The sequence below is a fragment of the Phalacrocorax aristotelis genome, chromosome 2, assembly GCF_949628215.1.
Source record: "Phalacrocorax aristotelis chromosome 2, bGulAri2.1, whole genome shotgun sequence".
In the NCBI taxonomy this organism is placed as follows: domain Eukaryota; kingdom Metazoa; phylum Chordata; class Aves; order Suliformes; family Phalacrocoracidae; genus Phalacrocorax; species Phalacrocorax aristotelis.
In genome coordinates, this window is record NC_134277.1 from 140089153 (window position 1) to 140233331 (window position 144179).

Here is a 144179-nt window from a genome sequence, read left to right on the forward strand (position 1 = left end):
CAGCACACTACAATACCATTATTAAAATCCTCAGGCTTTTCCATGTTTCTCATGTTGTTGTAGGATTGGGAAAAAAAAAATAAAAAAGACATTTGGAGGAACACGTTGTCCCAGATGAGGATAAGAAAGCCCCACAGCATGAATTGATTTGGATGTCCCTGAACTCTGGTGAGAAGCAGTGACACAACTTCAAGGTCAGGAAGCACTAGAGATTAAGAACTGCTCCAGCTCTCCATACTACATTTTTAATATTATTATATTTTCCTGTGAAGAATTTATTTCTTCATCTTCCCAAAATCCATGGTCTGCCCTGATTTCATCCCTCCTTACCACTGTAAGTTCTTAACCAACCAACCATCAGGAAAAGTGCTGCCTGAACTTAGCCCCAAACTGGAAGTTCCTGGGGTCAGTAACCAGAGGCTGCTGAGATCCTTCTCTCAGATGTCATATAGCAAGGTCAGTTTCACTGCCATTTGTAAAATAACTAGTAGCTTTTTTCTCCTGTGTTCCACTAAGGACTACAACAGCTTTGTGGAAGTTCCCCTGCTGCAAAGCGGTGTCATACCCAAACACTGAAGAATTAAAAGGGCTTATAGCACCACTTCAATAAATCTTCCAACATTTAAAACTAAATAATATTGTTAATGTTATGCAATTTAACGCTGATGCTACAAGCATCACAAAGGCAAACTATGCACCTGTACTATGTACTCGATGAAACTCTAAAGACTTCCCTCTTGTGGAGAACTTGGTCATGCAAGGGCAGAATATACATCTGGATATTCAAGAAACAAGGATTTGAGGAAAACTTTTGGCAGAAAGAGAAGACAACGTCATGGGACAGCTTTATGACAAACCAAAGAGAACTGGACTATACATCATTACCCAAATAGAGAAGGCATTTCTTGGAAAAGGCAAAAGTACTGTCTGTATCTAGTTGTCTGTTTATTTAGACACAGATTGGATTCCCTACAGTGAACAGGACAGTGAGGGCTGTTAACTTAAACAGTATAGACACTGTATTTCAGCGTTGTCTGTAGTCACCAAGAATGACCATAAGTAACACCAGTGAAAAAGGTCAAGATGTAGATGAGGTTAACGAACGTTAATGATGATCATACACTGATCATCACATGGGGCTCCTAACTAAACAAAAAGATTTAGGGAGGAGGTTAAATGCAACACTATTAGCAAATCCTCCCCCACAGAGTGAGTCAATCAGTTGCTATAAATGTTGTTTTAACTATAGTGCAATCAACATACTCGACACATGGTGACAGAGACTGTACAAAAGCTAATGTTACATCATTTATCCTATTTTCTTGCTCTTAGGACCTGTTTTTTAAATGGCAAGGAATATTCTTTTTGTTTGTATGTATTAATAATATATTTTATCAGACTGCCACAAGTAGAAGAGCAAGACAAACTGTCGGGTATGCCCAGTGTTGAAATAGTGTAGTGGTAGCAGAATATCATGAAGCTTTTACACATCCTTCCCACTTGTAGTTTCATGTACTGGAACCTACACACATACAGTCATTGAAAGATTTGTTAGAAGACAATCCTGTTTTGAAATAGTGCTCTGCAGATCCACCCTAATTACACAGGCCCCAATGTCACTAAACCCATTATGAGAAGCAAGCTGCCTGTGGCCAAAACAAACTAAATAGATTTAGGCCCTTCTCAAGTACAAAATGTAACCAACATCTTTCCACTACCTGCACAATAAATACCCCTTAACACAGAACAATCAGCTCCTATGCCTGTACTTCTGGGGACATAACACATCTCATCAAGAGGATCAAGTGCTCTCAGGGTAACTACGCAGGTGAAACTAAGCAACTACAGTGCATCAGGAAGAAAGAGCATGTACAAGCTGTAAAGGACAGAAGCGTCCAGTTGTCAGGGAGGGAATATTTCTTAGAAAATAATCACTGCATTTTGAATGCCTGAGGCCTGAGCCTCAAGGAATCCTACAACGTTTTCCAGGTAAAAACTTGGGTGCTTTCACAAATCTGCTAGGTAGCAGAAACTATGAACACAGAGACAGTGCTTTTGTGAGATTAAAATCTCCCACCACCACCCTGGTGTCTCTCTTCCTCAGACTCCTCTTCCTCCCTCTGTTCCTTCCCCCAACATCCTCTTTCATTCAAAAACATCAGCTATTTTCTCTTTGAAATGGTCTGAGACACGACTAATGCAATAGCTATAAGACAATGCTCTCAACTTGTACTTAGCTTCGGAGTCTGCTGCTTCTATTTCAGAGCTGAAGGACTCACATGCCCAAAAACTTGTCTAATTTTGCCAGTGACACAAGCTGGTCTAATAAAAGATATTGCTTCCACCAACAAAATCTGTCTTGATTATGTCTTTAGGCTGCCATAAGAACAGCACCACCACCATTGTTCTTCATGTGACACAGTCAATCAGTAGATATTTTATTTTTGTGTTTCTGTAAGTGATATATAAAGCTAAAATAAACCAGGCACTGTTTTTATTTTAGACTGATGGCTCAGAGAGAGGAGAGAGCACTCCAAATAGTACTCCAACCAGGAGAGCCACAATTCAGACAGAAAGTGTGTGTGGGCAGTGAAGGGGCAGGGGTGGGGGAAGTTGTAACCAAGACTTATACAAACACCTGAATTAAAAAATTAAATTAAGAACCAGAGTAAGGTGAGAACAGAGAGACGTGTTCAACCAATGACACTGAATGTCAAATAAACTCATTAATTGAATTGAATTTGTGGAAAACTCAATACAATGTTGAATTAAACTGAATACTGTGCTTAACCAAATGTAGAGGATATAAGGTTGAATACTTTTGCTTACAGGTTTCTTTTTACTTCTTTTGAAGGCTGACATCTGTCAGGAGTGTCATTTTGAGGAGAAACAGAAGAGAAAATTCAGCTGTAACAAAAGGGGGAGATAATTTGCCAAATAAACACAGGGAAGAATACAAGCATAGAGTGAAAAAGGACAAAAGCAAAATAAGGCTACCAAGAGAGGCAGCCGGTCAGGAGTGTTTGAATAAGTACACACTGGGGAAAAGGAAAAGGGAGGAAATAAAAGACATGCAAATGTTTTGACTACATGTCCATAAAGACGAAAAACTTGTGAATCTTAGAAACATGATATATAAGAAGGACCTGGTGAAGGAGGTGGAGGGGAATGACACATGGCTTGATCAGCAATAGAGGAAGATGATTTCTGTGGCAGCATTGTAACCTCCATCCAAGACCATATGACAAAAAGAAATAGAAATAAGCTGTCCTAATTATGCATCAGAAACAGAAATTTAAGAAAGCTGATTTGTAACCACTATTTTCACATAATTTCTGCCATAAGATGTTAAAATTTAATCTCAAGCTTCAGCAGATATTATAAACCTCAGTTGCTTCCGGACCTGATAAGTTTCACATATCCAGACTAGTTTACTGTATTAAATGCCTGATCTGCTAAAGGCAAAGCAAACACTACCTCAACAAACTTCTTTCATTGACTACTGTATTGCTTTTAAGGAGTAACAGAGACCTGTTCCCCAAGTATCTACTTTCTTGAATAAGATGTCTATTTAAAGAGACGCGTGGGGTGATCTTCGCACATATTTTCAAACATCCAGCTTGGATCCATCAGAGTTTTATTCACACATTCATTCTTCAGCATTCTTTAAAGGACAGTCATAACAACCAGACATCCAAATTCCAACATATGCATGTATCTGTACCAAGCATCATCTTCTACCCAGGTGCAGCTGTACTCGATAGGGAAGAGAGAAGCGATTTTACAGCGTTGTCAGTGTTATAAAAAGAGGATTAGTCAAAAGGATCAAGAATGCCTGTTTCAGTGCTCCATGCTGTAAAGGCATAGAGCTCAAAACAAAAGCTTTGAGATGTGCATTATCTATTGTATTTGAAAGAGCATTTTGTGCTCTTCCTCAGGCTATTTGAGACATCAGTCCTGAGCTCCCTGACACTGTCTGAGCAGCAGGGAGGGAGCATGTCCTGAAAAAGACACTGAACTGATCAGTGAGACCACGGCATGATCACAACATTTTCTGCATTAGTTTTCCTCCACAAAAGAATTCCCCTCAACTGCCCTGTAGGCAGTTTCTTTTCTCTGTTTCAGGTACAATAACCCCTGTCTTTGATGTTGTTCCTCCTCAAGTATTGCTTTGAACTGCCAGCTCATTTTCATTTCTCATTTATATTTAAAGTTTTTATACACTCTGTCACACCCATAACTGCTCACTCTCTAGCATCCCAATTACTTTTTTAATGTTTACAGTTCTCACGTAAAAAAAAGAAAAACACATTAGAAACATACAGAATACCTCAGCCTCGATGTCACAAATCTAATTCATTTTCTTTCACCTCTCCAATTTTCACACCACCTACATGCAACTGCAATGTCTACCTCACTCTAAAAGCATATACTGAGAGTCCCCCAAAACCTAAACTTTGTGGATTTGAGATTTTTAAAGTATTGTTGTTAATACAATACAGTGAACTTTAATCACAGTCTAGCCTTATGAAGCCTCAGCAGCATCTATGACTACTGAGCCTGAGTTTTATTCCCTCAGGGCATGGATAATCATCAAGAGAGAGCCTGCTGAAACCCTACTGTGTGTACAGTCACTCTTCTGTGCTTATTAGTAAGCCTCACACATCCCCACAGAGTACTGAGCTAACTACACCAGTGGGTTAATATAAGCCACTCAGCTTTTTCTCAAGAGGCTCAACAATTGCTAAAGATACTAGCACATTACAGAGAAACATCTAATTTCCTAAAATAATGCTGCTATTTCTTACATTGTATACTGTTTCTCTACTGATACATCTTATATGAATTTCAGATTTTACTAGTTTTTATGTTGCTTCAATAAGACTGTTTTGGAATGGTGTACCATGTGAATATACATATCCTTAGGTTATTTACACACCAGTCTCAAAATCAGATGATGCCACAACAAAGCACATACAAAATCATCATTTACATGTAGTGTTCTCAGACATGTCCATGCAAATAACAGGCCCAGTGCAAAAGAAGTGTCCTTCGAGTGCCTCTGAAAACTCCATCCTAAATCTCTTCCCTTTTTAAAATTGAACAACCTTTGTGCTGTACATTTCTGAAATCTCCAAACAAACTCAAGAAATCTCATCTCTCAAAACATCTCATGCTTTCCCAAAGTCTAGAAAGTTAAAGAATGAAGAAAATCTACATTGCCATGGAAATGCATCCAAAAAAAAAAAAAAAAAAAAAAAGCTTTGCTAAAGGCAAACTCCTACTTTAAACCTCTGTGGACTTGGTTTCAATTTAGACAGTGTCCCTAGGTAGCCCTTACTGGTGTCCCCAGGTAATCTGTGCTGGACAAGACTACCACAGGCTTCAGAAGGACCTCTGCTGGCCTAAGGAATCCAGCATCAAATCAGACACATAGAAGTCATTATTTTATTTTACCATCTTTAAAAATGAAGAAGGGCCAGAGCCATTTTCTGGAGGTTTAAAAAAATAATTATATTTAACCAATTCATCAGCCAGTCTGTGGGGAGCAGATATGACCTCTGGAAAACTCAGAAGATTCTTTTTCATAAGAATTCCTGTTGGATTTTCTGGTCATGCTTTTCATTTTCTGTTCATGTAATCATATTAATGAATTACTTGGGTAGCAGATTTCGTTCTCAAGAATCAAGTGTCAACTGAGTTCATTTCTAATCTGAAATATGTCCATTTAGCAACCAATTAAAACCAATTAAAAAATGCTGTATTAAGATTCCAAAATCTTGTATTCAAAATGAATTCTGGCATTCAGGAATGATATCAGCTTATTAGAGTAATGGAAAGTCTGATTGCAAATGTATGCCAATTTAAAACAAAACTATTTTGGTAAATTTTGTATTCAAATTCAGACTTTTTTTTAACACAGATTTCACTACAAATGCTCTCAAAAAAAAAAGAAAAAGAAGCTACAAAATGTCAATATTTTTGCTTTTTAGTATTTCAAAGTTATGTTCTTAGTGCTGAACATCCACTAGTTGAACAGTCTTGTAATTTAATATTTATAGAAATAAAATTAAAATCTTCAGAGTTCTGTCAATATAATTAACTTTTTACTGTGTAACATTTATTTCTATGATCATTTATATCTTTAAACTGTGACATACAATCTAATTGGTCCAGGTGAAACAACATGACAAAATTTAGCTCTCCTTTATTAGCTAAAATTTGTTTATATACAAGCTCTTTCTTGATTGACAAGCATTAAAGCAATTAACGTACAAGATAATTTCTCCTTGCTCATTGAAATGCACGTCTGTAATAAGATGACTGTGCTGCTCTCTCTTAGGTAACCAAGCCACAATAATGAATTCCCTCTGGGTTTTACCAAAAAACAGATGAAGGTGTTTGCTTTTTTGCAAGTAGTGTCTTTTCAAACAGTCATGTCATAATGTGGCACCTGGTGAAAAGAACATTAAACAAATTCTGAGATTCGCAGTGGAAACTCTTGCAAATACAGCAAAAAAGTGGCCTGCAGTACAATATGGCCCCAACCTCAAAATTAATAATTTTCGGTTCTAAAATTAATTATTAGTAACACTTGCAGAACAGGCTTCTATGTTACACCTTTTCCTACCTTCATTTGGATGAATCTGTTGGAATGAACAGGAGCCTTACTTAAATAAGACTTATGGATTAAAATCTGAAAATACTTGTACCAACAGCAGATTTAGGTATTGACAATTGCACAGCTGCCATCTCATTCCTGCTTCTGACCATTGTGCAACAATGCATCCACCAATTAGATTATATTTCTTATTTAAAATATAAGTTATTATTAGGCTCTGTTGATAGGTACAGACAGTTCATCGTTAACTTCTTCCTACCTGGCTGTGTGTAATTTTTTCATTAAAGGAATATTGTGCTTCTGCTAAAAATGCCTTCTGGAGAGCTGTGCTTAAACACAGCATTTCACTTGTACCGCTGTCCTGCTTTCAGACCAGAGCAGAATTAAAATCTGGCCACCATGGACTATCTGGATATATCATTTTATTTTTCTACAGTGACAGAAGATGTCTTATATTGCATGCTTGTTTTTTTTTCCCCCCCTCGGTTATTTGGCAAAGCATTAAAACCGAGAACCAGTAAAGTAATATTGTAGTAACTTCAATAAGGACATCTTTTGCAAGCATAATAAAGAGTAAGACTCAGAGGCCAATAAGGCTAAGAATCCTTACAAGATTTGCTTAGACCAGCAAATCTGACACAGACACAGTTTTTATAACATCCCTCAGTTTTACCCAAATAAATTAAGCTTTGGCAATATTGTTCACTTGATCTGTCTAGCCACAGTGACTTTTATCACCTTAGGCACATGCTTTGTATCACGTACACTTGTCATCTGTCTGAATTAAACAGAATAAGTTATATCCTAGTGGTAGTTAGTTTTGTTATGAAGCTATAATTCAACACTAGGCTGCACTTGCATGTCATATTTTTCCCATTGCCCTCTGCTCCAATGTGATAGCTCTTCTCAGCAGATGGTGTTTCCAGAAAACAACCAGATTCCAACTGTTACTTCCAAAAGAAGGTCTGGATCCAAGGAAAATAAGGTGTTTGATAAAGAGCAGTTACTACCAACTGCAGATTTGGTAATTTAAACTGAGCTCAGCTGACTCGTACGAAACAAACTGATTTCTGGGCAAGAAAGACTTCTCACAACTCCCTGCTCCCCAGCTGCCTGGTTACCAGCCACTACCAAAGTGGGGTCAGTGGCTTCGTTTGTTTCTTCTGAGGGAAAGGGAAGGAAAAGGAGAAGGAATGTTAGTAGGCTTTTAGCATAAGCCTCCAAAAAGAAAACAGAGGTTTAACATACAGAGGAGTAGTAGTTGGAGTAAAGTATGCTACTATTTATTTGTAAATTATTACAGACAATACCTAATGTGAACCTAGGTTTAGTAACAATGACTACACACTGAAAACATAGGTATGCTGACCTTACCATCAGCATCGGGGAAATGAAGGACTTTTTCGGGTAAAATAAAGACTACACAAAGCATGGACTTGCATGGTTGTAAGTAAGATGCTTCAGAATGTTCTGAGAAACTTGGAAATGAAAGAAGACTCCTCTGCTTAAAAAAAAAAAATATTAATTTTGCAATAAGTGTAACTTTTTTTTTTTTGCTACACTAACTAATTGAGCATTTAACCAAGTGTGGAAGTGTTAAAATGCTATATTGAGAACACTCCTTTTATTGTCAATTTGAACAGTATGTTTTACTTTACTTTTTTATTTCTGGGTTAAAAACCACATTACTTACGAGGCGAATGAGTGGTACTTGTGGACCAGTCAGTTGAAAAGCCCTGTGATCATAAGACTATGAGATTTTCCAGCTATTTGAGTCACATAAATAACAACTCAGCTAATTAGCTATTTTAAAAGGATCAACCCAGTAACAAATTAAAAGAAGTATCTGTGTACAAAGAGAGATTGTTCATTTTGGCTCCAGTCTTGATAGTAATAAATAAAAGCATCTATTGTGTGAAAGTGGGGAAATGTCTCCTCTCTAGTGATAGGGATTCATTTTGGAATGACACAGTCGCAGTTTCTATTTTCATAGTGTTTTGTGGGTATGTTTTGGTTTCTGCTTATTGAGAGTGAAATTTAAGGTCAGAGGCTAAATGATGTCAAAACGCCTTCCAATCATTTGATGTGACAAGGCAGCTGAGCTGTTCAGGATGTGTCCCAAACACTGCAAATAGGGGGCATTTACGGGAATACTGTTGGTGGACTTACTTTTTGTCTGCAGCTCATTTTTCAAAAATAAAGTGACCAACAAGGACATCCTTGAAAATATTTCCATATCCTTCTAAAAGTAGAAATGCTGTTACTCTAACAGAAAGAGATTGCCATAGAAAAACTGATTCTAGAGGTATTGGCTGGATGCCCCATCGTCCCAAGCACTGTGATGTCTTTCATGGATGCTATGAAACATTTCAGTTTGCCTTGGATTAGGATGCTGGCAGTACAGAGCATGTGATCCCAGCCTCAGAAAGGCATTCTTTCTCTTTGGGATACAGCTACAGAGTGATTTTTCCTAGGAGATTAGATGAATCTAGCCTGGGCATCTGCAATACTTTTTTTCTCTCACATAATGGAAAGCTTTTAATCAGAAATGCAACACAAGCCAGTAACAGGAGCCCTCTTGGCTTTCCCAAAGCACAGATAAAGAAATCAAACCAACTAAAAAACTCCAAAGACCCTAAGCTTTTTCCCTAAATATGCAGTGGAGAATTCATGTAACTCAGAGAAAAAAGAGCCACATGTTCTAAAGAAAGATTGTTACTGCACGTCCAAAAATTATTCTAAAGGCAATCATGCAAACTACTTGCTGGCATAACATTACCCCAGCATCGTAACTGAAAGCTTGTTAAAATAACTTCAGAATCGCTAGTCTGAAAATATCAGTACTATGAGCACAGCTCTCTGATTTACAGGGGGCTGGTATGAGGCACTGTGGAAATAATAGATGGCCTGCCTCACAGGGCCTTAGTCTGTAAGCGATGCCAAGAAATTACGAAGTCAGTAGATTTTGTAAGTGAGTGCCAGAACAAGATATATAGACTATAGCTCAGCAATTTCCAAGGGGAAAATTACGGAAATACATTGCTTTTCCTGTATTAAAAGCTACGGTGATCTTTCATTCAAAAAGCTCAGTGATTATCTGCCAATGCCTGTGATGAGAACCTTCTATTGTTTCATACTGAGCATGATAACCCATTGCTGCTGTTGGTAATGGCACAGTAGAGGAGGCAAACTTTTGGCTGGTGGATCTCCAAGGCTTTATTTTAAATTTCCCAGGAAGAGTCCAAGCATAAATTAAGGCGGTCCAGTGGATTTTGATTGTAGTTGAAATGATACGCACAGTTATATTCTGCTAATATAAAGAGAGAATTTCTTAACATAAAGAAGTTTTGTTGTTCTCAGTTGAAGTATTTCTAAACTGTATGTTAGACACATCACGATGAATAAAAGCAAATAAAGGAATGGTAGTAGCATGAACAAGAAGGAAAAAGAAGTCCTGTAGGAAAAGTAAGAGTTTGATAGGAGTGACCTGAACACAGATGTTCATATGCTTGTGGTCTGAGGGAAGAAGAGTCAGAGAAAGGGATTGGAGAGAGAAGAAAAGTTTTAAAGCAGAGAGGAGGAAGGGAAGAGGTTATATCTAACATCTAAAATTAAAAGTGTCATAAGTATCTTCAAGTATTTAAACCAAAGTCATGAACAGCTGAGGCTGAGTGGAAACTATTTTTTTATAAAGAACACAGCTTAAGATGAAAACAATTTAGCCCATATCAGATAAAGCAACTTTTGGAAAATAAAATTACAAGTACCATGTAATCATTTAATAACCATACAATCAAGCAACTAAATACAACAAAAAAAAAAATCTGCTTTTCATACTCTGAATTATCAAGATGAATAAGTTTAATTGTAACTAGTGATTCAAACTCAGAAAAAAATCACAAAGATTAAATTCAAAACACATAAAGCATTGACTCTTCTTCTCCTGTCTCCAATTTATTTTCCACTAGCTTTTAAATGTAGAATTTACAAGCATGATCAGCTCAGGGACCCAAAATGCCTACAAGTGCAAATAAACAGTTTCTACACTATTTACATCACAACTTGCTAAAAATCCTTAGCTTATTTACCAGTGTCTTTACTCCACAGAACTGCATAAGGCACCACTCAATAGGAAAGATGATGCTTTTCGTTAAACCAGCTGATACAGCTGTGGTAAGCAAACCCGGCTGGCTCCAGCTCCATTGATGCAGGCTGTACCTAACTGGGCTCTGCAGGAAGCAGCTGGAAATCCTTCCTGATTCCAGTCCCAGGTGGGATATATGAGCTGCAGAGAGAGTCATACCTTCCTTGCTCTGCTAGATCTGTGCAAAATGAGCAAGCCTCATTTCTGTGTAGGAAACCCTGGAGTTTCAGAAAATTTGAAACAATCACTTCAGTTTTGTCTGAATGTGTGAAAGCAAAATTGAAATGTATATAACATGTAATTTCCCAAAGGTGAGGTTACCAATGTTGATTACAATGTGTATTTCTGCCATTGCACAGTGTGGATGCATCAGGGGTATCTATTCAGATCCCGCGTTCCCGAGGAGTTCTGTTTTATACGTACCAAAATGCTAAATGCTTGCAATTGTCTGCTGTAATATGCAAAGGCCAGTTGGCCAGCATGTAGAACAGTTAAGCCTTTATTGTTGCTAGCCTTAACATTTTCAGCAAGGTTGAATAAAGCCATTATCACTGAGTCTTTAATCTGCTCTTTTGGTAATGTAACATGGGGCTTTTTAAGCAAATGTAGAGACCTACGCGTATTACTGAGGCTGAGCCCAAAACAAAGTTGTACCAGAAACACTAAGCCCCTTAAGAACATGCAAAATTAAGAGCCTTGCCTGCTCCTGTGCCAACTGTGCTCATTAACTTGTCCCAATAGATTTTCATGCAATCCCACTGAGGAGCTAGATGACTTTATTTCCAGCATACATTCATCCAAAAATATTCTCTGAAGATGCAAATCAGTACATCTGGTCACCGGCAAACTATATTTGACTACTGAGATAAATACAGTACGGGGGATATAACAGCATCTGCTTTTACCTGGTACTGAGTTCTGCTTATTCATTTAAAATAGAATTACAAATATGTCCCAGTATTCCCCAGCACTACAATGCCAATGAACACTAATGGTACTAGATGCTGTAGAAAGAAAGAACAAAACACGACCACTCCCTCAGTCTGTAGAATTCAGCATGTGAGTGACAAAATCAGGAAGGACAGATTGATGAAGATCGTCCTGTAAGCACTAGAAAAACACATAACATTTGTCCTAAGCATTTTTAAAGCATTATTATTAAATATCCATTAGATTTGAATTCCCTACTTTTTCCATCAAACTGTTATTGTTTGCCTTCAGACATAGCTGCTAAGGTGAAGTAAGTCTTACTGTTGGGTGCAGGTAATGCTTCATGGTTCATTTTGCCCATTTTGATTTTCTTATCTAATCTCACCATCACTGTGTTACTCATGCAGATTTAATGCAAAAAATCAGATAGTCGATTCGCAGCAGGGTTTCTTATCTCTCTTCTGCTTCTTCCAAAGTTGTTTGCACTTCCACAGTTGAAGCCATAAAAACTACACCATTGAAATCACAGGTTTCAGTCCCAAAACACGAGTAAGAGATGGTCAAATGTTTAACTTTGCTCTACAGCCTGCTGAAAAAAATATTTTCAGTGGTGAAACTGCTAATTTTGGCAGACTGGAATGCTCTTCAAGGAATGAATGTTCTTATATAGTACTGACCTTAAAGCTTCTAATGAGCAGCTTTTTCCAGGCTTCCTTTTTGGAATTTATCACAGCTACTGCAGGTGGTGTGTGTCGTGGTCAGTATTCTGTTTCAAAAATATCTGAGCTTAGCAAATATTTCCTACTATTCTATTTTTCCTTTGTGTTATGGATTCTCTAGTTTAGCTGCATTTGCCACACTCCTCACCTTTGATATCAAATGCCTTTTGGTAAAAGGGCATATGACAACAACATTGGGTCAGGTAATTTGCTTGGTTTTAACAGGCTCTGCTTTGAATTGTGAAGGTTTTAATGCAAATTAAGAAAATAAATCAAAAACATATCTATTCCAAAACACATCAGATATACTCATAACTTAAAAAAATCTGTAGAACACCTCTTTCAGAAATTGTGATTGAAAATCTTACTATATAAATCTAAGGAGGGAACCTGACAATATTTGGACTCAATTTTTGCTTTAAATTATAGCTCCTAAGGAGCAAGACTGCATGAAAGAAATTGTGACCATTAGCATTTCATACTGAGAGGTCTGCATTTACTCTCAAAATGTGTCTTTGAAGTTGTGATACATTCTGCATTTCCTCTAACTTAAGGTAAAGAGGAGCAACTATATTGGAATCCACTAAATACAGCACATCTTACGCAAACTGCCATTGTATTTACAGCAATGAGAGAGGAATAATCATGCATTCAGACAAATAATCCTTTATCCCCTGTACAAGGAAATCAAACAGAGAGAGAGAGACTTTAAAAAAAGAAAAAAAAAAAAGATAAACTGTACCTCAGTGGATTGTGGAATAATCCATTTATTCTCAGACAGGAAAACATATAGTCAGTACTTATCTATTTATGTGCCTTTAGCTACATGTTTTCTCAAATTGGTCCTTAAAAATGCCCATCTAGCACACTACATACTTTCTTTAGAAAAACAAGCTATCAGTACAGTTATTACTGGCAAATGCTGCCAAAAATTTTGCCAAGTCACCGCCCAAGTCAAGTCCCATTCTATCTTCAAACACATGCAAAACGAAGTGCAAGCTGCAGACCATTCCTGTGGTCTGAAAAACAAGACAGAACACAAAACAAAAGATGGAGTTACAAAAGAGCGAGGAAAGTTATGACTGGGCAGGCTTATGAGATGCTTGATAATGTAGTTGGTACATAACAGAAGGTCCTGTTCTTGTTTCTAAAGCTTTCTGCAATACTTCTTAATTGAACGGTTTGCTTTTGGACTGCATTTTGTCATTTTTTTAGGACATCTATGTGTAGTTAAAGCACACGCACATGCACATAGATGAAGTGAACTCCCTTTTGGTTCCCCCTCCTGTAACATGTAGCCTCTGCTTCCCTCCCACTCATCCCATTACAGACTGGTCATACCTCTTATTTCACTATTTAAATTCCAAGATCCTTGCAGTCTTATGCCTTTTACAGACTTGAAGCAGTTAACAGACGTGACAATTAAAATAGCGTGACTTAAAATAATAAGGCACATGCATATACAACTGCAAAGTGTGGTTGAAGTGTTGTTGCTACGGAGGTGCAGCTATAACCAAACTGTCAGTGGGTACTGTGCTCTTAAAACTTAGAAATCTAGCATTTAAAGGGGTAAAATCCTTTGTATGGCTCTTCTTTTGGTTTGAAATAAGAATATGGTGAGTGTTGGGTACTGTGAAAAGTGACTTCCGTTAATTTTCAGCAATTGTGTCTTCCATTCTGGGAGAAAGCTGCAAGTCACTGGCAATAGAGAAAAAAAACCCTTACATGTGTCACTTTTAATTGTTGTCGGTCAGCTTTAGGAGATCAGAGTGTCAGAATAAAAAGAGACTAACGTTTTAATCACCTTGCAGCAGAATCAAAAAAGCACTGACAGTCTCAGCTATGCTAAAAGTAAGATTGACTGCTACGTAAGTGGCTACAAGGATGAATGAAATGAAAAATCGGCAGTAACTGTACTTTTCTCCAGAATGTTTTTATCATCTAGTGTTTTCTTTTTCATTCTCACTTACTGAATTTGGTTTACAGCACAAGTTGAAAGGCCTAATCAGAAGCAAGGCTCCAGGGTGTCAGAGCCCACCCAAACACACAAGCATGCATCGCTTTCCTAAGAATGTAATTAGAAATAAAATGCAACAAATACCTGTGGCAGATAATAGGAAAAACAGGAAAGAAAAAACCACTGTGATTCTAAGACCCTACAAGTAATTACATTTCCTAGTTAAATGACTGAAAGCTTTTGTTTTACTTTTTAAATAAATACCTTTCAGAGCTATTCCTGAATGCTCCATCTTTCACAACTTGACACTCCTGTTTTGATGTTTCTATCCCACTATCTCCTTCACCTCCCACTTGGGCAACACAACAAAAGTGTGATTTAAAGAAATGTATGAAGCAGCAAATGCAATAGGATGCTTATGACAGCTGGATTTTGAATAGATATAAGGAGGGAGGAAGGCAGAAACCACAGCAAATAAAGTAGGGTGGCATGCGATATGCTGCAACCTATTGTAACTGAAGAATTTCAGCTGTTTCAACTCCTGGGGGTTTGCTTTTGTTTTGTCCTCGTTCTTTATATTATTTGTCAAATCCCTGGTGCCTTCACATATGTCAGCCTTGACCGGTTTGCTTTGCACACAATCCTCTCCTCGCCCTTTCAAACATTGGTGCGAGTACACAAAGCTTCCCCATGGATTTGTCACTGTCTCTAAGAGACGCAACCTGACTTCCATAGAAGGCAGGTTCGGGATTCACAGAATCACAGAATCACAGAATGGTAGGGGTTGGAAAGGACCTCTGGAGATCATCTCGTCCAAACGCCTTGCTTGAGCAGGCACACCCAGAGCAGGGGGCACAGGAATGCATCCAGGCGGGTTTTGAATGTCTCCAGGGGAGGAGACTCCGCAGCCTCCCTGGGCAGCCTGTGCCACTGCTCTGGCACCCGCACAGGAAAGAAGTTTTTTCTCATACTGAGGTGGAACTTCCTGTGTTCCAACTTGTGCCCATTGACCCTTGTCCTGTCATTGGGCACTACTGAAAAGAGCCTAGTCCCATCATGCTGACACCCACCCTTTAGATATTTATAGGTATTGATGAAATCCCCCCTCAGTCTTTTCTCCCTCAGGCTAAACAAACCCAAATCTCTCACCCTTTCCTCATAAGGGAGATGCTCCAGTCCCCTGATCATCTTGGTAGCTCTCTGCTGGACTTGCTCAAGCAGTTCCACATCCTTCTTAAACTGGGACGGCCCAAAACTGGACACAGTACTCCAAATGTGGTCTCACTAGGGCAGAGCTGAGGGGGAGGATAACCTCTCTCGACCTGCTGGCCACACTCCTTTTAATGCATCCCAGGATACTGTTGGCCTTCTTGGCCACAAGGGCACATTGTTGCCTCATGGTCAGCTTGTTGCCCACCAGCACTCCCAGGTCCTTCTCAACAGAGCCACTTTTCAGTAGTTCAGCCTGAGCCTGGACTGGTGCATGGGGTTGTTCCTCCCCAGGTGCAGGACCTAGCACTTGCTCTTGTTGAATTTCATCAGGTTCCCCCTGGCCCAGCTCTCCCGCCTGTCCAGGTCTCGTTGGATGGCAGCACAGCCTTCTGGTGTATCAGCCACTCCTCCCAGCTTGGTGTCATCATCAAACTTGCTGAGGTTGCACTCTATCCCATCCAGGTCATTGATGATTATGTTGAACAGGACTGGACCCAGCACAGACCCCTGGGGAACACCACTAGTGACAGGCCTCCATCCAGACTCTGCTCCATTGATCGTGACCCTCTGAGTTCTGTTGCTGAGCCAGTTCTCTGTCCACCTCACTGTCCATTCATCCTTAGCTTGCCTATGAGGATGCTCTGGGAGACAGTTGACTGGGAATAATCTCTGTTTCATAAGAGAATAATTGAGAAATATGAAGTTCATGATGAATTGACATTGCAATTTTGACATCTTTAGAATTACATTGTTCAAGCCTCAGTCCCCTACACAGTGTGCGCTGCTGAATCTGAGAAGGCAGCATGAAGCATGCACTGGATATTGTCAGGAAGAAGCAGGATGTTCTTATATAAAAATGCTGTTTGCATCATGGCGTTATATCTAAAAGAAATTAAAGCAACACAGTAGAGCTAGCCCCAAGTACTTAAGAAATTATGAATCAGATCTACAAAATATACGGAGTTGAAATTCATTTATATTTAAGGAGTTACTTTTGACAACGTTTCTGTGCAGTCAGAAGTATGACTGAGTCACATCTTCCAGGTTTTGAAAGATAGAGGAATAGATGCAGCCTATATAATAATTTGCCGCCAGGAGCTGGACTTTAGTAGAATAACGAGCACAGACCTGGCAGTATGGAGGCAGGGTGGGGCAGGTTCTACTCTTTTAAAAAGTCCGTTTTTATAAATAAAAAATCACATCTTAACAACTTTATATAGGAAAACCTCTGAGGTGATAGGAAGCCATTCCTACTTACAAATTGCAGAATCGTTTCTCCAAAAATGAGTGTACATCTGGATAGTTATGTATGATATACAGTAGCATTGTTAGTTGTTAACACGAATATTATCGTTATCATTAAGCTTAGATGGGATTATTGACAGACTAAGACTTCCTAGATAAGCTAGATAAGAACTGTTAGTTGTATGTGGAGGATATCTTGATGGGAATGTTGCCCCAGACTGGAAGTATGCTTTCATTTTGCTCAGGTCAGGTACTGAGCTCCATCCATCCCAGCGCCTCCACAGGCTGGCATAAAGTCATTACCCCAGCATGGTGCTTCTCTTGGTTCACTGAGGGCAGTTTACAATACTGAGAGTCAGGTCTAGTAAATATTTATCTAGTTTTAACAGAAAAGCCATTCCTAAGTAAAACATACTGTGCAAAAACACAGAGATGAAGAGTAACTACCAAATGAGGTGTAAGTATATATTCTCTATAATGGCTATTTGAAGAACACTATTGCAAATTTATCAGTGGGATGATGCCATAAGAGCCCTGCTTCACCACGCTTCGGTGGCCTAGAAGCACAGTGGCACGGTTTGCAATTTTTGCAATGCTATAAACATGTTTAAAAGATTGTTGGATAGCAAATTGAATAAAAGCAAATCACCGGCTCAAGTTTCAAATAACAGGAATCCACAACCACTTTCACTCTGCTCTGTTGTTTTTGAATCTGCTCCTGCATTACAGCATTTTGTGTTTCAGATCAGATACAGAATGTTTTTGAATAATTCATGTTCCTGTGCAGAATGTTTTGTCATTGTTATTTTTCCTTAACATAGTATGAAAATAACCTAGAATTGGAAGGGCAGATGTTCATCTGTGTATGTAAGCACTAGCATGGCTCTAATATTTTTCTTGGAAACAGTGAAGTATCTCGTGCGTATTACCAAAGGCAATTAAAGTTACAGCTACATGCAAGAAAGATTCAGAGCTGCCTGACTGCCTACCAGAAATAGTGTGCCTGTATTAGTGGAATAATCCATATATTAAATATTTTCTAGAAATTCTTTTCAGACAACTAGGCCTAGTTTTATGTTAGAAGTATTAAAAACACAAAGTATATCTATGCACAACAACTCACACTAAAAATACAGATAACAAACAAATACAGGATACTTATAAAAACAAATGTAGATTTGCTGGAACTGACAATTTATTACATTTTAAGCTTAGAACATACAGTCAGTCCTGGTCAAATAAATGAGAGATGCAACATTATGCAAAAAACAGACAATGCCTTTTGATAGAACAACTTAAAATAATTTTCACACATTTTCCAAGTATTTTTCATAAATGCTTGTTATTTTTATAGAGGCAGAGAGAGCAAATGGCTCCTTCAAAGGTCACGCTAGAGAACTGTAGAACTGCAAAAGGAAACAGAACTTCCAGACTAATTATATTTTAAATTACCGTTTGCATATTTTAGCTACAGTCTATTTATTATTATAATTAGAGAGCAGTTAACAATTTTTCTTAGAAAAAATTACACTAAATAAACCCTCATATTGATTAAAGGTTGTAGCTTGTTAAATGTATGCATCCATTAAAGACAGAGCAGAGCACAATCTTTACTTCCCTGGACACTTTCTCTTACTCATATTACTTTACTGAGGATATTTTGTACATTAACATCAGGGCAGTTCAGAAATCCAAAGTTAAATACAAACTGTCCAAAATATTCACTAGTTCCATTGCTGAAACAGTTGCCTCAGATTAAATTAATCAAGTTTACAGAACAGGTCTAATATATGCCACAGGATACACCCTCACCCAGATCTTCCTACACACACATACTCATTCTTGCAAACAAATTACAGCAATTTTCAATATATGCCTTTCGCCTTACTCAGGGATATGTCATAAAGGTTGTTTCATGCCTTGCAACATGCTTATTTCCATGCATTTGTTGGAGCCACCAAATTCTCCAGTTCCCAGAGTCTGTAACTTCTGGCCCTATCACTTCTCACAAGTCTTTTAAGCACTGGAAGCTGCTTGCTCCTTTACATCTTCTTTTCTGGCACCTAGCCCCTTCCCAGTCTCACTTAATGGTAACTAGACCCCAGCTAGCTATTTTGTCTCCCAGCAATATCATCTTTCAAACATACCAGGGGTGTACTTCACATTGTGGCAAAACAATTAACAAAAACCTTTGAATGCTCAAAGAGGATAAAGAATATCCATCTTTTCGTGACTAGCGCAGAGTCTGATTGTGGGTGATTTGACAGGCTGGAATGGTCCCACTCCTCCCCACCCCACTGAGTACAACTGCAGCCAGCTCCCCCTGTGCGTTTCAGCAGTGGCCATGAGGAGAAAGCAGTAGCTGCCATTCAGTTAAGCACAAAAGGAGAATGACAAAGTTGTACTGCCTGTCATTGGAAAAACTGGAGTTATTTTCACAATTAAGTGCTCTCTCTGCATTTTTGTTCATCCTTCTCTCCAGGTGTTTGTAATCTTAATGCGTTTTATAATTTAACAGATTTTTACAAGTGCCTATAGTGGCAGGTTTTCATGTCAGCATTCATACCTTTAAATGCCTCAGGAAACTGCTGTCCTGACTGTCCCTGACAGTCAAGCAACTCAGAGAAGGTTCTGCATCACTTCTTATGTTTCTTCTGGAGTCAAGCAGCACAAACCCCCAATTACCTTGCCACCATCTAATGTCTATTTAGAATTCTCTTCTACCTTGCAAAAGACAATCATGATTGAGTTGTTTCCACTAATACACAGAACACGTTAACTGCTCCCATGGAGGGTTGGATCTACAAGCTCTTAACCTAAATGTCTAGAAGACGGACACTATCTGCAGACTCCAGGTGGTTAATCCCTTCCCTGTGCACTGTTTTCCAGAGATCATTTATGCCTCTAACCCATCTGTCACATCACGATCATTCAGGCTTTCTCCAATCTGATTTTATCCATCCGTTGAAGCAGTCCAGCATGGTGCTAAGAAACACCGGTTCCCTCCATGTGCTAATGATATTATCACAGCTATGCAGTTTACCCGCTGGCTGGGAGTTTTGACCTTGCATCAGCAGAATTCTTCTCATATCCTGTCATGACAGAATACTACATGGACCCTATGTGAGATAGTCAAGCAAGCCTCTCTCTGAAGTGCAGAAAGCCACTAAAGGTCCTCCTGTCAGTCCTTTCATTCTATTAAGGTAATTCTTTACACAGAAATTGCTCCACCTTTATCCTCCAAGCAAGTATTATTTCATAAGCCCTTTGAAACGTCTGAAGAGAACCATTTAAAAGACTTTTATTCAACAGGCAATGAAAAGATCCAAGGAACCTGACAGACCTGCTCCTTTAAGCTTGTTCCATAAGCATCTTTCTGTCCCGCTTGGCGAGTATCTCAAGAGACCTGTTATATCTGCAACAAAACTTCTCGACTAAGATTCCCCCACCTTTACCATTCTTTTTCCTTGGCCAGGCAGAATGCTGTCTTACAGCTAGATTTCCTAGTTGTCATCTTCTTAGGAATATTGAGAGTAAATAACCTTAAGTCTTCCTAATCTCTCCTGGCCTTTCTTCAGCACCTCGTACTCCAGGCTGAGTGCCACGGGCTTGTGGCAAACTTTCTGTTTGCTCATCTCAGAAAAACTACGCTGTCACTCACTGGGCCTTGCAGTTCATACATCTTTCAGAGTCGTTTAATGTTACAGCTTAGTGTTATTGATGAGACATCTGTCCCGGGTAAGCTCCAGTACTGAGATACTGCATTATTTATCCAGACAGAGTTGATCATAGTCCTGTAGTGACATTTGAAGCCTTGCAGGTCTGTTTTCTACTTATTTTGTACTTTAATCTCCTATTGCAGTGGGTGGAGGCACAGGAATCTTACCAAAATATTGCAGTCATTTGCCTTGTTTCCCATGCTGTATTACAACGTGCAGGTTGTATTCAGCACACGGTTGTTGTCATTCTCTGGTTACTCAGTGGCCACGCTGCTTCTAGAGGATGAAGCCCTTTTTTTCCATGCTGTGTATCATGGCTTGAGACAACAATCCCCTGCTCTGATGTTCCCACCTTACGTGTCCACAGGATCTTTAGGAATTCTGCAGTGTCAAGCTGGTGCTAAACATATTATCAGTCAGTTGATCAGGAGAAAGATGATGCTACAAAACTTCTTCAAAAGACCTTCGTGATTGACAAAAACTATGTTTCACCTATTTTCCAACATCTTTGGCTGAGATAATGATTTACTGAATATTTGGGGAACACAAATTTTTAAAATTCAATCGAGTTTAAAAAAATATTTCTTGAACAAATGCAGAGTTTTATTCCCTAAAATGGTACAATAAGCGTTAGTGAAATAGAGGAAATTTAAATTGGCTGATTGGTTAGCACAATTTAAAATGTAAAGATCTGGAATATACCTAGCAGCCCATAACTGCCTGAATCTGTTAACAGAAATGAACAGAACAGGAAATATAAATACCTTTAAAATGTGATTAGCGTTTGCACATGGGAGGAAATGTTAGCTATGGCTTGGTGTGTTATATTCCTCTCTCACTGTCGCTTCCTTAGTGCTAAATGCCTTCTCAATATGACAAAGGTACATCTGAAGACAGTATATTTTATCCTGACACGTGGATTTGAAATAAATCCCTGACAAAAAACTAAGACATTTGAAAAACTCAGGCTAACATGTAGAATTTCAAGGGAACATATGATTTTATTTTGGGAGAGGCATATAATTAATTATAACTAAGGACATCTACGCAGAATACTATTTTCAGAGAAGCCTCAGGTGTATTTGTTAGGTTTATAAAATATCATTTTTCAAACTACCTCCTTTGTATCACAAACTCAAGGTCCAGTATAGCTTTTTCAATTTTAAATGTAAAAGTGTGCTTTTACATTTAAGACATGTCCTGATCATAGGTATGGAGACATGTGTGGTTGTTTTTTTCTCTTCTGCTGAAGGTTATGTCCACAAAGACAAGGGCATAAACTAATAATAGTACCAGTATACCTGAAGTCCTGTGTTATATTCTAGGCAATCAGATTTGCTGATGGGGGAAATAAAGAGGAGGCTGTGACCAAAGGGTGTGTGGTGCTTAAAGCTGAATGTCCTTAATGTGTTGCAGTCATCATTACCTGACTCTGCCATCAAATAGCTAGTGAAACCTAGAAAAATTTTGCTTGGCCATAGCTAGTTTCCTTGAAGCACAAGGACCCACAGACCTGGAGTTTTGTATCTGGGAAGAGGCTGAGCCCCGACTAGGAGCAAAATAATCTGTGAAAAAACTTAACATTGCCTTCCAGTTTCTGTTGCTTTTTTACTGTAACTCATTTTGAGGAGAACACAATTCTAATAAAAGGTATGAATATGCAAGTAGGACAGTCAACATATCTGGTCAACATATATGTACTTTCCTGAACTGAAGGCAATAGTTTTGGGGATAGTCCCCATTTAAAATCTTTTGAGGCAATAAAAGAGCAAACTAAAAGCAGTTTCAGGTTGGTGATTCTGGTCTAGAGACACATTACATCTATTGTTGGGTATACTTGAGGAACCATGTATTTAACTTGTGTTTCATTCTATGTAAATAGAGATGTTATATCAATATACTGTATTTCCTCAGCGGTACAACTCAGCACCTGTGTTCTTTTGCCTTAGGTTTTTACAGTGCGCAAATCTAACAAATATAAAGCCATCCTTTCTAGCGGGAACCAGACGGATGCTATTAAACAGTAATTATTTGCTGATTACAGTCATGGCAGTCTGTTGAAAGAACAAACTAGAGGTAAACTGGACTGTTGGCTACCACCAGACACTTCAGACACAGTAACTCTGCAGCCTTGTAGTGGTGGATTTATGGAACAGCTTCACAGAGAAGACGTTTCAAATTGTCAGGTTTAACTCAGTATGAAGGGCTATAATTGTTTAATAAATAGTCATATTCTATTGGCATTCTCCCTTATTGCTTCTTCATAGACTTAGAGACAACCAGCTTAAGACATGGGCATCTCAGCAGACTGACTGCTATGAGCAAAGGCTGAGAAAGCTGGGACTGTTCAGCCTGTGGAAGGGTCGGGGGGGGGATCTTATCTCTGTGTGTACACAGCTGATGGGAGGGAATGAAGAAGACAGAGCCAGGCTCTTCTTGGTGGTGCCCTGGGACAGGACAAGAGGCCATGGGCACAAACTGAAACGCAGAAAGTTCCACCTGAACATAAGGAAACATGTTTTCATTGCGGGGGTGGTCATACGCCTGAGCGAGCAGGCTGCCAGGGAGGCTGTGGAATCTCGCTCCTTGGAGACATTCAAAAGCTCTCTGGATGCGTTCCTGGGCAGCCGGCTCGAGGTGGCCCTGCTTGAGCCAGGGCTGCAGCAGATGACCTCCAGCGGTCCTGCCAACCTCAACCACTCTGTGACTAGGGAAAGACTAGGTGAGAAGTGATTCCTCCCATATAAGCACACCTGCAAAATATTTACAATGAACACAATTTGAACTGCTCAACTTAACATATAGGAACTATTGTTTCCAAATAGGTGGGTATTAGTCAAACAGCGCCTTGAAACTTGTTAATCTGGGCAGATTTCAGTTAATTTCCTCACGTGCATTTCACCCGTGAAACCTGGCAGGGCACAGCAGGAAGCTCGATGGGGGCGGAAGGCCGGGTGGTTACAGCCACCGCCGTGGGCGCCGCAGCCTGGGGCATCCGCCTCCCTCAAGACCCGGCGCCCCCCGCGCCGGGCCGCCGGCCGAGGCGAGGCGAGGCGAGGCCGCAGGTGTGCCTCTGCCGGCGGCGGGAGGGCGGCGTGGCCTGTGCGGGCAAGCGGCGGGAGCGGCGGCGGGCAGCCCTCGCCTTTCTCTGGGGAGCTGAGGACTACGGGCGGGGGGCCGCGGCGGGCTCGGGCGGCCCCTCCTGCTGGCGCCCCCTCGCCCCCGGGCCGAGGGGGTGTCTCCCGCCGCTGCTCCGCCTTCCCCGCTCATCCTTCCCCCGCGCTGGTGGCAGGCCAGGGCTCCTCTCCCTTCCCCTCCCCGCATTCCTCAGGGGGGAGGCGGCGAATCCCGCATCCTTCTGAGGGGAGCGGGAGCGGGCGCGGCGCTGCCTCCCACCTCGGCGTACGGAGGAGGAGGAGAAAGCGGCGCCCTCCCCACCCCTCCTTACCCCGCCCGTCCCTCCCTCCCTCACCGTGCTGGCGGCGGCTCCTCCTCCCGCGTGTGACCCGCTGCCGCATGTGAGCGGGGAGGAGGGACGGCGCTGCGCGGGCCCCACTGTGGCGGCGGCGACAGGAGGAGGAGCGGGAACGGCGGCGCGGCGTCTCCCCGCAGCCTCACCGCTGGGCCCCGCCGGCGCCCCGAGCCCGCCGGCGCCCCCCATGCCCGTGTGGTGCTGCCGATGCTCCTTGGCCGATCACTTCAGGTGAGGCGGCGCCCGGTGCGGGCGGCTGCCCGCCGCCCCCTGCCCGCCGCGGGAGCCGGGCCGCCGCGGGAGCGGGGCGAGGGGGGTCCTGGCCGCCGGGGGAGACGGGGACACCGGCGGGCGGGGAGCGCGGCGGCCGCCCTGGTGCTGCGGCCTCCGCGGGGCTGCTGCGTGGCGGCGGGCGGCCGCGGGGTCTCTCCCGGCCCCGCACGCCCCCCTCCGCCGCCCCGCTGCCGGGGTGGGGGCGGCGGCGGACGGGGGACGCGGCGGGGGCGACCCGGGCGGGCGCGCTGCGACCTTGGGCGACGCCGAAACGCAGCCCGGGCTGGGGGAGGAAAGCGGCGCCTGCCGATGCTCGGTTTCGCTTCAGGGCTCGCAGCGCCGCGCCCTCGGGGATCCCGGCCCCGGTGGGCATCGCTCCTCTCGCTGGCTTGAAGCAAACCCGGCGATCTGACGGTGTTAAATTTGCTCCCCAAAGTGTCAACGTGAGACCAAATTTAAATTCCTTTTATATAACGAGTTTCTGTTAACCGCCCACAGCTCACTTAATTTTTTTGCCAAAAGTATGCAGGGAATTCTAGGATCTTGCAAAACTGCCACCTGAAAAAGGCATCTCTTATTTTAATAACTTGCAGTAAATTAAGACAGTTATTATGAAAGATTTTCTTTTTAAAGGGAGAAAAGCCTTTATGTATATGCTGTGGTTTTTTCTCTTAATGGGTTTTTCACATCAAATAAAAATAAAAAGCACTAAAAAGCAAAAAAAAAATTATGAACAGTTGTAGAACCTGCGTGTTTGACAGAATGTAATTGTCGGGGTGATATGGTTATGACTAGCATAAGGTAAACTAAGCGCCAGCTTTGGAACTGGCTCATCTTTTTGCCTACTTGCATCTCTGCAGGACTAGAACCGTAGATATTTTTACCAAATCCCCACCACTGGAAAGCTCTCTGCCATGAGTTTTTATCAATATAAAAACTTACGGTACTTGATGACTTCCAGTGTTGTTCAAAAGTTAGGAAGGTGGTTTTGGTAGCAGCCCCTAACTTAAGATCTTACTGGGTCCTGGTACGATGGTCTTGCAAATGAAGTGTGTGCTCCTGTCAGCAGTCCTTCGTCTGCTTCACGTGCACAACAGCAGAGAAACTGTGCGTTGTACGCGGGCATTTCTGCACAAAATTAGATTCTGCACTGTACCAGTTGAGTAGTTTGTGATACGCTATCTAAGCTGCACAGAAACAACGTTTTTATTAGAGATTCTTTTGTAGCCTACAGCACTGTGCATATATCCCATAAAAGAGGTTTTGAAATGTTTCTTTTGGTTTTTATCTTCCATCTAGCACAGCAAGTATATTAAAGCCACAGTAGAACACGCGTGCTCTCTTTAAGCCAGTTTTTTGCAAAGCATAGTGTAGTATTCCCTTAGTTAACTTTGACCAAAGGCTGGAAAATAATATAGTCTACCTGGGCCTATCTAAAAGTGGAGGTGAAAAAAGCAGTACGATAATTAGATATCCTCTCTCTGCCTTCTACTCGTCTTCATCTCACTCACGCTGCTTGTATGTTATGCATCTCCAAGATCAGGAAGAGCTAATGTGCAGCTGTAATCAGACAGTGAGCATGTAATTTGCAAGCTTTTTTTTGTTTTAGTGTGGGAAATACAGATCTAAAGTACTTGCTTTCTGAAATAAATACAACATTCAAATAGTTCCCTACCCCTTTTAACAAGGAAATAACCGTCAGACAGCTATATTACACTGTGTGCCAGAGTACCTCAAACTTCCCCATTGAGGAAAGGCTTTTGAAATACGTAGCAGAACCTTCAGTGTTGTGGGAGGCGAGGCGGCACGCAATGTACGTCGCTTCTTGAAGGCCATGGAAATGGGATCAGTGTCGTACGCTTTTGGTCCCTTGTAGAAAAGAATTCCTGAAATACTAGGATAGCTTTAAGATACGCAGATCCTTAGGAAATAAATAAGAGTACTTTAAGTTAATTATTAAAACTGATTGTAAAGAGAAGAATATTTATTTTTAATTTTAAAAAGTTGTTAAGCTTTATTTTGAAGACTTGATAAAATAACTGCCAATAACAAGCTCTTTTTAATTTGCCCCTGCCTTCCTAACTTCACAGCGCGTGCTTCTTCAATGACCTGGAAAGGCTTCAGAAAGGGCTCCTAAGTAATTAAGCAGCAAACAGTATAAAATAAATATTCATAGTCTAGAAGCACATTTAGATGGTGAAGAGTTGCGAGAGGAACCTAAGTGGATGTTGCAGAGAGAAAATTGAGAAATCTAGGAAAACGAGTAGGGGCGAAAGCAGTCCGCTGTGCAGGAGCTGACGTGGCTGTGTGGCAGTTCCTTTTATAAAGTTTTTTTTTAACAGTGGCAAAATGGGCTGTGTCTAGGGCTTACAGGGATCACACTTTTCTCCATCCTCGCGCCACTGCCAGCTTTAGCCAGCCTTGCTTCCACCCAACCAGAATTTGTTGGGCAAAGCCCTCTGCGCTGCTCAGTAGGTAGGAAGGGATGTGAACGGCTGCGGTCGTACCTTAGCTGCTCCTTCAGCCTTTGGCTGGCCTTACTGTTAATTGGCTAGGCAGTGTGTGTCTCTTCCTCTTTTGATAAGGACAATGAGGAATGAGATCTGCTGGGGAGGGGGAATCAAAATAATGCTTGTTGGTTATACCCTGGCTTTGTGTAAACTGGAGTTAGAAATCTGCATCTCTGCAGAGCCATCTGTGCCTTTTTGTTACCCTTCTGTAGACTTTCTAGGAGAAAGTGGACTCTTTAAAAATCATCTGTTAGAAAAGCTGTGCTTAAGAGTAGAATTTTGTGATTGGATGGAGTGTATCTGTTTTGGTCTTGGTTTCACCAATTCCATAGCTCTTAAAACATCAAAAGCAACTTTATTTTTGAAGGGGTTGTTCTGACAACAGTTCAACTGTTTCATTTTAGTTTTCTCCAATCTGTCCTTCTAAATTAGAAGCTACAGCAGCCCTGAAACTGAAGGACAGCTTTTGAATTCCTTCGTCCAGTATTTTGGTGACAGTCTTGGGAGGAAGGTTAAAAGAATGCCTTTAATTGAAGAAACTGTTCTGCCTGGGGACTCCCTCCTTACTCTGCCTGTAGTAATAATAGGTGAGTTTTTTTCATTTTTTTAAGATTCTCTGTCACTGCCATTGCCTTTATAGACCTGCTGCATGAAGTGATTAATCATTAACTAACTAATGCTTAGCATCCTTACAGTGAAGATGTTTGTTTAGAGTAATACAGTTGTTACGATTAATAACAGTACCATAAAATTATGTTAAGGGGCTTGCTATTGGAGTATATTTGAATTCAAATTGTGCTTCAAAAAAATGAGACTCATTAGTTTGGTAGCAGATACATGAGTCTTAACAGAAGAATTGTTTTGATTATAGTGTTGATCACATTGGGTTTGATTAATGTGGTATGTCTACTTCAGGTTGCATGGAGGTTGAGGGTGCACCAGTAGAAATTCATGAGGTCAGACGGGACAGTGAAAAGCATAATGTAAAATGTGTGCCTTATGTTGGTTAGATGCTGACGTCTCTCGTTAATTGCCTTTTTCTTTGTTGCATCCATCACTAATGTCTGAATGTTGTCCCATCTTTCCAAAAACTAATCCAAGTCAATTCAACCAGCTTAAAACAACAAAGTGTAGGTCTGATTAAATAGTTAAAGGCTTGTGTTTGTAAAATCTTGTTGAATGACAGGAGAGCAGAGGGAGCAGCCTCCTTAGGTACACAGCTTAACTGAGGGTGCCAAGATGATTTGTACTGGGCCAGGGTTCATCAGTAACAGCTGGTCACCAGCTCCTTATTGCCATGACTTGATGAGGGGATAAAGAAAAGATCTGAAGTAAAGGAGGTTTTCAATAATCTAGTCCAAAGCTGTCGGAACCACAGCAAACCAACAGCTTTAAGTGTACCTACAAACAAGCAGAGGTTCCAGAGGATGGTGTTTCAATGTAATGTGCTCACTGTAAATCTCCACAACTTTGAAAGATGGGTGTTTGTGCAGTGCCTGTTCTCAAAGCTCTCTTTGTGATAGCTTAAAATAATGTTCATGTAATACACTTACGTGGATGTGGCAGACGTGAATCACTTGCTGAGTTCTGCATCATAGCTGAAGAGCAACAGTTTCCTGGCATTTTGTCAACCTTAGTATAGGTTTGCCATATGGTTAATGACTCAGTTTTCACTGCTTGGTTTTGCAAATACACATTATGCAAATACCTGTACTCAATACTTATTTCGTCTAGAATGCCTTTCTATGTGCTGACAACAAACACAGCTGCTTTGACTATTTCTCCTTGAAAATCAAATGCGTTGCCCAAATGCTTTTTCACAGATACATTTGAGACACTTCACAGACTGATCTTCTCCATTGGCAGCCTGTTATCACTAATTCATTGGGTGTCTGAAGAGCCTTAGAAGGGATCTAAAATGATTTCACAATATAGTAGAAGAATACAAAAATAGTAGTTGTCCCCTCCCATACATGTACGCACACACACTGTCTCCTGGCTTAATCTTCTCTGTGTGATTCCTGTATAGCTGGGGTTAAATATTGTTTTAGCTTCCTAGTGCCATCTTCTTCTCGTTGCACTATTTTATTAATCAGAAGGAAAAAGATGACATATGTGTAAGCAGTTAACTTAATGATGAAACAATAACCTATATAGCCCTTTCTTTAACTTCACCATCCCCTTTTTCCCCTCTATGATGCCCAGTTTAAGATTTGATTCTAAGCTCATGCTGCATATTGTACTGCAGTTCTTCATAGAGTACTAAGCTACTGTGGTATTATTAAGTAACTTCTGTGCTGTACCTGTCGTCTTCAAGAAATTGGGAGGAAACAAGATACATTCCATTTGAGTGAGTTGGGATTGAAGCGTTTCATGCTGGAGCTGTAAGTCTAGAGGATGTTCTGTGCTAAACACTTTCATCTTCTGCACTAGTTTTCATCATTACTGTATAAACACTACGTTTTAAATTTTCATCCAAATAACAAGGCTATTACAATGTCTGAAGTTGATTATTTGCTTTAAGTTTAGACACATAATGTAAAGGTGATTTTACTGTTGCTCTGCTGCTATTCAATCAAAATATTAACTGCTGCTTAAATGATCAGGGCCATGGGGGTTTGGGATCTATTGATTGTATCTCTAAAGCTTTTATAATAGTAATATCTCTCAGTTGTGATCAGAGTCATTATTGGAGGCGTTGTGTGCAAATAAAGAACAAACTCCTCAGGTATAAATTTCTCATTTCAAAAAGATTTTTTTTCTCTCCCAGGGATTTTAGAAAATCGTAGCAAGTCTAATTGCAGACCTTGCAACTGAACCTTAATCCTGTGTGTTCTTGAGCATATCCACGAGGGAATATATTTATATCCCTTGGACTCGGTCTGCTCAAAGAATAGGAACTGGTTTGGATAGGCTCTCTGGGTAGTCCCAAGGGTGGGGCTAGGGAGCTCAGTGGCAGTAATTCACCTTAACATAATCCCATCCTCAGTAATTTCTTTGGCCTTTGTTAGCCTTTGTTTTGGCAACTTTATTATCCATTTGGCTCTTTTTAGTCTTACCCAGTAGGACTAATCTTTAACTTGGCATCCTTGGATGTGGTACACATTTTTTTCTTTCCATCATGGACTAGATTCCTCTACATCGCAGTAGAAAAAATATCTAGCTATGCACTTGTAAAAAGAAACAGGTTGGTTTGTTTTTGTTTGGTTTTTTGTTTGTTTTTGTTTGGGGTTTTTTGTTGTTTTTTTTTTACTATGCATGAGATACAATTCTAAAAGCAGTTAAGAATTTACTCAGTTATTGGAATGCTTGTGAACTATAGGTATGATTAGAGTGTTTTCACAACTGTATAGGATTTTGTTAAGCATGGTTTCAATGTATTGCTAAGGTTCTCTCTTACATCCATCTTGTATGTGGCCTGTGGATGCAAGCCCTTCCAGGCATCCAGCTTAAGCTTTAAGTGAATTCCTGGACTAAAGCGTACCAGCTACCTCATGCTGCTCTGTTTGTGGGAGGGTAGACAGTGTGAGAGTAAGGAAGAGTGTTTTTGCTGTCTGAAGGATTCCTTGTGGTCTTTTTTTGTAAATGGAAAAATAAGAATGGAAGTGGTTTGGGAAATAATATAGGCAGGATTACGAATTTTTAAAACTTTTGTTACAGACTTTTGATTTAAGCCCAGTGATGGAAATCCATGGCTTTCCTAGACAGTCTTTTTCCAGTGTTTTATGGTCCTTACACAGGTACTCTAATGCCTTTAGTTTTGCCTCCCTATTCTGGTGCAAAACTCAGATTGTTTGGTAAAAGCCTTTAAGGGGCTCATTGAGCAGTCTCTCGCATACTTGCGCAGGTTCTAGGCCTTTGGAGAAAACGTGCTTATTGAAGATGTTTTACAAGTTAGCAGTCTCGGTCTTTGAAGAGCTCATCTGTAGCAAGCCCGCGTGATTTTCTTACAGCCCATGGCTGTGATCGGCCTACACACCCAGCACTGTAATAAAGTAAAAGGGACCAGAGTGGTGAGTATAGCTTGGAGGAGGAGGAAACGGGTCTGCTCAATGAAGAGACTGGAAATGAACAGAGTCTCAGGAAATTGATGGGGGATTTAGGGACTGGGAAATCAGAAACGGGGGAAGAGAGAGGCATTGGAGAAGTAGGATTGGAATCAAATAATGGAAACACTGTGTGCAAAGGTGATGGGGAACAGGAAGCAACGGGTGAACCCTTGAGATGAAGAGTTGAAATGGTAGGAAGTAAGAGCTGACATCCTAACAATGCATGCTGTGTACAAACATGAATGAATTAGTAACTTTATCTTTAGCCCAGAATTTGAATAGTGTGTGGTGAATACCATGTGTGGCACCCTAGATGGGAAAACAAAGACAAAATACTGAATAGTGTTTCATTAGGAGAACACTGTGCTGCTCTCCATTCAGTTAATGAGGAAGAGGAGCTATGGAAATAATTGTACATAGTCACATATTTAAATTCTGTGTCATAACACATACTTTTCTGACTTTGTTTTTCCCTAGCTTTTGATATCTGGCTTTGCAACATAAGCATTACTTTTATATTTGCATGTTATAAATAAGATTCCCTACTTCGTTTAATCCTAGTCAAACAAACAAATAATTACCTTATGGTAATATTTTGGTCCCATCCATTTCACACCTTTAATAACAATTTGAAAATAAGTTAGTCTATTAAAATTGTAATAATGCATGTACATGAATTATAAAATGTTCCAAAAAGGTTATAGAAGGATGTTTGAATTGATACTATTGCTGAACGATGGATGTGGTCTTACATGACTTTCTTGTACTTTACGACTTATCTACTGTGCCTGTCTTCACTCAGCTTTTATGTTGCTTTTGAGCTGTGTCTGTAGCTTCTCATCTGACTTGCACAGTCTTCAGCTTTCTGCTTGTCACTTTTCCTTCCTTTTTATTTTGTGATCAGACCTGAAGAGCATATACTCTAGGTTGTTTTTCTGTTCTGTGTTTTACAGTACCCAGTGTAAGTGGGAACATGAAGTTGTGAGACGGCAATAATACTCAGGTCACTGTGATTGACAGGCAGACTAGATCTCAATCATCAGATCACTTTTACACAAGAATAGTGAATTTTACATACTTAGTTATGAAATTCCTTTATATGCATTTTATTTCATGGTGTAAAGAGTCATTTGTTTCCTGTTACCTGAAAAACATTTTGCCCAGTTTATTTGGAGGAAGTTCCTATGGTAGGCTTTATTTTACTGCAAAGTTTATAAGCTGCTTTGAATCAGGTCAGTGTCACATGATACTACTTTAGTATGATTTTTGTTCCTGCTTTTTTAGTGACTTAAAAATTTTAGGTTTTGACATATTTACTAAAGCAATAACTTCTTTCTTTAATAGGAAATGGACCTTCAGGAATTTGTCTTTCTTACCTGCTCTCTGGATACAGGCCATATTTATCTCCTGAAGCTATACACCCGAACCCCATTCTACATACGAAATTAGAAGAAGCTCGACATCTTTCCATTGTTGATCAAGTAAGCTTTGAATCACAGAATGGTTTGGGTTGGAAGGGACCCTAAAGATTATGTTGTTCCAACCCCCCTGCCATGGGCAGGGTCACTTTTCATTAGACCAGGTTGCTCAAGCCCTGTCCAGCCTGGCCTTGGTTGCCATCCTGTCTAGCTTTTTTCCTGCTGCAAGCTGGATTGTGAAACAGTAGGCTTTCTTTAATGATCCTGTTTGTTTAAAATGCTTTTGCAACTTACATAAGTAATGCCATAGACAAAAAAAAGACTTAATATTCTCACCCCAGAAAGAATTACATCACAGTAAACCTCAGTTACTGTGTGGCCTCAAACAACTAGCTTTATCTCTTGGCCTCTGTTTTTCCTACCTGTAGAATAAAGTCGCTTCAGTCGCTTGTAACAAATTTGATATAAGGCACTTCAGATGAAAAGCAATCTATATTAAGAACTGGTTATACAAAAAAGTTATGCAGATTGCATTGTGAAGAAACAGCCCACGTAGTTACCTAATCGTATTTCTATTGCATTCATAAGTTCTTCTGTTATTCTGTTAATTTAAATAGAATCAACTCGTGACCATTAGATCCAATCCTGGGGCGTGTGGTGGGTTTTGTGGTGCTTGAGGGCTTTTAGTCTGTAATGTTTTTTGGTTTTACGGTCTACCCTTTGTCATGTTCTTACTACTTGACAAAAGTGTGTAAGGCACCACTTGGTCAGGGAGTAGCCGATGCAGGAATACCAGCTTTCATGTCCTAGGACGTTTGGGCACTGTTGTAGAAGAACACATGCTACTAACATACTTCAAGTTAAAATCTTCCGAAATAGTACAATTCTCTTTCAGACTTCCTTTTCTAGTAATATTAGGGAAATATATCCTCGATAAACACAATCCTTTTTTCTTTCCTGAACAGTACGCATCCTCCAGTGTTTGTGTTGCATCACGATTGCTTTTGTGCTGTATTTGTTATCCTTGTATACAGCCAATTTTTCTGTCTCATTTGATTAGTTAAATCTTCTCCATTATTTTTCTCCCCACTTGTCCATTTGTTTGCCATGTTATCATTCTTTTCTACTCACTTCACTCTACTCCTGATGGATCACTCAATACTATCACTAGCTGTATTGCCTGTGTGACTAATTTATTTGAAATGCAAACATGCATATATGTGTGTAGTGAGGAAGTAGAGGTTGTTTGGGTTTGGGTATTTTTGTTTGTTTGTTTTAGTGCAGTGCTGTTTGCATGTAATGTTGACCTCAAGTCTCAAGGTTTATTTTTTTGGGGAGGAGAGTAGGTTGCCTAAGCTTTTAGCTACAGATGTTTCATGTACTTCATCGTCCCCTGACCCCTTGAGATTTTTTCCAATTTAGGAAGCTAAACTGCTCTGTCTTTGTAAAAATTGGCCTTACGGCTCATTCTTTCTTCAGATCACTATTCTGTCTTCAAATATTTGCCATTGCATTGCGAAGTTTTTTGAACATGCCTGGTTAATAGATGCTGAAATGTGAACATTTTAAAAAGTTCTAGAAATTGCTTTTAACATTAACTGCTTTGTAAAATAAGCCTAGTTTTAATTAAATTTTTAAAAATAATACTTATAATACCTCCCTTGTTTCAAAATATACTAAAGTTAGTGTTGGAACTACCTAAGAGCTGTCAAAGGAGCTTTTTCTACTCAATCTTTAAAACTTAATGTTTTAAGAATCCAATTTTGCTTTATGAAAATGTGGCTCCTATAATTACTAGCCATTCTTCATTAAAAGCAATCTGCTATCTATAAATATAAAAGTTACTAAGTTGCTCTGATCTCTGAATATTTGTCTCTTTATTTCTTCTACAGTGAATTTCAAATACTGATCTGCCCCGGTGTTAGTAACATGTAATTTTTAAATGAGTGAAATTTAGTATTTGGAGTTACAGAGGAGCTGAGTCATGGCAGTTATTTCGGAAAACTGTTGTGATTGAATCTCTACGTTACTTATGTCTACTTAAAATGCAACTTGAACGAATTGTCTTTTCTTCTGAAATTCAACTTGTGTATATCAGAATAGTGTGGTTAACAGTAAAAATTGCATGAACAGAGCTTTCTTTCATACTTTAGGATCTGGAGTACCTGTCTGAAGGCCTCGAAGGGCGCTCTTCAAACCCAGTTGCAGTGCTTTTTGATACACTGCTTCATCCTGATGCTGACTTTGGGTATGACTACCCACCAGTTTTGCACTGGAAGCTAGAACAACATAATTATATTCCCCATATAGTGCTTGGTAAAGGACCACCTGGTGGGGCTTGGCATGTGAGTAAAAACTTCATATCACTTCAGGGTAACTTGGTAATTTTGTGCTTTGGGGATTTTCGTACTCCCTAAGGTTGTTTTAGATAGTAACGGCAATTGCAGTTTCATCTGGTCAATTACTAAAGCCCAAATATGCTAGAGAGATGTGAAAGGAAGGAAAAAGTGTCCTTAATTTGGGGATTAGTGACCATGACCTCTGCTTTATGTGGTGTTTTAATTAGTTTTAATTTAATGAATTACAATGAAGAGTATTTTCTATTATTTATTTTCTCCTGTCTTTGCATTTTTTCCAGGTACTGTTTATACAAAATCTTAATGTTCACGTCCTGTTGGTTTCTGACTTTTTGCTTCTTGTTTTGTATTTTAAGTAACTTGATTTTAGTTTCCCTTTCATTTGTTCTCTCTTCACCTTCTGCTTTATTAGGTCATGTAGTTGCTCCTTAAAATAGTATCTAACCGTAACACGAAAAGTAGTTCATCAACACTTCATGTAATGTCCTGGTATTATGTTATGTTCTGGTATTTTATTGCTCTAAATTAGTACAATGAGAAAAACTTCACCGTGTTTTACATAAATGTATCCATTTTGAACGTATCTGCTCATGCATCTTGGCTTTTTCTCCATAGTCCATGGAAGGTTCTATGCTAACAATCAGTTTTGGAGACTGGATGGAACTGCCTGGCCTCACCTTTAAGGAGTGGGCAGCTAGCAAACGCAGGTAAAGGTATTGCATAATGTATTTGGGAAATGTAGTTGCTGTAAGAATCCTTATAACATCGTTTTAAGAACTGGAAGACATTCAAACTTCATTGTTCACAGGATGGCTTCTTGTTTTCTTTATTAAATTGCCTGATGGCACTGGAAATGAATCTGCTATGTCTACTCTGACAGAAAAAAATGGATGGCTGGCCAGAGTAATTGCTTTGAGTGTATCGAAAGTATACATACTAGCAGTGGTGTGTTTTAGCATCACTTCACAAAAAAGCACTGTTACTCTAAGCAGTTTTGATCAAAGTTGAGGGAAGATCGAGAGAAGAATTTAAAAATCTACGGAAGTATTGGATGTTTGTCTTTCAGCATGGATGCAACTTAAGTTGCTGTGCTCACTAGCTTTCTTGTAATTCAGGACATTGTATATTTCAGTATTTACTTTTATAGGCAAAGCTGCAGCATCTGAAATGTTGCTATCTGTGAATTTTAATTTTAAGAGCATAATTCAGTATTTCCCTATGTTATTTTCTAGTAGTGAGATTCTTGGAAAAATTTTAGAGAATAAAAATTACTGTCTTGTACAAGCTCCTTGTTTTTACTTCATTATACAATTAGTTCACAAAGGTCTGTGTCAGCAGATGAACCAGGAATGCTGTACATAACCTTCTTTTAAAATTTTAATTTTTCTCACTTTGTTCTATCAAAATTAAAGGAAGTTGTTCCTCTACCGTGTATGGCAAAAGAAGTAGAATTACTTGGGCGTATGTCTTTAAGGGCAGACTGTTACTCATTTCAGGACAACACTCATAGTGAAGACCTGTACCTTTGTTCTTTAATCGCTTTCTTAGATAACCACAGTAATCCTGCCTCTTTATTAACTGAAATCCCATAAGCTGCTATTATCTGAAGCTATTTTGTTTATATTACTGTTTTCAATAATACTGAGTCCAGAAATGCTGACCTGTTATACTATGATGAAACATTTAAAAGTATTGATGATAATGAAAACTTGCAGTCATGTAAAACAGTTTCCTAAATTTCCTTGTAACAGGTGTCATGCTGTGGCATTATCTTTTTCGGTACATATCTCCTCAGGATTTTCAGAGCAGTAACCTGAACATCTAAAAGTACCTATGTTGTTATCTTGTTAATCTATGAGAATGAGTAGCCCAATTTTTTGTAAATACGCTTTTAAGCGTAATTCAGCGGCAATCCTGACGTTCACTGCTGTTTCTTTTGCCTTCTTCCTAGAGCTCACTTCTAAAAATGGAGAAAAATTCATGCACCTGTTCAAAACAATTCCATTTTGAGCTTATTTTTTTATAAAGGAGAGTGGAATAAAAATGATAAAAGTGTAGATGTAATGATTGCAGTGCAAAAATGGGGGTTTTTTTATAGGACACTTGGACATAATAATCCTATTTACGTAGTTCCATTAAGGTTCTGTGTCATACTTGCGTTGTTCATTCCTGTGATATGGAACTACATAATTTTACACTTACTAAACTTACCTGTAACCAAGGGAGAGATCTCCTGCAAAGTATAATGAATAGTACTTGACTGAAGCAATACATTGAACCTAGAGTTTCAGAATAAGCACTTAATTACTATGATATTTAATTACTGATATCCTGAGTAAGCATATTCTCACTGAGTACATGTTTAGCCAGTGCTAAACTGGCTTTGTAAAACACTTCCTTACAGACCTGCTGTGATACTGCACAGGTTTGTTGTGCTTAATTTGTTAATCATCATAGCACTTTACATTGTTAAGGATTTACAAGACAAGGCAACTTTTTTTTTTTAAATAGTTGTATATCAGGAATCAAGAGAACAAAAAACCCAAATTGTATGCGTTTAAAGATACTGAACCCAGTGTCAGTTACACTGAGTAGATTCAGTACTCTTGACTGTCATATGGTATGCTATAGGTGATATTCAAACTACCGATAAGGTTGAAATATTAACCGGAACCGTTCAATTTTGTTTCAGAAATATAAAGAGTGATCGAGTAATGCCAGAGGAAATAGCTTGTTATTATAAACATTACGTTAAAGTCATGGGCCTCCAAAAGAATTTCAGAGACAATGTTTACATAACATCAGTATCCAGGCTTTACCGAGGAAAGGATGATGAAGAAAGAAGTCAACTAAATGAAAATATTTCAACACAGGATTTGGAAATGGAAGATGGACAGAAATCACTGATAAAGAGAAACTGGGAAGTCAGAGGTTATCAGCGAGCAACAGATGGTTCTCACGTGCCCTTCTGCCTCTTTGCTGAGAACGTGGCTCTTGCCACAGGAACCTTTGATTCTCCTGGACGACTACAAGTTGAAGGAGAAGACTTTCCTTTTGTGCTTCATTCCATGTCTGACTTCGGAGCTGCTATCAGCAAAGGAAAGTTACGTGGGAAGGTAGACCCTGTGTTAATTGTGGGTGCTGGACTTACAGCAGCTGATGCAGTACTGTGTGCCTACAACAACAACATCCCAGTAATCCATGTGTTTCGTAGAAGAGTTACCGATACAAGTCTAATATTCAAACAGTTACCTAAAGAGCTTTACCCTGAATACCATAAGGTCTATCATATGATGTGTACTCAGTCACATACTGTGGACTCTAATCTACATTCTGCTTACACTAGTTTCCCTGAACACAATGTACTTTCCTTCAAGCCTGAAATGAAATGTGTCCTTCAGAGTGCCTCCGGACTGAAGAAAATTTTGAAGTTTTCTGTAGCCTTAGTTCTGATAGGTTCTCACCCAAATCTTTTCTTTCTAAAGGACCAAGGACACAGCATAGGTCATCACTCTAATCAGCCCATCACGTGCAAGGGGAATCCTATAGAGATTGATCCATACACTTATGAATGCACTAAAGAAGCTAACCTCTTTGCGTTAGGCCCTCTGGTGGGAGACAACTTCGTACGGTTTTTAAAAGGAGGTGCATTGGGCATTGCACGATGCTTGGCTATAAGACAAAAGAAGAAACATGAATTGATTGAAAGTGGGGATGGAGGAGGTGATGGGGTACCATAAATGAGACATTAGAAACTTTCAAGTACAGGATTACAGACGTAGTCTAACAGAACACTCACAGACAGCGAAAGTTGATAGCAGTCACATTTCTGTTGTATACAAGTAACCTGCGCTTGTATTGCTTGGTAAAGGATGCTGATACTACAATACTTCACCTTTTTAAAATACAAAAAATTGATCTGCTATTACAACTGATCTCTACTCAACTGGAATTTATTCCAGATAAACAGAAAATGAGACTAACTCGCATTGACCTGCCTGTTATCTCTTGCTCAGCTGAAAGAGCAGACTTCCTCTGGGGAAAGCGATGCCTACCAGAGAGGCTTTACATTTTAGAGTCAAATGTGACACAATAATTTTACCGTGAAATTAAAATAACTTCTAAAAGCAGAAAGCTTGCTTAGTACAAAGTGATTCTTGGTCCCAAAGCAAATTTGGAGCCTTCTGCTTGAAACAAGGATTTTATTTATTTGCCATAGTAATACAGTAATACTTGGAATAAGCACTTAGTAAAGGGTTTTTTACCATAAAAAGGATTTCTGTAAGCAAGAAATATTCTTCAACAGTTATAAATTATCCCATCTGATAATTGCAATAAAAGAATAAGCATTCCCATTTAACCTTTAACACATGATTTGACACAATCCATTAATGTTTTTTTACATTATGCCTAGAGTTGGGTGAGTGTAGAAGGACTAACATGAGATGTTCCCCTACAGCGATATGTAAATTCTGAGAATACTCGTTAACATAAACAATAAAGTACTGATGTAAGTGCTCTTATTACAGTGTCAATATAATGAATACCTAGTGTACTGCTGAAAAATTAAGTACCTGAGAAAGCTTAAGGTTTTTTTGCTTCCTAGCTGAGGAAGACTGAATGGCATCACTTGACTGATGAAGGTGGGTGATAGACATTCTCATCTCCCATTTGACTAAGTGTTGGTTACTTTTTTTCTAGAGCAGCACATAGCACTAAAACTATTTCAGCCTGCAGTTTTTGAAACTTGGAAAAGGCTTATATCTCACAGCCAGCTAAAAAATAAACAAACCAAACCCAAAACAAACATGCCATAGTTCCTATAAATTTTAAAGCTTCTTACGAAAGATAAAGACTTAACTTGTACCTACCTCTGAATTGAAGTTTCACCTTTCTGCTCCATAAGGTAAGACCTAGATTTCATTTGCTGGGTTTTAGAGTAGTTGATTTACCTAAACACGCTCATGGGTTACTCACCATAATGAGGTAAGCAACAACTAGTTAGAGAACGTAAGTTATCTTCCAGAACTCTCGATAGAACAAGTGCTTGGTTTTAACCGATTAATCACCAAACATTTTCATTCGGGTCCAGTGTGATGGAATAGGTTTTATTTATTTTTTTGTTTGCGGCTTTTTTGTGTTGAAGAATATCATGTTAGTTTAAGGTATTGTATTTGCATGATTAAAATCTCCGTATTAGAACTTGAACAGATTTTAAAAAGGAAATTAGGCTTAGACTTTGTGAAACTGCTAGTGCTTGCTGGGTTCCCAGCTATCTAACTTTCGTAAGTTGTAGATACCTATATGCAATAAATGCCTGTTTTCTGTGCCTACTGAATTAGGGGTTCTGTGGCTACTGCAGGCCTTTATGCATCCGAGTAAGTTACTCGGACTTTGGACATAGAAGTTAAAAAGGTAAAGTACGCAAGGATTAAAATGACAGTATTTTAAATGGAAGTCCAAAGTAAATTGTGAAATGATGCTACTACTAATTATAAATTTTAATCTAGCGCCAACTTAATTGCATAAAAATAAACACAAATTAGGCAAAATTTGTATTGATTTCTGCATTGCCTACATGGTTGGATTTAATCATGCATTGTCTATACTAGTTAGGAGGTGTTTTTATACTTACATCTGAGCTGGTTTTAATCAAGCTAAATTCTAGGCTTATTTTCTTAACTGAGATTCCATAATTTGTCACCTTTGGCAGAAACTGTGTGTATATATAGATCTATCCTAAACCTGTGATACCTAATAATTTTAACTTGAGAATCAGTGTTATAAGTGCTAAAATACTTGATTATAGAACTTTATTGCAGTTAATATATTGGGAATACATCTGCGCTGTGATTATGTTCCTTCAGTTCTGTGTCAATATAAATGTCCAAATACAACATATCATGGCATGTTACTGGATTTTCATTTGTCCTGTGAAACATTTAAAATGCCAACAAAACTAAGGAAGCCATTTACTCAAATGGTAATTTTGCAAAAAGGGAAGAAAAGCTTCAAACAGCCAAATCTCTAGCCTCCGCCGCTGCAGCTGCTTACAGGCTCTGGGTGTTGTGACAAATTTGTGGCAGATTTTTGTCCTGTGACAACACAGGTATCTTTCACTGTGGTGTTACAGCACCTTGAGGTTTAACTGCTTTCTTCTTTTATTAATCTTGCCAGTATTTTTGAGATAAAAAAAGCATTGCATGTGAGACCCCTTAGTTGGGCAGAGCATTTTTCTCTGGTCATGCTTATTAAGCCAATATAAAAATACTTTCTTCAACCCGAGCTTTACTAAAACATCCTCCTGTTTCTTCTCGGAATTCCTAGTTTTGAAGTTGTTGCTGGAATTTCTCTCTTCTGGGTTTCTGATTTTTGAGAGAAATTTCTGTTTCTCTCTTTGGTATTTTGAGAGAATGAGATGTAAAAATTCAAGCTTTGCCTTAGGATAGTTTTACCCAAAGTATACTTACTACATTTACTGTGGATTACATGTTGGCACTGAATAGTTGTCTTTTGGGGAAATACTTTGTTTTCTCAGATGTAAAAAAAAAAAAATACCGTTTGAATTTCCTCTATGTTATAATAGTTCCCAGAAGGGAGACTGCTTCTTTAAGCTGCTCTTTTAGTGAGAAAGATAAGCTTTTAAACATCATGGATTTAAAAAGGATGCTTACTACTTAATATGTATTACTAAAATAGAGACAGGAAGAATATAATTTTTAGTTAAAGGGACTTAATTTGGATTTATAGAATTTGTAAAGGTACGTTGACCCATACAATGTATTTTCTAATAGGCTACTGGGAAAACGTCTCTCACATTTGGGTTTAGTTCTTAACGCTGAATGTGTCTCCTAGCTAAATTATTGCTAAGATTATTTTAAGTAGTATTCAGCTGTTGAACTGAGACTAAGATTTGTCGTAATTTCCGTAACAATCTGCCTCGTATGCGATTATTTAACAAGAGGTGCTTGTTAATGACAGCACCTGACAGGGCGGTAGGAAACAGCATGGCCTTTCTTTTGGTTTCCAGTAGATGATTGACTTCTGCTTAAAACATCTTCCACAGAAGAGTAAGTCTAAGTTTTACCTTGATGAATAAACGCAGAAATCCTTTCTGCAAGTAATCCAGAGAGAGTGGTGACAGTAATATTGGATTCATCTATCTCTTAGGAAAATGCATTGCCTTGGGCTAGCAACCGGGGCTTGCCAGTGAATGCATGGAAGGAGTGTAGGTGCCAGAAACAGCGCCGATACACGTGAGTAAGGGACACCAAAGTGCATCCCACAGCTGTAGGTCCCTGGTCATCAGCCCTCGGGACTGTTGGGGTATACTGCATTCTCCTTCTGGCCTGGTGATTTAGGCACCTTTTTTTAAATTACTAACTTCAGAGTGATGGTTGCATAACGAAAAAACCTGATATTTTAGAGGGAAGTGGCTGTAGCTTCTTTTGCAGCTCAAGAACTGTGAAAAGAAGGCTAGAGCCAGAAATCCAGAGTACTTATTCAAAGCTGGAGGAAATCAAATGAAGACCCAGATTTTGAGGCAGGCCTGACCTGCATATCCAGTGGAAAGGAAGAAAAGGCCATTTTTAGGCCAACTGCTCTTGAGAGAGAAAGAAGGGGTGTAAAATTTGCAGACTTCTAGTGAGTCTTCACTGATAACAAGTGATGACTAGTGAGGAACGATGGGAGGAAAGTGGCAAAGAATCTGAGCAATATGAACTGCAAACCTATAGGCGCTGACGTGAATCCACGCGGCGTTGATAGGCTGGCAGTCTCCCATCTTGTGTCAAAAGATCTGCATCCTGGAGCTTTAGAGCTCTGTGTTGGAGCTCTTAGTTTAACATGCTGCCATGTATCTTTAATTGGCTATTAACTGAACTTTCAGTGACGTGCACCACACAGGTGTGAGCTAGAAGCAACTGTATTTGCTCCAGAAGCTGTAGGACTGGATCAGCGAGGTGGTGTGCCAAGAGAAGAGACTTGGTTGCTCTGGTACCCTATTTTCTACTTCTGAGAAAGCAAACAAGTATTTTGATGTAATAGCGGAATCTGTGCTGTAACAGTGCTAGCTCCCAAACATTTCTAAACAGCAAGAGGTAGCACACACATGCCTTAAACACAGCTGCTTGTTTGATTTTATTATCATCTGTATAGTAATGATTTCAGTTTGAAGAAGTCGTGGAACAAAAATATTCTAAAAGTGTTATACTGTTAAATTTTAATTTAAATAACATTTTAAAACCTTACAATAACAATATTCTGTCATCATTTTGGATTTCTTTTTTTTGAGGTGAGAGTGAGATGGGAACGCAGCGCCTCAACTAATGCGAGAGCTTTTTGGACATTTACTTCCCCCTTTTCCACTTGCCCGACCTGAAAGAAAACTCATGCTTTGTTTGAAATCACTGTAATACCTGATTCCATTTAGCAGGAACAATGGAAACCGAAACATTCTTTGATAGAGAAAGGCTTTGGTGGCATTAGGGGTACAAATTTGAAGCTAGGATATTGAATTATAAACAGATCCTTTTTTTTTTCTGCAAAAGACTATATTTTGGGGAATATGGTACACTTAATGTGTTTGAGCTCAACTAATTTTTGAAGCTTGACTACACAAGGGAGTGTGAGGTCAAGGATGAATTTGGTGTAAGGAACAAAGATTGTGGGGAATAAAAGTGTTACAGTGTAATTTAGTAATTAGAGTGAAGCCAAGCACTTTTAAGGATGTTTTGTCTTTGCAGGCACTACAGAACATTTCAGCTTATACAGACCCTGAACTCGAGTTCACGTTACACCTGTCTGCAGCTAGCTGATTTTCTAGTTGATAATTTTGTACTTCCAGGGCATATTAAGCCAACTCTTGTAACCTAGTGGTCATCATTAGTAATCAAAACCAGGAAAAGAATATACTTTGTATTCTTAGTTCTATCCTTTTGAAACGACTTGTCCTGGAGACTAAGTTCACCTAATTTGCACTTTCCTCTTCCATCTCTTTGTTCTGAGATCACTGGCAATGTGCAAGAACCAGCCTACGTTGCCTACAGTGGATGCTTCAATAAACTAAAATTCAGCTTCATGTTCCTGGACACTCTCTGTAGACTTACACACCAGCATAAAGAAATGAACAACTAGGTTTGTGATATATTCACAAAATATCATGGAATCCTGGCATTTTTAGCTTCTTTTTTTTTTAATTAGGTATATAAACAAAAAATAGTTGTCCACAAATCTAAAGCTAGAGTCCAGGTGATCAGGGAGATTTGGTTACGGTCCCAGGGGATACTCTGAGGAGGGGGAAACGGCTCATTTTTCATCAGTGTGGATTCTAGGACCAGCTTCTGTGTGAACACCAAGTTACTGCTGTTTGAGAACTGATGCTGCGATCTTACATCTACCTGGCACATGGAAAGCCAGTACAGTGATCTTGCCCACTTCTCCGTTAGGTCTGGTATGCTGGTTGTGGAATTCCAGTTCTGAATGATAAAGGCTTATATTCATCTACCTATAATTTTGTTCACACACACGATACACCCAACTTGGAGATGCTATGTAAATGTCATTTCCATGTGTCATGCCTCGGTATTTCTGCTTTTGCTGGAGTATGCTTGGGTCATACCCTTTTTCTTTTTTTTTAGATGAGCAATGTAAACATGTACAGAACATCTGCTGTCAGCTGAAATATAGTCTGAGCTGCAAACAACTTGTGAGCAAAACCTCAGCTTTGATTAGATGATAAACTTATCTGAGGCTTGCACGCTAAGCTGGTTTTATCTTCACGTGTGAAAACTGCTGACGGAGTCAGCAGGAGTAACTCCTTTAGCAAGGAGTAGTATTAAAACAGTTTCAGCTAGAGGCCAATTATTTTGGTTTGGAGAAGTGGGGAGCTCTTAAGTCAGAGTCAAAAACGAACTATGGGGAGAAAGAGGCATTCGGGGAGCTGTAGTGTTCAAAAGGAGGGAAAAGGTGTTGGTTTCCCTGGATCTGGTGCTGCAGCCAACGCTTGAGAGATTCCGATAGTCAAAGTTGGGGCAGAGTGGTATGGGCAGTGCTAAAACAAAAGGGCAGGGAAAGGTGCTAGTTAGGGAGATTGGATTTTTGTCTATCATCTAACTATCTCACTGGAATGTGGTGATGGTGGTTATCAAAACATTGTAAGTGGAAGCGTGAGGAATAACGGTAAGGAGGACAGTTCGGGTTTTGCCACACTTGGCTTAAGTTCCAAGGAGACACTGGAACAACCAGAACACACTGGAAGTAGCTAATTTGTTAATCAAACACCAGATGTGGCCAAATGTGACCACAGATAGATTCAAGAAAAGGAACAGAGCAAGAGAAGGCTAGTTGCATGGGAGGAGGGAAAAAGGGTAAGAATCAGGACTGAGAAAACACCTGTACAAAACAAACTGGTAATAGGAGCAGGTTGGGGGCAGGGCTATAGCAGAGACTTCAGCTGATTCATTAGTTAGGAACTGATGTTTGGTGGTAAACACGTGGAATAGAGCCTCTTGGACACTTCAGGACCAGAGGCAATGAAGGGGGATGAGTACTCTGGAGGAAGCTGATAGGGAAGGCCAGCGGAGGGAAGAACGTGAAGCTGACTGCAAACACACTTTCAGAATATAGGAACTGGTGCAGTGACAGAGGAGAGGCCAGCCCTGCTGCACCAGCCCTCCCATTCTGGAAGAAAAGGGGGAGTAAGGGTGGGAGAGAAAAGGGGCAGATAGTCACAGATGTGAACGGACAGAAACAGAAAACAAACTTCAACAGTAAGAGTATCTTGGTAGTCTTGCCAGAAAAGACAGTGGCTTTCCCGGGTGACAGGAAGCCAGATGAAACCGGTGTGAGTTAAACTGAGAATTAAGCATGTTGTTCGATACAGCACCCATCTTCTATTTTAGTGGTGCATGAAGTAATTCTATCTGCTTTAAACTGTTCAGCTAAGCTACTGAATGCAAGACTGTATTTTAAAAGCCTTGCTAATAAAAAGTATATTTAGTTTATGTATTGTGTGTACCTCCTTCCTGTGAGCGTTGTGAACAAAGAGTATGCTATAAAAAAAGCAATCATAAATCCTCAAATTTTGTGTCACACAGAAAAATGCAAGGAAGAGGATCTGAAGATAAGCTTCTACTTAAATTTTTAGGTGAAGAGCAGCATTTTGTCAAAAAGGTGGCTATGCTTGCAAGTGTGGTTTGAGGCAGACGAAAGAAACCTTAGATGTCCGAGTCAATTTTTTTTAACCTTCTAAAGAAAATCAACACCACACATTCTCTCAGAAAACTGGTGAACTGGATGCTGAAACCACAGGGCAAAAGCCCCCCAGAATGAAAATGGAGCACACAGCAATAGTTCTGAACTGCAGAAGGCAAAGTTACTTGTCCTTGCTTGTGCTCACAGCTTTTGCTTTACCTGTAAAACTGTCTTTATCTCAACCCATAAGTTTTTCCACTTTTCCTTTCAGATTCTCTCCCCCCCACCCTGCTGTGGGGGGAGCAAGTGAGCGAATGCATGGGGCTTATCTGCCTGCTGGAGTTAGCCCGCAGTAGTTTGTTTTATAAAATAAAGGAAACATCAGGTCAAATTACTGTCATAGTTCCAGGGGTAAGGCACATACTGATGTGATTCAGTGGATGTTCAGGCTCCCAAGCCTTGGATCATGTCATCGTGTCCTTTATCATCTACCTCAGAAATTTCAGTAACAGGAGGCCCAAACCAGTAAGCCAACAAGCATGTTTCCTCTAAGGCCTGGAGCTGAAAATCATGACAAAATTATATTAAAATGGAAGAAGAGTTTCAGTATTGTGAATAGGATTTGTTACATGAATTTGGAATTACAATTCAAGCCCTGGGTAAGCGGTAGAGGCTTAGATGTCTAAGCTTCTCTTTTAATGCAAGCATAACTTCATGTTGAAATAGCGAAAGGCTCAGGTTCACTAATTCAGAGGCTTCTCATCAACCAGACAGCTGATGCAACTCAATGAGAAACCAAACTATTACCTATTAAGCACCCTCAAGCTGGACCCAAAACAGGAACATACACTGCGTGAAGCCTTAGACAAGTGCTGGTCCTAACTTCTTTTTTTCCCCTTGGTGTTCCCATGGAAGCCCCACAATGCCCTCCCCTCCTGCAAGCACACGGCTGCCTGTGAAAGACTGCAAAGAAATTAGAAGATTATGCTGGAAGCGTTGTTACAGAGAAGACATCTCAACCAAGGTCTATAAAGAAATCTGTCTGTCTGTGGGTGCTCTACCAGTCACATGGTGAGTAAGTCCATCAGTCCTAGGACACTAACAAAAAGTATCAAAGCTGATAAATTCAACTGTCTGGAGAAATGGATTTCAAGAGTCATAAGCCATACAAAGTGAACAGAAGGGTGGTCTCAGATGTGCCACCAGGGGTGCGCTTGAACGCTAGCAGACTGCAGTCTGAGCAGAAAAGGACTTAGCCTTTACTTTCTTGTAGAAGGACCCCTGTACATTATGTCTTTTGGTAATTTCTAAGGTGAAATGACAAATTGTTTTTTACAACTGCAAACGCAACCTTTCTGAAGGATCTTGTCCATTGATATTCTGCTGTCCAAGCTATTTGCTTGAATTTAGTAACAACAATCAAAAAGGTCGTCCTCAACAGTCTACAAGAGCTACGCTGTTGGACCAGTGGGTCTTCAACAGGAAAACCTGAAGATTCTCCTTGTGACCACAGAAAAATTCACCTGAGGGTGCAACAACCAGCAGTGAGTACATCTCCTCCAGGAAATATTTCAACTGCTTTAGAACATCATCTTAAAGGTATTTGGTAGGCAAGATTTGATGTGCCCTGATACAAGTTACAAACCAGAACACTCTCACCAGCTATTGCTGCACTCAGAGGTACTGGTCTTGCACTTTGTGTATCACTCTGGATGGCCTTAAGAAGATGCCAAAACAGACAAGAGGAAAGACTGGTTTTTGAAGACCAAATATTTTCTGACACCATGCAACCATGTTGACTTCAGCATATCTGCTATCTTGATGTACACAGATCTCAAGATGCTGTTCTCCAAATCTGATACACAACAGAGTGGTTTGAAACAGGCTCAGCTCATCTTGCTTGCATGTTCTGAGCTCTCGCCAGAGGAAGCAGCTTTCTTACTGAGCACTTAAATTCAATTACATCAACGAAATTACTTCCTCACATAAGGAAGGAGCTCCTACCATCCTGCCTCTTGAAACAGGATGTGATAGAGCTACTATCCATCTTCATCTGTATGTGATGGCTTCAAAGAGCTGAGCAGAAAACCTGGAAGGCTTTTCTCATTGTATTTCCAAAGGAATCCTTCAAATTCCAAGTTCTCAGATGAGCTCTCCTAACCCAGAAAAGGGTAGCTGTTTCATAGCTTTCACTGTCAATACTGATGATGGAATTATTTTGAAGGGCAGATTTTTTACAGTGATTGAAGAAGGCACAAATAACAGACATTATTTCCAATAGCAAGGGGATTCATTTGGCTTCTCTGCCACTTCCTCATCTGGAGCTGTCATGGGGGGTTTTGTGGTTTTTTTTTTGTTTGTTTGTTTGGTTTTTTTTTTAACCCCCAGAGAAACTGCCCCAACCAGTTTTGATTCTTTAGGTCTCATTTTTGGGCTGGTTCCCCCCACCACTCCCATGACTCCTGGAAACTATCAAATTTGGTCTTCTCCCTCTCTAACTTGAGTCTCATTACAAATCAGAAATGAATTACAGAATGTGAGACACCATTATATCAGAACCTCTGAGGAATGTACAAGATTATTTCATTTAGTACTACAGGAAAGTACAGACTCTCATAATCTGATGGTTCTCATCACGCAGCTTTTGGGCTTTCCATATGTATCTTTTGTTCTTAAAGAGCCATTTTCAAACACAACTCTCTCCTATTTGCAAAGGAAAGGAAATATGCAGAAAAAGAAACTGCACTTGCCTCTCTCTCCCTTTCCAAGAAACCAAAATTAAACTGCTTGTTGCTGCTGTAAAATTTTTTGGTATCTTTTTCTGAGTTTATAAGAGTGTTTCTAGTCTGTAGGCCATTCAAACAAATATTGAAGATCTGAAGACATAATAGGGCAAAAATAATTGAACTTTAGAATTCAAACATTTGTTTCAAATCTGACATCACTCAAAATTGATGGCTGGCTACAATTAAGTTGATGTCACCAACTTCAAAAATAGGAAAAACCTTGACCTTATCAATATTAAATACTTTTTGTTTACTCAGATACAAATTTAAAGTTTGGTCTAACTTATTTATGAAGTCTTCAAAAACCTCCACCTCAAGATTAAACTGACAATATACAAAAATCTAATTAACAAAGCTTTTCTGAAAAGAAAAAAGCCTGATGCTAGCTTCCTCCCCCACCCACCCCAAATAGAGCTGACAGGCAAACATTAGAAATAAACAGCCTAAAATGAAATCCTAAGCATCTATGGTATTTTGCTGAGCATTACCTCTGAAGCAAATAACATTAAGGTCTTGGAAACGTGCAATCCGTAAGCACCAAGTAGTAGAAGAAACTTTTCTTTAATATGAGCAAGACTTAAAAACAAGTCTTACAATAATAGATGGCTCAAACAGTCATACATAGGTATATATTACACACTGCAACCAGCAAACCTAAGGAACAGAAAGCAGATTTTGCTAGATAATCACTGTAAATTCAGGTCACAATTTATCTTCTCCTTTTCACGTTAGGATTGTATCTGCAACAAAAAAGAAAATTTGTCACAAATTAGTAAAACTTAATGATATTCAAAGCTAACAATGTGATGTTGATAGCTTTATTATATATTCATGATGAAGGATTGGTCAGTGTTCAGTCCCTTCCCTGGCTGCACTTCTGTAACTACAGTTGCTAAAATTTGACTGAAGCTAGAACCTGTGCATGAACTAGGCGCAATCTTTCCTAAAATTTTCACTGACTTCCTAGCTACCAAAAATCTTTAAATCTGATGCATGAACAAACTTCTCCAAGCTTGTAATGTCCCATCGGTAAGTTCCTCACTAAAACAAAATAAAGGGAGGAAGGGAAAGGGGTCCTGTATATTCACAATGTACAACATCTGGCCACAACTCATTCAGACAAAACCCTTCTGCTGCTTCCTACTCCCACATAAAGCAGTTCCCTTCCTTACCTTCCCCTTTACATAGCTTCTGATTGATTTTTAGTAATTTATATCTACTTTCCAGATATACTAAATAGTTACCTGATGTACTGCACTATGCTTATAGCTTGCCTCCGCTTGACACTACCATCCCTTGGCCTTCCCTTTGTCTCCATTTGTGCTTCATCTCCCAAAATCCCATGTCACTTCTTTGAAACCCTGATGTGTTTTGTATTCATGCGTGAATAACTGATGGACACAACTGAATGATCAGGCAGTTTTACTTCCACTAATTCTGTTCTCATTCATCAAGACTTTTTTTGCTTAGGCAGGAAAATGTGACTACTTGTGAGCCAAATTACATCACCACATAACTAGAAGGTATTAGAAGTCACTGCTGTTGCTATACAGCTCAGACTGCTGGCAAAAATGAAACGTGTACCCTTTGAAAGAAGCGTTCTATTAACTGTTAGCTAACAGCGCAAGCTGTTAATGCAGTAGGATTTTCTGAATGGCTCTTACATGTGTTGATATGTGGTATCATGTTTCTTTGATCGTGATTTGGACAAAAACATCCTTCTTCACCATACACATTTTTCTACCTAAATGCACAATTTTGAGTGTTAGTCAAACACACGGCAGGTGAGAAGTCAAACAGTGGTTGCTTTTTTCTTCACATAAAAACTAAGAAAATAGTGAAATCTTTGCTAAACCAAATGAGATGCTTATATTAAATCTCAAAGCATTTATTTGAATTGATTGCTATAGCATTGTAACACATCAGTTAAAACATTTAAATATGTTCTGGACACCAAATCCTATTTGGGGTGGGGGGTGGGGGTTGAGAGGGGAAAGATAAGCAGATAGGAGAAGGGGATGATTCATGATAGAAACCTGCTATCAGGACACCAACAGCTTCAGCTCTGCCTGTGACTGTAGAGATGCTAACACTAACAATCATGAACATCTTTTTATGTAATCACCCTGAACTCACCTCCAGCCATTTTCCATGTTAAATAAAGCCTGGGTGATGTTTTCCAGACAGAAAGAAATCAAACAACATTATCAGGGAAAGGGAACGGTACAGTGCCTGTGGCCTGAAATGGAAAAAGGACTACAGGGATTCCACTGCTGTGAGTGAATGCACAAAGAAACAAAAGACCTTGCTGGGAACATGGAGTGAAGGATACAAAGGGCTATTACTGAACATAATACATTTATCTGTAGTCTTTGCAGATAGCATGATATGCCTTCCCTTCCTCCGCTATCTCAATATGTAACTCAGCAGCAGTTGAGGGTACAGCTTTTCTTTCTAGCTCATCTTTACCTTGGAGTACTGCATGGCTTTGGCTCATGGCATTTCCAAATGCAATTTTCATGGGAAACTGCAGCCGTTAACGTTAGCATTATGCCAAGCATTTTTACTCAGGATTAAGGACAAAATTGGAAGTAGGTTACAAACTGCTAAACATTAAATTGCATGTTTTAATATTTTTGACTGTGGAAACTTCTGTAAGTACAACTCTCCTAAATGAACTGGAGCTGAGGTAAAAACTTTTCCAAGCATGAATGCATGCGAATTATCGAAGTTTCCACTGATCTGTTCTGAAAGGCCAAAATTAACCAAGATACTTTGGACCAGTTAATATTCCAGCACAGCAATCAAGCTGCACCATGTTTTTATAGATGTCTTCATAATGGACATATATTTAAAGGTTGTAATTGCAGATGTAAAAGCTGGATAAAATGACAAATTTGCCTTAGAACCTTTTTTAATATTAAAGTGGCTATAAATCATTAAATTAGGATTACAGTTGAAAGTCAATGGACAGGAAATCAACTGAATAGGATGATTCACTCTTTCAATAGCGAGATTAAGGGAAGTGGCAGACAACTGAAGTGAGGGTTATTGAAGAAAACCTGCTGAAACAGACTGTATTTTAGATGCCAATGTAGTGAGTTATGGCAAAAAGCAATGGCAAACAGCCAAGGTGAACCTGGACCTACCAAAGAAGTCCCTCAAACTCCTATGACATAAGCACTGATTGAGACAGAATTAATGACTCTACTACACTGTCATGAGCACAGAATGATGAGTGTAAAAATGCCTCCTTTCCTCAGTCTGAAACCTGGGAAGATGGTAACGCATTCAGGGAGATTCTAACAAGTGAAAAAAGGTAGGAGATCTTTCACTGTGAATGGGTTTAAAAGCACCTTAATGTCTCAAAGATAAGAGGGGCCACACCAATGGATTTACTTAGGGTTTGGGGTTTTTTTAAAGTATTTGTTTCAAATTCTGGGAATAACAACTTCAAAGATAAAAGGAAAAAAAGCAAGCAGTCCTGCCAATCACTTTTCCACAGAAAAGCTGTTGCTTTAGCTCCCTCAAGCGACTTAGCACAGGGACAGACAAGTGCTGTGGCCAGAATGAAAAAGCGGCAGATGCCATCACTTTTTCTTGGAAGTTCAGGTGATTTACTTTAATTGTAAGATCAAAACACTTCATTAGGCTCTAGCAACCACTGATGGCAGAAAGCCTGACCCCGGAATCTCTTCCAGCCTTGTGAACAGTCAAGCTTGTGCACATGAGATAGGAAATAGCAGCATTTATTGTTTGAGAATGTTCTTATTAAAAAAAATGTAGCAAGTCTGAATTAAATGCAAAGTTTAAGGCATGAAAATTTTGAGAGAAGTTGATGAGTCATTTGGGGTATATCCCATACATAGGAATACGTGGAATTTTCAAAAGAATAGTCAGTCTTTTACAAAATTGGAATTTGTCCAAAAAAAGATGTGATGCAGATTATACGTATTTTTTTAAGTACAAACATAAAATTATTACCTAAAGAGATCTTCAGAAAGTGATTCTTCTCTTGCATGTCGGTTCTGTTCCTGAGAAAATAAGTTTATTCAATACTTGACGTTAAGGGTGAAGCTAATGAAAAATACTGAAGAACGATATATCCCTGGTGTTAACAGTTTTTCCTGAAGAAATAAGTTTTAGATACTTGTACTACTCAAGTTTGGCTACTGCTACCAACTAATGGAATGGATTAGTTCGTGCAAGATATAAGTTTTGGAGGGAAATACATTTTTTGATTTTTAAGCGTTATTATATAAATAGGGACATTTTTACCTGATTATTGGTGTGTAACAGGAATGTTAATTTGCATTATCTATACCCAGGGACCAACAAAACCCCCCCCAAAAAGCACTGATGTAACAGGATCTCAGTCAGGCTGTGGAAACAGAATACAGCTCACCAGCAAGTACTTTTAAAGAACCTACTGGAAAATGAAAGTGCTAGAGAATGACTATGATAAAAATATAGTATTTTTTAGAACTTTTACATACAAAGGAGAAGGTTTTTATAACAGAGAAAAATATTGCATTTATTCTTACTGTATCTGTTCAATCTACTGCAACCGAATTCTACTCAAGTATTTTCTGTTCTGTTCAACGTAGACTATCAATCATACTACACAGCAATTTGAACACAGATTAGCACATAGAAGTTCTTCCTAGTTCTGTCGCAAAGTTAGAAGTCACAAGTGTCCATAATGCTTCTTTTGCTTATTAAAAAAAGATGATTCTCTTTTAGATTATTGATTTTGTTTAAATCAATTTTTCCAATTATATGAATGTTGCATGTAAAATGAATTAAAATATAATCAGCAAAAAAAAAAAAAGAGCTTTACCACTGACCGCTGAATTCAAGTAGTAACATACACATAAGGAAAGCTATGAGCATGTGTGGAGAGCTAATTGGCTGAGGTTTTATTTAAAAAATAAAATTTGGCAGTATTTCAGAAATGGCCATAGGTTGGTATGACCACTTACATGAGTCAGGTTTTTGTTTGCTCATCTTTGAGGAAGAATTCCTTACCTCAATTTCTTGCCTTAACCAGTCTTCTAGCTCTGAATTCTTTTTAGCATGGTGAGCAATCAAATCTGATCCTCCAATAATGTATGGAAGTTGTCCTGCCCCTGGATAAGCTACCTGTCAGACAATAAATTCTTACAATTACAATACAAGGCAAGCACACTGCAAGTAAAAGGTCTGTTTTAACAAATTCAGAAAGTCTATTCAGATATCACAGAGGAAAGTCAGTCAGCCTTTCTTTGAATAACGTTTATCAGAGATCATATTTAAAAGAGATTGAAGTGAAAAAAGCATTTACAGAACGCTAACAACTCCTTTTTACGAAAGGAAACAAAAAAAAGCTGACAAGTTACATATGGTAAATAGATCTGACAATACATTAAATAGCATCTGAAAACATCATAAACTGACTTTTACTGATAGATTCTATTTTATCATCAGAATGCATAAGAATCTATTACAAAACAGCAGAAAAGAAAATACTATCAGAAATTTAAAATGCTATCTAAAAATGAGAGCAGGCTCCCAGAAATCTGGAAGTTGCATTATGTGATTCACATTCTCTACATAAAAAAAATGCATTTCAGTAAACTGTTAATTATTTTTAGTATGAGCTGAAGTGGTTTTTTTACACTGAACACTAAGAATCTTCTTGAAATTATCTTCAGGACCCAAGCAAGCAATCATCTTCTTTAAGATACTAGGTTTAGTTTTATTAGAAACCCAAGATTTATTAGATAAAATCAAGATTCTGAATCAGCATATGCTTTATATGTAGGTCTTTGGAGAAGGCAAATTGTTAGCTTTTGGAGGTACAACCGGAAGTTATCACTTAATGACTTATTCCAAGTAACAGCTTGGAAAAGAAAATACAGGTATCTAATCTAGCATGATCTAGCATCAGGTAATCCTTTGTCAGCCTGGTACTTCTTTAGCCAACTAGGAAAATACTTGTTAGCAGTATAATATGGTATTTAAATTGTTTCTTTCTGTAATTACTATCAATTAAAAAAAAACCACACTGTCATAACATTATAGTGTTAATGCAATACTTTTTAGTATTTTTAGACAGTGCCATCTTGTGACCATTTCACATACATACTAACCTTTTTGAACATCTTGAAATTTTTCTTTCCCCCATAGCTGGTACTTCCAGTAATCTGACTGTTCTGGCTTGGATGGCTGACAACCAATGATCTAAACTCAGTCAACAGAAGTCTGCTAGGAAGATTGCTGGAGTCGTCTTCAAGTTCATTGTGGGCCTTACGTGGGATGAAAAAGGAAGGAGCACTTCATGTGTATAAACAGACATATAGCATATCTAACAGTATAAACGTTAGAGAAAGAAATTATCATGAGCACAGCTGAGGCAAAAGTTAGGATTACAAAAGGACAAGTGGAAGCAGCAGCAGTGCTAGAAGACAAGAAGATGGATGTACCTCTCGGCCTCCTTATATGCTACCAATAGAGCTGGGACCTCAGTAAATTTATTTCTATCATATTTACATCTGTTGAAAAGATAGGATCATTAAGAACTGCAGTAATAATAATGAAACCAGTGTAGCGCATTTCACTAGGATTTTACTTCAAGATGAAACTTCAAGTATAAAAAAATACTTTTTTTCAATTTAGCTAATACCTAAGAATTACTTCTCTCCTCCCCTCCACCTTGCTTCTTACCTGAACTGATTTATCAAGTATGCTTACTCTAATGGAAACTCCAGCTAACTCTAAGGAAGACAAAGTTGAAGGTCTTCACCTCAATTCTAGCCTACAGATTTACCACTTGGGCCAACTTTAGGGCTGCAAGTTGGATCTGATCCATGAAGCAACTCTCTCTTGTACATGAGAATACTCATACGTCAGCAAGTTTGTATGCACGATTTGATGCTTGGTGCTAGACCTATGTGGATTAAAAAAGGAAGTCTGGGTGCAGGACAGTTCACAAGTAACGTTCAACTATCGTCATGGACAGCTCCAGCCTAGATGCAGTACAGCTGTTTTACAGCAAAGTATAAACTAAAAGTCCATCAATCTGAGCTGACCCTGTGCTTTGGTACACCTGCACAGCATTCCTTCTTCTTGGACCGTTTTCTGTATTTATGTGAAAAGGTTTTATCCTGCCCCTTGTTGACTGGATACACTCTCCTTTATCTCTTCAGAATCTTTATGTTTCGGTCTCATTTAGCCTCCTCTCCTTTACCTCTGCCTCACTGCCCTTCCCAGTAATTCTCCCCTCTTTTCTTCACTCACCTCACCTATAACAAAGTTAGCACACTATTTACTGTTAATCAGTGTATGTTAAGTCTATTTTCTCAATGGTCCATCTCTGCTGTTCTAGTTGTGCTGTCCTTAGAGCAGACAAGATTACGTTCTTGGCAGGTTTTTATGCAGTAACCTAACAAAAATATCAGTACAAGTATTAACCACATTGAAAGGTTAAGCTACAGAAACCTAATGTAATTGTATTAAGTATTTTAAGTAGCCATCCAAAAGCCACTACAAAAGCATGCAGATGGAGTACAGTGCTCTCTGTCTTTTCACAGTTAGTAAGCTGGACTGTACTATTTAAATTTACACATGATTATTTTAAGGAGTACAATCTTCAGAACCTTCTTTACTTTGAGAAGCATTAAGAAAATGCATCAAAATTTTGCTTTTAAGAACACAGTATTTGTGGATCCTTTTTCAAAGTTTGCTGTTCAAACTTACAATTAACTGGTTTCTTATCAAGACTGGTAAGCCTTGCTTGATCTCACTTTCCATTTCTGAAGTTAGAACTGATCCAAGTTCCTCTTCTTTCTATTAGATTAAAAATTATTTAAAATATAACACTGAAATTAAATGCAAATTTAATTATAGAAATTCTTTTTCTGCTCTTTGTAGTGGAATAAGCATTTTCAAAACAATATAAATATTTAGACAGAAAAGAAACTGCACTGTACTTTAAAATTTGTCTTATTTTAGTACACTGTAACGATTGCTTTCTTTTTAAAAAATCACCATTATTTTCTCACAGTTTTTTTTTTTCTTATAAAACAGTAATAAGTGTTGACCATGTGTATCATCTTTAAAGTCCTGCCAGATTCTGGAAAACACTGTAAAAGCTTTTAAATATAAATATAAGTAGCATTTTCATTTTCATATGTTGAATGTACACGTGTGCAGAATGGATATTTCATTACTAGAATAGGAAAGTATTCTGCAGGTTGCTTTCTTCCTGTGGTTTAAAACCAGATTTCCCTTTCATAAATTATTTTCAGTGGTTGAAAAAAAAAATCAGATCGGCTTTATGCACCCTGTAGGTTTTGAGTCAATTACTCACATTCTCTGTCTCGGCAGATACACAAGGTGCATCTATACTTAAAGAAAATAGGTAACATAAATATGCTTGTGGAGCTTTATAATGAAATCTCCTTCCTATTCACTGGAAAAATAATTTATGTGAATAAAATATGTTATTATTCATTAAACTGTTAGAAGACCTCTTGTCAGTAAAAATCTTTAAGTGCTTATCTGATAAAATAACGTTTTAGTTTTATGTAAGAATTTGTTTTCCTTTATGAACCTGGCAAGAAGTTAAGCTAGCAAAACTTCCCAGACCACAATAAAATTCGAAAGACTATTCCAAGCAGCCACTTTAGTCTCTCAGTATGGTTAGACTGGATAGAAAGTACCTCCTCTCTGATAGTATAAAGGGCCTACAATTACAAGGCTTACTCATCTTTTAAAACTTGCCTGAAACTAATACAAAAAGTTAGCATTATAACAAAGTTCAAAAGTCACACTTTGCCAGAAGCAAGCTCCTGTAAAGTACCAGGAAAAGAATCTGAACAGGTTGAAGCTAGTCTGAGCTAAGGATGCACAGACTATTACTAATTCTCATGTGATCCAAGGAATCTTGCAAATTCCAGTTACTCAATCATACATTCACACTTCGTTATTACAGCATTTAAACACTGCCTATGCTGTATAAGAATTGACCGGACAGTAAGCTTTTATATATTTTTTTTTTTTAAATAAATGAAAATTAAATCCGTTCCTTCTCTCTTATTCCCCTCTGCTTTGTTAATAGTCACTTTGCTAGAACTCTCAACATTGTTTTCTTCTACAAACCTAATTTTTTTTTTTTAATGAAGTGGCTTCTGATAACTCAAAATCAATTGTTTTCTCTTAGAAAACAGCCTTATTCTCAAAAGCAAAACCAGAGGAATAATCAAGAAAACTAATCAAAGCTGTGGGGTTTTTGTTTGTTTTTCTAAGAGGGCATTAATGATTTCAATTGCCTCATACAGGAATTTTAATAATCTTCCATGTGACATCTAGAGATTCTGACTTGAAAGACATGGGACACGGCTGTGGTATTCAAGGGAAGAGGTCAACTAAAGGTTTCTTCAGAAAATTCATTACATAAATATAATTTAGTATTGTTTTAGTATAAATATCACCATTCTAATTAAGACAACAACATATGAGAAGTTTTTCTTGGACCAGAGATCTATTCTGCTGTTCGACCTACAGTACTTCAAGCAAAAAGAGAGGAAAACTTTCAGAACACACGCAGCTTTGAATTACCAAAGAAACAATGGTCTGAAGAATGAAAAAACATTTAGATAGGTGTAACGCTGCAAAGTCCACACAGAATAGATAACATCATTTCAATTTTTAGTTTAGAGCGATTTGAGAGGTTTAAGCAAACAAACTTTACAAAGCCACTTTCTGTATGCAGGCAGCCTCACCCTTAAAGAGGCTATCTGCATCCTTCTAACAGAGTTGTAAATTTCAAGATTAGGCACACTAGAAGAATGTAACTTACCAATATTTTCTTCTCCTCTCTCTGCTTTACATTTACGTCTTGAATCCCACCTTTGGCTTCCAAACATCTTTTTTTTTTAATATTTCCTTGAGCTTCCTGGTCATGATCCGCCATTTGATCTTCCCAGTATAGGTCTCTGCTTCCAAACACAACTTCCAGAGTCTCTGTATTTTCAGATAAATCATCTAACTCCTTTCTCTTCTTTGGTGCATGCTTTTCACTAGAAGTAATTTCAATGTCTGTTTTATCACTTGCTAGTTTGCCACTTTCCCTCATAACCTTTGTACCTGTGTCTTTTAATGCAAGATTTGGGTTTGGGTCCAGGATGTTATTTTCCTTTTGATGCTGTTCTGCTTCACTGTTCCACACTAATGGAGCTGTGGGTTCAGCGCACTTGGAAACAGGCAATGACCTTTCCTCCAGTTTTGCTAGTTTGGGTACAGATGTTTCTTCTCCTTCAGCTCTTTCCCTTAGCCAGAAAGTAATCGCAAAAGAAAGAAAACACAAAAGCATATTTTAATATGATTAGCTGCATCTGCAACATTAACAGCTTCCTCGGGTTTTAGTGACTGCATTGTGAAATCTGAACGTTAAGAGCCCTTGAGGAAAAGCTTGCCATTCTAGGAAGCTGATCTACAAATTACCTTTTGAATTATGTTTTGAATTAAACATACATCCCTTGAGTTAAAATTATTTTCCAGAAACAGCACCAACATAACGATAAGGGAAGTAATGTCAAGAACATTTCAACATACCTTTTTCTAGCTGCCTGGAAGTAATTTGTAATTGAGTTAGACTGGTGACGTGAAGCAGACTCACTAGGTCTACCAGCTTGTGAAGTTTTAGATGGCGAGACAGGACAGCTCTTTTGACTAAACCCAGACGTTCTGTTCATTCTAGGTGTCGTTGTTCCTGCATTTACGTTGCCACTTGTGCTAGGGTTTTTCTTTACAGTGGTTATATCCTGGAAAGCCATTTCCTTGCTTCTGTCCATCTGGGGAGTATTCTCTATCTCCATACTATATTAGAGAGAAAAAATAATACGTGAACACACAAGAAGTTACCAGAGATACACTGTAGAAGACCACTTTTTTAAAAAGCTGTACTTGTACGTTGAACATACTTAGAAACAACGTAGGTGTGCTAAAAACAAACTGTAAAATCTGCTACAAAAATATATTTTTGTAACTGTGAAACAGCTTGAAAAATTTTAATAGTTAAGACAGTCAAAGACGATAAGCAGTATCTACATTTGCATCTGAAAGAGTCATAAGCTTTATGTGATGTTTTCTGTTATCTGCCACACAAAAGAAGAAATTATGTCACTGCAGACAAGTGACAGCAATTTAGTAACTGCCATTTCAAACACTCTATATCTTTGTCCATGGCAATGACACAGTTCCTCTGCCACAATATATTGCTTTATTTGCAAGCATTAGCTTAGAAACTATTTCCATGATTACTTTACCATGTCTGCTCTTCTATTTCTGTATCAGCTACATATTCTGTGCTGTTATCTGCAGCAGTTAGCATTATGGTTTCATCCACAGACAAACTCTGAGAAATGGCTCGCCCTGCAATGGCTGATGCAGAAGTACTTTTAGTTACAGCTGCAAGATCAACACACGAAAAGAATTAATAGGTTAATATCAAATCTGTATTTCTTTGTATGTATTATGACACATTGGTAACTGATCAGGTGAGATTTTTGTAGAATGGCCTTATGCAATTTTAATAAAAATTAAGCAGATCTATTAATTAAAAAAAACAAACCAAAACAGAACAAAAAACTGAAACAAACAGGTCTAAAAGACCATATTCTGGGATTCGTTTTTAGTCAAATATTCCATTAACATATCATGCAATAAATATTTTATGCAAAGCTCTCAGAGCACAAAATTCCTTACATTTACTGCTTTATGATCATCTCTAACATGTGATTATTATATTTGGGATTAGTTCTATTAATACAGAGCCAATATTTGTTATCAAAAAACCTTAGAGTAAATGTCTTCTACAGCCAATTTCTCATAATGCCCATAGTCAGGGGATTGCCTTAAACCATTGTTTGCTGCTCCCTATGTAGTTACTCACATAATTTCTCTGTCAAACAGAAAGAAGAGCATATACAACACCTTTTATATTGTCTGCCCTTTTGCTTGTCCTTGTCTTCATATACTTATGTCTTCTCCAAGTCAAAGGATACTAACATTTTCTACTTTTAACATGCGTCGCATCGTGCTTCTAGATACTTTTTTTTTTAGTTACTACTCATTTCTCAGCCCTTTACATTCTTTCTGCATCTCATTCAGATTGATAATATGACAGTATTATCCTTTCAGATAAGCCCTTCTTCATACATAATTTTTTCCTACCAGTGCAACCTATAGAGGAGTAACCTATAGGGACATCTAGGTCTCCTCCTCGAGCAACTACATGTTATGTATCTCGGTATTCATTTTCCAAAACCAGATCAGAGAAAGAAGTCTTGTTTACAATCCCTTTGATTTGCAACACATATGTGGAAGTTTTTTGTAACTTGCAAACAATAGCATTTTTTTCCCTCCTAGCAAGCAAACTGTAAACACAGCTACCTTTAAAAGCCTGATATACAGTCCTTTTAAGCAATTCAATTGGACAATTTAATTTTTATCCCATTGAATCATTCAGACTGGAAACAAGAATCAGCATTTCTGATTTATCTAGATGTCTGCAGGGTCAGTATCTTTAAATTTTGCCTGAGAATCAATTTATTTTCTACAGTTTTTCTAAACTGAATAGACAACAGACCACATACAAGTTATTCATACAAGAATACCAGTCAAGCAAAATATTTTTCAGAGCTCTGCAAAGTACTGCATGTACATCTTTCTCTCTTCAAAATAAATTGTTAAATAAGTAACATTCCTATATGTAAAGACAAACTTATGGGGTATTTGTCTGATTTTTTAAAAAAATGTAGGATTTGCTAACCCAATGCAACACTTTGTAGAACAAAACACAACCTAAAATTATGCACATAACTGACAAATTTCTAGAAACAAAATAGAAACTAACAATTTTGGAAGCAGGAAAAGAAAATTAGACAAACAAAAACTCCTTCTGTCTCTCAAAGATTTTTATTACTACTATATTAGCAAATACAAGCTAAGTTTCAAGTCGAGACTCGGAATGTCCACCCCCAAACTATTACTTTAGTAAACGTGGCAGTCACGCCTCATTGTTTTCACTTGTTATATCATGATTATGTTTGATTTTGAACTGAGCAGGGGGCAGCTGACTTTCCCCAAAGCAAATTTTTTTTGTGCAAAAAAAAAAAAGGCAAGTCTTTACAAATTCATTCAATTCTTATTCTCTTGATTTCTAACATTCACCTTTTACCTCCTTATTACCCCAGTCTTTTCACAAAAGATAGAATAGTATGGAATTCAGACTACCACATAATATTAACTCCACTGGCCACTAAAAATGTGAACTTCAGAATATTGTTTTAAAGTACCTTTCCTTTAAAGATGAAGGTACTGTGTGTCTGCTTTTTATGCTAATTTTAGATCTTCTACTTTTTTATTTACATCTAAGAGTCATATTATTTTCATTGCAGTTTACTGCAAGACCATTAGAAAACAATTACCTCTTCAGACTTGTATACATTTTTCAAACAGCGTCATTCTATTCTAGTGGTCTCGCAAAACAAAACAAAACAAAAGAACATTAGCCATTGATGCCCCTGTACAAAAAGAAATACTGCCTCTTTAATGCTATTAACTTATTACTACCCTTCTTCCAATTACCTTTGCTACCAGGCTGCTTTTGAGGGTTGCAGTATTTTTCCGTAGACATGAAGATAACTGCCAATCCAATTTCTGCCTCAGGAATAGTTCTGAGATCCTTGCTGTTAATATACAAATAAAGACAAAAAAACCAAAAATGTTTCTCAATACAGATTCAAAGATGACAGGCGAATGGGCACAGATACAACTAAGTACAAAATGTTCCATTCCTCCTTTCAAAAATCAGTTTCTACTACAATTTTTCACAGCACAGTAAGTCACCATAATTATCCCTCATTATGCCCATGTGCCATACGTATGAACTTCCCTGTTTCCTGCTGCTGTAGCCACTGTCAAGTCCCAGTAAGGTGGCCAATACATCTCTCCCTACCTGATTTCTTGGCATTTAACCAACTGTGGTCCACCTCTGATTCAAACATGTGTGAGAACGTAAAAGTGACTTGAAAGATTTGAGCACTTCTTATGAGTTAGGCACGTACACACACCCCTCTTCTGTATTACAGTCATGAGAAGAGCTCAAGTACAGTTTTCTCTACTTAGCAGGAAAATTCAGAGGAACTAGATTTAAGTTAAAGGTTGGGATTTTTTTTTCTCTCATTGTTTTAATAAAATAGCATCATGAAAATCCTAACTATAAAAATGGGCACTTTTTCAGAATGTGAAATTGTTTTTAATTAAGATAATGTTCATTATGTGAAATATGTCATCATGTTCAAAAGTGAAATATGTGTATTGCATTATTAATTCTGCCCTCTCAAACAGAAAACCACACCATCAAAACAAAACCTGTTTGTTATTAAACAGAAGCGGCTCTTCAGAAACATTGTATGCAAATAATTAGACAGCAATGAACCACATGGCCTCAAGGTGCCATCTCATCTGTTTTCCACTAAATAAATACAAATATTTATTGAAGTCACAGATTATCTACTTCTCATTCTTAGAATATATTAATTTTTAACTCATTTTAAATAGAAGGAAAAACACTTGATGTCTGTAATTTCAAAGCAGCTTCATTACAATTAATTTTTGGAAAGTTGGAGCTGAAGGAAAAAAAAAAGAAAAAAACACCAAATCCTCACAGAACTGCCAAGTCCTTTCATTCCTGCTTCAAGGAATTTTAGTTACTGTGCTTAATAGTTACAGCAATGAAGAAAATACCCTTTTTATAAGCATCCTACTGTTTAAATATGTATGCAAACACCATGACTAGAGACAAGAGAACAATGCTGCACCTTTGCAAGACAGTCAGAATGGAATTGGTCCAGTTTCTCATGGAGTCAGAGCCTGGGATCTGAGAGTTTGTCAACCCTACATCAACAACACAAACTTCAGGAGAAACCAGTAAGGATGTTTCTTTTCTTCCCTCCGTCATCAATTGTGCTTCCCCTCCTCCAAGAATAACTGCTGGACCCAGTTTCTTGTGCTAAAAAGAATGCAAATAAAGAAAAAAATCTTAAAATACAGTCAGTTTAGGAGTATCAGCATAATGCTTATCACTGATGCACTAATGCAGATGTGATGTGCTCTGTTTCTCCCCCTGTATTTCATCTTGCTTAAGGCCATCATGTTGTAAGAAGATAAATACACAGAAATCCTTCTTTCCTGATGAACCCAGAATGAGTGTGAATTCAAAGAGGACAGCATCTGTGCTTAGCTAGCCCTGCAACATTTTTGCAACGTAAAGCCTAATTACCTGCTTGGCAGTTAGGAACACAAAAGTTTTTCCACTGAATATTTTTTTCCTTTCATGATGCTCAGACAAATCCAGTTTTTCAGTGCCAATGGAAGGCTCATCCACTGGAGGATAAAAGCTGCAAGAACAGAAAAGTAAAGTTACAAAACTCAGATTTACCTACCAGTACTGACTCATAGTCCTTTCTGTTTTAGAGTAAAACTCTGAAGCTAAAATATGTATTGCTCCCTTAAAACTATTTATATAAATATTTTTTCAAGAGACTGTTAAAAAGAAACAGACCCTCTAATTTCTCAACATCTAAGCTAAGATCAAGACTTTCTACTTCAGTAACTAAGGGGACAACACTTTTAAGAATGTATTCAACCTATCCACTTTAAGCATCTGCTGTACACATACCTACGTTCTCCACTAACACTACTGACAAAGGAGACTGCAATCTCATCCTGCACTTACTCTAGCTAATAGTAAAACCACACAAAATTAGCCATCTTGCTTCTTCTACTCTTCAGGTGGGGACAGCCACCCCTCCTTCTCTTCTACTGGATCAAGGAATTGTGTACCACCACACTAGATGACAGCAAATAAGTACACTTTTCTTGCTGGTGGGCTAGAGAACTGAACTGATTCACCCTGCAGATTCTCAGTTGTTTTGTCCAATACAAGACAAGTGACCAGGCGTTTAGCTGGGGAACAGATTAGGCAGAAGTTAAATTCTATCCTGAAGCTCTAATTTTTGTCACAGCCTGTGATGTCAGTTCTAGTTAAAGAGAGCATGCCCACCATAAAAAGCCTTTAGGGTTAAGAGAAGCATCTAACTGATAATTTCAAGATAGTATTTACACGATCTTTGAGCCACGTATTCACTACTGCAGCAGTTCTGACAGAGCAAGGTGAAGGCACATGCTAGAAAGGAGGGAAACTATAGGTTGATTTCAACTGTGCTATACTACATCTGTACCTAAACAGCAGTTTATGTACATACTCTGGCTGAACAAAGAACTACTGACTGCTGGTTATACACCCTTCTCATACTACTATACAGGAAAAAAAAGGAGCTGAAACATACTCCCAAAATCTGGTTTAACAGCCCAATAACTTACATATATAGATGTATACATACGTACACACACGGGTATGTTTTAAAATTATTTTTTCCTCATTTATGCAAAGATTAGCAGATTCTAAGCAAGAAACATACTCCATGAAATACTGACATATTTAAGCTTCTGAAAAAAAATGCATTTATTACATAGGAAATTTCACCATCTGTAAACATATAAACATTCTTCAGACACTGCAAAGATTCACAGACTTAGAGCTGAACACAAAAATGAGCATGTACATTTTCTGCTGCATCCGAATATGTAACTTCAATTATGACCAGTTAAAATGTACTATATAGTTACAGGTAGTTTTATATAATTTTTGTTCTGTGTTCTTCACCATCAGTCCCTGAAGCTTTATGTATAGAATGGAAATTAAACAGCATAAAATAATCAGATTTTAAAAAATTAGTATTTTATAAGTTTCAGCAGCCCATTCAAGTCTGTTTACAAAAACGACTGTTCCACTGAGGCAGAAATTATAAATTCTACTGATTTTAAGAATATAGGGCAACTCAGCTTTTAGTTACCAAGCCAGAAGACTTCCAGTACTGAGCCCCACAGAGACAGTTATTAACCTAAGATAAATACAGGGGACAAAGTTATTTTTAAAAAACAAAGGATGACTAAAAAGGAAGAGACAGCAGTTTCCATTACTTCACAACTAGACCATAGCCTCTCTAGAAATACATTTCAAATCTGTTTTTTAATTTCAGCATAAACCTTCAACTGATCATTTCCTCCTCAAAGAAGCCTTTGATTTTCATTTGAAACTCTAATCCAATCCTGATTTAAGCTCAAAGGCAACAGTCTTTTTCCATCTTAATATCCTGAAGTGCTCTTTGTACTCTTTGTACTCTCTCCCCATAAGCTTTGAACAGTAACGCCATTATCCAGAAAAGACCCTCTACAGTCTTGAATCTTTCAATAAACAGATTTTGATTCTTGAGAAGTTTATATTAAAAGCTCAGTTACTTTACTACTTTTTCAAAGCCCTGCACTACTTACACTGGACTGCTGTAGTAAAACAAGTTATTTCATATAGGGCTGCACTTCAGCAGCTGTTAGTGACATCTTCAGTTGTTTTTCTTCCTTGCATAAGTTATCAGAGCATATCAGGGGACTGCGGTAATACATTTCATCATAAAAAGCCTCAAGTAAGAAGCCACGTTCATTATGTGAACTGCAGGTTTGCAATTCTATGAAGTCTTAGTATAAACAAAAACAAGTTTTAACATCAAGGTTTTATTTCCCTAAGATTTTTATCAGATCTACAGTAGTAATCAAGATTTAATTAACAGTGTCACCCTGTATTACCACATCAATATGCCTTTCTTATTTCATATCCAACCTTATTTCATATCCAAGTTGTTTAGTGTCTTGTGGATATACCAGCTCAGGTCAGCTCTAGCTATAGTGTACAATGTAGAGATTTCTTGTGGAAGTTAAAAGCATTTTTGGAAATTGAATGCAAACAGTTGCAAAGTAAATTTTCAGTATCTTTCCACAAGCTTCATCTTAAAAATATCACCTATTTAAGACACTGTAATTATTTTAAATATAGATCTGTGTATTACACCAGCTGTCTCATTTAGCTTGATGTAGAACTCTGTGAATTATCCCTAAATAATGGATATACTACTAGTGTCAAACACATTTAGTGAACTCAATTCCCTTGAGGGTCTGAAAAGTTAACAAAAACATTAGAAGAGGGAAACATATCCATCTGATTCTACTTTAGGGAACACTTAACAGCTCAATTATACTGCCACTTCTCTATTAAAGGAATGGACAACATATATCTTGGTTTCAAGAGCCCAAACACTGCCAGCTTGTTAGTGTAAGAGACAGTAAGAGCAGCCTTCCAGCTCTGTAACATTAGACCAAGCAAATTTCAGATTGAACAACCAATTACTAGCTTTTGATGGCTGGTACTACCTGTACTTAAAAAAAAATAATTCTGCCAGAAAACTTTACACCCAAATTTCAGAGAGAACTCTGAATAGTTTGTTTAGTTTTCTAAAGTCCCTACAAAACAATGTAGAACTATAAGTAGAAGGAAAAGTTACAATTCATGAGGTTTCCCCCTTTCTTCTGAAACTGTAAACCAAGGGAACTTCAAACCACTCACACATGACTGATTTGACATATCACATAAACCCCTGCAACTGTAAAACAGCATCTAGAAACTAAAGAGTATTTGCTACCAATTGCTCCAGATTGGCACCTGTATTGTTCTAACAAGGTACTGTGACATTCTGTGAAATATATTTTCACACGTAGCAAGTGCAGTGTATTGTGAACCCTCTGCAGCTTTGCTCCCATTACCAAATGTGCACCCCTGAGGTTTGTTTGGTTGCCCTTTCTTCCCCATTCTTCACACTGTTCTACCAACAGCTATCATCAGATCCACTAAAGAAAATAAATTAAATTGCTATGTCCTAATACATAATGTATGTATGTATATCCATACACATGTAAAAGCAAAGTGACTTCTTCACCACTTACTTCCCCCAACTCAAATGTCCAGTGTCCAGCATCCACCTGACATCATAATGTCTTGAATGCATTTAAAGTAATTTCACAAATCTTTCTCATTCTTAACTTGACATTGGACGTTCCACATTGTTTTTCAAATGCTGAGTGTTCTTACAATTTCCATTCATTTTGTATTTAACTTCAGAGTATCTTCCAAAGCATACAAAGAGTGGAAGTGATAAAACCACAAGTACCCATGTGGTTTACTTTAAAACTACATGATGGAAATTTCTCACCTGCATAAATCACGTGTTCATATAAAAAAAAACCCAAACCAACCAACCACAACTGTCTCCCTTTTGAAGGTAAAAATAGTAACAATACAGGCTCAGATGAAATTATCTCATACAATAATAGGATAATTTTACACTTTTCTACACGGAAAAAATAACTGAAAGGACTGTTCTACTGTATTTATTTATTCCAAAATAAGAATTCCCTTTTCAAGTTAATTTAACCATGAAAACAATGAGTATTTTATTCTCATATAGTGAAGACCAATGCACATTAGTCTCACTTCATCTCTTAACAGATAATTAAAAACCCATGCTTTTCAGGGAATTCAATGCTTAGGCTAACCATTAATGGTCAGGCTCTTTTGAGCAAAGTTTACTGTAAACTCAGTAACTAACTGCATACTGGGAAAATATATCTACATAATAAAACATGTTTGATATAATTTCTTTTATAAAAATATAATTTCCTTTATTTTAATGTACCAACTCCCCAAACAGTTTAAATGTTGCTTCAAACATATAAAACAGAACGAGTTCCTATAAATAACGTCTGTAGCATACAGTCAATTCCAAGAGCTCTAGGGATGAGAGCAAGAAAATTGCCTGAATATTAAAATGTGTGCCATATTAAGCATTCTTCCACAAATAAAGTTACTGTAATTCACATATTCCATCAAATATAATCAGATAAATGTACAGTTATTTGATAATTTGCTAATTCTGTGACACTGAAAACACGATACTTGCCTTTCATGATTTGGCAACTGTTGCCTGGACTGAATCGCTTTGATTAATTCAACAAAAAACTCTGGTTTTATAATTGGCCGACCACAAATCAAAGCACATATAGTCTGAAATACAGAAAATATATATTTACTGTATGGAAAAAGTTCAGCTAGAATATGGTTCAACTGACATTAGCTTTTTAATATCTTAAGGTGCAAAAAGTCACACAGAACAATATTGAATTCTGCTACTGAAAAAAAGGATAGTTTTGCTTCAAACAGCCTAGCTTTTAATTGATGCCTTAACCAAAGTTATGAAAATGTACAAGGCAACTGATGAAAATCAGTAACAGTCTTCAAAATTTACTCTTTTCATTTTCTTTCCCTCCAACCTCCCATCAACATACATCTCTTTCTAAACTTGGAACAGCGGAAAATCTTGAGCAGGTCTAGAATTTAGTTTGCATTTGTGGGAAAACTGCAAAGCAACACCATCAATACGCAAAAGCTCAACATACCTTAACAGTAACTTTTACTGATACCATTACAAGGTGAGTACACTCTTTCGTCCATTCATTTACTACAAGGCCTCCAAGCTGCTGGATGGCTTGACTTAAAGCAGTTTTCTGAGCAACATCTAAACATGAGGAGCAGACAACCAAAGGTTCATACTCTACTCTGAAACAAAAAAGATAATTAGTTATCTCAGCCAATCATTACGATAAACAAAGCTGACTTAACTATCTTGTTTGTGTCTCAGGGAAATTGGGGAGGGGGATGGAAGACCCATGACTCTTTAAAGCATAGTCTTTGATCTGGGTAAATTTCCTGAAGAGAGTGAACACTGATTTTTATTCAGAAAGATTAACAGCATTTTGACTTGATGTCTGAAATACTCCTGAGGACTTTTGGGTCCTTCACAGACATCAACACAGAATTAGTGCTTCAAGAATACTGCAAGATCAGGGAATATCAGAAGAAATTGAGCATGTGCTTCCAAAGGCAAAAGTATGTTCAACAGAATGGTCTAAAAACAGATTAATATTTAAAAAATAAGTGTTACAGAATGCAAATTCAAGTAACCTTTTTTCCTAACACTGCCGTTACCTTTGACCATAAGCCTACTTATATTTGTAGATCTTCCATATGGAGTTACAGCCTATCAAATTCTATGATTTCATTTGCTTTAGTCTACAAAGCAGAAAGAAATTTAAATAATCTTTCTGGTACAACAGTCACAATGTATCCGGTCTGACGGCTTGATTCCTGTACCACATTTCAGGTATGCTTATCTAAAATATCAAAAATTCTTTATTGTAATAAGTGGAGGAGAATTACATTTTCTATCAAATAACACCAGCAGCAGTGACAAAAGAAAGTAAAATTTTAAGGAATTAAGCCAACTTCTGGTTGCTTTAATGTTGTTTTTAATGGTGATTACAATTTGTTCTACTTACCTGCTACTTTACTTCAAGGAATGTTTCATATATTCAAACACAGAGCACTGACTACCGTGTTAAATTTGAAAAATTAGCAAGTTTGGTTCACTAAGGAGAACACAAGCGTACATCACAGCAACAAGCATTCAACTGCTAGTGCTGCACAAAGCATCCTCCAGCTATCTCAGCTCTTTTCTCCTTGCATTACCAACAGCTAACACAGGGCTCAGACAAGGTCTCTCCCTGTCCTAAACTTTCATCCCTTCTTTAGAACCATTTATGTTTTAGGATTTTGTTCTTTGTCTAAGACAGCCTGAAAACACTAACTGTACATGATACAACATCTTCCAAAATGCCAATGCTTTACTATGAACAATTTTAATCTCTTAGTGTCAAAACAGATTATATTATAAAAATACGTCATGGAAAACTATTGCAGAAGCAGGTATGGAACATAGGTAAAATAGTACTCACCTCCTTTGCTTCCTAAAAACTCATCATCATTTTACCGCTTTCCAAGTTGTATGATGTGCAAAAACACTCTTCTCAAAACTGCAGTTTTCTACTTGGTATTTTATAATCAAAGCACTTACCTAAACTTGCTCTCAAAGACTCCAAAGTTGATTCTGTCACCAGACTGCAAGGACACTGAAGCACCATTGAGTTTTGATCCATTAACAAAGGTACCATACTTTGATGTATCTCTTACTGTTAATATAGGGACTGAGAGAGACTGGCTCTGAAAATAAACATAAATAAGCCGCTATAGTTTATCCAAATTGGATAGTTTATCAGAATCTGATTACCACCATTATGGATCAAAGCAGTAGATAAATACGGAAAAGCCCACATGGTACCACCCTAAATAAAGATTTTGGACAGTGAGGCTGGCTTCGCATAACTATTCATCTTCTGGTTTTCACTGTGAAGGAATGAGAGAAAACATACATAGTTTTAGCTTCAGAATTTTTGTGCTTCTTATACTCAAGTCTTTTTGAAAGCTGTGCAAGGCAATCATTCACTGGCCCAAAGCTTCTGCTAGTGCGATTTAGCAAGGCTCTGAGATTTATTGATGCTTTTACCTACCGTTCAGCCCTGGCATAGCTGCCCGAGTCACTTTCCCTCACTTTCTTCCACAAGCACTGCTAGTCTTCCACAAGCTGCAGGGCATGGTGACACCAGCGTGTCTTGAGAAGAGGTTAGACACTGTCACATTTCCCAAGCAGCTCACAAGCCAATGAGAACACTGTCAGCCTGTTTTTATGAAATTTTGCTATGTAATTATACACTATTTGCAGTATTAAAAGGGCAAATAAGTTGGATGCATTTCATTTCAAACTCTACATCCGGTTACATAAATTATATTCCTGCTGACTGGCTTCAAAATGTCCATAAGCATTGCACCACATAAGTGATACTAAATTGCTGCTTACTAGTTGTCCTTGGGACATTTTTACTTTCAGTCCCCTAAGCAAATACAGAATTAACCATGTGGAATGAAACACAAACTAAGCCTGCAGTAAGACAACTGAAGTACTTTACCGCACCAAGACCTAAAATTTGTCTAGGTACAGAAATTTCACTGCATAATTTTTCTGCTATGATTATTTTAATGCAAATTCCTAGTGAAACTTCACTCTGGCATAAAAGGAATGCTCAAATGGGAGCTTTGACCTGTAGAGTTATGCCACTGAATTTCTCAACAGAGGCAAGCAAGCCAGAGAAATAAAAAATACGGCAAGTTTAAGAAAAGACATGTGATCAGTGGTTCTACCCCAGGCATGAAACACCAGTGAGAGCGCAATGAGAGTATGTACAGTCACATGAATTATCCACATAGTGTATTGATAATGCAGTAAAATGCTGGCTACTTACAGGGGTTGTTTCAGGACGACTTACTGTCAGAACTGCATGACTTCGACTGATGGACTGGTCATCCTGAATTAAAATTGTGCAGTTTTTGCGTCCAACAACATATTCTGTACCACTTAAAAGCCGATATGGCTCTCCTGAAAAGAAACAAGAGACAGAAAAGTATCAATTTACAAAGAACTCCAAAACACTCAAAGCACTTAGGAAACATTCAAAAGTTTGTAGTATACCTGCGACTCAACTTTGTCATGCATCATTTATTAGGCTGACTAGAATTATGCATTTAGTTTATAGACAAAAATCTCTTTCTTCCTCTCTCCCTTGCTTTGGCCACTATAAGATACATTTAATGATAAACAAAGCAGTTACAAAAGTGGCAGCACACTTTTTTCACAGACAATATATTTTTACTAATGCTTTGCTTCTTAACTTTTCTCTTTTATTACTTCTTGAATATTGTTACATATAGAAGAAAAAAACAATTTACTGTGTTAGATAGCTTTTCCAAATCAGAAGTTTTAATGGTACATAGTTTTTGAGGGTACATAATTTATTTACGTAACTTGTTAAGAAGTTCAAAGGAAAACGTCCTCCTAATGAATGTGGGAAGATCTGCAATGTAAACCAAACTGATACTTAGTAAGTTCAGTCTCTGACCTATGCTTTAGCTCATTTTTGGTATCTGTCATCTAGACCATATGGTGGCCTTTCAGTGAATGGCTTGACTGCATCCAAAAGGTGTGCACTACCTACTGGTTAACACAACCAGAAGCATTCCTTGATGAAAATGAACTAATAGTTACAGATCAAATTCTAGTTATCAACCCTGTGCAATAACTTTCCAAATACAAACTGCACAGAAATTACCATCCTGAATACAATGACAATACCAGTGTTTTGGCTTTTGCTCCGAGAGCAGCAAGAGACGACTCAGTTCAATAGGATTAGGTACTGTTGCGACTAGAAGATAAACCAAACATCCAAAATTCATTCCCAATGAATCAGGATGTAAAGAGCAGACGCAGTTGTGATAGGACTGCTTATTATACAGCAGAGTTTAAGTCAAGAAGAAATGCATATATTATAGGATACGTATTGTCAAAGTTATCAATGTATCGAAGCTCCTACGGATAAATTAGCTTATGAAGAAAGGCCCAGTGGCAATCTGGATTCAAAACCCTGCATCCAAGAAACAAGATGTCTTCAACTCTACACTAGGTCCTTGAGACATCAACATAATATTTAGACATCTTTTCTGAAAGGAGAGACTCCTGAGGTTGGCTGCATCTAAGCTCAGTGCTTCGGGTATTTTAAAGCAGCATTCTGAGACTTGCTTCACTGGCTGCAACAGGACCTGAAGACATCCCAGGCGTATGAAAGAGAAAAGCAAAAAGCCCTATTAAATGCAACAGGAGCTGTGGTGTGCAGCGCTCGGGGCTCAAGGGGAAAACGAAGGCTCAGCCGCGGGCGAGCGGCCAGGGCGAGGCCTTGTGTCACCACCGGACCAAGGCAGCCTGGCCCGGGCGGCACGGACACGCCAGCCCGCCTGCAGACCCCAGCGGGAGCCGCACACCCGGCGTCCGGAGGTGACAGCGGGCCGGCGCCACAGGCCGGCGCCCCGGGGCCTCGGCGCAGGCTAGGGCGGGGCCGAGCGGGGCAGGGCCGGCGGCCCGCGGTGCCCGGGCCTATTCCGCCCGAGCGGCGGCGGGCCTGGCGCTCCCTCACCTCTTCCCGCGGCGGGAACCAGCTTCCACATCCTGGAGGGCGGCGAGGGGCACCTCAGCGGGGCCGGGGTGGGGGGGAAGCCTCAGCGCGGGGGTCCGGCTTTGCCCAGCGCCCCCCGGCGAGCTCGGGGCACGGTTGGGGAGGGAAGAGAAGACCCCTGGCTCTGCGCTGCCGCCGGCCCCGCCGCCTCCCTCCCCAGCCAGACCCGGGCCCGGCCTTCGGCGCGCGGCGGGGGAGTGGGAGGGGAAGGAGGAAGGGAAGGAAGGGAGGGAATGGAAAGGCAGGCAGGTCGCTGGCTACTTGAGGTGCGACGCGCATGCGCGGCGGGAGGGGCGCTCCCGCACAGGGGCCCGGTCTCTCCGCAGCGTTCCCGTTCCCCACCGTCGGCCCGGGACAGGGCTTCAGCCTCCCCCGGAGCTGCCGCTCCCCTCCCGCCCCGTGACAGCTTCGGCCGGGACTGAGAGCCCCAGGCTGAGCGGAGGCGAGGCTGCGGGGCCCAGGTGAGGCCGGGCCGGGCCAGTAAGGCCTGAGGAGCACACGCACACACCCCCACACCCCCCGAGGGTTGCGTCCCTCTGTGCTACCCTTCACAGCGCGCCAATATCCCTGACGGACCACCTTCCGTGCGAGACGGGAAACAACTACAGAGATTAATCCCTTAACTGAAAGCAACTTTTGGGTAAAAAGGAGAAATAAACTTACTAGAATTTTAAGTAAAAGAAGAAATGCCTGGGAAGTTTGAAGGCCATTTGGCAGGTTACCAAAGACTTGCTACTCTGTTACGCTGAATTTTCTGTAAAGGAAGAGCAGAGGGAGGGCAGGCATGGAGGAGCAGTCAGTGCGTGACCCCGGTGACGTACATTTGAGGATTGGCTCAAAATGCCCATTTCTCCTCATGCCATGCAGCTCATGAGGAGCGGGTCATCAAATTCCCGATGGCCATAATCATAGCAGCCAGCAATTGGAGAGCAAATTTCTCTCTGCTAGACAATCGGCTTGCTTCTCAGGTAGTGGATATTGGTAATTGTTTGCCCTTTATCTTTGCAAAACAGCGACAGCTTTTCGAGGTATGTCCACAGTTACTTAGAAGTTTAAGCATCAGAAAACCCATGGAGTTGAAACGGAGTGGGGGAGCTCAGGATAACGTTTGTCTAACAGGAAAAGATTAATTTAAAACATACAGAAATGTAAATATGAGTTGTCAGAAATGTTTCCATAGAATCAAATATGATCTGTTTAATCTCCGTGTGTTACAACTAAGTATCCTTTGTCCTTAAATGTTTATTTAGATACCTTTTTATATTTTCCCTCCCACGCTTCTCCCAAGACAAATGACCCCACTCTCCTTAATCTCTTCTTGTGAATTTTCTTCATTTTCTTTGCTTGTTTTTTTTTTAGTCCCTCATAATTTTGCAATCTCAGTTTTGAGTTAGGGTTGACCAGAAATACAGAGCATATCCTAAATGAGACTATTTCTCATCTTTATATAACTACTTAAATATCCTCTGTATTATTGTCATTATTCTATGTCTCATTTATCCTATTGCGTTGACTTTTGTGATCACATTCTCATATGAGAAATCTTCATCATAAGAAACTGTATGAATCCTGTAAACCCCGTGATAATGTTTATACTTTTCATTTCCCTGCATTTATCCAACTTATTTTCTGGTACCATATTTTCCTATTCATTTACCGTGTAGACTTCTTGAGTTCTTGCTGTCGCTGTGATCCTGATTGACGTGATTGTCTGTCCTGTAATATTTGTTGGTTTTCTACGTTCCTTTTTTCAGTCAATAAATGATTTGGAGAGTCCCAAACTCAGAGACTATCAGAGCAGAAAGAAAGAGGCAGTTCAGGTATTCATATGGACTACAGGCTTAACTTGCATATAACTAGTGAAACAGTACCACTGTGGACTAACCCCTGTGAAACAGTACCTAAGCAGAACACTGAGGTGATCTATCATTAAACTTTCACCCTTAACAGAAATGTAGGTCAGCATTATGTCCATGTTGATATTTTATCCCTGACCTAGGATTTCATTTTTTCTTAGTAGGCTTTTGTGTCAAAAGTCTCTCGGACTATTTTTAAACTTTATTATCAGGTGCTATGCATTTCTTTCTACAAGGTAGCCTGAGTGGCAGAAACAGCGTAGGCGTGCAGGTTTACAAAGGAGGACTCAGGCTTCTGCTGAGCTCTGTTATGCCACTTGGCCAAACCCTTGAAAGTCTAAATTATGCCTGCCAGCTCTTCCATATTCATTACCTCTTAGACATTTCTGTAAGAGATTACTGAGGTGTAATTTTCTTTGCAGAAGACTAGTGCTGGTTAGACACCTTCAGATCATGCTTTTCTAGGTGTTAGTTTTCAATTGCCTTTTCCCCTACAGATAGTAGATATACAGTCTTGTAATTTTGCATGTTACAAGATTTTTTAAAAACCAGCTATCTTCTACACTGTAAACCTGCTGACTTACTTTAAACCAGATGCTTTAATATTTCAGTTAAGCTATTCATAAACTTTTCCTGAATTTGTAAATAGGCATCACCCAAACTGAAGTAGGACTTTATAAAGTGGAGTAATAGCCTAATAAGCCAATTTATTTTCCTTGTAAAATGCAGGTAGTCTGCCTTCAATTGTATTTTTAAATCATGAGATGCGAAAGCATTACTGCAGTTTTTTAAATTTGTCTGCTTCTTAGTCTTGGAGACCGCTTTCTTCTTATTACCAAAAAAACCCCAGGTCTGGTATAGGAATTGCACCTCATCAATGAAAGCTGCTGAAAAACATTTTCTGAAATTTAGTTTGGTTTAGTTTAGTTCACTTTTATCATGACAATACAATGATTCTTTCAGAGGTGGCTGCTTGGCACATTTGTATCTTCCAACACATAAAAAGTTTGCTTTTATAGTTTGCCTCCTCTTACTTGTTAGCTTCATTCCAGTGAAGCTTTCTAAATTCTGTACTATTTGTTCATTTTAAACATCTCTTGAACTATATTCAAGAGATATTGCCGTTCTCCAATCTTCCTTTTTTTTGTTCAGTGATTACATCTCTCTTGAAACTCAGCGTGTTTTGAATTAACTGATTTGAATGAAATATTGCTATATAAACCTTAGTCACTCTTTTAACACCTTCCAGACATATGACATATGGCTTTAATGATAGTGTGGCAGCTACTGCTTAGCGGTGTGGCCCTGTTGCTTCAGTGGCTGCTGGATGGTATGTGGGACCAATAATTGTCTTACTGTACCAACAAACAAGAGCATCAACAGTATATTTCTCTAAAATTTTAACATTGAGCTGTTTAACCATTTTTATACAGGATGCTAAGGACTAAGCCTTAGGATTGTAATTTTGATGCCTTTGAAATCCCATAGCAGTGTGTATTCAGTTTACCCTAAATTATTAAGTCAAAAGTTGATAGTGTAGACCCACTGATAGGTTTGTTGTCTTTCATGCCAAGTTTTGTAACTGCATAGATTTGTCGATGTGGCCTCTTCTCTGCAGAATCCGTAGGTTCTTACAGCTTCCATGCTGCTCCCTTCCCCCTTACCCTGCCATTCCTTATGGCCAGACAGGACTCTGTAGGCTTCTCTGCCCTGTTACGCAAGCTGTACAAAAGGGTGGTTGTCAGTCATTCATTATCTTTCCCATCAGCCAGTCTATGTGCTTAACACAGAGAAATCAAATGTTTGGGTTTTTTAATCTCAGTATAACCCCCTGTAGATTAACATAGTTTAATGTACACAGACTGCTCAGGCCTTTTCTGAACTCCATTAATGTGCTGAAATTGAAATTATTAATTTTGGTTTTTCTGGTAAACTTCCTTTTACAGCCAATAACAAGGTGAAAGGTGTTGGTGTATGCAGCGGAGCAGCGTGGAGCCTCTCTGCTGCTGCTGTCTGGGAGTGATCTGTGACTGTGCTCAGCACAGTATCACCCCAAATCGGGTGGTGTGTTACCCACGCCATTTGAGAATACCAATTAGCAGACTGCCATGCCACCACTATTCTCATATTTCTAAAATAAACAACCCCTCTCCCCCAAAAACATATGCCAAGAACTGGCAAGACCACTTGAGAGGAGCCATGCTAAGGGTACAAAGAGCACTTCAATTCCTGGTTTTAGATCACAGAATCATAGAATCATCAAGGTTGGAAAAGACCTTTAAGATCAAGTCCAACCGTCAACCGAACATCACCATGCCTCCTAAACGATGTCCCAAAGTGCCACATCTACATGTTTTCTGAACACTTCCATGGATGGTGACTCCACCACTTCCCTGGGCAGCCTGCTCCAATGCCACTGCTTTCAGTAAAGAAATTTTTCCTAATATCCAATCTAAACCTCCTGTGACACAATTTGAGACCATTTCCTCTCATTCTATTACTAGCAACCTGGGAGAAGAGACCAACATCCTCCTCACTGTAACCTCCTTTCAGGTAGTTGTAAAGAGCGATAAGGTCTCCCCCTCAGCCTCCTCTTTTCCAGACTAAACAGCCCCAGCTCCCCCAGCCGCTCCTCATAAGACTTGTCTCTAGGCCCTTCACCAACTTCGTTGCCCTTCTTTGGACACGCTCCAGCACCTCGATGTCCTTCTTGTAGTGAGGGGCTCAAAACTGAACACAATATTCAAGGTGTGGCCTCACCAGTGCCGAGTACAGGGGCACGATCTCGTCCCAGGTCCTGCTGGCCACACTAATCCTGATACAAGCCAGGATGCTGTTGGCCTTTTTGGCCACCTGGGCACACTGCTGGCTCATGTTCAGCCAGCTGAACCCAGCTGCACCAGCTGAACCAGCACCCCCAGGTTCTTCTCCTCTGGGCAGCTTTCCAGCTACTCTTCCCCAAGCCTGTAGCATTGCATGGGGTTGTTGTGTCCCAAGTGCAGAACCCAGCACTTGGCCTTGTTGAACCCCATACAGTTGGCCTCGGCCCATCGATCCAGCCTGCCCAGATCCCTCTGCAGAGCCTTCCTACCCTCAGGCAGATCAACACTCCCACCCAACTCGGTGTCATCTGCAAACTTACTAGAGTGCACTCAATCCCACAAAGCAGGAAAAAAAAATAGTTATTTAGTGTGCTTCAAACAGCATCGAATAAATAATTTGCAATAAAAAACCCAGCCCAGTGAGGCATATGAATCGAACGGAGCACAACCCGTCCCTCGCAGCAGGAGCTCGAGTCCCCGGGGCCGTGGCAGTGGCCGGGCCAGGCACCCCCTGAGGCTGGCGGGCTCTAGCGACGGCCTCGCTCGTTTCCCGACTCAGGAGCCCAGGCAGGAGTGGCGGCGCACCGTCACCGCCAGCGCATCCCAGCCCGGCCGGCCAGGCGCGCGGCCGCACCGCCTCCCGCCCCCGGGCGGGCTCTGCTCGGGCCGCCGAGCAGGCGCACAGCCCGCCGCCCCCGACCTCTCGGCGGGAAAAGATGGCGGCGGCGGTGGTGTGGCTGGTGCGGCGCGGTGTCAGTGGCGGTGTCGCGACTTGCTTCTCTGGCAGCGGGAGGGTAAGACGGTCCCTGCTCCGGTGCGGCCCAGGGCAGTCGGCCGGCGCCTCGGGGGAATCTCCGCGACTTCCAGCCCCGCTCCCCCGAGGCTGCCCGGGCGTCCTTGTCCCGTCCGAGGACACGGCGGTTCTCGGCGGACGGCGCTGCCCGCCCTCCCGGAGCCCTGCAGGGCCGCCGCTCCCCGGGACGTGCCCCCCTGCCCCGCCGCAGGGCCGTTCCCGGTTCTCTCCCATTCCCGTAGAGGCTGTGGAGGCCCTGGTATTGCCCTTTGATCCCAGTAGCAAAGTTAGGCAGCGCGATTTTGGTAAAGTGGTTTGGGTGTTGCCCTCCAGCAGCGACATGGCTGATGTGTGCGGGTGTTCCGAGGGAGTTCTGCTTCTCACCAGCCACTGCTCGGCTGCTTCCGAGGGGGCCTTCTGCGGCGGTTTCGTGATTCACTTCCACCCCCCGGGGGAGGGTTAGGTTTTGGTTTCTTCACGATTTGGGGATTTTTTTTTAATGTTGTTTCCTTCTTTATAGCTCTCTTTACACCTGAGGTTTAATTTAAAACCTTGACCTAAATGGTGGAATGATTAACTTGAGTGAATTCTGCCATAGAAGACCGTCGTGCAAGCTAGTAATGAGATTGAGAAACAGTCTCATGAGAAGATTGCTGAATGATACCAGCATTACTGGCTGCTTGCGTTCCGGGACTTTGTTAGTCTTAGCGCGGTCTTCCACCTGCCCCTGCTGCAGCCTGCTCCCTCATCTTCCTCCCCCGCGCAGGAGGAAGGCTGCTTGCTCGGTTTCTGTAGTGCTGAGCGAGAGGAGGGGGCTGTGTCGGTCTCTGCTCAGGGAGCCTCGGTACTGCGTGGGGGTTGCCTCTGGCTAACTCCTTGTCCTGGAGGGAGTCCAGATGCCGTCTTCATGTGCAGTCTCTGCCATGAGCTGAAGTTCTCCAGAGGGAGCCCTTCTCTTTCCCTGCATACCTGAAGGGAGACGAGAGGAGTAGGGGACTACTAAGAAAGACCCAAAAGAGAATTTTCACGCTCCCTTTTCCTGGAGGCTTAATAGTGCTTTGGTACTCCATGAAAATACACAGACATTATTTTCCTTGGGAGAATTAAAAAAAAAAATCGTTAGGATTTTACAGACATTTGGTAGCAGACCTGATCTGCAGAATGTTATTTCAGAAAAATGTTGTGACATACTTCGGGTTTTCCATTTGGTCTGTTTGTGTTCCTTAGATCCACTTTTGGTTTATTTTTTCCTTTGTGAGATGCTATTGCACATAGCTGAAGAGTCCAAGTTCCAGAAAGAATCCCTAAAGTACACTTTTAATAAAATGCTGTAGGATTTGCTGCACTGCTTTGCTTTTGTGATAATTCTAGCTTTAGTTTGAGCTTTACTTTCTCAATTTTGTTCTACATAGTGCCCTCAACTCTTTTTCACTCTTAGTTTTTGTTTCATCATTTCTTTGGAACACGAGCTCCCTTAGCAGTGTAATTCCATGGCTGTTCTCTCTGTTTTTACCTGCGTTACTCATATACAAATGTATTATCACACAGAAGGATTCACATGCACGCTTTCTTAGGCCAGCTTTAAGCTCTGTGAAACCCCCATCCATGTGCATTATAGTTGTGGCATGTACAGATTATTCAGCTACCACTAAAAATGTTGTCTCTTAATTTGAGCGTTGAAAATGTGAGTTAGTAAACAGAACAATAGGTTGTAATATTTTTACTATTTAAAAAAAAACTTTTCTCCTTTGTGTCAACCTATTGAACAATTGCATGTTTTTATTAACATCATACAAGAGTAGCCATTCAGTCTTCTTTCCTAAAATTATACTGGGATTTTTTTGTATTAAAATAAACACATTAAGTGCTGAAGTACAAATTAGTATTAAAGAAAATAAATATAACTTATATTCTTTTAATTTTTGCACATCAAAAATAAAATTAGTCCAGGTTTGTCATACTCAGAAGTGTTCGCAGCTTCAGGTTAGGGTAACTTCTGTATTCTAAATGATTTAGGAGTTTCTGAATTATTACTGTAATGCTGCTCTCCCAGAGCATTTAATTCAGTATTTACTTTAGGGCTTGAATTAGTTTCGTGTTTTAAGATGCTAGAAATATCCTTTTGGCTATTTTTGCTGCGACTTTCTCGCCGACGTCACAAACTTCTCATTGCATTAATGGGATGTTTTCTTATTAACCTGGATCACTAGATGTAATACTGAATTTTCTTCTCTTTTTGTGAATGTTTTTAAACAGGTACCAATCATGTGTCTTTTTGCAAGGGCCAGTTCATCGAGGGCTAATTTGCTGTAGATGGTATTTCTGCTGGGACAGAGTATAGTGATGGTAACCAAACCTTGTACCATTTTGTCTTGGAGATGGCACTGGTTTGCTTAATGGCTCCAGTAATGAATGGGACAGGACTCGTGGAGTTTGGTTCTGCTCCATTCCACAGTAAAGAACAATGTTTCATTGACTACAATAATAAAGGGTCAAAGCCTTGAAGCTACTACTGAAGCTTTTGAATTGAATATATACACGTGTGATCTCAAAATCGCATGGATTTGTTAGGGCTGAACTCCTTACGCATAAAGTACAGTTCATATATCAATCTGAAACCCAAATCCTGCTGGGAGACTGTACTTAGTTGGTAATGGTTTTCCACATGCTTTAGTAAAAATGACAGACATAAGAACAACTAACTTCCAAAATAACAAAAATTGTTATTAATTATTTTTTTTCAACAGTTCTCTAATTGGAATGGGAAGTCTCAAAATAGCTCAGGTGCTTTCCTAGTCTAGTATTAGCATTTATATCAAGATGCATATGTTTTAGGATAATACAAACAAATCATTCTTACATTCAGTTTATAATAAGGCAGTTATGGTTGTCACCTCCACCGTTATAAGAAAATCTGATCTTGCATAACAGTTCTGTGTACAGAAATGAAAAAACAAACTAATGTACCTTTTCTGTCAGTTTTTCAGCCGTGGGCCAAATGTGCTGCACCAAGACAGCAATGCACCACAAGCTGCATTCTTTTCACCTCTTCAGAAAGTGATGTTGCCACCAAATAGCTTTCAAGGGAAAGTGGCCTTTATAACTGGTGGAGGTACTGGGATTGGCAAAGGGATGACAACAACTTTGTCCAGCCTAGGTGCCAAGTGTGTTATAGCAAGCCGGTAAATACTAACGAAGACATTTTAAAGCTTTCATATTGTACTGAATGCTGAATGGCTCTGTTTTCTTCTTCATAGTGGATCTTACTTTCTTCTCCATAAACTGGATAAATTTATTCTATTTACTCTATTTCAGAGTAAATCTCATAACTTTTAAATTGTAATGCCATATTGTAAATACCAGGAACTTGCAGATCCATCTACAAATATCTAATGGAGTAACCAGCAGTAGGAAGGAATAAACTAAATGCATTTCCATGAAATGCAGCAGCAAAGCAAACAACCCAGAATATTAGATACAAATTAAACCAAAGCCTAAAAGAGAACAAAAAATTGAAATTACCATTGTTGAACATTTTGAATGTATTATTGCAGGTTTTCTTGATGCAGATTTGAATTGCCATAAAGAATTAAAACCTTTCCTCTTCATTCTTACAACTTTAAAAATAGCCTTGATTTTCTCTTAATGAAGATGATTTTTCTACAGTTCTCTTAAGTAGCACTACGTTAGAGACTAGAAAAACAATCTAATTTTTAATCAAAATAAACAAAAATGTTGTGACATTCATCCAAACAGTGGTTTATGTATTTAGTTTTAAATCTGAATATGCATGTGTCTTCTAAAATGCTAGTAGAGTAGTAGCTAAAACTAAGTTTGTTATGATTATGTACTCAGAATGAAAATATTTTTTCTAGCTTATCATGGTGATTAGTTTAAGAGTCTCTTACTCCATTGCTTTGAAGTAGCACTAACCAGAAATGACATATATTTAAAGTTTTCAGAAAGTTAGTGACTAAACATAGCTTTTATCTTAAAGCTCAATTTTAATGAAAATCAGGAACATGCACGTGCGTGCACACATATTTTTTAGCTTGTATTTGCTCAAAAAATCATCAGATTTTATTAATCTGAATTGTAATTGCATTTAATTGAAATTTAGTGACGTCATATACTTATTTCTAGGAAACTTGATGTTTTGAAAGAAGCAGCAGAAGAAATTTCTTCTAAAACAGGGAATAAGGTACATTTTTACAGAATTGTGAATATGTTATTGCACTTTAAGTGGTTATAGGATTTTTATGCGTTCATGTGCTTCTATGGCTTGTTTAATTTATGAGTGATACAGTTTTGAAGTCTTACAGCTGCCTTTCCATTATTATGTAGGTTCATGCCATCCAGTGTGATGTGAGAGATCCAGTTTCAGTTAAGAATGCTGTTGCCGAACTAATCCAAGTGGCAGGACGCCCTGATGTAAGTGTTTTAGTGAAAGGAAAGAACTTCAGTCTTCGTTCCTGAAAATACTCCAGATAGTAGGTATGAAGAAAATTACAATGATAGAAGCTTAATGGAATCTAAAGAGACACCAGACAAAAAGTGTCAGAACTTGAAGATAAAGCTAACATTCACAGTTAGACTCGTTACTCTATTCTTGCGCTTCATAAAATACATAGTGACGAAACAGACAAGACATTGTTGTTCTTACTCTAAGGACTAACTTTTTTATTGTAAACAGTGGGACAATTATGATGGGATTCTTTGAGTTAATTAAGTGCACAGATTATTGCCCTTAAGTCCTCCTGAAAAGGTGACTTATCTGTGTTGGTACCGAATTATGCCTGTTGCTTGTTAACAGAATGTCTCACAAATTAGAAATTGAAGTAATCATAAACGTCTTCTTTGGTGCTTGCTTGGCTTATTATAACACATAAAGAAGGTTCCAACTTGAAAACTAAGTCCTCATAAAATCAAGAAAAAAATCCTCAGTCAAGTAAAGTATCTGGTTTTTAATAGTTTGGCACAAAACACAGTCTCTTTACATAGACTATTGTTTTGAGAAGGGTGGTCTGGAGAAGGCTGAACAATGATAGGCACCAAATTCTGTTTTGATCGTGAGAGAAAACTCAGTTCTGCTAGCTGATAGAAAGTGTGGTAAGGATGTTAAAATTGATGTAAAGGATAGTAAGTGAGATTTAAAACAGTTTACTCTAGGTTTAAGTGTTGTATGTGTATTGTAGACACTTTGCATTCATCAGTAGCTTCCTATAGATGTACAAGAGAACCTACTGAATTCTAAATGTGGTAAGTGGAGAAACTATTTCTTACAAATGTATGCTACAACAGTGCTGTAAAATAAGGCAGCTCACTGTCCTAATTTGTAGACAAGATATTCTTGGTATTGTTTTGACTACTAGTTATTGCGTTTTTTGCCCAAAGCGCATCACGATCTCCAGGTTTTAAGTGTGTGCAGAGAAGGAGGAGACTTCTTCCTACATATTATATTTTTAGTACCCCAGTAATTTTCTGAATAAATATTTCCCATGACTTGTTCTTTACAAGCATTTCCCTTCTCTTTAATTTCCTACATTCTGTGTGTTTAAGAGAGACTGCAGAGTAAATAGAATATTCAGTTCTTTTTGTCTAGTTTTTCTCCTAGTGACAGACATGACACTTATATTTATGAATACTGCAAGCCTGGCCTGTGCAGTGGTACCTCAAAAATAGAAGTTAATGGCAGTATAATGTTCCTTCTAGCTTTGTTTTGTTCATTCCATCCCCAAGACTGTTAGTCCCAATTAGAAAGCAGTCATTCTTTTGCCATATGGATTGTTTAGGCAGTCATATAAATGTATATACTTCAAAGATTATATCGTACAGTCTTTAGTTCACTAGTTTCATTATTGTGTCCTCTTTATATTTATACAGTGATTCAAGTAACCTCAGTATCTTAAGGTATTTGGATTTTTTTTATTCAGACCTTAGATAGGCCTTTAAATTGCATTTGCCATCTATATATATCATCTATGGCTTTTTTATTTTTTTGTTTTCATGCAATATGTGCTGTGCCCCATTTTTTATTTGAAAATTCAAATATCTTAATTTAGCCGAGAGGTTCTTCAGGACAAAGACTTTGTTTTATGTGCAAACCTGCATGAATCTAGGTGCCATTCCATAAGTAATACACCATTTTCTTGCTTCAGCACATTATATTATTATCAATAACTAGAATAAATAATTACAGAACATCTGGCCACATAAGTTTTGGTTTAAAAACTGCTTATGTGATGTTTTGTCCCCTTAAAAAAAAAAAAAATCTAACTTGCTCGCTTGAAGGGCTGAGCAGATGATAGATCAGAAGTATCCTTTGCCAGTTACTCTTTATATCTGTCACTTGTAGCCTTTCTACATCTATTCGAAAAAAGTTTTGTAGTATGTTCACTCTCTGTCTCCCCACCCACCCACCCATTTGATGAGGATATTTTTACTTTTCTACCTGGAAACACTAAGAAGTTCCTTGTAAATTCTTCGTTTTCTCTCAGGAAGAGTTATTTTTAGTTAACTCTTAGGTTTTCCTTCATGTGTTTCAGGTTGTGATAAACAATGCAGCTGGAAACTTTATTTCCCCTTCTGAAAGACTTTCTGCTAATGCATGGAAAACGATAACTGATATAGTGCTTAATGGTACTGCATTTGTAACTCTGGAAATTGGAAAGGAGCTCATTAAAGCACAAAAAGGTATCTTAAACAAGATAGTAACTAAGCATTGTGATGTAATATTATTACTTGCTTTCCTTGCCTTACTATTATTATAACCAGTTTTGAGAGTTTGAAAAGAAACACAATTTTTAACATTCTACATCTTTTTTAGAAAGAAACTTCATTTTGAGTAAAGCCATACTTAAATATCACACAGTAGAACTGGCTAGAAATTACTTCTTTGTAGAACCTGCCCTTAAAATTGGAGCCAGAGGCCATGAGTTTGAATATCAAAATATGATTGCAAAGTTTGTACTAGTTGTAAATGTTTTCAAAATCTAAATAATAAGGCTTTGTTTAAAACATATGCTGTTATTTCTTTAGAGTCTTCTATATCTATGTTGGTTTCATTGAACAACTGAACATGTGGCATTTATTTAACTGAACAGCAAGCCAGGAAATCACTTCGAATTTTCCTCCTACACTTAAATAAATAAGATTCACAGCTGTGGTATTTGACTAATATCGCTAGAGAATATTATCTTTGAGAGAATTTGAAAAAGACATCAAAAATTGAAATCGGTATTAGGTTTTATTTTCCCAGGTATAATTCCTAGTTCTAGACTACCTAGGAATTTAATCCAATATTTTGGCTTCACCTTAAAAATATGATAGTCTTTGATATACTGTTTAGCCAAAGGGTTACTGCTTTCTATGTTATGTCATAGATTATATACAAAGAACTGCTTTCATTTTACATTATATTCTAGTTATGAATTGAAAACCATTGAGCTTATTTTTTGATCAGAATGGTACCCTCTCAAATAGCATTTAAAAGCAGGGAGGCTTATTATGGTTTTCCATGTGCCCTTACTTCTGAACCCTGTTTTCTAGGTACAGCCACTGTGTTGAAATAATCTTTTTGTATTTGCACTGCATTTCTCTAACTCCTGAATCAGTTGTATTTCTTCAAAGCTCCTCTCTGAAAAGTACTCAGTGGGTTTATGCTGTTTAATGATAACAATATAAAGTTAATGTTCTTTCAGTAAGTCTGTAACGGTTTTGGTCAGTTGACACAGTATTATCCACATTTATTTTAGCACCACATGAAAAAATAATGCCTACCATTCTAGTGCTAATATCCCCACATTAAAAACCCATCCCCAACTCTGACTTACTATATCATTATAGCAAACTATTGTAATACTTTGCTTTATTGCCTTCCAGTTGCATGCAGTATCTCCCTATAGTAACGTGAAATACAGCTTTAAAAATGCCTTTGCTGCTGGTGAATGAAAAAACACTTCCCTTGCTTCCACCTTCAAATTTGGCAAAATCCAGGTGTCATTCACCTTCATGTTGTCTCTCTTGCTTTTACTTGCAAGCTTCCAAAATGTGAATTTCTTTCGCTATTACTTGCATGCTTTCTTTCTATGGGGTTCCATCTGTATGTCAGACCTTTTATTTAAGACGTGTTTTTGCAAGTAGATCCAAGTTTGTCCTCTCAATCTCCACCTTGGTTTTCTTTTCACTTGCTTGTTATTTTAAGTTTGAGGAGATACCTTAGTTTCTGAAGTGATGGAGATGGAAGCCAATGCACATAGTTTAGAACAGTCTGTGAGGATGCTATACATCTGACGGTTACTAGAACACTGGCACATCCTTTAGGTCTGCAGCATGACCTACATTAAACCTAATTTAGTAATTAATAAAAGTGCTCTGCCTTTAGACTCTACGTTTGTACTGGTATTGAAAAGGGATTTGTAATCTGCTAGTGCAATATTTACTTGTGCACTAAAGTTTTACAAAATAAGAGGAGGTAATTGGTTAGATACTGTCCGTTTTATGAATGTAGGCTTTAGAAATAGAAATTGTTTATGAACTTTAAACTTCAGAGCTGTAAATTTATCAGTCATTATTGCTTCTGTGTTAGGTTCACCCAATGTGCCTCTATTTAATCTGTTATTTAAAAATTCTGTGGTTTAATTCTGAAAATTGTATAATTAACAGTCAATTCTAGATAACTTCAAAGTTGTTCTGTGTTTTTTTGCCTCTTTTGATTTTTCTTTTTGAAGTCTTTCGCTATAGACTACTTTTTTATAAATAGGTTCTCCTTAGTTTCTCTTGTGTAACATTGCTGTAATTTTTTTGCTAAGTCTCTACTTCATTATCACATACATTCTATCAGTAACGTATATTGTTTTGGAAATATCCCTTGGGTAGCTATTCCAATTAAATTTTTTTTAAAATACAGTAAGTAGAACAGTTATTTTAGTTACCGTGGTGTAAGTAGTGAACTGCTGTCCCTTGTCCTCTATTTCCCAATTACAGTAAGTATATGGTAGTCATTGATCAAACAATTAGAATTTGCAGGCTTCTATAAAAGAAAGATTAAATAAACATTTGCAGTTTCCATAATGCTTCTGCTAAATCTGTTGTAAAATGTAACATATAAAAGAAAGTGGTCTTTTTATAATACAGTTTGTTGTGATAATAATGGAGAAAAAGCTATGCAGGTAAACTTTGTCATAAGCTCTATTGCAGAAGAAGATTCTGAAAATTTCTTTAAAAACTTTTTTTTTCTGCATAGACCTTATTTAACTCAAGGCCGAAACGGTGTCATTTTAAGGTTATGCCAAACCTAATTGTTATGCTGACTCTTCCCCCCGCCCCCCCCCCCAAGCCAGGCAGTAATGAAATTAAGGTAAATTACCTGGTTAGTGACTACTAGGCTAGGGCAGCTTCTAAATAGACACTAAGATCCTAGGCCTTCACTCCAGTTGGGACTGATGGGCACATGTAAACTCATGATCAGTAGAAGTCTGAGGTTTTAGACCTTTGCAGCCTAATCAATAGCTATTTACACGTACATGGGACAACTCATAACATTCATGGAAAAGAGTGAACTGAAATAAAAAAGCTTGAAAGCAAAGCTTCCAAGACTAGATTTTCAAAATATCTTTCTATAGCCCAGCGTGAAATGACATCCCTAACACTTCAGCTGCAACCTGCTGTACCACTGAGGCTGCTTTTTACCTTAAGTTCAGAGTTTGATCGTCATGCATTTTTTCTGTTTGATGTGTTTGTTTTGTTTGGTTTTTTTTTTTAATGTTTTGCAACTTTCAGGAGCAGCATTTCTGGCTATTACAACAATTTATGCAGAGAGTGGTTCAGGATTTGTGTTGCCGAGCGCCTCTGCCAAAGCTGGTGTAGAAGCAATGAGCAAGTGAGTAATAGAGCAAAATGTCTGTTCTGCTTTTCACATACTTGAGATGGGGTAATTGTCTATAAAAATGGAGCTAGTTGGTATAGTCATCCTGTTCCATGGTATCACACGAGAACCTTCTGGCCTCCAGTATCCTAGAAAGAAAATAGCATGCTAACAGCTTCTTACAGAAGGAGGTATTAACTGGTATTATTGTGATGATTTTTATCACAAGGATGAGATAAGGACAAGTGGAGCTACTTCTTTTGGCAATAGCAAGTTCTGAAGTTTCAATTACAGAGTTCCTATAATCAGGTTCTCTTGCATTCTCATAGGCAAACCAGCACTTAAAGACAGCTATTAGCAGAACTGTTCAAGGTCTGTAGTGCTTTCCACTTTCTTTGGTCTCAGGAAAAGATGTGCATGTATTGGGTGGAGTATACTGTTGCTTCACCTATCTAGTTTCATAAAGAAATGTGTTTTCTATCACTATTTTAAATTAAGGTCTGCAGTTATTCTTAATTCAGAACAGTATCCATGTTACTCAGCAAACAAAAGGTTTTCTATCATCATTAACTGTAGGGCAGTCCTTCACAGCAAATAGATCCTCCTCTGCGCTTGGGCAGAAGGAATTGAATAGTGTGGCAGCCTTTTAGTAACTAGAATTCTTTATCCAGAAAAAAAATGAGGGAATGAGTGATGGTCTTGATTTCTGTTCTACAGAGCTGTAACTGAAGTGTGTACATGACCCAGCTAATTCACTCACTGTAGGGGGTGATCTATATAAAGTAGTACTTACACAGAGAAAATGCTGCCATAAAGCAAAATTATTCTACTGGTCCCATTTTAGAATGTAACCTCAGTTTTGTGTTATTTGAAAACATCTAATATGAGAGCTATGTTGAAAATGTTTGAAATGTGTACTTGTGGGATAGACTAAATTACCAGAGAAAGATGGTGGCCTAACAGTTGTTTGTCAAGGAGTTTAGGTGACGAAATCATCTGTATGATTTGCAAGGGAGAAGGAACTGTTCCTTAATGTTGCTTTATCTGTGATGCATCTATTATGATCTGTTATTAGAATCAATATTCCTCTGTTTGTGAATGTGATTTTTTTTTTTTTCTTCTCTGGAATGTTTTTGTTAAGAGCAAAAAAAATTGCCTGTTTCAGGAGAATTCTAGTATTTACACATTTGATTCAGTTTTAAATATTTTTTCTTTGCTGAATAGCATTATTAAAATACTGCGTTTAAAATATTGATGCATTCTGTTAATGAATTTTTAGGTCTCTTGCGGCGGAATGGGGTAAATATGGCATGAGATTCAATGTGATTCAACCAGGTCCAATAAAAACAAAGGTACATAGCATGGGGTGAAACACAGTCTTGAATACGCTTTATAGCACAGGCTTAACTTTAAGTTAGTCTAACCTTTTCTGTAACTGTTAAATTCAAGTATGTTTTCCTTAGTAGTCAAGACTGCTGGCATATTGAATGTGCTCTCAGTAATTCTTTTCTAAAATGGAATTTCTTGAACTTCTGAAGCCTGCCACTGCCCCTTCTACTACACTAATATAAATTAAACCCTTTTATAGTGTTTTAAAGAAATGATATATCAAAATATTTAATGGTGATTCTTATCAGCTGTACATACATAGTTTTTCAAGTGAAGTGAATTCTTATACTTGGTGGAGTAAAAGTGCCAATTTCTGCCTGAACTCCTAATTTTTGAACAAAACATCTTATCATTCACTGGACAACTCAGTTTTACCTTTTTCGACTGTAAAGAAAGATAAGCGGCAGTTACCAGCAGGGTTATAAGAATGTTGAAACATTACAGGATCTGACCAGAAGTCCTCCAGGCAAGAGTAGAAGAAAAACATTTAATGACATTTTTAGTCTTTAATGTTAATGACTAATTAACATTAACACTTCACAGAATAGTAGGGGCTGGAAGGGACCTCTGGAGGTCATCCTGTCCAACCTCTCTGCTTGAGCAGGGACACCTAGAACAGGGGGCACAGGTCTGCCCCCAGACGGGTTTTGAATGTCTCCAGGGAATGGTATTTAATGATACTAGTGATAGGACGAGAGGAAATGGCCTTAAGTTACTTCATGGGAAGTTTAGATTAGATATTAGGAAAAAAATTTTCACTGAACGGGTGGTCAGACATTAGAACAGGCTGCGCAGAGAGGTGGTGAAGTCGCCATCCCTAGAGGTATTCAAAAAAAGTGTAGATGTGGCACTTTGGGACTTGGCTTAGGAGGCCTGGTGGTGTTGGGTTGACAGTTGGACTTCATGATCTTAGAGGTCTTTTCCAACCTTAATGGTTCTATGATTCTATGATTTCTTCTTTGTCTCCAGCCTCTGGCAGGCTGTGGCCAAGGGAGTTTGATACAACTGATACCTCTTGATATTGTAATCATCTTGATGGATTTTTCTCTTCCACTAGTTTGTCCTGTTCCTTTTCAAATCCATGTAAACTTTTGGCATCCATTGTATCACATGGCAAGATCACTTTGATCTATAGGTTCTCATAATTTTTGGCAAGTTAACTGATTTAAATGTCAATATTGCTACCTCCTGTTAATGTTTCTGATTTAAACTACTGGCATATATCCCACTTGAGATACTCTGTGTTCTTAATAAAGTACTACGTTTGTCATACTGGTTCCAAGTTAAAATTTTCCTGAAAGCATAAAAAGGCAGACCAGCTTTACTTAAAGCAGTATATTGCAAAATCGAGGTTTTCTGCTTTAGGGACTACAGCCGTGTCTTTAAAAAACACTTTTGTAAGTCATGATTAAATAAGCAATTTAATCAAACTTGATTTTTTCTTTTCCTTTTCAGGTTTACTTACTCTGTGTCATGTATAATTTTTGTGTCACTTACCTGCTTCTCTTCTCTATTTGTTCTTTTCCCCTGGCCATGCAGCAATTCTGAGTCTTGCTTATTTCTTCAAATGTTTGTCATGGGTGTTTGGGAAACAAAGACTATTAAACCCTTTTGTTTTTCATAGATAGATCGTGGGTGACTGTCCCAAACATGTTGCATACCAGCTTATCACCATCAGTAGCTGCACATAAGCGCAACAGGGATAAATTCTGTTTCCTGTTCCCTACTTCTTTTTCATCCTGCTGACAAAGATGGTGTAGACAGTTCACTCACAAATGTTAACTTCCATATTGTTTATGCAGAGTCAAATCTGTGTTGGATTTTAATTTATGATATAACTTTTTAAAAAAAAAATGTTTCTCTTAATTTTCAGGGTGCTTTTAGCCGCTTGGACCCAACAGGCACATTTGAGAAGAAAGTGATTGAGAGGATTCCCTGTGGTCGTCTGGGAACTGTAGAAGAAATTGCAAATCTTGCTGCCTATTTCTGCAGTGACTATGCAAGCTGGGTTAATGGAGCAGTAAGTTTTAGCTGATCTTGTTTATACAATTAACCTGATGATGGTCTGAGTTTTGCTGATACTTTTTTTTTAAAGCCCCGGTTTCAGAAATGAAAGAAAACCTGTTACTTTGAAATTCTTTACAAGCATTATTACCATTTTAATTGTAATGCATAGTAGTTAGTACCCTTAAAAAGAACTCTTTAAAATTACTGAATTACATTATTTTGAACATGGATTTTTCTGATCCAGATCAGTAAAAATTACTTTCACAGTTCATAACAAGGGGATACTATAGAAAGCCCACTATTATTAAACACACTGCTTATGGTTTTTCCTAGGTTATTAGACTGGATGGTGGAGAATATGTTTCTATGGCAGGAGAATTCAATGATTTGAAGAAGGTATTAAATTCCTCACTTGATACTTTACATTCAAACAAATATTTAGATGTGTAATTATTATATGGAATTCCAATAAAACACTCTTTTCTTTTACTAGGTTACCAAAGAGCAGTGGGATATTATGGAAGCAATGATTAGAAAAACAAAAGGCTCTTGAAGTACGTAACTGAGTGGTGGAGATTTTTGGAAATGAAACACTACTTTTTCACGAATACTTGGAAATAACCAACTGAGAAATAACTGTCATAATGTTTTGTATGCAGATTTCAGTAAAATATGTTGAAACTGTAGATGGGAAGAATATACATGCTGTGTTCAAAATATGACAATCTGATCTGTTGCCAATAGCGAACAACAGTTGTTCACTGAAATTTTATTGTTCTTCAGATGATGTGGTATATAGCCATGCCGTGGTCAACGAGTAGCTTTTCTTTTTTAATTTTTCGTATGATTTTTTTGTTTCTCAGGTATATCTCTCTTAATATTGTAATTCCAATAGCATTCAGGACTATCATAACTGAGTATAATTGTTAATGTGATGAAAAACTAAGAAATTAAGTCCTTATCTGCATACTTTAGTAATAAGCCCTAAATTTGCAAATAATGAAGTGTCAAGTTATCAGCAGGACTACGTACGCTGAGATAGGATGTAACTCCTGTGGTTACTTAGAAAATCTTGAAATACATAACTATCTTGGTCTCATCTTTTGCTGACATTTTCAGTCTGTTAATTATCTTATGCTGAACTTTAAAAATGGCATTTAAGGACTAGCAGTGCCTTTCTGAGGAGCTCACTCTTTGTCATGATTAAGTTAATGTTCTTGAAAATGAGAAACTAAAAAGCATTTGCTGTTAATATGTGTGTGACATGGGGTGTCTCTCCATTTAAAAAGGTTTACTTAAAACTAATAAAGGACATCAGTAAATTGGGACTGAAAGCATTGAAACCTCATTGGTTGAGAGTTTCAGAAATCCCAAAGTTTCATTTGCATTCACAGGCTGGTACTAGCGAAGATTTAAGATGGCGTTATCTCTGAATCTAGTCAGTTCTTCCATCTCAAATATGCAGGAGATTAAAAAAAAAAAAAAACAAAACAAAAAGAAACGAAGAAAACCAAACAATGTTTATCGCTGTCCAACTTTTAGTATTATTACATTTTGCAGTTAGGAGGTTGCCAGTTGTTTGTCCCTCCTGCTGAACCCTTCCCTCTGAATTCTTTAATGACATTAACAGGCTGTATTGGGTTTGTATGGCAAGGTTTTGGGAGCAGTGGGGAGGGTATGGGGGGGGCTACTGTGAGAAGTGCTGCTAGAGGCTTCCCCCATGGCCAGTGGCAGCCAGCTGCAAGACAGACCCACCACTGGCCAAGGCCAAGCCCATCAGCGATGGTCATAGTGCCTCTGGGATAACAGATTTAAGAAGGGGAAAAAACTCACGTGCAACAGCAACTGTAGTTGGAGAGAAGAGTGAGAATATGTGGGAGGAACAACCCTGCAGACACCAAGGTCAGTGAAGAACGAGAGGGAGGAGGTGCTCCAGGCACTGGAGCAGAGATTCTCCTGCAGCCCGTGGTGAAGACCATGGTGAGGCAGGCTGTCCCCCTCCAGCCTGTGGAGGTTCATGGTGGAGCAGATACCCACCTGCAGCCTATGGAGGACCCCATGCCAGAGCGGGTGGATGCCCAAAGGAGGTGGTAACCCCATGGGAAGCCCACGCTGGAGCAGGTTTGCTGGCAGGACTTGTGACCCTATGGGGGACCCACGCTGGAGTAGTCTGTTCCTGAAGGACAGCACCCTGTGGAAAGGGATCCACACTGGACTTGTTTGTGAAGAACTGCAGCCTGTGGGAAGGACTCGTGTTGGAGAAGTTCCTGGAGGACTGTCTCCCATGGGAGGGACCCCATGCTGGAGCAGGGTAAGAGCTTGAGGAGTCCTCTGTCTGAGGAGGAAGGAGCAGCAGAGACAGCATGTGACGAACTGACCCCAACCCCCATCCCCCTGCACTGCTTGTGGGGAGTAGGTTGAGAAAATTGGGAGTAAATTTAAGCCCAGGAAAAAGGGAGGGGTGGGTAGAAGGTGTTTTAAGATTTAGCTTTTATTTCTCATTACCCTACTCTGATTTGATGGGCAATAAATTAAATTAATTTTCCCAAGCTGAGTCTGTTTTGCTCATGACGGTAACTGGTGAATGATCTCCCTGTCCTTATCTTGAGCCATGAGCCTTTTGTTAAATTTTCTCTCCCCTGTGCTGCTGAGGAGTGGAGTGATAGAGCGGCTTTGGTGGTCACCTGGCATCCAGCCAGGGTCAACCCACTACACAGGCTCTGGCCTTTACAGCCATGCCTTTTCTTTTAATTGTTTAACATGAGCTCCAGACTGTCCACACATACGAGCATGGACACAGCTGTATGTGCTTTGAAATTGATACAGTGATTTAAGAGTCAGGAATATAGAAGCAGTTCAAGGACATCTTCCTTCAAGTGCTGACAGTGGTCTTGTCACTTTACCCACGCTTCAGGTCATACTTACCTAGGCCAGTATCTGACTTTGAAATCTTTTGATTGCCTTAATACAAAGCTGAAGCAAGCTAATATATGTTTTGCTGAAAGACTGGGCTATATTAGTGCAGGCTTCCACGTGCCAGCTTTCTGTTGAGAGTGACAGCCCTATGGGGGTTTGAATAGCATCTGTGCTATCATAAAATAGCAAATGTGTTTATCACAGCAGCCTTCAAGGTGCCTCTTGAGCATAATGTAAAGCTTTTTGATAGTGTCTTGAGCTTTGGTAAGTCTCCTGTCAAGATCAAATTCCAGCACAATATCCATGACTTTTCCCCAAAAAGTGATTTAATTGGGAAGGTCGGCCCATCTACACTGTTCTTTGCTCATTGTCCTTAGCTTATACTTCTATTTTACAGTTTAGAAAGCAAACTTCTTAGAACTCTGTTCAGAAGTGCTTCTCTTTCACAGTAAAAGGCAGTGAGTTCCTATGCAAAAGTACTTAAAGAATTTCAAGTGCTTTCATGGTTTAAAATGATTACTGCTTCTTGACCTAAAATTAAAAACCTAAAAGATCTTTGTCTTTCCTTCATTGCTTTACTCATCAGAGAGATTCAGGCCAACTTTGCATCTAGGAGAAAGTCGCTTAAGTTCATAATGAACCTTTCAGGGACTGAGGCTCTTTTCTGACCCAACAGAGTTACTGGAACATGTCTTTTAAGGGTGAGGTTTTTTGCTTTTATTGGATAAGGTCAGAATATTGAAGGGAGGCCTGTCTTGTAAACAGATACCGGGTATTTATTCAATAATGGAACATTTGTCACTTGGAGAAACAGGTATTGCTTCTGAAGTATCTTCTACCTGTTTGCTGTCCATAGCTAAATGAATTTTTAATTGTAGAGAGACAACAAAACATTCTTAAAGCATATATTATTCAGTGATGGAACCAGAAGGCATATTTTAAATTTTGATGAGCATCTATAATAAGAGTAGAATCTGTTTTATCTTACCTATACCAATGACATCCATTTCAAACTATGCAAGTTAGTTGCTTTTAGATTCTGAACATTCTGTCTGACAAGATATATACAGTGTGTTGATGCAGGTTTTAGAAATGGCGTATAATGTTTTAGAGAGTTACATGTTACTGGATAGTTTATAAAATATTTCCTAGTATATAGGCTTAGCTAAGTGAAAAATCTTACTCTGATCTAGGTGTCCACTTCTGCAGGAGAATGGAATAGTCTGGCTTGGATTCATTTCCTTCATTAAAAGAGTTGTTAGACTTGTTAGGGTCAGGACAGGAACATTACTATGGAGAGATGAATCTCGAACATCTCAAGTTTATGTTTTACCTAGATACAGTTTAATTGTTTGTTACTAAAATAGCAAGACATGACATCCGAACTGAGGAAAAGGCCAAGAGAAAGTAGTTCTATAGCAACTACCTAACCCAGGTGATGTCTGGCTTGGCTTGGAAATTCCGGAACAATCTGTTCTTAAATGTCCATGAGGATGAAACCATTCTGAAAGAGACATTAAAAAACCCCTAAATCCCAAGAGTTGCCCAATCCATAAACATGCTCTGCAGTTTTATGTTGTGCAGACTTTCACAGTTGACTGTGAAAGTGACTGACGTAAAGCACAGTCGTTACCATTACTTTATTCAAAACATCACAAAAATGGTAGGAGACAGTATCCCTGTTCTACATGCTGTCTTATGCTGATGCATTTGCCCTGGGACTGTTACATTCCTGCCCCTACCTCAGCTTGCCAGGGAGCCACAAGGTAAAGGGGAGTATGAAAGAAGCACTGCTTTGAGGCATAATAATTTTATGGAGATAAGGTGGAGGGACCAGAAAGCGGAGGGATGAGTCAGGCGAAAAGGTGATGGTGTACACTGGAGATCATGAAATGAGTCAGTAAGGTTGCATAGGCAGTTTAATTTTCATGGATCACAAGAAAAACTGGAATCCTAATACCTTTTTCTAAAGTTACTTTTGCATGACCTGTCAGTCAAAGGTGTTAACACTTCCATGAACTCAGCAGACAGACTCACAAATGAGGATTGATTGTCTGTTTTCAACTGAAAAGTACATCTTGTCTGCTTGATTAAATCTTGAAATTACCTGTTTTATTGCAGTTGATTTACTGTCTCTGAACATGTCTGTTACAATTACTTAGATTAATTCTGTGCTGTAAAAGTAGTATTGTACTATAGTAGAGGCTTATAAACAAGTTATGAAAAGCTTTTGAGTTTGCAAATGAAAGAGATTAATTGTATTACCTCTTCACTATGGTACCAGAAGTGCTGTCAGTCTTTGGTTCTTCTGGTTTTGGGAATTTCCTCCTCTTGAATATTGCATTAGTGTTGAGAATATTGCTATTATTTACCAATTCAAGAATCTGCTTTACAAGCACAAAACAACACTATTTGGGGGAACGATAGGTTCCTACCTGTCTGTACTGTCTTCCAAGTTCATTGGCACATGAACTGCTTATTTATCTTTCTTTTTTTTTTCACATGCTGATAACATGTGAGTAAAGACACTGAAGAACAAGGAAATTTGTAGCTTTATCTAACTCCATGGAGCTTCTGGTGTTGTTGCTGCTAAACATGTAACCCGACTTTAACTGAGGTAAAAGCCCCAATCTTTCATGTGATAATTTAGTATGCAGTAAAATAAAATGATCTTTGGGATTTTGGTGCATCGGCCTGCTTTTAATTAGTGTAGAACAACTTCAGTTGATTTCAGAGGGATTTGGAGGTTCTCAGTGCTTCAGAAAATCAGGCCACATGTATTTTGGTCCCTAATATGGATTCTGAGCCTCCTCGTAGACTCAGCAAGTAGGTGTGGATTTTGGTATGCCTCCACAATCAGTGATTATAACCATGACTGTGATGAGGGCTTAGTATGAACGCACAAGATGCCAAATGGAAACTAATCAGAAAAAGCTAACATTGTCTAATGAATCAAAGACTTAATCCTAGTTTAAGTGGAGTTTAGCAGCAGCATGTGTGTATTTTGTGAGGCGAGGTTCATTTTACATAAACATGCTGCTGGGTCTCAGCATTCTGATCTGTATTTGACACTTGCACGTGGAATATGCTGTCTAGAAATTTCTTAAGCTTGCTGGGGTAATCTTTTCAAAGATAAATACCTAAATTGTAAACAGGGGGGATTAGACGAGTGCCATGATACCGTGCATGAAACGTTCGGGATAGAACAGTGCAGCAGTGAATGCTTCAAGGCCCATGTTCCACCCTGATTAAATAGTTTGTGAAAATTAGTGTGATATTCTCCATAATGGGCAGTGGTTTGTATCACAGCTGCCAGCTGGGCAGTGTTAGTGACTTGGGATCAGGTGAGGCCCTGCAGTGCTCTGACTGTGTTGTGGGCACAGCTGGAAGCAGGCACTTGCTGTGCCTACTGTTAAGGTTTATGTCTGTCAGCAAGTACTGCATTTATAATGCTAAAGGTTTTTAAAGGGCCTAATAGTTACTGGAATTTTCTTTTTTCTTTAAGCATTAATAAAAGTTCGGTGCTTTGTGCTTTAAAATTAATAGAAAATCACCACCTTACTTGATTTGAACAGGAAATGTGTTAAGTTTTCATCTGTACACATTTATACTAGGATGAGCTAGGATTTTGCACAGCATTCTTGTTTGCAATTTGTAGGACTGTGAGTATCTGTCGGCTTGTGTGCTTATCAGTTTGAGTATGTATTTTTAGACAGTAAAATGGTTAACAACTTCAGTAAAGTAGGTCCCCTGTAGCTACCCGTCAGCCAGTTTCTCTCTTTAGCAGGAATACGGCATACCTGCACCACCTCATGTAATTAATTTTTGTGCATCCTACTATTTTACTTTCAGTATTTCTTACAGGCACCAAATGTCTACCAGAAGGAAGAAGCTTGCAGTCTGCCCTATCATCACCTCTCTTATTTTTCCAAGCCTCGTTCTGCCCCAACCCTGGCATATTTAAGAGCTCTGCCCAGGAGTGTTTTAGAGATTTTAAAACCTGGAGTTTTTACAGCGGTAAAGTATTTGCTACACTTTGCTTTGCGCTGACATATCAGATACCTTTGCTAGAACTGGGCTTTTAACTGCCTGTCTTTTAATCCAAGTTTTATTTATGAGAAATAACTGCAGGAAACATTCTGCCTGTGGGTGACTGAGACCTGCTTCCTGTGTCGTGATCCGTGGCAGAGCCAGCTGGTGGGCAGCAGCAGTAGAACAGATCTTGACAGGTAACTTTGCTCATGTTCAGGAAGACAGATTCCAATTTCCGTGATGGCTTTTTGTCAAAACACTTTAAACACGTTATCTTCCACTGTAATGATTTTGGCAAACAGTCACATATTTTTGCTTACAAGTTTTTTGTATTTTTTCTTTACCTTTACACTTTTAAAATGTTAAAATGAAGCAAAATCCAGGGTTCCAAGTGCACGGTATGAACAATATAAATAATTTATTGTACTGATAGGCAGATTCACTGTTCCTTCACTTAACATACACAATTGTATTTCGCATTGCATAGAGAAACAAGGAGAACAAGCTGGTAAGAAGTTAAATCACCGAGCGTGGAGTGGGAGTAAAGCGGTGAAAGTGAGCTAGCTTAATCTTATTTTTGGGTGTTTTTGTGGCTTTTTTTCAGCAAAGCCCTGTCCTGCACCACTTACTCCTTAACTTTACAAGGCTCAGACTGGAGACAGCCCAAGGCCATTAGACCATTTCTGAAATGGTATTTAGTTGCCTGAGTTCACCTGAGGAATTCAGGGATTCCTTTCATTGGGAGTTCAGTGACTGTAATCTTGAAGGATCGGAGCCTCATTGTTTGAGACACATTTCAAATAAAATGCATTTACTTCTGCCTCTTAAATAAGACGCAGAGATGCATCTGACAAGTTGTATATAGCTAATCCGCTAACCTGGAACTGCTTCTGAAACAGTTGTACATGGAGGCAACATAGTTTTATTTGGCTTTAGGACACAGCCCGATTTCCTTCCTACACCAGTACATACTGGGAGCAAGAACCTGGATGTTCATGGAGTTGTCCAGCATAAAACCGGTGTAAAGTAAAAAGGGAGCCAGGCCAAAAAGACAAAAAAGATGGAAGAAGACAGAGCTGTTTCCATATTATAGTTCCCATTTAGAAAATACCTCTCTAGCATAACAAAAAGCAGATCCCACCATGTAAACTAAATTACTGCATTGGTATAAAATCTGTACTAGAACTTTTGATTCTTTTAGTGTTAAATTTTAATACTGTTGTTATAGATTGATAATTCAGTGTAAGACCCAAGGAGGCACAGTTTTTTTAAATAGTTGTTTTGTCCTTTACATGGTACAGGAAGAACAATCCAGAAGATAGACAGACTAGACACCAACAATCTTAGGATATTAAATTTAATTATAGATTACACAGAATATGATGTAAAAACAGCAATTTACTAGAATAATTATAACCTGCAAAATGTGAAAATAGTTTAGAAAATGGATTGTCATATTCTCTGACACAGCAATAGTCATGAAAGGTACACTTATAATATCATATGTTAATCTGTGTATTAACTATACTACCTGTCATTTAGCCAGGATTCCAAGACGGATTAAAGGCATTTATTTCTGAAGTGCCTATGTTTAAATTCAGTAAAGTTAAACAGCTAGATTGAAAACACTATATTTTTGTCAACTACTGCGTGGAGATCTATCCCGGATGAATGCTTTGTCTATATGCTATGAGTTCGTAATGTGAAGAGTAATTGAAAAACTTCAGAGAGCACAGACCTGTAAGTGGGTGGTTTGACAACTGAAAATATTTCTTAGTGCCTTGGTAAATTTTGGAAATCAGACATGCCAACATCTCTTTCCTGTTTCAAATGTAAATCATATGTCATCTGAATTCATGCTTTGCATTAAAAAGCATTTAGTTGTAACTGGGAAAGAGATCTGTAGACCTTTTTGTTATGTAGATCAACAAGGAGAAATGTTGCAAGTGTCAAAGGATATGATGACCACAGCAATGTCAGCAGGTTTAATTTTTTCCAGCTGTGTTTATGAAAGCAAAAAAAACCAAAAACCAAAACCAACCCTGACATATTTTAGTTTCTTTTTGAATATACAGACTGGCCCAAACATAGACACTCTCTTTATCAATCTTATTGTTACAAAAACTGTACATTACAAACAGTATAGAAACTGAAAGGAATGTGCCACACATCCTGGCTAATTTTCTATATGCAGTTTAAAAATACAGCCTATTCCCTTATAGTGCACAGTTATTGTGTAGATAGAGTACATCACTAGTTAAGTGGACATGATAGAAGAGTTCTAGTTTTCCTCAGCACAGAGAATAAGAGCCAGTTCTGCTCGGTAAAGCTTTCCTCCATCAGACAAGGCCATGATGCTTTTCTTGTATGTCGCAAGGTTGTTAATGTCTAATTCCTATTTAAAGAACAGATAATGCTTTATAATCCTGTTTAGTTACCAGCATGAACAAGTTTGCTTTCAGTGGCAGAAAACGAGAACAAAACAAGGGTATTCTCAGCCTGTCCAACAGTAACATTGCAAATGTTGTTTATGTATTTGTATATTATCCATATTGTACCCATATGTTAGATTGCTGATAGCTGATGTCTCAGAAGGAAGCTTTTGACAGTGTCGCTATGTAATCACAACTCCCCTATTCAGGATTTACACTGCTATGACTTCTGCCAAGATTTTTAGTTGTATTATGACTTAGAAGCTCTATATTTATCTTAATTGGGTGGATTAAAGTGTCCTTAAAATCCAAATTAAATCTAATCTCTAAGGGGAAAAAAGCCCTCTGGGATTACCTTTTTGTTCTTTTCACAGAGATCCTTCAGTAGTGCGTCAAGTTCATTTTCATCTATATAGCCATTGCCATCCTGAAAAATAACGTTAATTTTAAACATTTATTTTTCATTTCAGAGGTTATGGCTAGTTTTCCACAAATTCAGAAAGTAAGTGCCATCTAATTACACAATTAATAAAAAGGTTTTTTGAAGACTTACTTGATCGTACATCTCAAAGGCTTTATTGAATTCTTTTGCACACATTTTGACACCCTAAATTCCAAAAGGAAAAAACAATCCATTAACGACACCAGTTATGCATGGTGGTAACAGGTTACCTTAAGAATGTGAATATTCATACCTGAAATTTAATAAGAAAATTTTCCTGTACAGGGAGTAGTCTTTGGAGAGAAAAACAAAGGTCAAAATATTTAACTGTTTCCATAACAGGGATTGGTGGGTGATACTTGTGAAAAGAGACAGAAGACATACCTGGCCAGTTCAGTAAGCTCCAACTTTCCATCATTGTTTGCATCAAACATCCTGAGCTGAAAGAATATATAATTTTGCATTACTAATCAAAATTAATCAACACAATGAAGAAGATGCTTCTTTGGAAAACTTAAATTCAATTAAATTTAGCCTTTATTTCATGCTGAAATGATGGCCCCAGGTGTTAATCGGTCACATTTGCTGTGTAATATATTTATTTAAAGTACTGAAGAAGTAATTTCTAGTAATTAATTGTACTGCAAAACTCTGATAAGAAACCAGATGAACAATTCTGATTAACCTACTGTAAGGTAGGTCTTAACCTGCCTGCAGTGATGAATGTCCCATATGAGAAATGTGCATGTGATTATTTATAAATGAGACAACTCTTGACATGATAACATTGTACTTTTGACTTCATGTCACATCTGATAGTAGCATCATTATTCTCTATTTATAAAGGTGAAACAACAGTTGGGTAAACTTCAATAGAATCCACGGCATTCAATTCCTTAGACTGAAAATAATAGACATTTCATTCAATTGACTGCTAGGTCTAAATGTTTATGTAAAGATTACATTCTGTTTCTGTGATATAGTTCAAGAAAAGAGTGAACAGATGCTGTAGATGATCACATTTCGTTGATGATATGAAAATGGGAAATTAAATGTCTCCAAATAATTGTAATGAAGTTATAGAAATAAATATATTAATGTAATTTGACAAGATATGTGAATACTATTGATAATAATTTTTAATCACCCTATTGTATTAAAGTGTTTTCCTTTGAGCCCTTGAAAGCATGAGCTCCTGCTGCCTGAGTGGCACAAGCAGTTTGTATTCGTTATTAGAAATAGATGGAGATATTACACCTATGTGGGACTTCCTCTCCCAGTTTTTATGGCTGCGTAGTTCCATTTTTCTTCTTGCAAGTATTATTTTGCTTTTGCTGTATGAAAGAGTCACAGAAGCAGCAAACTGTACAAAACGTTGTCAGACGTTGTGCTGAAAACACCACCACCCACACTCCATCCCATCACTTTCCATCACAGCAATTTTCGATGTAATTTTTAGATAAGAGGAAAAGCAACATCCTGTACTGAGATAAGTGTATATCCTTTTAAAGATAGAATTAATGCCATGAAAAAAGACCCAATTTTGCTTCGTTAATACACAACAAATGGCAAAGGAGACTGGAAGAGACAATTCTTTAAACATCTATTTCTACACAACATCCTGGTTCCTTTTAACGCTTCCTTTCCTTGTATAAAAGCATCTGCCTTGCATCCATTTCCCATGCAAGGAGATTTTCTTTTGGGGGAGGTAAGCAGTGGCAGCTGTGAAGTCAACTTCTTTTGTATTTCGATGAGTTGTTAGTGGCTGGCTGTGCCTGCTTGCAGCTGCTCAGGACCGTATGTTTTCTATTAGTCGTCTTTTCTAGTTTCTGAGGAGATTATGAGAGAGCTGGCTTTATTTTTTTTTCTTATTGCTGTTAATTTTCTGTCATTGTGTCTCTCTGCAGAGGCCAGAACTTAGAGCACACTTTAAGATGAAGGTCAAAAAGCCCCCTGAATGAAAAGGATACAAAAGTGACAATTCTAGGTAAATGGTTTATACTGGTCCAACAAACTAGCAGACTTTTTCCAGGAGAAACACAAGTTTTGATCAGCCATTCTCAGGTCAGTTTGAAGGCTGGTGTGTTTACCTAGCATGTTTTTAGTTGCTAAAAATATTTTAGAATGAAACCAAGCTGCTAAAACATAAAATGTAGTGCTATGCACTTCCTGAAGACAAGACTTCCGAGTCTTTTGGTTTTTTGGTTGAAACATCCACTCAGAAGCCAATACTGGTCCCTACCATGGAGCACCATAGCTGTGGGATGGAAGAAGTGCCCCAAGGATGGGCTGATTTAAGGCCAGGGAAGTGACGGTTTTGTTCTAATGTGTACCTAAAACGTCAATTTCTCCTTCTTGAAGGGGGGAAGAAGGAAAGAGTGAGATGTTTGTCAATTTGAGAAGTCACTATGCAGTGATGGCTTTTAAGGCAAGAGACAGACACTACAGCACTGTAGGAAGGCAAAACATAGAAAGTAACCCCAAAATCATTCGATCTAAACATAATAATGTAATTATGACCAGCACAATTTTTCTCCTATGAACTGTGAAGTCTTCAGTTTTACAACTAATGGCACAGGGAAGCATAACAGGGGCAAATAGTATGGTATGGTCTGGTATTATATAAATACCAAGGAGATTCAAAATACCTAAGCTTTTTTTTTTTTTTTAAAGCAGCACTGAAAACTGCCCATCAAAGCTCTGTAGCTGCAATAGTACTTGCAGTGCTAGATGCCACAGTCATCTCTCTGTTGCAATGACATATTAGCCTGATCAGGGCCTGGTAGGGCTCCAAGTCATCTGAAGCCTTCCAGTGGCTAAAGATAAAGAGTTTGGATTAATCCAGTCTTGAGGAAATATGCCTGTAAATTATCTTACCATTATTTCTGTGTATTCTGTTAGCTTTGAGTCTTCAATCTGCTTATTTGCTTTCTGTAATAAATCTTTCAAGAAGCTCTGTTAAAATAAATAGAAGAGTAATAGGTGAATTTTCATCTACAGTATAAAATGCTTGACTTGCTAACTTTAGATTAAGGTAATGGGAAATACTATTTTACTCTACATTAGTATTTACTGCTGAAGTTCCTAATAGGGATGAAGAGAAGTAGTAATTAACAGCTAAGAATATAACAGTTTCTTTTGATCAATTCAAGTATACTGAATATTTTTATTGGAAAAAGTGACTCATAAAACCTTCTGCATTTTATGCCATTTGTTGTATTGTGAATTTGGAAAAAATAGTTTGGCTTTCAAGTACACTGCTTCCTAATCAGCTCTATCAGTAAAATAAGCTAATTAACCTTGAGCTTCCTTGAAAACTTTGATGCCTCATCACTTTTTGCAACATAGGAACAATTTTACAGAAAAGATCAATGATTAATCAAGTTTTTTCCTTGCCTATGGCAGTACGTGGTGCTGGAAGTGAATGTTAACCTATGTTGCTCCTTCCTACCTTGTATTTTAAATGTGTGCAGCCAGTTTCATTGGATTTTTTAAAAATGAGAATCTGATATAATATCACATGACTTTAAACACCAGCCATTTTTACTTTAAAAAATAAGATTGTTGCCACCCATTCAGTGGTTTAAATTTGTCTACTAAATATGTGACATTAAAAAAGAAAGATATCAATTTAACAAGGGCATTACAAGACCTCGATGTCTGTATGCCTGTCAATGCTCAATGAAGTACTTCACTACTGTCACCAGCTGGAGTGTCAGTATCTTTGTGGAATTTTGGGCCACAGTTTAAGACAGAAAATGGGGTAGCTCATAAGAAAATCTATTTGTATGTAGAGAACATTCTTGAACTTGAATGCAACCATGTCAATAGTTATATTACTGATACCTGCTATAGGTCTTCCAGCCTGGCCCCCTCTGTGCTGGAAGGGAAGGCCTTTCTGGCCGCTTGTATACAAAGAACATGACTGAAATGTTGTAAATGAACGTTACGGAGACATGTTTAATCTTGTGTGCTTTGATGGAAAATAGAACTGGAAAGGGCATTGAAAGGCTGTTCAGCCCATCTCCATTTCTCAAGACAGGATCATCTATATCTAAATTTCCTGAGTTACTGTCTGATCTGAGCTATTGCCGAACCTTTCCTAAATACAGGCAGTGATGGAGAGTCTGCCTCTCCCTTAGACAACGTATTCCGCTGCCTTTACTATTGTTAGAAAGGTTTCCTGATTTCCAGCTTAAATTTCTCTTACAAAGTTGTAAGTGGGTGTCCTCGTCACATAGCAAATACTTTAAATGTTTGGGCTTGTCAAAAAATAATGATCTAAAAATAAAACTGTCTTATTTTCAACATGTTAAAATGGCCTGTTTCTCTGAGGCAGACAAAATCTTGCAGCACAAGAGGGATGGGTCCATTAAGGATCCAGTTAAAATGTCTTCATTCTTCAGCTGGTCCTCAATCAGCCTGGCCTTTTTAAGTCTATTTGAAATTACAGCAGCTGGCAACAGTCCTTAAGGCATGGTCTAACAGTTCTCAAGTGCTACATGCCTGGCCTCTTCCTGATCCTACCAACTTTAGACACACCAACCTGCTGTGACCAGCCAGCAGAAGAATGGGCTCATTTGCCTGAGGGTTACCTTGAGGTAGGATCCGCAGCAAATGTCACGCAGATACCAATCCCAAAGAGGAAAGGAAAAGGAAAAAAAGATGTGAATTATCTGATGTGGATTCGTCTTCTGAACAGAAGAGCTGTAAGTATTTCAGACAGTTTGATCTCCTGGTGCTTTAGTTAACAAAGCGTATGTAGTTCTTCGTTAGAATACCACACATGGGCAAAATAGTCCAAATTAGATGGGTGAACACTACTAGGTCTTTCTCTTGCCATGAACTGTTTTTACTCATCTGAATTTAAAGCTACAGTAATGTAACAAGTGCAACTGAACTGTGGAAAATAACACCTTTCTACTCAGAGTTTGCTGTATATGAGCATTTCTCCTATGAGGAAAGGCTGAGAGAGCTGGGACTGGTTAGGCAGGAGAAGAGAAGGCTCAGGGGGACCTTGTGAGCATATATAAATACTTGAAGGGAGGGTGCAAAGAGGATGAGCCGGGCTGGTGCCCAATGGGCACAAACTGAAACACAGGTGGCTCCCTCTGAACATCAGGAAACACTTCTTCACTGTGAGAGTGACTGAGCACTGGCACAGGTTGCCCAGAAGGGTTCTGGAGTCTTCATCCATGGAGATATTTGGAAGCCATCTGGACATGGTCCTGGGCAACTGGCTGTAGGTGGCCCCACTTGAGCAGGGGGGTTTGACCAGATAACCTGCAGAGGTCCCTGCCAACTATTCTGTGATTCTTCAGCATCTCCAAATTTCTGTTAGTTTTATGACTCTAGTTTTAAGGCTTGTTAATTCTGCAAGGCTGAGATGGCTAATGGAATAATCTCAGTTCTGCTCTTCCTTGTGCGAATTAAACTGATACCAAAATCCCACCAAATTAACCAAGCAAGGGCAACACAATTCCAGTTGTGTTAGCCTAATAGTATTACAGTGGAAACTGTAGGGTTACATGATACTTGAGAGAGCGTGATCTGTCCAGCAGCATAGTGATTAATGGTAGTGATGCCCTTAGGAAGAAAAACAGCAAAACAGCCCTCATCCCTAATGTACCACAAAAAGAACAACATAGCTTTCAGAAGCCTATCTTGCTTTCTTAATCTTTCTTACTTCTAATCTAGAGTACCTGCTACCTTATGTCACTTGAGACAAACATTGATCTGAATTAAAACACACTTTAAAAAACATTGATCAGATTAGAGTTTCACTTTAAATAATTTACTGGTGATAAAAACATCAGCTAATCATATTGCTTTTTGGTCATGTTTGAAATGCAAAAACATGCACGGGTGGGCCTGAAGAAACCGATAGCAGCACAGGTTGTAATCCGATGCCTGTTCACATGTCGTGCGTACTCATAGGTATTGGTTTACCTTAAGTTCCTCAGAATCAATGAAGCCACTGTGGTCGCTGTCATATTTTCTCCATGTCTGCAATCAGAAGAGGAATGCTTTAATGATAAATTTATGGCAAGCGGGTCTTGGATGATTTTACAAAAGGCAGTTTTTCATACTGTACCTGCATGAAATCTTCACTTGACTTTAGCTGCTGGCACCTGAAGAACAACAGGAAATTCTCTTCTGTCGGTAGTATCTGAGCAAGCTGTAACAGAATTTAAGATTAAATTTTGATCCTTCATTAGGCCAGCTGAGCCTGTAAAAGAGCATGAAACTTTTTTAAAAGAGTATGAAATTCTTTGTGCTGATAATGCCCTATTGTGGCCCCATAGGAAGCTTCATCCTGTTAGCTGAAATGTTTGGAAGATGCCTCTGAAAGACTCCTGGCTTGCATCTCTGCCATATTCATCAAGGCCAAACAGAACTGAGGTCTGAGAGAAGGGAGTGAGACAGCACTTTACCAAAGGGGTAGCTGGGGAAAGAGGGGAAAAAATTCACCTGTGCAGAGTTAGGACCTGAGGTGAAAACTTTGGAATTAGCACGAAGGGAAAGCATAACGCTATTTAAAGGATAAGTGTGAAGGACCATGAATTATGAAAGTGAGGAAAATAGACTACTCACAGATACTGAGGAAGAGGAGAGAGGAACACTGACATGAAGAATACGTATGTAAGAAAAACAGAAAAATATATCAAAAAGCCAGGACAAAAAAAGAAAGCAGGGAGGGTAAGGGGATGGCAACCGGTGATCATTTGTCAGGCACAGAGATGTGTTCAAGAAGAGCTATAAATACCAGAAAGAAATCAAAAGGGCTTTTAGCCCTGCAAAATCAGGGGTGGTTCTTCCAATGCCTTTGCTCTGCAAAAGGCTTTTTTAAAATCAGACATTATTGTACTGATTATTGAAAATGTTCATTTACTATAACTCAATTTTGGCAAGTGACAAATGTAGAAGATGGAGACTATGCTGTATAATTTAATGTAAAATCATGATTTGTTTTTAACAAAAGCTCAATATTTTTTCTGTCCTCAAAATGTATGAAATGTGTTTTGATTAAGGAAAACTTTTTACTTGAAGAATAGACCAGCTGTGCTTACTAGGAAGAGAAAATGGAGAAAGACAGATTTCTTAGCTGCATTCTTTTATGAAAAAATGACATCTGCAGACTTCCGGAGCTCCATCTGAAAATTTTGATTCAAATTTTTTGTTTTTCTGCATTCATTGCACACCCTCAAAACACTTGTTCTGCCTATTTCAGTGCTATTGCCTAATTGCTCAGGCTTTTTTACTGGGTTCCAGCAGTGTAGTAGGTGAGTTCAGCTCTCTCTCTCACCCTACAGGCACGACAAAGATATAGAGATAAATCTCTCAATTCTCTAAAATTATATGTGCAAGCAAACAGTTATATTCTTGAAGTGTTGGTACAACTGAAAAGAAACACCAGTGCATTCTCCTTATAAAAATGGAGCAGCTGATGACAGACTGTCAGGTCCATCAGAGTGTTCTGTGTGCTTTTGCTAAATGGCTGAACACCAAACCTAATCAACTTAAGCAATGTGGTTTTGTCAGCAGCTTTAGAAGCTACTTCATTATAAATAGCATATACATGTGTGGGTAACTATATGCTCATATGTACAAATAGCTAAATGTGTGTAACTTTGTACTGATTTATCGAAAGATTTATTTATTTCTCCCATGGCAGGGGAGCTTTGATTTTTAGAGTAAATCAACATTCCTACCCAACAATGAACATTGAATGGAAGAACTGATTATAATAATAAGCAAAGTTTGGGGGAAGGGACTGATTATGACAATGAGGGAGGGTTTACATGTGTGGAAATTATGATGTCATTCATGGGACCTCTATAGCTAACTCTGGTGATTTTTGCAAGGGCACTGTAAAATAGTACAAGGTACAAGGGTAAATGGAAAATTGTGACTTTCCAAAGAATCATTAACAGCTTACTAGAAGTACCAAACTATATTTGAGGTACAGAATACATTACCTCTGGAAGAAAATTACCTTATTTTAAGCTATACTTCTCACCCTTTAAAAGTCTCAGGGGAAAGCACAGGCTTTGACATTACAAAGATGTAGTAGCTCAATATCCAGCATTAGCTCAGGCTTCTGCCAAAAAAGAAGTCTTTAGTGTTTTCGTAATAGAAACAATATAGCTAAAGGGAAGTCCAGTTCTCCAAGCTCATGCATCAAATAGCGTGAAATTGCTTTTTGTGGAAAACTCTGCCTTACTAAGGGATGAGGAGATCATGTGGAAACTGACTCAACTTCCCAGTCTCCCTTATAGCACTACAGAGAGGAAAGATGGAAACCTGGTGCTATTTCTGATGATAACTTCTTTGTAAGGATAAGCGTAGGGGGACTCCATGAGCATGTTTGAATAAGAGTACAGACCGCTACAAGTTCATGTATGGCAGCAAGAGCAGTTTAGTGAGCGTTTCTGTGAGCTCTGCTATTTTTATGGAAAATGTTGGCTATTTCTGCATCGTGAGTAATAGAGGACAACCACAAAACCTGAAACTGGCTTGACTCTTCTCTGCTCAGCTGGAGGCTGAGGTATGTCTTCGTAGGTCACCTAGCAGAAAAAATGCTCTCAGTACTTAAAACAATATCAGAACTATTTTCTAGAAATCATTCTCTAAGTAAATTCTGTTGATATTTAATGTTATTTAAAATTCATTTCACCTAAAACAGTAAATTTGCTTTTTAAAATCCTATAATAGAGAATGGAAGTGCAAAGAATATTTTAGGCTAATAAGTAGTTATTTTCACGGCAGCAGTAAGCTTCAAATAATTTGAATGTGGAATTACCACAGTCCTGAGTTTCAAAACCTTGGGTTTCACACCCACGTTTTAGTGACGGTGTTGGTCTGAATAAGTATAAAAGGTGAAAGAAAGGTCCCTTATACAAGACAAGCAAGTGGACAGGTCAGACACTGCCTTCAGCTGCAGGGCACTGGATAAAAGCTAGTGAACTAACTGCAGTGTGCTTGCAAAGAGAATTGTCACTTAATCTGAGCTGAAAATCCACTCCTTCCTCTGTGAAGCCACCCAGGCCTCCTCTTTATCTCAGTCAACAGACCTTTCCTGAAAACTCGTTACTCGCTAGGATATTTTCCGTTGGCTACGGGGGTTATTCACTGTGGTGGCTGGGAGTCTGAATGGCTTTACATAATTTCTTTTAAACAGCATTCATACACTTTTTCAGAAAAAACATTTCACGTACTATGTAAATGGGAGCAATCTGGAATTACGGGACATGTTTGTTTATAAGGAAGGAGACTCAAGTCCAAATACTAACTTTAATATCATACTGCTCTACATGTACAACACATTTCGTCTGAGTCCCATCAGCACTTTCCAAATCAAGCTTGATGCCGATGTAAGTGAAATAAAATATAGCTATTGGGTTAGGAAATTGCTATATTAAGGGAGAAAGTCCCTTCAGTCACTGAACTGCGTACTGTCACTATTCAATGGTTTCCGTGGATGCTGAGCATGCTTGACAGTTCACTGGGGGTGGTGAGCACTGCACCATATCAGGTCCTATCAGATTTGTTCACCTTTACCCACGAAGTCAACAGTAGAATCAGAAATAGAATTTGAAAGGTAAAACTTTCAGTTATCTTTCCTAAGCAAAGAAACACAGTCTTTTTCAGGCACTGTCTACACTTCCGTCTCGCATCCGATGCTTGCTATTACACATATTCAAAAATACTAAATTCAATAGGATTCTTCAATACCAAATGAATAAGCACCTGTTAGTCTGAAGCCAAATAATTTGTTAGTCCAAACAAGCATTAATCCTTTTTAGATGCAGAACTATTTGATCAATGCTAAGCATTGTCAAAAGATGCATTTTTAAAAAATCAATTATAGCTGCAAGTGAAACAAACTCTTCATATTTCCATGGCAATGTAGTCATAATTATGTATGCATTTAAACAAGTTTATGCAATTCAGACACACGACAGAGGAGAAAAGATACCCCGAAATGATCTATTATTTCAGCAGCGATATTTCCTGTTGATTTTTACAGATTCTAGTCAGTCCTCTGTCTTAAAATTAGCTACTGACCCAAAGTTGGTCACTGGAAAAATTTTGCAGATCTGGCTTGTTTCCAGCTGTTTCTTAATTAGCTCTCTAGGTCAGATTTCTTATTATCAGGGAAAAAAAATAGCATTTAATAATAAAGTCTCACTTTAATAATAAGTCTCACTGCACTCAGAGTGACATAAATGAGTCGTAGATTTAGGCTTGAAAAAGTGACTTCTCAAGCTGTAACCCCGCGTTCTCTCCTTTTTGACTTGCAGCACTGAACAGTGAAAGCGAGAGAAAACACAACGGCTCTCCCTTCCCAGGAAGCTGTCTAAATTATACAATTGTTGAGCGGCTGCATGTGTAGAAAGCGCTGGTTATCTTTGCCCTCTTTAGAAAGTGGTGGTAAGGAATAGGGGAATTTTCTGCCTGAAGCTCTGTTAAAGTTCAAGAAAGGAATTCATAAGAACTCCTGATCTAATTTAACAGGATTAACGTGCTCTCCTACCATATATGTGTTTTTCAGAACAGACTATACACAGTGATTGCCCAATTGCATTCACTTGTGTGTTGTCCTCACTATAGGAGTGGTGACAGAGCCAAAGGGTTCAAAATCATAGGTAGAAATAAATCACATTACCTTTCACAATTTAAATTTCTAAAATAGAGCTCTTATCTGCTTTGCAGGAAAACTGAATTGCTGTTAATGCTTATTTGTACTGAATAAAGCGTACAAAGTTAAAGGAAGTGTAGTGAAATGTCTGGAGAGGGGTAAGGAATACCTTACTTTTTGTTAATGAAAAAATTTCATTAGTGAAAAAAATACTGAAGATATTAAGATGGGAAGAAATTTTCTGTGTAACTAAAAATCCAAAATATTTACATCTTATACTCACATTGTTCTGTGCTCAATGTATTTTCTACAAGTAAACATGTCAGTCTTTTTTTTATAAAGTAACAGTCTTACCTCAACTATTCCTATTTTTCCATCAGTAGCCTTCCCATATTGGTCCACAAAAGCTTTCATTTCAGGTGTTAAATCCTGTGAAGTTACAATGAGAGAATCATTACTTTAAGATACAAAGAAACATGTAAACCTACTTGAATATTCTATTAGTTGCCAAATAATACACTACATTTAATGAAGTACTCAAACTTACTGCAGCTAGTTTAAATGAAATTGAGTAGTTTTTATCATGAATAATGTCATTGTGATGAATTTTACTTCCTAAGGAATTACATTATAATCAGTGTGAATGATTGGCATCTAAATACTTAGAACTCCTATTTTAGTTTACAGAATGAAAAAATTATAAAGGCAAGTGTGTTGGAAGATGTGTATAAGAGCTCCTTTGTTTAAGAGGATGACAGTGAAGTTCATAGGCAATTATTTTCTCAGCTTTCATTTTTAAATTAGTAACTTGAAGGCAATGCAAAATCTTTCACAATAAGAAACATTTCAGTATAATACATCTGAACACCAAAATAGCCTTTCCACGTCTTTGGGTTCATTTTTCCTGAACAATGGATGCTATAATAGCCCTAAAAGAACTCATCACGATACCATATTTTTCAGTCAAGTATTTGGTTCATAAAAACAGAGTCAAACTGTCACTGCTGAAATGCAGAGAGGCAGATTTAGGAGGGAGAAAACTTTGAGCAGTACCTTAAATCTGACAGAGTAAAGCCAGCGTAATTGTTCTTCATATACCCATTATACATCTGTTCTCTAAAGGCTATCCTCACTCTAGGCTACGGCAAAGGTGCCAGGCTTGGGGTAAATATCTAAATATTTGATTTCACACTTCAACTTGACTTGCCTTGTTTTGGTATCAGCTGCCATCAACATTCAATACTAATTAAACATTTAACACTATATTTCTTAGAGGTGTAAGCTAGTAAAACCACGCAGCAAGAATCAGGACTACAGTTGTATTTAAATATTGGACAATTCTATGGTTATAGATAAAGATACAGCAGTCTTTGGAAATTAAGAGTTTAGTTGCTATAATAGATCTGATTATATAGGACCTAAGTGATTCTCTCACTGGAGACACAGGGAATCTCAGCTGCACAAAGTCCGTTGCAGTTTGGCCCAAATTTCAACTACCAAAGCTAACTAAAATGTCAGTTCCTTGTAGCTGATAAAATCATGGCCTAGTATCCTATTTCTGTCAAAGTCATCCATGGCAGGTTAGTAATTTGCCATGGCTTTAATTAGAGATGTGGTTATTAATACAATGCTCTTCAATGTCACCTTTCATCTAATGATCCCAAAGTGGGGACAAATTTGCTTAGCAGATAGAATGGAGAATTTAGACCCCTGGATTTTAATTAGTCCTGGTTAAATATTTTGCTGTTCTTTCTAGTAGCAGCTCTGCAGTGCCAGACAGTGTCCAGCCATTGAAGGAGGCACAGCTGATTACAGGTTAAACAAAACAGGATGCTCATCCTCCACTACATTATTCAGAAAGTGGTTTTTATTTTTGGTGTTCACTTTACCTGCTCATGAGCTGCCTGATGAGTTATTCAAGTTATATTATTCAAATAAATGTTTTCAGTCAAAAGAACTTGCCTAAGTTTAACCAAGACTAGTCCTAAACTTGATACAGAAGCAGTGCTCTGTATCTGAAATTAAGAAACTAGCCACTCACACCTCAGTCTCTCCTTTTAAAACTTAAGAAACACTTATCCAACCAAGCGGAGCTGTAGAAAAAAATAGCTTTTTTTTTGATATGATTTGAAAATGTAAGTATAGATGGCACTACAGAAACACTTCCATGACTGTATGCATAAACATCTATTAAATAATGTATTTCTGTGGAGAAATATTGTTATTGTCTCTATATGCAGAGAAAGTGGGAAAGAGATGTGGAATATTTCAGCCGAGATCCACCTATTGACCCTTTATCAAGCTCTGTGCTAGTCACTTATACCCCACAGCTTCTTTTGGCGATCAGCATACCTAAATAAGGAAGGTATTACATAAGGGGGAGCAATAAGTGGAAGCTATGCTTATATATTTACATAGCTTTTATCTTTAAAAAAGAGGCAGTTATTTCAAAATGTCCGAAAGTATATCAGATCAATTCACTATCTACCATAGTGAATGAAGCGAAAAGACATAGTGCAGCCAAAGAAAAGCCCAAGCCCTAACACCTCCAAGTACATGTCCAGCCTTTGGGACTAGCATGAATCAGGCTGCATGCTACTGCTCCGTCTGAGAAAAAGCAACTGTGAAAGTACGGGCTTGCTGAGAGGATTAATAAAAGGATTAGAATTAGAACATAATTAGAACAGTTCTGTAGTTGGGAAGAATATTGGGAAAATTTAAACCATCTTATTTGATGACAGAATCAATGTGATTCTTTAATGCATATGGCATGACTGATGTAAAATCCAGCTATGAAGAATGCATAATTGAATATTTCAAAAATAGTGAGCAGGAGAGTGACCTGAAATGCAGAAGTTAATGATGACGAAGCAGCTTTGGGGTGTTAAAAGAAGGACAGCCGAGGAAATGACATATAACCTACACTAGTTTCTCAATGTGTCGCTTCTGGCAAAAGAATAGAAATTCAAAGCTACTGAATTAGTATCCCATGAGACAAGACACGAACTAATGAGATGCATGTTTGGCAAATGAGCTTTCAAATCCAAGAATCAGCTTAGATTTGAAACCTAAGGTGACATATATCCATAATCCAGAAAAAGACTTCAGGGATGAAGGTAACATCTACCAAAGGCAGAGCCAATGGAACAAAGTGCTGAATTTGATGTTGCTACTGTAGGTTACTCTTTTCAGCAGAACACTCCGATGGTAGGTTTGAATCACAGAAATGGGAAAGGAAAATTCAGTTAAACACCTGAGCATTTTTAAAATAATAGTGTGAGATACAGGCAGAGGTTATTTTTTTTAAAAAAGCATAAATTGTAACATTTGTAGCAGGTAAGAATGATCCTGAAAGGCTTTTCTGTGTTATAAGAGCAGGCTCTGTTTTTAAGAAGAGGTGCATGCTTGCTTTGAGAGAAAAGAATCTGATCTTAAAATGATAAATATTTTTTCCTTAAGCATCTAATTAATTTTTTAACTACTGAATAATATATCAGCATTTCTACGAAGAATGCCATTCATACTAAATATAGACAGGCTTTAATATCTTCTTTCTAATGGGTATACTGAAGTTTCCTGCACTTCAATATAGAAAAGAGATTTGTTCTTTTGCAATACTTGAAAGGTTCTGAGGTTGTGTTTAGTCTTTTCTGTGGAAAGAAAAAAAAACAACTTTTTCCCTCTAAAAAACATATTCCTTTCCCAGTTTTCTTTTTTCTTTTTTTTTTTTTTTTAGTTGCTTGGGGTTTTAATTTTAGTTTAAACTTACACTAATGAAAACGGGTGCCTACATCAATGGCTATAAGAACTAACTGGTACCAAGACCTCAGTAACATCAGAGGCATTGCTGGGAGACAGAATTTCAGATGCGTGAAGTTTACACTCAGACAATTAAAAGCATGATACAATTTTCCACAAAATAAATTAAGAAGCATATTATTTTTTTTAAATTTACTTCTAAATTATACAGCAACTTTTAAAGCGAAGTTGATTATTGAAAATCTATTTATTCGTTTGGAGATATTCTTATGAGGGTGTTATCTATATCCCCCCCCCCATGCCATCCAGTTAAATTATATTTTCTGTTACTTCAGAAGTCTTTTAGCACAGGTCGATTTAAATAGACTTAATCAGGTTTTATATTTAAGTTTGATGCTAAGCAGCCTGTTTTAGAAACCAATTACTTTAAAGGCAATTTATTTGTTAAAAAGGTTCACTTCTATTTTAATTCAAAACTTGACACTGAATCTTTCATTTCTATCCTTCTTTTTTCCCCTTCTCTCTTTTTTTTTCCCCACGTGGGTATAGTTTGGAGAAAATTTATAATTAGTGCTTTAATAACTCATACACAGAATTGTTTTGACAATATTGTCAAAAACTTTGCTGCCCCTCCGAACAATTTAAACTACCAGGATTTGGTATTCATCCTCCTGGTGTACAACACTGATGAAGGGCAAAAAGTGGTGAGCACTCATCTGCAGATCTATTTACTGACCACCAAGGGGCACAAATGCATTTCAGCCCACGCTGCCCATTCGGTATGAAAGTAAAACAGAGTCCAACTAACTTGAAGTGTTTTTATCTCTTTCTTTTTTTTTTTTTTTTTTTTCCTTTTTAGTGCCAGTACATATCCCGATCAGGTAAGATTAATTGCAGTGGGATAAGGTCCCTTCCATTACAAAAGAGTAGCGTCCACGCATTTCTTGACTTTTCTTTTTAAGCACTGTAAGAAGTATCAGATCGTAGCCTGGCAAGACGTGAGCAGGACCCGCTCTCCAGGGAGGTGGACCCTGGCCTCGCCTTTCCAAAGCAGACGATTTATTTCATTTGCAACCTTCTGATTTCTAACCGAGCTACTTCCCTTTGCCTGGTGAGGCAAGTGCATGAACGGTGTGATAGCAAGAGAACAGAAGGAACCGGGGCACTGGAGTTTGCTCAAGAACACTCTTCTTTCCTGGAGAAGGTGGAAAAGTGGGGCGAAACATTAACCTACCAAGCCTGCCTTCTTCCGCGCCTGCTGCAGCTCCTGGATGAAGTTTTGTAGCTCCTTCCCATCCATGTACCCATTGCCTACAACAGAAAGAGTTACGGCTCTGGTCACCGCTCCCGCCAAACTCTCTCTGCTCTTCGGGGCTGGCAGGGACGTCCCTGGCCCCCGCGCTCCCTCCCGGCAGAGCGGCCCCCTGCACGCCCCCCCGGCACCCACCCCCGCCCCTGACGGCTCCGGGGCTGCGCCGGGTGGGCGCGGAGCGGAGCCGGGCTCGGGGCTGCTTTCGGGCGGGGAGCGGTGGGGTCCCCCCCGAGCCTCCCGCGGGCCTGCTCCCCCCTCCCACCCGCGCCCCCCTCGCCCGCCGCCCCGGGGAGAAAGGAGTCACCGTCGGAGTCGTAGTGGTGCCAGATCTCGAAGAACTGGGCGGCCGAGATCTCCACGCCCTGCAGGTGGGTCTCCGCCGTCATGGTGCGGGGGGCGCGGGGGGCGCGGCGGGCGCGGCGGGGGCGCGGGGGGCGCTGTCCGCGGTGCTGACTCTGCCCGCGGCCGGCGACGACCACGGAGGCGGCGGCGGCGGCGACTGCGGCGACGGCTCCGACGGCTCCTCCCGCCGCCGCCCCGCCGAGGGTTATTTATGGGGCCGTCCCGGCCGGGCCACTCCCCCCGGCGCTGCCCTCCCTCTCCGCGGGGCCCGGCGCGGCCTCCCCGCCCTGCGCGGGGGGGGCCGGGGTCGCCCTACCCGGCCCCCCGGGGACGGTCGCCCCTACGGGTGGGTGGGAGTGCGGAGTCTGCTGGTGCCGGCTGGAAGCCCCCGAGCAGAAGGAGCAGCGCTGGGTGACCCGGGAGTTACTGCGGGTCCCCTCGCTGTGGGAGAGTGTGCCCGTGAGAAATGGGGGGCCACGGGGGCCAGCCCAGAGTCCCAGTTTAGCCGTCGGCTTTCCATCTGGGGAAGGGTCCGTCCTGGATGTCAGAGCATGGCTAACAGCGCTGCAGGATGTCCTGGTACAAAAAACCATATGGGCTACCATGTGGGGTGCAGCTTTGGTTGCACCATTTTTCACTGCTCCAGCCCCAAACCAGACCTGCAGATAGCTCCACACAGACTTAATCTTTGAAGCACTGCAACCCTTTAAACTGATATTCCCACTGAGATATCATGGGGTATTGAGATATCCATATTGAGACAGCATGGGAACAGGCATGGTAAATTTAAATATACTGCCCTAGCAGATAATTTCATCTCAACAGGTAAGTATGGAAGACTTCATTAGTAAGCTCTTTCTTTCCCAGTGTGGAGGTGAGAGGGACACTGCCACAGTCACTTCTGACTGGGCAAGAATGCTTTTTGGTAGACTAGTTTTGGAGACTTACACTCCTATAGCAGTGGGTTGGTTGGGAGAGGACAGAGCACCTTACCAGTGATCTTCCTTTTGTACTGTGGTAACATGGTATTTCACCAGTAATAACAATTAAGTCCCTTTTGGGATGACTCATTTTAGTCATTAGGATTACCTGGGTACTCTGAAGCACTGAAATTGCCCTCCTCCTTCTGGCAATATCCCTCAGATACTACACTGAATTAGCATGGGTTGATAGCCAAGATGATCGGCTGACAGGACATTGCCAAATACAAGAGGAAGTACCGTAAAGATGGGGGATGAGAACAACCGGGAAACCCAGGAGTCTCCATGTGTTAAGTGTCTGACATGAGCAACAGTAGGACAATAGTATGTTAAGACTCACATATAGCATGAGGATAAAAAACCAATGGGATAACACAGAACAGAAGACAGCAAAATGCCAAGGGGGATGGATAACACAGCAGGATGAGAGGTGGATGCTTTGTTAAAAGCTGACATGTCTTGAGAGGGATTTCAGTAGATTGGGTGGCTGAAATCTTGTATGCATTGTGGAACAAGATGTGGGCATAGTGATTAAGTAACCATGAGACCTTATACTTGATTCCCTCCATCTTTCCATTCTCCTGTTTCTCCACCTGTTATGTGCAGCTTTCTGTCATTCTGTTGGTACTGTTTGGCTGTGAATTCAAGAGATACATCATGTTGGTCTGTGTTTTGTGAGCTGCTGAACAAAGCAGAAGCTAAGACGAAAGGCACAAAAATCTGATAATTTCAGAATATTTGTAAGTATTAGTGAAAAGTGTTCAGAATAGTTTTACAGCCACAAATACCTTTATACACTTGCAAAAGGACTGAATAATTTTAAATATTTCCTTACAATCAGGTTTTGTGTTTCAACACGTAAAGAAGATATAAAAATATCATGGCTGGGTCAATCTCCCATCTAGGACCTCTTTTTCGGGCATAGCTTTCTCAGAGCAGTAAACTTCAGATCCTGAAACCTCTGTAGCCTGCCTACCTCTTGACTTGAAAATAAAAATCTGAATCTAATGCATTTCCATAAAGTAACGATGATGACAAAAGAAAGAGAGAATTCATGAGGGTTGCTTTTTTTTACCAGGAGCAAGGACATGGCAGAGCTCTGGCTTTGACAAGCAGAACCACAGTGACTTGAGCTTCCGATTATCCTTTGTACTTGGAAAAGACAATGGGGTGCCAGTGATGCAAGGGCAATGGAAGGAGATAAAGGTGGAACTGGCATTTCCATCATTTTTAGATACCAGAGGTCTGTGCCAGTGAGGCACCTTCTATTTGCCAAACGTACTGAATTACTCCATTCGGTGCAGGATTTCAGCTTCCAGCAAGCCTGCACAAATGGAAACTGAGCACTGAACCTATTTCAACAGCCCTCTGACTTGCATCTTATGTTGATTTGCTCCTTGCTGCATGCCATTTTCCAAAGGCACATCAAACCTTGTGCTTGTTCCTTTTCCCTGACCCAGAAGTCTGTAGCTGAATAGGAAAGAAGAATTCAGCATTGTTTGGGGCTAGCGCAACCTTGTCCATCTGGCTGCTCAGACTTTTAAATGAAGAGGAGATGTAACGTTTACATTTTCAAAAGTTCTCAGAATAAAATATTTTACATAGGTCATATGTGGCCAGGAGGGTTTGAAGAAAGTCTCACAGGAACTTTCAAAATATGCTGCTTCTCCCCGCCAGGCACATGTATAATCATGTGCCAGTAGGTTACTTGGACGTGTTGACCTTTCATTATGCTAACATCTACGAAATCATTATTGTCTACAGAGCATTTATGTATGTTTGTGCATTTGTTGTAAAATGGTATACCGAGGTGAATGGGTTTGTATGTTCTCGCTGCTGCACTTGAAGTGATCCTGCACGGGCATAAAAGTAGCAGACTTGCATTTCCATGCAAAAATAATCACTTATATTACTAACTGCACACCATATTTTCATGATTAATGAATTACCAAACCACCATTCATATTTAATCCCAGTGGACTCTGCTTCTTATGCAAAACTAAATTGGAAACCGGTTATTTCAACACCAAGAAGCTATTAATTTCCATTGAAAGAGGAAGCACTGGAAAAGATTTAAAAATGCAGATATATACAGGATGTCATCCATAACCCAAAGAAGACCAGGCAAATTTTTTCAGTGACTCTAGAGGGCTTTATACAAGGACAAAGTTCTTCATATTTTCAGAAATTATATGTATGGAGATATGCATATATACACATTGATTAATGAATTATTTCACTGAGAAGCCTAAGCCTTGTCATTCATTTTAGCTAGAGCTACTTGAAGTTCTCCTTACAAAAAATGAACCAGATCCATATCTGGCAGAAGTCAGAAACGCTACACTGAAGCCAGCTGGGAACTTGACCCAGAATCTAAGTGACTATGATTTTCTTTGAAAATATTTGTTGCTCATAGCTGTTCTTCAAATGCTTTTCATTAAAATTTTTTTTTGTATGTGGGTTTTCTGAGACTTCCTAGTTCTGACTACCAGATTTCTGTCTTCACTCTCTGGAGAGCATGTAGCTGTAATATTGCCAGGGTTTCTCAAGATGTGTGGAAATCATATATGCCAATTATAATAGCAATTCAACCTAAACTATCCCCCAAATAAAAGCAAGGAACAACAAGATAAGTAATTCTCATCCAGAAAGCACCGATATTTCAGCATCATGTGAAGCATCACAAACTTGAATTTTGATGAGCAGAGGCCAAAAGACATCCAAATGTAAGAACTTTCAAATGAGAAACATAAACAACACAAATGGTCTGCAGGGAAAACAGAAGTTATTTACTCAGTTATTCTCAGTCTACCATCAGAAGATAAGTCAAAGGCCAGGACTGTTGTGTCACCACTCTTCTGAAAGGACAAATTCATGGGTGATCCTGAGGTGTAGCTGGACTTCCTTATCAACTTATTCTTCCCATTTGAAGTTTAGGGATGGTTAGCAGCACAGTCAGTCCTGAAAGATGCAGAAGGAAATTCTGATCCTTGGCTGTAATTCCTCGCTACAGTCCTGCCTTCTTGTAGAGAACCACCACATTAAGACGCATTTTGAAAGAAGTGATTCCCTAGATTTTAATTATAAACTTTTCATGATTATGTGATATGGAAAAAGTCTTTCACACTGTTATACACTCCTGCATTAAAATATGTATCTGAGGAAACATCGTAACTGGAAGAGGGATAAGGTTTTAAAAGCTGGAACAGTGTTGGTACCTGGTTTGGGCTGTGGAAGATTTTGCAGAGGTAGCACTGGGCTCTAGAAGGCAGCTTCCAGTTGTGTGCAACTGCCAGCAAGTATGGCTGGCCATGGTGGAGGAATGTGCCTTTTCAAAATATTTGGATAATACTGCAGAATAATTTATTGATTTTTTTTCCTTACCTACATTTCATTCAGTATTTGTATTCTTTAAAAATGAGAAAGAAAATGCAGCACTGAAGTGCACACTCTATCTTAAGCTGTCCTTGGCTTATACAGTCATTATGGTAAGCCACTATTTGCACAGGAAATACGTTATATAAATAGTGATTTACATGAGCCTTCACTGTTTTTCAAAGACAGCATTATATAGAAATATATTTTTCATGCACCAGACAGAATTGTCCAAAATAATTTCAAGGGCATGAAATGTATTTTAATATAAACTGCAAATTGGTAAGCCATTTGTAAACTCAGATTATAGCAAATCCCAAGCCTTAACCTTCTGACAGATGAAGTCAGAGCCTAATTCATTCCATTTTTACCTATTTTATACCCTTACGCTCTCATTCGTAACTTTCCAAGGAGCAGTGTGCTGATGACAAAGCAATGCTCAACAACAGATTCCTTGGTATTAGAAGGCCCAAAGTCCATGCAACCATGCTTTGCCATGTATTTCTACCCTGTAAGATCCTCGGAGCCATCAGAGCATTTCATCCGTCACATTGCAGCTCCCTTCCTTCAAGGACCAAATGGATGCCCAGCACAGGCCTCACAGGTGGTGCTGGCCTTGCACCTCCCTCTGGCCCAGCAGTTCCCAAGGGCAGGGAGCATGACAGCCTGTAGCTCCTGGCATGGGGGAACAGCTTGTTTGAAGGAATCCAACAAAGTGTTAGTTCTACAGATGTAGGAAAGGCTGTACTGGGGTGTCAATGTATCAGTGCTTCCAGGAAGAGTGCCTGGGGTTAATGGGGATCTGTTTGATGCTCTATAATACTATAGACCAACTGGGAAACCAAGAAGAAACAAGGTGAAATCACGCAGCATTCTTGTATTTAGCTCTGTCTTTTTCCAGAAAATGCTTAACTGTTTTTTCTTGTATTTTGCAGGCAAATACATGCCTAACTATAAATTTAGAAAAGCCTCAGGGATGACCTAACTCAGGCCAGGAGAAGGCAGCTCCTTTCACCCACCTGCCGTGGTCCCATAAGACCTTCACACTAGTGGGGTGTGAGGCACTGTGAAGTTACTGTTACCACCAAAGCTACCCCTGGCATGAGGAAATTTTCAGCTGTTGCCTTGAGCTCTCTGCATGGCACAGACTGAGTGGGGGTGGGCTGCAGCTGGCTGGACCCAGTGCTTTGTCTAAGAGTCTGATCCAATGTTTATGAAAATCAGTGTTTGTCCTTTTCTTGATTTCCAGTGAGTTTCAATGGGATTTTTAGTGGCTTATGTTGATATATGCCAGACCAGGTTTTTATTATCTTTTTACTGTTTGGATAATGCATATTTGCACGTAATTCCAAGCAAATTCAACACAGTTTAATAGTGTAGCAAGTAGTTAAATGGAATGTTAGTGCTACTGGTGGTGGTGGTGGTTGGTTACTGAAGGTTTCAGAGACCCATCTTGTGAGACATCCTACTAGGAGACTGCTGGAAATTTAGGATCCTGATTTAGGAGGATTGTCTGTCTCTTTGGAGGATTTTAGGGATCCTTTTGAGTATTTAGGACACTTTCATTTCACCCTAGCCATTCAGACTGTGTCTAGATTACAGGGATGAATGCATGCTTTGGCTGAGCATTAGCTCCACAATGGGAGGAGAGCTGGGTGTGTATCAGTGGTCCCTGTTCCGAGTCCTCACTTCCTGAGCACTGACTTTTTTCTTTTTTTGAAAGAAACTTGAGCTGACAGCTGAAAGAAAACTCCAGAGTACACCCACAGGTACAGCAGTCTGTGTGAGTGGGGGCCTAGGGTTGCGGGGTGCACCCTGGGGCATGCCTGCTTGCAGCCCAGGAACATCCATGGGGCATTGTTCTACTTGGAGAAATAGCTGACTGTATGACAAAAACTTGGGGGTGCAGTTTAGGGGTATGTTAAATGTGATGGGACCCAAGTGAAGCTGTGTTTACAGGTCAATTCCCTGTGAACAGAATGGGACCAAAATGCTGCCCTTTCTTCTCCATAGTTCCCCTTAACTGGAGCTTACACTCTTTAAGAAGAGCGTGAATCACGAGAAACACAACACAAGAGGAGTTACGCAGGATAAAAACATACTGTTAATTTGTAACTAGGAAATGCAGTGTTCTTCAGAAAGATTGAATTAAAAATTTAAACTGGAGGTTTTTCTTGTTTGAGCTCACAGCACAGCCCTATGCCATCCAATCTGTGTGTTGCAAGGGTCTACCAAAACATAATGGTTCCTTGGAGAAGTATTCATTTTAGCAAAGTTATGGAATATGAAGGTGCTTAATAAGTAGACTCAACCTTCTGTAAATAATGGAAAAACTTGTGTTATCTCATTCCAAATTCTTTTATTACAGTTATAGGTCAACCCACAAACTTCAAAGCCATAAAATTACATGGTGAGAGTCTCAAAGTGTAATATGGAAAAAACAATAAATAAAGCAAACAATATTATAAGGTGAACAGGTTCATCTTTCAACTCTGCTGAACTCAAAACTAGCTCAGCAAAAAATGACGTAAGTAATAAAGATCTCAGTCACTGCATGCTGCTGCACAGCAATGTGAGTTCTTAGTACGGACAGAAATCTGGGCGATCAATGATCACTGCAACTGGAAGTCTACAGGAGCAGGCGTGTAACTCTACTTTTCCCATGCAGAATACCAACAGCTGTAGTTCATCTGTAGGGTCCACTGTTATGCACAGATCTCACTGAATATCAGTGGCTGGTAATCTTGCATATCAAAGGAAGAATAACTCTTCCATATGCTATTTATCTCTCAAATGATATGAAATCTTTTTACATAGACTGCTACATTCTTCTAGTTATTTTCTTTTACTTTTCATATTTTGACCAGCTTATCTCCTTGCTTATCCACAGATTTAAAAATACGTGTGATTTTATCAAGAGAACAGAACATTACATTGGGAAGGCAGACTTGTTAACAGTATTTTCCATCCTTCTGATCTATTTTTAAGAAAAAGTTTAATGTTCTTTAAAAATTTAAATCATTTACTTTGTAGATGAGTTCAAGATCAGAAAAGAGAACTTTAGTAAGGAACCTCTGTATTGATTCTCCCAGGCATATCTCTTCTGAGGAGAATTGACAGCTATTTCTAAGTAGCTCCTGGAAATTATTTCAGCATCTGATAAGCACAGTGACTTCTTGAAAGCTTGTAAATGATACATTAAAAAACATCTTTTTTTGTTTTATTTGAAAATTGAATCCATTCTACCTGACTGCACCAGTGTTCAAGATTAGAAGCTTTCCTTCCAACAATTCATAACATAACCACGTATCAAATTGTCCAAGGTTTGCAGTGAAATTATGATGAGCAGGTTTAATATTAAAGCTGGACTCTTTTCTGAGGAAAGATCAGGGCCTGGCCTTGTGATAGTGGAAAGAAATGACATTTACAACAGCCAGAATATGGAAAATGTTAGCAAGTTAAAGCAAACAGAAGCTAAACGTTAGGCTTTCACAACACAACAGTGCAGTGTGTCCAACTTGTTATCGGTTTACAACTTCAGCCTCACAGCCCTCTTTCCAAACTCACAAAGTTCTTTGTTACTTCTTGATCAAGATCGACCTGGATTACAAGGCTATTCCCAACGTGCCTCATGCAATACCGGTGGTGTGGGAGCCAGCACAAGTTTAAGGGCTGTGCAGCCCAACATGCTGCATTATTTCTTATCAGTGAGAGAGAATATTTAGTACCTGCCATGAAAAGATTTTGGGGGGCTTTCTTTCTATTTTCAGCTAAGGACTAGAAGTGGATACCAGTGGCACTGCCAGTTTGACCAGGTGGAAGCAATGTAAATCAGGAAAAGTTCATCTGTATTTAAATAGCTATAAGCTAAGCAAAGCAATGGAATTAAAAAGTAGATGTTGCAGTCATACCAACTGATCAACTTTTGCACTCAACCATACAGGAAAAGTGTGTCATGAATACTTAAAATGACCACTGTCCAGTAAATGCACAAACTTACGTGCCCAGGTGTTTTTCTCTCAGCTTCACCTAGTTGCAACACAAGACTGATCTCAGCTCCAGGTTTCTGTCTTTTTGTGACAGAAGCATAGGGAAACTCCCAGAAAGCCTCTTGTCTTCCACAGTCCCATCAGCAGGATTTTTTGCACAGGTTTTCCTTGTGATCCACCATTAGCTGCAGTAGGGCTCTTCACCTGGAGCATGAAAATTCCACATATTTGGGTGCCTGACTTAGCTCCGGGTACCAGTTTGTCTGCAGTGAACCTATTCCAGATTTGCTGGGAATGAGAATAAAAACCAGGGGTTCTCCACAACTTTTCAGCAATGCCTCGCTGGCTCTATTCAGTTGCTCATTTTCAGAATGAAAATTTTGAAATGTCTGTCCCTCATCACATCCCTACTCTTCCCACAACCTGGAGGAGGGTAAGGAAGAACTTGGCTCTGTGCCACAGAAAAGCATGGAAGGTAGAAGTGGCAGATAAAAGCTGTCCCCTCAAAATGAGGTCCTCTGCAGCCTGAAACAAAGCATGAATCTGTGGCCAGAATGTGCTGAGGGAAAGCTCCCAGAAAGCTACGAAGAATTGAATACATGAGTTGAGAAATAACAAATCGTGTGTGCTTAACATCAGCAACAGTGCAGCCTGACAGAGCCTGTATTAGACCTGAAGAAGGCCCTGAGTAGGGATTAACCTTCTTCCTTCACCTGTATGGGGGTGACTTTCTCCAGCTGTGCATACGAAGACAAACTGTTCCCATTTTGGTGCAGCCAGAGCTTCTGTAACTGCTGTTGAAGTCATTCTGCAAAGGACAGACATGCTAGAAAGTAAATACCTGTGCTGGCACTGAGACTAGGCCAGCTCCATCCATGTTCCAAAGTTGCTCTATAGAGGTTATGCTCATCTAACCAAAAGCTTGCTCTGTGTATACCCCACATACTTTAGAGCAGTATCATTCTGATTTTTCCATTCAAAATTGCACTATTCTCTTTATTTCAGGGATATCCTGCATGCCTTTTGGGCTGACTCTTCTCTTCTCTGTGATATTATCTAGGGTACAGATAAGCGGAGGAATTAGGAGTGTTTCTCATGGCTGCTCTCAAGTTTTTGAAATGCTTAGAGCCTTTACCTTTGAGAAAAGTTTGCTAACTTCAGCAAGCCTTTCCACAGCTTTTCTAGACACTTACAAGAACCTTTTTCACCATAAATTTTCCATTTACAACCAAGTTTATAGAGCAGGGTTAATCTTTAATCATTGTAATTAATGTTTCAAATAACCTGAAGATGTGTTATTAAATAAAGCAAACCATGTTTCTTCCCTAGATGCCTGGGTGTGGCTTCTTTTAACTCAGAGCGACAATGAACTTGTGTGTGTCTGGCTTGTTGATGCTCTGCACGTTGGTATAAAAGCTGTAGTACAAAGGACTTCTCTAGTTTCTTACACTGGACTCATATTCTTCCCTTTTGCTACCCATAAATCTTCAAGATCATCTCTTCCTAAAGCTAATGTACGAAGCAGATACTGTTCAAGAAAGTGGGAGGAGGCTTTGATTTCACAGGATGGCGTAGTGGGCAGGCTGCATTCTTTGGGCAACAAAGTCGGCAGAAGTTTTCTTAACCGTGACTTCTTCAAGGGGAGATCAGAAGGCATGAGAACACATCCTAAAATGTTGGCAGCCAGAAAGTATCTGGGATTTACCTGTAGAAGACATGGCCCAGGAAACCCCACCAGAGGTGATCACAGTGGGGGAGAAGATGGCCTAAGTTTAAGTAGGATTTTTGCACTTATCCTTAGTACAGAAGATAGGGAAGAGCTGCTTCAGTTTGGGGGGGAGGTGGGTTGGGAGGGCCTGCAGACAGACTGGAATGTGTATGAAGGTCTTTAAACTTTGAGAAAAGGTGTTTTTCATTAACTAATATAGTTGTAATGTACCCAGACCCATAGCTTCTGGGATGTTATTCATCCTTCCTCTCTCAAATGGTCACAAAATATGGATGTAGAAAAGGAAAAACATGCCTTTGGGAGGCAGAATGATGGATTAGTTTGATCAGATTGGTCTGCTTGCTGGTTTTATACACTCAGACAGCCCATATCACCTTGGTGTGTGCGGCAACCTATACACAAGGCCATTTGTGTCCTGTATGGGGGAGGAACAGGCTGGACCACTGGTGGCAGGAGCAGAAAGGACGAAGTAATGATCACTTCCTTACATCCCATGAGGAGGTTTACTGCCAAGGTTATGTCTTATATCATGAGAAAATCTAAAAAGTATAGAACTTAATTTTTTAAAGTTTATTTAAAGAAGAAAGGGGCCCAGACTTGGCTATATAATATGGAAATATCTTAAGACTTCTTCTGGACCAGCTACATTTTCTGCCTGAATTCCAGCAAACTAAAAACCTCATTTCTTTGGTGTTTGAAACTTCATAGAAAGGAAAAGTTTTGTGCTTCTGAGTCCTGATACTGTGATACAGAAATCTTTGAAGGTCTCTTGAGGTAGAGTAAATTTATTAATAATGTAAGCTAAATGAATGCCCAATGTAATTTTCTGTGCATTGAACCAAAGTTCAATGCTAGAAAACAAGTAAAAATGTAACACTTTGCAGCTCTGTTTTTCAAATGGGTCTTTCTTTCACCTAAGAGTAGGAAAGTCTGGGAAAAGAATACGTATTGTTTTGTCAGATTGCCTGATACACTCCAATTTAGAAATTTATATCAGGCTCTGAAGTCTATACCTAGGCACCTATGAACACACTGTATGATTTTCTGAAACTCAAGTGCACACAAATCCTGGAAGAGCAATGGAAGCTGGAGATATTCACTATCACTTCATGATGGCTTTTCCTGCCTGCAGAAAAGAAAATCATCAGCAGTTTTAGGACCTTTTATGGTGTGTACTGTAGCTCAAGCTGGGAGAAGGTGAACTTCCTAAACCTCCTAAGTGGAATAAAAAATTTTTTTGTTTAGGACCATAGCTAATTTATGATTTCAACTGCAAGGGCCACCAAAACATGCACATAACTGGGCCCGAAGGGTCTTCAAATTTAGGTGTCTGATATTTCATTTAACTCAAGCTATTAGTTTGGAAAGTCTACAAACTCTCTGTCCCTACAATTCAGTGCAGGCTACATAATGATCGAGACGTTATATCTAATTAGGGTCAAATCTTCCCTTCATCAAAAGGGAGGAGATGAAATGAAGTGAGTAGTCTAAGAAAAAAATAGTTCGGATCAGAGATAGTTAACTTGACTTACTGATGAAGATCTATTTTAAACTTAAGATTAACAAGTTTGCGTTGCTGCGGGCATCACACTATCATACTGGTTAACACCAGTTGCTCTCCCGGACATGCTCTCCAGATTAACCAGGCATGAAGTAACAGAACCTAAATATAGGTTTCTATTTTTGTTAGCAGGTGTTATCCTTAGCAGGTAAAATTTCTCATTCCTTCCCTTGGTAGCATACAAGATTTTTATACAGTCAATTGCTTTAAAGCAGAGACAAAGCAGTCAGGGAGTGGTCATTCGTAAGTATTTTACATTGGCAAATAAAAGTATTTGGAATGGTGAAAGGAAATATGGTGCAATCATTTTAGAAGCTCTCCTTGACAACACCAAAGTCTTTCTAATGCCTTTAAGTACATGGCATTTATAAAAATGTGAGTTAAATCATTGCTTATGCAATGCTGTTAGCTGTCAGGGAGTGCTAGTTGGTGAGATGTACCTGTGCTTCAGTCTCCATTATCAGCTTTTCTGTTTTTTTCATCTCCCTTTGGACCCAGATCCTTTTCTAAGCAAACATTTGTGTATAATTCGGAATATTCTGGGTTTGGAAGGAGACCCTGTTTTGTTGTTTTTAGTCGTTTTTTTTTTGTTTGTTTGTTTCTGGTTTTTTAGTTTATGAAAACAAAAAAAAGCCAACAAAAATGTTAAAATGTGTCAGTTTCTCTGGTTGTTAGAAAAGGAGAAAATCAATTACTGTGTTTTTTTTTTTTTCTCAGGGTTTTAATTAAGAGGAGGGTAAGTAGAGAGGTACTTTAAGCTTTTAGCAGGAAATACCCTTGTTTTATCAGCTTCTGCAGCCTTGCCTCTGTAAGGCACCTTTTTGCCAGTACCAGGTCACCATGCCCAAGAAATCTCATGCAACTGGAAGGAGTCCCAAATACTGTTGCCCTAACACTCCCCCAGCTTGGCTTTGTATCATACACGCAAAGCAGCCCTAATACCAGCTTAACTAACCCCCAAATTCTCCCCAGCTTGGGGAGATCCATGGGCTGAGCAATATCAGTTTGACCACTGCCATGGCACCTCTGTGGACCAAGGTGGCTGGGTTAGGAGAGCAATCAACCCTCAGTAATTAGAGAAATCCTTCAGCAGCTTTAATGCCTGCTAGGACAAGTAGGGGAGACTAGGAAAATGTAAACCCCCAGGTCGGGGGACACAATAGCCACCTAAGTGCCCCCTCATTAAAGTGATGAACAGAGCCAGGAGGTCTCTCACTTAAAGCTACATATTTGTGCTAATGGCTTGAAACCTGAATTTGTTTATTGTTTGGTAGTCCGCATTTGCTTTTGGATTAGTGACTAATCCACTTGTAAATGGATTGGCCAGTTTCTTTTTCCCACTTTTGCTAAAAAGCTGTAGATCTGGGAGGGAAGAACGGCTCCTGCAGAGCAAAGATAACAATCTAATAAAGGAAGATAATTCAGAAACAGAGATAAGTTGGCATCACTTCTTTGTTAGCTGCTATTATTTGTAATTTCCTGGCATTTACAGATTCAAGACCTGTAGGGTCAATATTCAAGATTTTGGCACCTGTGGTAAATATGCCTCCAAAATCAGCGTGTGCACCATGTTTCCCACAAACCCCATGTTTCCTCATTTGTATGCAGACAAAACTTAACAAGACTTCGTTTTAAATGTGTCAGTACAGATGTTACCTGCAGAGCAAGAGTCTAACCTGGAAGGATAGAATCCTGTTTTCTCCAGAAGGTTTTGAGTAAAGCCTGAGATGCATTTGTATTGAGGATGGCGGTGTGCACATTTGTCTTAGTGTTTCCAAAGGTATCTCTTAAAGCCATCCAAGACACTATTTCATACTTAGTACACTTGGATAATATGAAACGGAAGAAAGGATTAATCAGTCTTCTATATACATGACATAAAGTTCATTATTTACAGAGTAGATAGAAATAGTTCCAGTATATTTGCTTAATACTGGGTTGAATGAAATTGTGATTTTATAAGTGAGCTTCTTTCTGGTAATCTAGAGCACTTGCCATGTGGTTCTGCCTGCTCATAACGCTGTACCAGGGCTTGTGGGGTGACAGCCAGGTATGCCATAGGTGTGACAAATGCTCATACCACAGGAGGCTCTTGTCTTTTATTTCTTCTGCATAACCAAAGAATCTAGAAGTCACTTGCATCTATGACTCACATTTGAAAATAAGACTATAAAGAGCACAGGTAAATTTTTCAAGGAATATTTTCCCATTTTCATGGGTGAATCAGAACTAAATAACCAAGGAAGAAAAGCAATGCTTTTATTGATATATAGAGTGGACCACAAGGCAACCATCAAGCTGGGGCACATACATCCTCTGCCCCAAGCCCCCTTCTCCAGATGCCGTCAGGCCTCCTGCTGAACGCCAGATCTCAGACTCTAGTGCTGCTTGTCCCATGCTCAGGAAACCTGCTAGTGCAGCCCTAGGTGCCACTGTTCTATATTTCTGTCTCCCTTAAATCCCTCTTCACTAAAGAAGTGAGGGGTATGTTGAGATGGGGAGAGAACAATTCCCAGAAGAACTCTGCTTGCTCTGGGCTCCAGTGAACTCCAGTTGCTGTGGACCCTGGTGATGCATCTATCTCATGTCAGGATATTTACCTCTCCCTGTGCTCTTCCTGCATTGCCAAAAGTGGAAAGAGCAAGTTCGCCCTCTCCTTTCTGCCCATGTACTCAATTGCAGGGGTGAGTACTCCAGCAGCAGGTGATGGGGTACTGCAGGCTGGGGCTCTCCTCCATCCTCACCTTGCAGATATTTGGCCCTGCATTGTGTAGCTGCATGTTCCTACAGCTGGAGAGAAGGAGCATTGTCCCAGCAGCTGGGCACTCACCTGAGCAAGAGAACAGAGCAGGAGAAGAGATACCTGCTTTCCTGTTCCTGCTCCACTGCTGCTCAGGTGGTAGTGGGAGGCAGGACCAAAACACAGGTATCCCCTTGCCCAAAGGAACATCTAGAGAGTAGTGTTTATGTTCTGGCCAATTAATATTTAATCGTCCTATATAAAATGAGCGGCTCCAACAGGAAAAATTGCAAGTGGGCTTTCTTCCTCCAGCTACACCCTCAAGAATATGTGATAACCTGAAAGTGAGAGCTTTCCTCCCCTGAGAAGTGTGAGGCACCATGGATTCAAATCCTTGTGGGCAGAGCAGGAGGGTATAATCTCAGGTCCCACACCCTAGTGAATACTCTCACAAGGTGATGGGAAGACTGGGATGTGGGAGCTTCCCTTTCTCTGGAATCAGGTGCCTGGCTGGCCTTGTGTTACAACCCTTTACAAATTTTGCAGGCCTATTTGAAAAATTCTTCTTTACATTGTAAAAGGAGCCATCCATATTCCGAGGAGAAATGCCTTAATGTACCCTGCCATCGTACCATACGGCCAGCCTTTAGGGGCTGTGTTTTAAAGCCCTTGGGACCAGGGTGGTCTCCACCAGACCAAGCACCTTGAAATTTTCCACTTGGGTTGGGAGAACGTAGTGTCCCTGCCTTTTGACCAGCTTCTAATTCTGGAAGCAAAGGTCAGAATACATGGCCAGAATATTTGCTGACAAAACGGGTGGGTTTTACAAGGTCTGCACTAAGGACTCTTTTTAGGGGAAGTACTAGTCCATTCAAAATTGTATACTTATAAACTGGAAAACTTAGAAATTTACCATCTCAAAAGCTTTTGCTGCCTATGTAATAGAATAATAAGCCACATTGTTTACTTTTATGGTCAATAAAGTAAAGCCTGTTCTCAGGTGCAGTGCTCTTAAGTGGCTGCCAATCGCTAACATGAGACTTTAGACTGATTTTATCCTTCTGACGTTCAATGGAACAAATATCCCATAGTTTGCAGATAAGGATCACTCCAGGATCAGTTTCAGTTTGACACAGTTGTTTCAAAATTCACCTTGGGTATGTTTTTTCCCTTCAACTTTATCTAAAAACTAATCTGCCTGGCTAATGAATTAAAGGGGTCAAAGGAATCAATGGTCCTTATTTGCATTCATTCAAATGAATACATACTTCTTTTATTTAACAAGGAGCTACAGCTCTGGTATTCATAAATACCTGATACAGAATGAACACAATTCAGTAAAAAGGGTCTGGGTTTCTTGTTATGAATTAGCATACACTGAATATAAGTATTTTTATGATTAAAAAGATTTATCATGTGAAAGTGATCTCCAGACAGGTGAAATGGTGCTATTGAAAGGCAAGATGATTGAATAGTTGAGGTCCTGCCGTTAGACTTAGGAGGTCTGGGCTCAGTGCTCTCCGAACCTACTCCCTGAATGGCTCTGGGAGCTCTTCAGAGCTCTGGTGCTTCAGTTTCCCACTCATGAATTTTCTTTCTTAGAGTAGTTTGGTGAAAATGAATACCTTAGAAGCTAAGGATGTCAGATCTTTCAGTTGTGCAATATGGTAAGAATAGAAGACCAATACAAAAGAAAAAAAGTCCAATCTCTTTAAAATGGAATAAAGAAATGTAGTGGGAAAACTGGAAGGGCTGACAAGGCTTTTTTGTTAAAGTCCATCTTGTTTTCTCCATGACGTGCTAAGCTAGGTCTGGCTGTAATATGGAAGACTAGAAGAAATCTGATTTGAAAGTGTGTTGGGCTGTTTTCAGAACTGTTCAATCCATAATCATTCTGAAGACCACTGGAAAACTGCACTACATTCTTTTAGAAATTATTTTGTGCATTTAAGGTAATGGAGTTTCTTGTCTGACTACAGGCTACAGAGTTAAAGGACTCCTGACTATTCCTTTAACATTTGCTCAGAAGAAAAATACTTTGAATTTAGGTCCCACGCCTGCTGAAACACACTTGCTTTTAATTGTGAGGGCATTAGATGTCAGCTGGCAGAACTTTATTAGTGTCAGTGAGATGGCTTAGGTGTGAAACAAAACTATTCAGAACAAGTCTCCTTTATGCAGAAGTAATGGATTTGTCAGTGCCACACAGGTCAGTGCCGTATGGAGAAACCTGAACTCTTTCTGCTGCTCTGGCTGGGACCAGAGAAGCCAGGCAAGCTATGCCGGCCAGTGTGGAGTGTTGTACTGACATGGCCCTGCTGAGACAAAATGGTTTCATTTGCAATAGCTACTAAATGTGAAACCCTTTTGGCAACTCATTTTAATTCCTAAACAGTTACAAAATTATACTCCTCAGATTATCGGTGGTAGTGTTTTATTGAAAATTACTTGATGTGAACCGTGTGTTCAGTAGCACTCGAGTGTCTCTCAGATAAGCATCCTCAACCACTAGCCAGAGAAAGTGTTTGTCCCCTTCTTCTATGCTGAAATGAATGGCTTTTATGGCAGGGAGAAGATGCCTTTTTAGCAGCCCACAAAGGAACCTGTAGATCCATAGACAGGGCCCTCTCATGCTCAGAGCTCAACCCTGTTAGGACCAAAGCAGGAGCTAAATGCAAATCTCTACATCTCAGATAGCTGCAGACACTGACAGGGGAAGGAGGTTGCCATCAGTGTTTTGAATGAAAGGGCTGTTTCATGATCAGTTCAGGAAAGAAACAAACTCAGAGCAAGATTCAGGAATATTGTGACACCAGCTCAGTGTAATACCTACAGTCAGAAGATTGCCTGGTACAACACCGATGCCTGAAAGACCATCTCTGGTTCCCTATGGACCTTGGTGATTACCTGTATGGGAAAAGATTTTGAGCTAAGAGTCGCAAACAGGGAGAATCTTAAGACACCTTTTTCTGAGCTTTTCCGCTTTGCTGACATAGGTGGCTTTCCTTTGGAGCATCAGTTTCTGCATATCTCTTTCAGAAATGCCGCACTACTTTCAGCCTGTGTAAGCCAGGCAGGGTCCCTCCCTGGGGCCATAGCTCAGAGGGCTGGAGGGCAGCTGTCTAAGGTCCTTCATGCATCTACACCCTGTTAGTATTAATAACAATTGTTCAAAACTGAAAGCATTCAAATCCTATCTGCCTATAGAGAAAGAAGTGAAACAAATATTTAATTTGATTTAACAGCAAGGCAAGAAGAAATGTTTTACAGAGCTCCAAGAGTTTCCAATTGGGTTTCACCACGCATCACACCTTTCACTTTCTTCCTTCTTAATTGGTGAAGATTTAAGGACAAGACTCCTCAAGCACTTTTTATTTCTGTAACAAGTTGTGGTTTTAACAGGAGTCATTTTGGGGGTACTAGAGAAGAAAGAGGGAACATTGGACTCTGGGGACACATTTCCATAGGGTAATGCTATTGAGTATCTTGATATGTGCACATCATTGTGCCTCAGGCTGAAAGCTAGGGGGGTGTTTGGAAAGCTACATACTCACTCAAGTTATTTGATTGAAGTTTGCCATTACCTGCATGTGCACACAAAGTACTCATTTGTGTTTATACCTGCTCAGTGCAGATTTTTGGCAGATGTTGTGCTGTTACCCTGAAGTATGGCTCTTTGTTCTCCTTAATGAGCAAGAGCTGTTAAGATCATGCTGTGTTTCTGATGTCTTTTTGCTGGTCAGTAGTCACTGCCCTCTTTGCGCCAGCAGAAGCAGGAATAGAAGCAGTGATAACAGACCACTGCACCTCCCACTTATCTGATGTTACAGACTGGCAAAGTAAGGAGGTCTCTGGGAGGAAGAGCCATTTTCTTTTAATCAATTATTAACTGGTAAGTCACCCCAGTCAATCTTTGCTCAGCAGTTGAGTGAAACTTTTGAGCAGGTTTTTGAGCAGACCAGGCTTAGCTAAAATCAAATGAAAGGTAAATCATATTCTGTGTGAACCTACTGAAAAGTTAAGCAGGTGGTAAACTGTGGAGAAAATGAGAATGCACCCACTTATATTTATAGAAGTGCTCTTGTCCTCAGTATCATAAAGCTCTTCAGAAACCTGGAAATACATACAGTGCACAGGGACTCTTTCATTTTCCCCTTAGAAACAATAAGTGAATGGAAGAGACTTTCTTATGACAATACATGGCAGCACTGCAGTAAAGAATACTCTGTCTAGGAGCAGGTTATGTTAGCCAAATATAACTACCTGGTACCAGCTTGGCAGTGTTGTTACTAGTGCAGCTATTTTTACTGCGAGTGATACAGCACCTGTAGCTAGTATACGTAGTCAAAACACATGATGTCTTCATCACCACAATGCCCCTTAAAATAGAGGAGTGCACAGATGTAGTACAGGAAGAAATCCCTCATTTAAACTCTTTTTTTCCCTGGAAAAGACTGCAAGCTACTCAATTGCTGCTTCTTTCCTCACAATAAACTCCATCTGTTAATCTGGTAAAAAGAAAGATGTCTCCAGTTTAGTAGTCAAACTAGCTAGATATTCTGACAAACATCACCAAAAGATGTGTGTCATTAAAGGAAGTAGGGTCAAAGTTTTAGGTTTGCAATGGCATTGAATGCTAAGCAAACATGATCCAGATTAAGGTTCATCATAGTAAGCATCCCAGTTGAGCTGCTGGAAAAAGTAATTCCCTTAAGTTCTCTGTGGAGAAGCTGATATATGTTCTCTAGCTCTGATTCATGGGTGACAATGATATACAACCCTGGCCACTTTTTAACAGCAGAATGACTTTTTATAGCTCCGCAATGCTAGCTTTCTTGGAGGAAGCACTCTGGGACCTCAGATTGCCAGGCCCCCTGCAAGTGTGTGCTGCAGAGTTTAAATGGGGACCTGATGTAAACAAATACCAAACATTTGTTAGAGGTAATTAAATCTTCTCAGAACACTAGATTCTCAAAAAATACAGCTGTATATAATTTTTATGGTTGTCTTCAAAAGAGAATTTACTATACAGTCACCAAGGTATACAGTTAATGAACAGCAAATTAATCAAAACATTCTTCTCATAATGTGCTTGTCTTCAACTTACATAAGCATTATTCTCAGCAAAGAATTTGCTAATGAGTTTCCTGTCACACTAGGACTTATTCAACAGAAAAAAAATGAGAGATGCACAGAAAGAACTGTGTAAGGGTGTGATGCTTCTAATTCATCAGAGCTTTCAAATTCAGTCCTTCTCTGAGCAGCTCCAGGGTGAAGCTGTCTCTTCTATATGTAACAAATCTGCTTTACATGGTTTTATCTGCTTTAGTGCTTTATTTTGGATCAGAAGTGTGTTTTGAAACAAATGTCCCTACTCACACGTACTGTGCTTTTTTTCCCATCATGGATCAGTTTTTGAAGACATGAACTGGATTCCTTTCGCATGAAACTAACGTGGAAAATGCTCCCTAGAAGCATAGATAATGTACTGCAGCCACAAACAAGTCTTCAGTCTGTGGGACTGGACCACGGCTGTTCTGAAATAAAAGGCAAAACAAATTCCTGGGACGGATGCTGAGTAGGTGTTGGGTTCTCAGACTCTTTCACTGTATAGACCTGTTCCTACTGATCCACACTATTAGATAATACAGATGTAGGCTGCATCGTCAGGGCCATATCTACTAAAGGAAATGTCAATATGTTTCTTCTACCCTTGCTGAACCAAGCTAGCAAAGCTGCTGTTTGTTTTTGTTTTGTTTTCTGTCACTTTACAGGTTTTCTTCTAATCCAGCCATGTTCTAATCTTTTTCTGTGTTTAATCAACAGACTTGCTTAATGAAATGCAAAGAATAACATCTGGCAATCCCACTGAAGTAAAAAAAGTTGCAAAGGTGTCACTGCAGACTACTTGAAATGCGGTGGGGTTCTTACACAGCAATCTTGTTTGACCTTGGCTACCTTATTAATGTTAGTGAAATGCAGATAGGAATAACATTTTTAGTCCTGATCCCAGACTGTAAAGCGTGTACCTTATTTGTGTAGGTAAGATGGTACAGGTGGGTCCTAGCAGTACTACTTTAGAGAGGAGAAATGGACTTCACATGAGGAAGAGGCCCAAGCTAAGACACTGGAGATGGATATTAATGTGGAATTAATGGACTAAGAGACTGCATTCATAATAACAAAAGAATAAGGCTAATCGGTTACTCGAGTTCTGCAATTATTTTCTGTGTTAGTCCCTAATGTATGGGTCAAACCTTTTGACTACTGAAGTTGATAAAAATATTCCATCTGGCATCAGAAGAACACAGCCAGGGCCCATTAGAAGTGAACGGCTCCTCTGATGTACATATACTGTCGTGTGCATAAACTCTAACGCACTCACTACTGCGTTTGCGGAAATAATGCACATCTCTATACTACATTTATATATCTCTGTATATCTGTATATAATTGAAAGTGAAACCAATACAGATTTCAGTGGTAGTAGTACCATGATTTTAGTACAAAAATCCTAGGAGTGTGTATGTCTTTGCGAGGAAAATTCTTCAGATATTCTGTAGGACGGGCTCTGGCTAATACCACTCTGCAGTGCACTTATATGCCTTAAGAAAAATATTGGGTTTTCAAACTGCACATGGAGCTGAAACAAGTGTCTCTTTTCAATTTCACTTCCAAGCCATCTCAGTAATGCTACTAATGAATTTCTGTCTCTATGTGTATGATATTTCTGAATGTCTATCACCAGGGTATCTAAATGTCATTATAAATTTAATGAACAGCTGCTGCCCATTAAAAGTAAGTGTAACTTCTATTGCTTAAATTAAACTAGTTTAAAGTAAAATGAGCATTTAGGTTAGGCAGGTGTTGCTGCTATTTATATCCAAAAATCAAATTTCTCCTAGACTGAGGGCTAGTTTCAAAATTACACTTTCTCTGCCACTGTTATTTTGCCAGAAAAAGCTCCATAAATTGGTATCTAAACCACAGAGATAGTAAAAGAGGTGCCTACATCACAGTTCTGGTCGTCCCTAAAATACGGGTATTCATGCCAGAGGATTGAATGATCTTCTTACATGAGGAACTTCTAGCATTTGCCTTCTATATTGCCAATTGATGACACTACACTGAGGTTAATTGGCCCATTCAATCGTGTTCTGCCACTCTGTCTTTCCTTAAAGGATTCAGTAAGATTGCCTGCTAAAATTCTTATTATCTCTGTAACAAATCTTAGTTCTACTACTGCTGGTCTAAGAGCAGAGGAAAAGTATTGGGGCAGCTCCACAGCAGAATCAATTAGTGTCTTTGACTCTTTTTTGAATACTCAATTACCAGAGCTCACAGGGGTGTCCAGAAACAAACTTGGTCAGGGTAAATATATCAGGACAATTGTAACCTCTCTGACCGGCAATTAATAGCAGCAAAAAAGGTCAGGTTCAGTATATCTAGGACTGCTCTTCACAAGTGACTGAGCAAGGTCCAGCCCCAACTCACAGAGCGGTGCCCTGCACAGGCAGATCATCCCCCTCCTAGCTCCCTCTAATTGTAGGAAATCTGTTTCTAAGGCATAGAAAATGGACATAATTGGAGGGAACTAGAGAAGCATATCACACATGCACAAATATTGATAGCATCTGCGAGTCAAGAGGAAATGATGTTGTAAATAAGCCATTTAGCATCCTTCCTCTTCACCGCTGAGTATCTTGCATCACTCCACTTTAGACACCCACCCCACACTCTCCTCAGCTTAGCTCTGCAAAGAGCAGCTCTGTGAAGGTCTCTTTGCCTGTCTCAGGTCCTCAGGGATGTTTTCTGATCTGGCTGTGAGCTACTGCTCCTTAGTGATTCAGCTGCATGAAGATGTTGAGAAAGCAGGACTTGATAGTAGAGGCCATTGAGCAACACTTTCCACCCCATCTGCTCTCATCCAAAGGATTTCCTGCAGTGTTTCCTAACATGCAGTGTTTCCCAGCCTGGGGAATGGCAGTCAGGCCCAGGCCTGGCCATTTAGAAATAAATGGAGGGTAGGGAAGGTGAAGGCTGAGCCTACAAACCCCTTTGGTCTTGTAGTAGCTTCCCAAATGTCGCTGGAAGACATGTTAGACTGTGCCCATCCTGCTACCCAAGGAGGTGTCCAGTGCCTGGGGCTGGGGCCGCCCTAGATGGTCTGCTCCCCATTTTCCTGCCCTGCTGCTGCAATGGGGAATCCCCAACACACCCAGCCCTAAGCAGCCCCCAGCCTGCTGGAGACTGTATGAAAGGCCCTGTTTTAACTGTTAGCTGTTTTAACATTTCCAGGTTGTTTTCAGTGCATAACTTCAATTATCAGAAACCGCAGAAGACTTCTGACACATCTGGCTGAGCAGACCTGCAAACAAATTTCCTCTGAAATTTGAATGGAGAGTCTAAATTTTCCATTGTCTACCTGCAATGTTTGAAGCCTACATGCATTTTGACTGCACACCTGCACACTCTGGCAGAAGCCAGGTGGAAGAGCTCTTTTAGGTCTGGACTGGCTGGGGCTTTCCCAGATGACAGCAAATCCAGCGCAGCTGTCCTCCGCAGTTTCTCCAACAAGCAGGTGCCCATCAAATTCACCATCTTATTCAGACAGGGAAATGTAATCCTCCTCTTCAACAGTGCCACTGCCTCCCCTCGTTTTCTCCTGCTTTGGGTATCAGGCTATCACTGGCCTCATTAATACTCTTATTTCTTCCTGCAGGTCCTCTTTATGTTTGACCTAATATTTGCCACTTTTATTTTGAGGAGAAATAAATGCACTGGGTTTCCTTATCAGCCTGGTGAATTGTTTGAGTAGCTTATACGAGATGCCTCTGTACTTTCTTAGTTTACTGGGATGTTGTCTTTCTATCCATATGAACTTTAAACTTGGCGCTTACTGTATTGCAAGGGAGAGATGGTGCCTCTGGGAGATGGTGCCTGATGTCTGACCGTGGCATAATAGAGAAGGTGCAGATCTCAGTAGGGCAGTGGCACCTGGTATGTGGCCTGGTGTGGCACAGTGCCTGAAATGGAAAAAGGAACGACCCAGTGTCCAGGAGATCTTTTCCAGCCCTGTGTTATTTTTTGTGTTATTCTTTTCTGGATTAGGAGGATCGTGTCAAAGGATGGGATACAAAAGGCAGGTAAGAAGGCTTCAGTACACAGCAGGCTTTGTCAGCTGTTGTGTCAATCACTCTTTCACAGATTTTCTTTTTAATTGCAAATAATTCTGTAACAGCTCGGTTTGGTTCATCCTTTACATGTAACTTCAAATGAACAAGTGAAATGGTTCAATGATCGGTGCTAGCAGTCAAGTGCCAGCAGTGTATATCATATATTTTAACCCAAGACCTTATCAGGCCACAGAGGACTAGAAGCAGAAGTTAATTTACTGTACCCAAACACCCTTCTGTGATGTGAGAAAAAACCCAAATCTTTTACACATCCTGAAGCCATGATAATACATGACTGCCCTAGAGCAAAAATTTTTGAGGCATATTGCTGATGAATGAGACACTTTGATACAAGACAAAGCCATACTGAGGGAAGCCCTGGAGGTGCTGTTGTATGACCTGGAATGTGGGAGTTTGAGGTTTTGTCCAAGTTGTTTGGCAAAACTGAGGGAGTTAGTCCGGAGTCTCTAACACTCTTAAGAAGGCTCTGAGAAATGCAAAAATCCTTTAAATTTTTTTGTCTGATGGTGGCTAACATTGTGTAAATGGGTCTTTTCAGGAGGTTTCATGTGTGTCACCTCTTTGTTCTAGATGAAGACCTATTCCTTCAGCTGGCTGAGTTCTGAATATGAAGACCCTGAACTCTGTTCCAGATGCCAGCAGGAATGCAGCAGGAATGACTTGGTAAATCATTATATGTATACAATGCATACATATACAATACACTACAGTTCATTAGTCACACTGCAAACAGTTTTCCTTCAATGGAAGTAGTCATGCAGATACATATCCTCTTCAGCCGCTGAACTCATTGTCAGCATGACCTTGGCAACATTGATGCAACATCAAAGTGGAAGAACTCAGCGCTAACTGCAAAACTACTGGATATGTAAGAAAAAAAAAAGATTTAATGAAAATGATAAGCATCTCTGTTCACTCCCTCCCCAACAGACATAAACTCATGCTCCTAGCTACCATCTGGTTTATTAATGGACTACAGAGGGGCAGAAAGTTGCACAGAGTCACCTCTTCTATGATGAACAGCTTGAAGGACTACTTAATGAAGATAACTAACACAATGGACAGAACAACTGGTTTTCTACCTTCCTCATAGCAATAGGATATTTTCTTAATTACAGGGAAAGACTTCTGGGCAGCCTACTGAATCCTGTTTTGTGCCAACCATGAGGTGTTAAAAATAAGCGTTAGGCAGTTCAGAGCATTAAATACATTTTGCTGCCTCAGAATGTAATTGATTTTGTTTAGCTCCAGAAAGGTTTGAAAAATATGGTGATTTTTTTTTTAATATTGCAGCAGCTGCACTGGTGTGAAACATTAATCAATTCTGCATGATTTTTTAATTAATGGTCTCCAGTCTCTAGAAGTGTTGTACAATGGGAATGGTTTTCATTTGTACTCTACTACTTTATTTGTCTTCCTTTGAGAAAATGTAGACAGTCTAAGTCAGGAACATTGCTCATGCTCAATATGAGAACTGGGCTCCTGAATTTTAAAAGCAAAATGACCACTCTGGTTATATCAGCAAATCCACAAAACTCTCAGTCAGAGAAGTAGCATTCAGAAATTCATGTCTAAATCTTGATCCATTGTGCATCCCATTTCAGAAAAGTTAACAATTATATGGAATTTAACAAGTGTAAGATCCCCCCCAAAAAGTAGAATTGGGACAGTAAAGATGACATCATCAAGCGGAACACAAGCTGTTAAAACAGCAGCAATCCGCTTCAAAAAAGCAATACAGTAAAATTATGAGTGCATGTAAATTGCTTCTTGCCAAATAAACAAGGCACTGGAAAATCCTCTGTGAGGGTTATTATGCTTTAACCTGGACATGTGCATTGCTGCAATTAGGTACTTTGCTCTTTAACTTGGAAGCATGAAATGTCTGGGCAGTAGCACTAGAGCTAGTTGCATTCTCAATTCCCCGCTGCGCAGTCAGCAGGAGTAATTTTACCGTTCTCCTTTATAACCCTTTGGAGCCATAAACACCTCCCCAGCTTTCCATGCGGAGCTCTGCAACTGGGTAAGCACTGAGTCTATTAGCAATCTCGTTGCAGAGAAGGAGCTGGAGCAAGTGTACTCCTCTGGAAAACTATGTCTGCCTGGTACTAGCTTGTGCAGTCCTCTAACAAGGACTGACAGCAATTTTCTGCTTCAACGCCACCATGTGAGAAATTAAAGAGAGGGATGGAGATCAGACAATAAGAATCAACCTACATTTTTTCTTCCCCTTGAAGCATATGGATATATATGTAATAAACCTTTTGTCCCTCAATAAGTAGGTCACACCCAGTTCTTGTTAGAAATACTTAAAACTGGCTCCAGATCATGCTTAGTTTTTTACTTCTGTGAGATGTTAATTTCCATGTGGATGAAGGCTGACAT

At 39.2% G+C, this 144179-nt stretch overlaps 4 protein-coding genes and 1 long non-coding RNA gene across 9 annotated transcripts; 2 read left to right on the top strand and 3 right to left on the bottom strand.

Moving 5' to 3' along the window:
* Positions 1-10247: 10247 nt before the first annotated feature.
* Positions 10248-13445, bottom strand: LOC142053966 (uncharacterized). 2 transcript variants are annotated; one of them, XR_012659397.1, is made up of 3 exons: positions 13158-13445; positions 12374-12462; positions 10248-12282 (listed from the first exon to the last, which is right to left on the bottom strand). It is a non-coding gene; the product is annotated as an uncharacterized LOC142053966 (long non-coding RNA). The 2 variants fall into 2 exon arrangements; XR_012659398.1 differs by having other exon boundaries at positions 10248-12285.
* Positions 13446-23955: 10510 nt separating this feature from the next.
* OSGIN2 (oxidative stress induced growth inhibitor family member 2) lies at positions 23956-39150 on the top strand. Of its 2 annotated transcripts, none has more exons than XM_075085363.1 (6): positions 23956-24251; positions 27236-27390; positions 32197-32333; positions 34424-34615; positions 35243-35334; positions 37320-39150. In XM_075085363.1, the coding sequence occupies exons 1-6, from the start codon at positions 24208-24210 to the stop codon at positions 38365-38367; spliced, it is 1668 nt and encodes a 555-aa protein (XP_074941464.1). In that variant the 5' UTR covers positions 23956-24207; the 3' UTR covers positions 38368-39150. The 2 variants fall into 2 exon arrangements, with proteins under 2 accessions (XP_074941464.1, XP_074941463.1); XM_075085362.1 differs by having other exon boundaries at positions 24063-24251; positions 27208-27390.
* Positions 39151-49148: 9998 nt separating this feature from the next.
* NBN (nibrin) lies at positions 49149-73893 on the bottom strand. Of its 2 annotated transcripts, XM_075085360.1 has the most exons (16): positions 73576-73893; positions 71854-71987; positions 70572-70717; positions 69058-69217; positions 68562-68665; positions 63935-64052; positions 63474-63664; positions 62239-62339; positions 59916-60057; positions 59203-59466; positions 58448-58916; positions 56344-56433; positions 54738-54893; positions 53635-53748; positions 52591-52640; positions 49149-49346 (listed from the first exon to the last, which is right to left on the bottom strand). In XM_075085360.1, the coding sequence occupies exons 1-16, from the start codon at positions 73604-73606 to the stop codon at positions 49316-49318; spliced, it is 2301 nt and encodes a 766-aa protein (XP_074941461.1). In that variant the 5' UTR covers positions 73607-73893; the 3' UTR covers positions 49149-49315. The 2 variants fall into 2 exon arrangements, with proteins under 2 accessions (XP_074941461.1, XP_074941462.1); XM_075085361.1 differs by lacking the exon at positions 56344-56433.
* A 4957-nt stretch (positions 73894-78850) lies between these two features.
* Positions 78851-93445, top strand: DECR1 (2,4-dienoyl-CoA reductase 1). 2 transcript variants are annotated; one of them, XM_075085365.1, is made up of 11 exons: positions 78990-79086; positions 81342-81431; positions 82065-82267; positions 83229-83286; positions 83430-83516; positions 85631-85778; positions 88866-88965; positions 90230-90302; positions 92213-92359; positions 92680-92742; positions 92840-93445. In XM_075085365.1, exons 2-11 carry the CDS (start codon positions 81399-81401, stop codon positions 92897-92899), a joined length of 972 nt encoding a protein of 323 aa, XP_074941466.1. In that variant the 5' UTR covers positions 78990-79086; positions 81342-81398; the 3' UTR covers positions 92900-93445. The 2 variants fall into 2 exon arrangements, with proteins under 2 accessions (XP_074941465.1, XP_074941466.1); XM_075085364.1 differs by lacking the exon at positions 81342-81431 and having other exon boundaries at positions 78851-79086.
* A 7192-nt stretch (positions 93446-100637) lies between these two features.
* CALB1 (calbindin 1) lies at positions 100638-118416 on the bottom strand. Its single transcript, XM_075085366.1, has 11 exons — positions 118186-118416; positions 117804-117880; positions 113165-113239; positions 108263-108346; positions 108118-108174; positions 105046-105123; positions 102553-102608; positions 102422-102461; positions 102280-102333; positions 102082-102153; positions 100638-101689 (listed from the first exon to the last, which is right to left on the bottom strand). The coding sequence occupies exons 1-11, from the start codon at positions 118265-118267 to the stop codon at positions 101576-101578; spliced, it is 789 nt and encodes a 262-aa protein (XP_074941467.1). The 5' UTR covers positions 118268-118416; the 3' UTR covers positions 100638-101575.
* Positions 118417-144179: the final 25763 nt, after the last annotated feature.

Coding starts and splice junctions, on each gene's coding strand:
- CALB1 (XM_075085366.1), bottom strand. CDS start 118,267: ATGACGGCGGAGACCCACCTGCAGGGCGTGGAGATCTCGGCCGCCCAG. Junction 117,881..118,185: donor GCACCACTACGACTCCGACG/GTGACTCCTTTC, acceptor TTTCTGTTGTAG/GCAATGGGTACATGGATGGG. Junction 108,175..108,262: donor CAAGTGAAGATTTCATGCAG/GTACAGTATGAA, acceptor TTCTGATTGCAG/ACATGGAGAAAATATGACAG.
- OSGIN2 (XM_075085363.1), top strand. CDS start 24,208: ATGCCCGTGTGGTGCTGCCGATGCTCCTTGGCCGATCACTTCAG. Junction 24,252..27,235: donor TCCTTGGCCGATCACTTCAG/GTGAGGCGGCGC, acceptor CTTCTAAATTAG/AAGCTACAGCAGCCCTGAAA. Junction 34,616..35,242: donor CACCTGGTGGGGCTTGGCAT/GTGAGTAAAAAC, acceptor TTTTCTCCATAG/TCCATGGAAGGTTCTATGCT.
- NBN (XM_075085360.1), bottom strand. CDS start 73,606: ATGTGGAAGCTGGTTCCCGCCGCGGGAAGAG. Junction 59,467..59,915: donor GAAATAGAAGAGCAGACATG/GTAAAGTAATCA, acceptor TCTCTAATATAG/TATGGAGATAGAGAATACTC. Junction 54,894..56,343: donor TGATAAGAAACCAGTTAATT/GTAAGTTTGAAC, acceptor ATCCCACGTAAG/GCCCACAATGAACTTGAAGA.
- DECR1 (XM_075085364.1), top strand. CDS start 79,009: ATGGCGGCGGCGGTGGTGTGGCTGGTGCGGCGCGGTGTCAGTGGCGGT. Junction 79,087..82,064: donor GCTTCTCTGGCAGCGGGAGG/GTAAGACGGTCC, acceptor CTTTTCTGTCAG/TTTTTCAGCCGTGGGCCAAA. Junction 92,360..92,679: donor CAAGCTGGGTTAATGGAGCA/GTAAGTTTTAGC, acceptor GGTTTTTCCTAG/GTTATTAGACTGGATGGTGG.